The following is a 144,179-nucleotide window of genomic DNA, read 5'->3' as shown; positions in this document are numbered from 1 at the left end:
CAGAATTTGTTTGTTATTCAAGTAACAATACTGAAAACAGATGCACTATCCTTGCTGGACCTGGTAGCACTATTAATTAATAATGTTCGTTAAAGCAGTATTTGCCAACCCCAAATGTTAAAAATATCATGAGTCAGGCTCACCAAAAATCACAGGACTGGCTTTAAAATCATGATTATGTAAAAATAACAGATTTGGTGTTATTTCTATTTGTCTTCTGCTTTTTGAGCCTTTAGGGTGCACTGGGGTCACAGTTTGAAGCTTTCTCCACAGCCATGAGGGCTAGAACTTACTTTTTCTTTAAGAATGAAGGCTGAAATCATGACATATTCACTTGACTCCAGGAGCTGGGGCTACAAGGAAAGCAATAATTAAGTGTTGCCAACTCTCATGGTTTTGTCATGAGTCTCATGATAAAGTTCTATTTTACGTCATCAAAATGTCAGGCTGTGGGCAATTTCCTTCAGAATGTTAATTATTCACTTTAAAAAAAAATCTGATTTCTCTTGTATTTTTGTTGATGGTCTTCTTTTAAGTGCTTATGAAAAATGACAAGTTTCCAGCTCAGGAATTTACAATACCCTGTTAATTCATATAACAGGTAGAGCACATGAAGTTCAGTGCAAGGTCTTCACTCACTGCCATGCCAAGATAATTAAATCCTCACCTAAATGGGGCTACCTTCGGATACAGGAAGGGAGTTGATTTTCGATCCCTATTCAATCACTGGGCTATCTGCTGAGATTGGCAACAATATAACAAATCCCCAAAACTGAGTATTAATATCAAGTTTTTTATGACTTGGACACTTGGATGCTTTTGAAAATTATACTCCAAGTCCCATTTTGAAAGGTAATTTAGGCATTGGGAGCCTAAGTCCCCTTGAAAATCAACAGGACTTAGAGTTCTAAGTGTTAAGTCATTTTGAAAATAGGACTTAGGTTCTTACATCACTTAGCTGTCTTTGAAAATTTTACCCTCAACAACTTAGAGGCGATGTGAGATGCAAAACTGTATTGTGATGTACTGCTGTTTCCAATGTCAAAGTGCACTATGAATCTTTTAGCGTGCAGTAGCAGGGTTCACATGGTGACTTAGTGCCCAGCAGGCTGTTGTGCTGTAGAGTTACACCCTGGCTTGCTGCTCTAAATTGCCACATAGAGAAGCCCTAATGCATTTAGGTTAGGGTTTTCACAAGCATTTGATGATGTCATACTTCTGCTCCTAATGAAGTCAATGATAAAACTTGGGAATATGAGAAAACTTGAGATTTTGAAAACCCTCACCCTGTAAAGTAATATTGATATGCATTTTGAATTTAAAGTAGAGATTTAGTATCTCTTAAAATAGGATTTTTCTTTCTTAAAAACGTCAAAATTTGTTGTTCACCAAAGGAGTTGCTGTTCCCAATGAACTGCTAAAAATGTAGTGCATAAGAACAAATTCTGCAGCCCAACCAATGATGAAGCAAGGGTTATTAATATGTTTTTGCAGTATAAATATTTCTGTAATTTTCAGAATAAGGCTGAATGTGGATATAATCTTATTTAATCAGTAAAATGATAATCTGAATAATTTACAGCTGTGAAGTAATTATAAGGATTCATTTGTAAAAAAATAATTTAGTTTTTCCCTGATTCAAAATTACTTGGAATACATTTCATGGTTTAGTAATTGAAGAAATCATAAAACAGTTACAATTAAGGAATTTAGTTGATATATACCCTGTTTAATAACATTATGGGAAACTGAATCAATTTCCATTTTAATTGTAAAAATGTTAGTTAAATAGTGGCTGGCAAATTATTCATTCAGGTACTTAGAGAGTGTAGCAGCTCTTGCTTCTTGATTATGGCCTGTAACTATGCTCACATTTTCTTTAGGCAGGAAATTAGAATACATGCCTAGTTGGATTGCTTTGCCTGGACTTTTAGTTGATGGTTTTGTGGCCATTTCCTCCTCACTTTCTTCCTTTCCATCAGCAACTGCATATATGACACTTGGTTGGATTTCAGAACAGAAGGTGACTTGTTGCCTCAGCACTGCCCATTGGAACATTCTGCATCTCAGAGTCATGGTTTTACCCTCCATTTGGAGATATTGGGCAAGATTCTGCATTGCCCCAGAGGAGTGAGAGAGGGAAAAATGCTATTTCTCCTCCATGTGCACCTGCATGGATGCCATTAACAATCACCATTCTTGTACTGCTGCTGCTGGAACTCGTTGCACCAAGGAGGCAAAACTTCACCTTTGCAAAGCTGGCCAGATACAAAGGAGAGTGGACACTATACCCTCTGCCAGAGCTGGCCTGTGCACCTTGTAGCTCAATCAGGCATTGCGTTTGATTCAGGAGCTTTGCCTTACTGGCACAATAGAGCTCTGGGCCAGAAGGAGAGGGAGTCGTGTATAGAGAAAAAGGGAGTCTCCTTGAACCTGGGTTTCTAGCAGGGGCTGCACTCAGGACTGAGGGACCAACTCAATGTGCTTGGAACAGTCTTGAAACATTTAGCATTGCAAGCTTTGCTGGTACTGTCATTCTTGTCCACAATACAGAACAAATTAAGAAAAGAGCTATCCCAGAAAGGAAAGCTTTCTCCTTTACTGATGAGTTGTTTCAGGAGAATTAACTGGAGAAAGTAACCACATTATTTTACTGAAATAAAGAAGCCAAACACAAAAGGGGGGGGGGGGGGATACACTGAAACTGCAGAGAGAACGAGTTAAGCCATTTTTCTATTTACATGGTTTATTTCACAAGTGTCTGACTCATTGGGCATAACTGGTAGAGTTAAATTACAAAATTACTGTTTGGTTCTTTTTTTATTGACTACAATTCAAAGCTGCTTCAAACCTCCCCAATTTAATCCCCCCAGCTTTTTGCCAAGAACATTACCTTTTATTTTCGGTGTTAAACTGTATGAGATACCCCTAAGGCTACATGTGAGCTCACTCTCTGTGATAGGAGCTAACAGAGTGTATCAATTGTTCATGATTTCCTATTCTCCTGTAAATTGGGAGAGGCGCGAGAGGCAGTGGAATGCGAATTTTGTTCTGTCAGCACTTCTTTCCCAGGCTCCAGTTCAGGCAGTGCATGTTTTGGTAATTAATTATGGAATATTTTCAGCTCTTCATTCTGAGTTACCATTTAGCAATCTGTCAAATACTGAACTAATGAGCCTATCACATTTTGTGTTTAGATGTGCTTATTTTGCTTTAAGCATCAGGATCCTATTTTTCCCCATTTGGGTCAAATAAAGTTAAGGAACACCTATGAGATGGCTAACATAGCAGAAATGACCCTTTTAAGTTAAGTTTTTAATCAGTGTTTTTTCCTAGCAAATCAATGTGATTTTAAAAGCTCAAAGATTTTTAGAAGTGTATTTTGTAAATCTAACCTCCCTTCTACATTAGTCCCTGCTCCCAAACTGTGGTTCTCCTATTAGCTAATTGCTTGTAAGTTGTGAAATGATTAGCTGTGACTGTAATTGCCTATGTCTATGTGGTGGTATGATTAAATTGTGGGAAATAATTAAGGTTTTCAGTGTAGGTTTAAACAAGTAAATCCTCATTAAACCCTTTTGAGGAGAGATTTTTAGCTAAGATTTTTTTTAAAAAAAATCTTAAATTTTACATTTCCCCCCCAAAACTGTTCAATAACAAGTTGTAATAAAATATGAGGCAAAAGTAAAACTATTCTTTTTATTTCTAAAATGAGCTATAATCTATATAAAAATAAACACTTAAAATCAGAAAAAAAAATCCTCTTCTGCAAGAAACACTAAAAATAATCATTTTCCTCAGATATCCTTAAGTATAATGTATTTTGAATGTCTTACTGTGGTGTAACAATGAAGATGAGGATATATGTGCATGAATAATGCAGGCAGTTATGTGTATATTTGTTTTTATATTAACTTGCAAAAATGTATACAGTCTCTGTGTGTGATAATATATACTCTATGTGATATATATTTATTCGCAGTTTTGTGGGAGCCTTAATTTACCTTTTAAAAACCTACCTTCTGATTCCCCTTAAAAATCAGATTATCCTCTTTGTACTATTCAGACTAGCACACAGAAAGACAGCACCCAGTTACATGAAGGGTATTTGTAATGCCTAGCAAGACTGCAGTCCAAGACAATCATTGATGTGAGTGCAGAAAGCATTACAGACAGCAGACATGCAATGGCAGTAACTTGCACCATTTATTTACATACATATGTGTGTGTACACACACATTCAGTACAATTAATCACATTAGTTCTTGCATCATACGGGTATGAAGTGGTGGAATTTTTATTATACCTTTCTGAATCCTTCCCATGATGTTAAAATATTGATTAGGGCACAAACAAGGCTCTGCTTTTATGCATATGTAATTTGAATGTTACATATGATGGTGGCTTGTGGCATCCTTTTGTCTTCTGGAAGAAATAATATGCACTCTGCCTGTGTTATATGTGGGGGGATTAGAGCTTGTTAATGCTACCATTCCCCAACATAAAACTAGATTTAACTTTTACTCCAGTTTTATACACTCTCCATTACAGTGTGCTTTGTGGTGTTATTGTTGATTATGCCAAAGTGCATTTTACTATTGATGTCTTTGTCCCTCCACAATATCAGTTAACTTTATGGAATGCAGAGGAGCTAGATGCTGAATAAAATTTAAGCATCAAATTGTATTTAAACTTATCTTAGCTTCCATATCAATGCAAGTATTATAACTACTGAGCAAAAGGAGCTGATTATCATGGCATTCACAAGTAGTAACCTTGTTGAACATCAGCATTTGCTATATTTTTGGGGTAGGGATGGATTGGTTGGCTGTTTGGTTTTAATCCATGCTTGCCGGAAATCAAGTACCTACACTTCCTTGGACCAAATTCAAATTTCTCTTGACAGAAAAGTAATACTGGCAAAAGGCATTGCTCTAAAAATTTATACTGACTGCTGATTATGTACACTGTTTGATGGAGAAAATTTGGCAATAGGAAATGGAAAAGGAGACTCAGCGTCAGGAGAGTCACATTCTTAGGGAAGAGTAAAAAGAAAGACTTGTTAATATTGTATCATGTACAGTTTTATTATTCCTAGTTAGATGTTTAAAAGTACATATTGGGAAAGGACTATTGGTTGGGTTTTAGAAATTAAATATGTTCCCAAAGAAAAGTAAATACTGAAAAAAGATGACAGGAGTGACTAATAGATCCTGAAAACAGTAATACTCTTAATTACAATATAAATAAATATTGCATTAGAAGCATAAAATATTACACTTAGAAGTAGGATTGGACTCGTGACTTCTCCTTTACTTCAGTGGAAAGGTGCAGCCTATGCATTATTGGCAGAAGAGAGTCCATCTTTCTCTTCTGTTCTTTTGGATGTTTCACTGGGTTCACTGCTTGGGATATTGTGGTGGAGTTTTGTTTATCAGATTTCCTTATCTTGTCTTGGGTTGGCTACCAAACACTTTAAAAAGAAAAACTTTAGATTTATTTCACTTCTCCGTCAATGTCACAAGTTCCTTTTTCCACTCTACATTCTGTACATCGGATGCCCATGTCACTCTCCTTAAAGCCCACTTCTTAAGAGCTAAGGCACTGAAGAAGCAAGTCAACAGTTTATAGTTCACTCACTCCTAATGTGTTTGTGTGTATGTAATATTAATGCATGCACCCGCCACACAGACAGATGTATAGATATATATAAAATAAAAATTTGGAAAAATGAAATAATAAAGACCGTTCCACCAATCTACACATATGTTGTAACTGGGTAACCATATAATCTTTATTGAAGTATGCTTGGCTTTCCTCTCCATCCACAGCATATTTTGTTCACTGTTTTTGTTGTCATGTCTGAAATTATGCCCCAATCCTGCAGACACTTACTCAAATGCTTACCTATAAACACCTGAGTAGTCCCACTGAGGTAATTACGGATAACTTAAAATTTATGCCTGAGGAACTGTTTGCAGGCTCAGAGTCATAAATATTAATCTTATAGTCAGGATAGTACCTTTTTTTATCCTGGATTGTTAGATATCTAGCATAATTTTGGGTGCTGTGAAATAAAGATGATAATTCAGGATTTAACTATTAAGGTTTTCTGTCTTGCAAAGAAGCATTGCCATAGTGCTTATATCTAGTGTCCTTAGCCTATTTGCCTGTAAATTTAAAGACTCATGTTAATTACTTTAGGAACCAAGCCCTTAATGTGTTCATGATTTCTGAATTTAGCAACAGTCCCATGTGTAACTTTTCTGCTATTTCCTTCCCTCTTCCAGTCCCAATCTCTAGATGAAGATACATAAATATTAATAGTAATATGGTAGAGATTTCTTCTATTGTATTTCTAATGTCTGTGAAATGAATTACCTGTTTTTTGTCACAAAGCAAATTTGTTTTTAATTGTGTTTTAAAACAATTTTGTTTTCTACTGTTCTTTTAAAAGTATGTTTTAGGGGGTTTCTTTTACTCATTTGTAAAGGTTACTTAGTACTGAGGTAATTTGCTGCTGTATAAAACGAACTAGTAATAAATCAGTTTTTTTCACTCTGCTAGTGCTTTCCCTAGTCAACATAGTGGTATTTATCTGGTCTCCAAAAGCATAATGAGGCTCTTAGAGTCATCAAGATAAACAAACTGTACACACACAGTAGAGCACATTACTTGATACCAACAGAAATCACCATGTTTATTACTGGTACTATATATGTATATGCACTTACACACAGTGTTTCCAGAGAAACTTGTAAAATAAATACACAGAAATCCTACCTGTATGCGAACAGCAGTAATTGTAGACTAATTGGAGATATTGAGATTCAGAATATAGGCAAACGTGGGACTGGGTGTGCGGCATGCACATTTATTTAAGTACTGGTCAGAGAGCACTTCACAGAATTATAAGAGAGAATTGAAGATATAAACATTCTTTGAATTCAAAAGCTTTAAGGGGTTTGATTTGCTATCTAAGTACAAGCAGTTATTACAGGGAAAAGTCTAATAAAATAAGGCAAGAAAGGGAAATGAAAAAGACTGGCAAGATTCCTTTGGTTAAGACACTGAAGTGGAACACAAGGTCTGAGATTAATTCCCGCTTATAATACAGAATTCCTGTGTGATTTGGGGCCTTTCTTCTTTTATCCTCAGCGGTGCTCAGCACACATCTCCCATTTGCTATTAAGTTGTGCATGATCAGCACCTCGGGAAATAAAACTGTGTGGTTTTCTTTGCCACACTTCTGCATTTGTGAGATGGGCTTAGTGATACTCCCCTCCCTCACAGGGGAGGCATTATGAGAAGGAATCCATTAATATATGTGAGGCACACAGATAATAGGGTGATGGTGGGTACATAGAAACCAAAGCAGATAGTGAGAAAGGCAGAGGTGGTTTTTTGTTTGCTTTTGTTTTGTTTGATGCTATACAAATATTCAGATACTTTTCTTCCACTTCTCTATAAAGCTTTTGAAGATTCAAATCACTATTTTGTACACTGGATTCAATTGTCACATAGTTTTAACACTTACATTTGATTATTTACATATACCATCACAAGATAGAATACTGCTCTCATTTGCTAGTCAGCTGTTTCATCCTGTTGCTTGGCTTAATCAGTATTATCACCCTCTGTTCTTTGTTTTTCTTCCAAAGTGTAAAAGGAAGCCCTGCAGAAGATGAGAATTTTTCAAGATTTATTCCTGGGAATGAGAAATGCTTAATATTTTCAATGTTGGGTAGATATTTGCAATTGATAACAATGCCACCTACAAATTGAATAGATACCATAGGTAAACAATCATCAGGTAGGCATGTACGATACTGTACATTTTGCTAAATCCAGCCATTGTCAATTTTTGCATTTAAGTAAAAAAGAGAACTTTTTGTTCCTTATTAAAGTATTTGTCCCCTACGCTCCCCTGTTGTTGTTGTTGTTGTTGTTTTTTTTTAAAAAAACCTTATTCTTTCCAAATGTTTCAGGGTACATCTTAATTACATTTTTGGTCTGATATTGTTTCTTCTGTAACATTTTGACATAACTGGAGGCTTCCAATGTTCCAGTTGCTTGTTGACACTATGCAACTAAATTATGAATGCTAATAAGCTCTTGGTAAAGAAGCTAAATTGCAGTGTGGCACACTTGGTACATATACTGTACTGTGCATTGTACATTAACAGGAATAAAGCTGCTTTTTATCTTGATGCATACACATAATTCCAATTAAAAATCCTGTGATTATGGGACTTTGAGGGGAAATTCTCCTTTGATATCATGCAGCCTATCAATGGTTATCTGGTGCAAGCTACATAAAATAAAGCCAATATTTTTGCTTCACAGTTTCACACATCATAGAATATCAGGGTTGGAAGGGACCTCCTGAGGTCCCTTCCAACCCTGATATTCTATGATTCTATGATCACTTCTACCAAAACCAGTGATGTAATGCAGTAGACTTCAAAACTAAAGGATCACAGAGTTATGCAATCTGTATACATTAGCTTCTCCCCTACCCTTTTATTTTTGCATAATGCATCTGATTTATCAGATTAGTAGTTCATGATGATAAATTCATAACACTTGATGACAGACTTCCTGATAAAACCTAATAAATCATAAGCAATTACGTGGCTATTTGGCACATTTTGTCATTTCCTATCATTTCATTGTTATGATAACTTGCCAGTGCTTGAAAGCTTGCAAATAGCTATTTCCTATGTTTGTATTTCTCACTGACAGATGATCCTCTTTTTCATGTAAGCTTAGATTCAACAAATTATAAGATAATGAATGAGGAATAGAAAGATTAGTAGTATATAGATCAAATGAGTGCTTCTGATAGTGGTAAATGTGATGTTGGGAGACCAGGTACCAACTCATGCCAAGGTCCCTATGTCTCAACTGGACGCTGACAGCTACATAGCTGGAATTTGTATGACTCACCTGTGTGTTAGTATTGTTAAAATAGTTATTAAAATTATAAAAAATGTGTTTAGTCTTGTAATTACTTGAGAGTTGTCGGATGCATTAATCTCACTTACATCTGTATCCCAGATTGTAAAGTAATATTTGAGTATCGTAAGACTCTGTGATTGTGTAAATCACCAGACAGAAGAAAGACATTAACTGCAGTGACATGCTGATCACCAATAGAAGATGTTACATCCTGCCCAATAGGAAAAGTCTATCAAAATCTGTCAGACTGTAGTGGCACATTAAAGAGAACAAAATACTTTGTTGTTCTGCTCTTCCAATCATGCAGATGTGTCATGCAAGTGGATTCCGCCCATCAGCTGAGTTTGAAGCTCAGAGCAAAAGGGGGATAAAAACCCCGGAGAGAAGGAACTGTTTGTCTATGCTGCTTGGACTCTCGGGGACAATGTTTACTAGACATAAGCGAGAGGTCCCACGGCTTAGCCGGGGTTAGCCTTAAAAGTCCCATAGAGCTTGCTTATTATAGAAGCTTCTATTACTTTTTGAAACATAAGATTATAACTCATTTGTGCATATATATTTACTTGCTTTAACCTTGTAAATTACTCTCTTGTTTCCTTTTCCTGTGTAATAAATCTTTATATAGTTTATTATAGGATTGGCTATAAGCATTGTCTTTGCTGTGAGATCTAAGGTGCAATTGACCTGGGGTAAGTGACTTCTCTTTTGGGACAGGGAGTAACATGAATATTGCTGTGATGCTTGGTATAAGAGACCATCTTTCACGAAGGTATGCTCACTTGGATGCCAAGATAGATCAAAGTACCCAAGGGATAGTCTTTGACTCCATGTTTAGGTTGTTATAGTGCCTGAGGAGTTTAAACTTATAATTGGTTGGTGAAATCTAAGTGTAGAATTCACAACCAATTTGGGATTTGTGCCCTGGTTCTTCATAGTCTGCCCCGAGGTAGGTGCTCTCAAGTCACTGCAGGCAGCTTTACAGTAAAAAGTGAGAGAGAGTGGAGCTCAAGCACTTGATTTAGAACATTAGAACCCAAAGACTGATTCCATCTAAGCGGATCCATTTATTCCCATCTGCATTCTTTTGTTTGTTAGAGAGACAAAGTGGGTGAGATAATATCTTTTGCTGGATGAACTTCTCTTGGTGAGAGGCAAGCTTTTGAGTCACACACAGTTCTTCTTCAGGTCTGGGAAATGTATTCTGAGTGTCACAGCTAAATACAAGGTGAAACAAATAGTCTTTCTCATCACCAGAAGTTAGTCCAACAAAAGATATTACCTAACCCACCTTGTCTCTTTAATATCCTGGGACCAACATGGCTACAACTATGCTTATTTTGTCTATATTAGCTGTGGATAAAAAAAAAGGGAGAGGGGGTTTTATTGATTGCCTGTTGCCATTATTACTGTATGCTGATAGATTGTAAAGTACTTGGGGCTGGGACCATCTTTTTGTTCTGTGTTGGAACAGCAACCACACGATGGTATCTTGGTCTTTGACTGGAACTTGTAGGCAATATGGTAACTCAAATAATAATAAGTATGGTCTTCACATTAATTTTATCTGTCTAAGTCAATCAGAAATAATGTCTATAAAACCCTATTGGTTTCATCCTTACTAAATTCTGTAGGTCTTTAACATGAGGGCAAAGGTCCTCTTGTGTCTACAAACATGAACTGAATTCAGATTCAGCTTAGCAGCTCTATAGGGCATCTTCATTTACAATGCGGGGCAGGGCCCTCTGGGAAAAAACATGCATCTTGGAAAATGGAAAAAAAAACAACAACGGGCAGTTGTTTACCTGACCTCTGATGATTACAGATAGCTTTTCTATGCTTGTAAAATATGAAACAAATTGCTATTAATTATCACCATTATTCAGTATTTCTATTACTATAGAGCGCAGAGGCCCCAATCAGCATACAGTGCCATTTTACTGGATGCCAGACAAGCACATAGGAAGACCATTATACCTGTCCCAAAGAGTTTTGAACTATCTAATCTGTCTACGCATTTATGCCACTCCTTCTTACCATGGCATTTGTGTGCCAGAGATTGTCAATAAACTAGATGATGGAATTTACATTATGAACTGTTATGTGGCAATGAGAATATAATAAGGAAGTTTTTTTAATAGAAATCCATTTGTGTGTGTGTGTGGGGGGGGAACAAAACTCAAATCATAGTTAACATATATTGTAATGGCCTAGCTTTATCTCACATTGATTTGTGCAGATATAAAATTGACTATTTAAAAATGATAGTTTGATTCCACAACTTGATTTTGGTTTTTTGTGTTTTTTTGTGTGTGATGGTGGGAGAAGGTGTGTGTTTGGTTGGGGAAAGTGTGTTCAGAATTGTATCTGCTGTTCAGTAAGAAAAATACTTATTTTGGTTTTAAGTAGTGTTTTACTTTTATTAGCTGGGCAGAGTTAAAGTAGCACTGGGTGAATGAGCTGAATTTTATTCCTTCTTGTGCAGGATCAAAACAATTATTTATTAAGTTCAGAGTCAAAGAGTTTAACATTAGATCATCTTCTCTGACCGCCTATATATCACAGGGCATTAAATTTTACCCAGTGACTTCTGTACTGAGCTCAATCACTTCTGTTTGGCTAAAGGATATCTTCTAGAAATGTATCTTGATTTGAAGACATCGAGAATCCACCACTTTCCTTGCTAGTGTGTTCTAATGGTTAATCACCCTCATTGCTAAAAGTTGTCTTATTTCTAATTTGAATTTGTCTGGCTTCAGCTGCCAGCCATTGGTCCTATGCAAACCCAGTGAAGGAAATGAGACTGCACAGGTTTCATTGAGTGTAGTACAGGGGTTCCCAAATTGTTTGCCTGCGATACCCCATTTTGAGACTTATTGTTTCCTATGACACCAGAAAGCATCAAACCAATATAGCGACCAAGGAATCCAAGGACTTTACACATTAAATATGTTATTTAATGCTCTCTGAGACACATGGGCTCTCAGGTTTTGACACAGGTTCTTGAAGTGTGGCCGCATGGTAGAAATTACACATCTAATCTCTGATGTGACATATATGGTAGATCGATACCGAGACCTGATAGACACAAGTGTGCCGAGTCCAGCTTCATACAAATATGTGAATTGGTTTCAAGGCACGGTGTTGCGAGTGCAGAATATTCATTCTTGACAGTAAACAAGAACTCCAGGAGAGAAAGTTGGGCATATATTCCTCACAAAAATTGATCACAGGATATTTCAATGAGCTGTTTGATTTCAGCTACTGGCAAATCCATGGCATTAGGCTTGTATTGAAAGGGGTTTCACACCCAATCATACTTCGTCATGTCGAAGTTGGGGAAGAAGGATGCAAACTGTTCCTCCAACTGGTTGAGATGCTCAGCCATCACCTGTTTGGACGGCAATAATTTCATTGTCAGCCAGGAATTTAGAAAGCCGTGGGAATGATTCACAGTTCATCTTCAATAGATTATTCTTCCAGAAAACAATTTTCTTCCTGAATCCTGTGATTAGATCCCTCAGCTGAAGAATGAAAGTGTTTCCTTGCAGAACTGTATTCAATTCATTCCGTTTGCCACATCTGTCTGTGACCTAAGCAAAAAGGCACATCTTCCTTTGGTCACATAAAAAACAATGAATTCACTCGTTTTGCTCTCCATTTCGTAGAGACACTGCTTCCAAAAGTCATCCCAGTATTTTTCCATGCAAGAGCAACGAGCATCAGGGTGGAACAACTCATCATGTTCAGACCATATTTCTTCAGACAGTTTTGCAAACAGATGCACATGAAGTGGCTAAGTCCTGATGTAGATCACAGTAGAGGAGACTTGTTGCAGGACTTCACCTAGGAAGTTCTGCAGAGCTATAGATGCCAGTTGTTCTCTGTGAATCACATAGTGAATCGACTAGACTCAGTGCTGGAGGTTGAAGCAGATACTTTATGTAAAAATGAGTCCATTTTGCCTCTTTTCACAAATCAGAAAGATGTATTCACCATTAAGTCCCAAATGAGGCTAGGACTCAGGAAGGCTGTGTGTGGTGATACTAGCGCAGCACAGATACAATGACTTAAAATGGTTCTTTATCCTTGAGTGCCAATTAGGTACTCAGGGTGGCATAAAAGAAAATATGGGCCCTGCCTTAAGGAGCTTACAAGCCACTGCAGATTCCTGTCTCAGAAAAGGCTAGCACAGGCTCCTATCCCAAGATAAATCTTATGAATTCGAGGTCCCTCAGCTGGATACTTACCCAGCAAATGGCCAAATTCGTGTCTGCACAGCCAACGGGGTGGGACCTGCTCCACAAATGCCACACATACAACGTGACCTCACATGTCATGCTGCCAGGATGCTGCCATTTTGATCTATGGCGGCCTCTGCACAACATGATCTCACACACATCCTATATGTGAGGTCACATCATGAGAGGGCTGCCATTTTGTAGATCAGAATGGTGACCTCCTAGTGAGGCATTTGTGGAGCAGGCCCTAACATAGGGGTAGACGGCATCGCCTCATGGGCTGAATCTGATCCATTGGACCCACAACCTCATTAGCTTATGGTGTAACCCCATTTTGGGTTGCAACCCACAGTTTGGGAACCTTTGGAGCAGTGTGATGAAAAGGAGGTTACACGCATGTCATCAAGAACCTAATCTGACCTTCAGAATCTGTATTACTTTTGTTGCTTAAGAAGGAAAAAATTCAGCTTGACTTTCAAATCTCTGTTGGAGTTTGGACTGGCAATTAGAAGGAACATCTTCTAACTTGCAGGCAGAACACATTTGATAAGGAAATTATTGAGGAGAAAAAAATAAACATGAAACCTCAAGAAACCAGTTTTACAAAATTACTTTTTGAGTAGAGCCAAGTTGTGGTGATATGTGCTAAGGAAAAGTTTTCTATGTGGCTTGTCATCTTGTGGTTTTGAATTCACGTTTTGAGAGAGGATGTCTCACCTCAGCTCAGAATGAAATCTGCATGTATCTGAAGGTGGTCAGCACTTTGGCATGGTATTTCATGCAATTTCAAATGAGTTTGCCTGTTTCAAACACTATGCACTTCAAGTACAATAAAAATGTGTAGTTCAGTGGTTTGAAATATTCTCATTATTGGGAATATAGCTAAACTGACTGGCCCTCAAATTTGCCTTGAATAAGTTGATTGATCTTGGTACCATTTCAGAAAAGCACTTACTCATGTATTTAAACTTTAACTGTGGGATGAAGACCCAATGATTTCAGTATGGCTTAAACATGTGTTTGAAGTTAAACATATGGGTAAGTGTTTTCCGGATTGAATAGAGATGCTCTACTTAAGTCAAAGCTTTAATGTCTCAAAGTGCTCTTTAAATATTTGATTTTTGTTAAGAGTTTGGAGTCTAACCGAATATATCTAAGCAGTGGCCAAATCATACCTGACAGTTGTTCTGTGGTGTTGGAGGTCAGTTACTTGGGTTATTGTCAAAGATACATTATAATTTGTAGAGAAATGAAGCACTTCTGATTTTTCATTTGTAGATCATGAAATGTTTTAGGTTAACTTTAAGCATAAAACCAACAGAATATGTAAAACAGTTCTTCCCATTATATTATTAAGGACCATAAACGTGGTCCAAGATGTTAAGTGTTTAAGAAACTTCAGGAAATAAGTTCTTCATAAGTGTAATTTTTCCATCTCTCTTCAGTTGAGTTATCTGATAAGTTTACAGCTCAAACTGAAGGAGGATCTACTAGTAACACAGTTCTCCATTATATAAAATTAAGTAGTTAGTTCAATATATAAATGCAAATGAGCCTAAGCTATGTAGTTTGAAATGGGATCCAGATATGAGTTTTCCTATAGTCCAGGGTGGTCACTAGAAGATTTAGTTTTAGCTCATTATAAAGGACAGGGACCATCTTGGAAGTGGATGCAGATCTGAACTTCTCCAAAGTTTTGGAGTGGGATTTGACTTGATCCTAACTCTCCATATAAAGGATGTATTCTACCCCTCTGATCCCTTGGTGGATGTTCTGTGATGTATGTCACCTCGCTAAAGTATTTTGACAGCAGACATGTATAAGATGAGGGATCCTGAAGTTTCTTCCATGTCTTTTTATTGGCATTATACATCTTCATTTTAGGACAACATGCCACCAAATCAAGTTCTTCTATCTTCACATTGGCGTAAGGGAAGACCAATTCAGATAAGTTACTTTGATCGATCTGATAAACTACTGTACAGGAGACAGACAGACATGTATTTTCATACAAATATGCACTCTCTATAACTGTGATCACTTAAATTCATTATATGTAATTTGAACAGACTCTGGAGGATTTACAGTCAATGAAAATAAGCTTCGTCAAATTAGTTCAGATACACAGTAATTCTGCTCTGTATGTATGAATACAATGGGAAGCTGGTAACCATTTCCTCTATCTTTATGAAAATACTTCACAATATTACTGCTAATTTATTAAGGGCAAGGCCCCTGTAACATTATTCACATTAGTAATCCTTACACAACTAAAAAGTCTTATTGAATGATAGCTCACTTGAGAGAGGCTCTGCAATATTGGGACTTGACTTTGAGTATTAATCCAGAACAGTGCATTCAGAGAAGAAAAGTATTACTGAAACTTTTCTATATTATTAGATGTATACATCTGAATATTTCTAATGAACTCAGATTCTCCATCTTGAGTTTCTTTTTTTATTATGCAGGTAGGAGGGGAAGAGATGCATGTGAACAGTGAAAGGATCCAAGCGGAAGGGTCTGTAATGCCAAGTAATAGTTTTTGGGTCAAATTCTGAGGTAGGTCCTTATGCCCAGATTCTATGAACACTTATGCATGGGCTTAACTTTACTGACATGAATAGTGTTGTTGACTTCAAGAGGGCTACTCATGTGCATAAGTGTTTCCATGATTGGGCCCTACTCGAGCAAACTCCTGTTAATTTTAATGAGTTTGTCTTAGGAAGGCCCTCTGAATCTACATTTTATTTATTAATGTAGTTTTGATGTAAAATCATCACACAACGATCATAAAAGCCATATACCTTCATGAAATTATTCCTAGAAAAATGGCTTGAAATGAACAAGTGTTTTTTAATATTAGGTTTTTGAACAATACTTTATTTGCTTCATTTTGCTACTAACCAGTAGAAATGTTTGTTTACATCGGTCATTCCCTATAAAACTGTGAAATTCTAGCCCAGAAGGCTGCAAGAGAACACAAATAACTTTCCTGCTAATTTTCATCTAGAGTTTGTGTTGATTTGTACCCTAACTTCTGCTTTATCAACATGAAAAAATCTATTACACATCAAATCAGATATTATCTCATGCTAACAGAGGAGGGAACATTCTTCCTACTTTTCTATGACAAGAATTCCCCAGAGAATTATTATGTACTCAAAAAGATGTCTTCAAATATTAGCAAAGGGGGATTCATTTTGTTAAGGATTTCAAGAGATGGGAGTTACTTTTTAAGTGGAAAGATAGCTCTTTGATGAAGTCTTTAGAGTAAACAAGTGGATTTGTGTGCAGAAAAAAAGCTATTTTTCACTAGTATTAGAATAAAATTATTTTAACTTAGATTCCTTTCGTGCCAGCTTGTTGCTCACTCCTGGGCTTCCTTTACTTAAAAAAGAGAGTATGTGATTTTGATCATTTTATTCCTAAGATACTATCAAAGACACTGAATTTATTGGTATTTTTTTTGTACATGCTATTTCTTAGATCTTTTAAAGTAAGTGTTTGAATGTTTATTTTATCACTCAGTTTGCTGACACTTTCATTACATGTAAAATCAATATCTAGGTCTGACTCATTTGAATATATGTAATATAACTAGTTTATGTTCCAAATAAGAAATAACATACGTTGCAAATTTTTATAATAAACCTTCCCAGTTATTTTTAAAAGTTATATTATTGGTATACTTTCAACATTAGAGGGAAAATGTAAGCTAATGATTTGATTGGGGAAAACAATAGTTTTGAAAATATAATCTGTTAATAAAGGGAAGGAAAGTACATTTTCTCAGTATATGAACTAAAGAATGGATATCAGAAACCCTTACCCATGTGATGACTCTTTACTCACACAAATAGACCAATTCTATCAATAATATTACTCAAATAAGTGTTCTGCTGTAGGCAGGGAGCATGACTCCTTGGGCAGGCTGTGGTGCAGGGATTAGAGAGATAATCAAGGAATAAAGACATGAGACAGATAATTATGGGTGGGTGTTTCTAATGAGGCAGGAGCAAGTACACTTTTCTTATAGAATTTATGATTCAGAAGGCAAGCACCCTTTCCATCATAGAACCTAACCACATAAGCCACACCATCAGGGGCTCGTTCACCTCCACATCTATCAATGTGATATATGCCATCATGTGCCAGCTATGCCCCTCTACCATGTACATTGGCCAAACTGGACAGTCTCTATGCAAAAGAATAAATGGACACACATCTGACATCAGGAATAATAACATTAAAAAACCAGTAGGAGAACACTTCAGTCTCCCTGGTCACTCAATAACAGACCTAAAAGTGGCAATTCTTCAACAAAAAAACTTCAAAAACAGACTCCAATGTGAAACTGCAGAACTGGAATTAATTTGCAAACTGGACACCATCAGATTAGGCCTGAATAAAGACTGAGAGGGGTTGGGTCATTACAAAACGTAAACATAATTTCCCCAATACTAATTTCCCCCCACTGTTACTCACACCTTCTTGTCAACTGTCTGAAATCGGCCACGCTCATTACCACTTCAAAAGTTATTTTTCCTCCCTTGGTATCCTGCTGTTAATTGAATTGTCTCATTAGACTAACCTCACCTTGGTAAGGCAACTCACATCTTTTCATGTATTTATACCTGCTCCTGTATTTTCCACTCCATGCATCTGATGAAGTAGGTTCTAGCCCACGAAAGCTTATGCCCAAATAAATGTGTTAGTCTCTAAGGTGCCCAGGGCCGGCTCCAGACACCAGCTGAGCAAGCAGGTGCTTGGGGCGGCCAAGGAGAAGAGGCGGCACGTCGGGCTCTTCGGCAGCAATTCGGCAGAGGGTCCCTGTCCCTCTCGGAGGGAAGGACCTGCCGCCGAATTGCCGCCGAAGAAGAAAGCGGTGCGGTGGAGCTGCCGCCAATCGCGATTGCGACTTTTTTTCTTTTTTTTTTCGCTGCTTGGGGCAGCAAAAACCCTGGAGCCGGCCCTGAAGGTGCCAGAAGGACTCCTTGTTGTTTTTGCTTTCCATCAGTGCATTTCATAGGGTCGATGGTCCCTAGTTTCGAATCTCCTAAGTACTGCTTTGGCAAATCTCCTTTCAATAAGTCTACCAGAGTCAATGGAATCTGCAGTTACCAACCCCTGCCATACAGAGGAGCATAAACTATTGCAGGGTTATTTTTGGTTTAAGAACTTTGAGAGGTTGGTGTTGTCGCTAAACCTTATCTCCTTATTTTGTCCTCCTTATCTCAAATTTCTCAAGCTAGGAATTAACATAGTGGATCAGACCAGTGGCCAGCTTAATCCAGTGTCCGCTCTCTCTTACAGTGGCTAGTACCACATGCTTCAGAAGAGGGTGCAAGAAACTCTATAGTGGACAACTATGGAATAACCTGTCAATAGGAAAAGTTTTGTCTTTGGCTGTAGTGTAGACATAGCCTATGTTGGCAAAACTTATGTCACACAGAGGTGGGAATATTCCACCCCCCAGAGCAACATACGTGACACCAATATAAGTGAGAGCTTCTCCTGTTGACATAGCTTATGCTATTCACAGACATGGATTTTTTAATGCCAATAGAAGAGATCTCTCCCATCGGCATAGAGCATCTTCACCAGATGCCCTGCAGCAGTACAGCTGTATCCATCCTGCTGCGCCACTGCAGCGCTGTACATGTAGATGTGGCCTTAGTCCCTCACAGCCTACACCCATCACTTAGTGGTTGGCTGGTGCCTTGAAGAACTACCTAATATAACTGTGGGTGTTTTCATTATGCATATAAATGGCTAATACTTTTGAATCCTGGTAAACTGAAGTGTAACCTTTGGGTGGGCTAGAGTTCACTTCATTACCCTTCTCCAGTGCCTAAAAAAAACTCCATAGAAGAGTAGCTGGAGACCCAGAGTTCAGTCTCTAAGTATTTTCAGCAAGGATTTCACAGGGTCAACCTCCCCACATTCAAGTCCCAAAAGGAACTGAAGAAATGAATTTAGTTAAATAACTGTATAAAATCTTATGATAAAGAAACAAATATAATCTAACTTTTATAGCATGACATGGCTATTTTATAATCCACAGACAATACCTTCACAGTTATCCATAAACATAAATAAAGAAAACAAATTAAAATCTGAACACTTCAGTCCCCACAGAAATAGAGTGAGATGAAACTGAAAGTTCCCAGAAACTTAGGTTTTGCTCACCAAAGTCTTAGAGTCTTTGATCACCAAATCTATACAGTCTGCTGAGTCTAAAACAACATCTTCCCTCCACTTGCTTGTAGGAATCTTCAGTTGGAATCCATGCAGACTCTTCCTCTGCTGAAATCACTGCTAGCCAGTCAGTTAACTTATTAACCAACCACTCACTTGTGTATAGATTTAAAGAAAACCCTATTACAAGAAAATACAAAACTGAGAATAGCAAAATATAAATGACTCTTTCCCCATTACTACATTTAAAGAAGAGTTGGTGACTCAGACTAGTTGAGACAATTTAACTAGAACAGTTTGGCTAAAATCAAAACAACATTCAAAGCTTACAATTAAAATATAAGTTATTTTTCCTCTCCCAATTTCCCCTTGCTATAATTAGCATTGCCCATGCTTCCCTGTTAGAGGGGTAACAATATCACTAACCTGCTGTAAAATGCTTCAGAGTTGGGGACAACAGCCTACTTTCTGCTTCTGGGCTCAGCTTCTCCCAACTCACACAGGGCACATGGCCTTCTGCAAAGCAGTTGCCCTGACTGCTCATCCTCATGGAGTCTGACTCCAGCAACCCAGAACTTATTGGAGCATACCCAAAACTACCACACCCAATTCCAGAAGCTTCTTGATGGGGAGTGCTTAATCTGCCTAGTTTGGCTGCACTTTTCCCCTCACCTCCTTATCTATGCACTCCCTATCCACGGCCCCACAAAATCACGGAACCTCCTTGTCAACCTCCTCCTAGCACAGGCAAAAATGGCCATCTACAAGACCAGAGCGAGGAGGCTGGCTGATGGGATTTCCTGCGACTGTGGGGCTATTTCTGATCCTCCGTCCACTCACGCATCTGGGCAGAGTTCCTCTGGGCAGCGTCCGCTGGCTCCCTTGACACCTTCGAGGAGCAGTGGGCGCTGTCCAGGATTCTCTGCTCGGTGTCCCTGTCAGGTTCCCTTCGTTTAGCCCTGTGACCTCACTTCTGTCCCTGTTATATCTTTAGTTGTCCCCTGTAATTAATTGAGATCCCAGACCTTGTGGATCCTCCCCTTAGGCTGGGGGAGGTCCTTTAGCACTTCCCAGATCCCAACAGGACCACTCTCTTATTAAAAAACAATGACCCAGACACAGTTCACTCCTACCTCCACCCAATGGGTCTCTTAAAGAGATATCTCCCCATTAGGCACATGGGTTACAGAAGGACTCAATTATATCTTGCCAGTGAATTCTACAGGTTAATTGTGTTGTGTAAAATCTATTTTCAATATTCAATTTTAATGTATTGTCTTTCAGTGTTAGTGTCCCTTTGGTCTTATATTATGAGAGGGTAAATAGCAGCCCCAATTGATTGTCTCTGTGTTATTTTATATACATCTGCCAGGTCTTTTCTTATATGTCTCCTTACTAAATTTAAAAGAAAAGCAAAAAAAAAAAAAAAGAAAACACCTTCATACAGCACTGTTACAATGCCTCTTTAGAACAGGGGTCGGCAACGTTTGGCACGCGGCTTCCCACCGCCCCCATTGGCCCGGGACGGCGAACCGCGGCCAGTGGGGGCCACGATCGGCCGAACCTGCCGCGTCAGCAGGTAAATAAACTGGCCCGGCCCGCCCGGGTGCTTATCCTGGCGAGCCGCGTGCCAAACGTTGCTGACCCCTGCTTTAGAACATCTCTGGACTTTCTCTATTTTTGCTGAGAGTGAAATAATGTTAGTATTAAGGAGAAGTAAATCATCAGACCATTAGTGGGTTGGCTGTATAAACAATGATTGGTTTTTTTACGTCCATTTGGTGGTGAGAAGTAAAAAAATATGTATGTGGTATTTAGGATATTACATTGTGTTTGTGTGTGTGTAAGTAATATGTTCTTTTTTCACTTTACAGAGATCTGAAATCTATTGAAAGATTCTTCAGAGCTTTGATAAAACTCATGACATAGTACACCATGAACATTTAATAAACTTCTTAATATTGATAATATAAGGGTTATTTAAACATTTTTAGTTTTCTCAGAACAGAGCTATAAATTTAAAAAAAAATCTGGGCTTGATTGTGATCACAGACAAAGTGCTCAGATAACACAGTGATAAGTGCAGTATAAGAACCTAGGCAGACATCAATTTTACACTAGGTAATATTGTTGATTTCAGTGGTGGTGCTCCTTATTTGCACTTGTGCAAAATCAGATTCAGGACTTCCCTGTAGAAATGTAATCCACATTTTTGGGGGGGAAAATATTCAATGTGAAGCAAATCTTTCAATCTAATCCAAATAAGTAAGCAAATAACACACAAAACCGTGAGAGAATGGAATCATTGAATAATACTTTCCCACATTAGCTGTATGTTTATCATTTCCCTCTTCCAGCACTGATAAGACAAACAGTCAGAGGCTGAAATTTGATATGAGGTGGCACTAATAGAGCATCTGATATATCTTTGAATTTTGATTATTGCATCTATTCAAAGTTCAATTTGATATCTATGAATATTTAAGTTCTCTAAAGTGCCCTGTGTGTGCATACGTAAGTAGCTTTAAAACTCTGAAATGCGAGATGTTTGGTGGATTACATAAATTGTTCATAGATTTAAGGTCAGAAGGGACCATCATGTCATCTAGTCTGACCTCCTGCACATTGAGGCCACAGAACCTTACCCAACCATTCCTGTAATAAACCCCTAACTTCTAGCGGAGTAACTGAAGTCCTCAAATACTGATTTGACAAGTTACAGAGAATCCACCATTTACACTAGTTTAAACCTGCAAGTGACCTATGCCATGTGCTGCAGAGAAAGGTGGAATCCCCCAATCTGACCGGGGAGGAATTCCTTCTGGATCCCAAATATGGCATCAGTTAGACCCTGAACATATGGGCAAGACCCACCAGCCAAAAGCCTGGGATAGAATTCTCTGTAGTAACCAGAACTGCTAATCATATACACCTCTACCCCAATATAACACTGTCCTCAGGAGCCAAAAAATCTTACCGCGTTATAGGTGAAACCACGTTATATCGAACTTGCTCTGATCCGCCGGAGTGTGCATCCCCGCCCCCCCAGAGCACTGCTTTACCACGTTATATCCGAATTCGTGTTATATTGGGTCGCATTATATCGGGGTAGAGGTGTACTACGTCATTTATAAAAAAAAAAAAATGAGTCCTTGTGGCACCTTAGAGACTAACACATTTATTTCGGCATAAGCTTTCGTGGGCTAGAACCCACTAAAACTATGAGTCTAATATTTACTATGGTGATTATATGTGTAGCTCCACATAACAATAACAAGCATCATAATTTAGATTTTAAAAAAAGGAAGGAAACAAATGATGTGAATATTACCACAAGAGCAATTTTACAGCAAAGTTTAATTATTTGGTTCAGTAATGTTCAATAATTATTTCAACATTGAAATCCCTCACAATCCAGTCCCTTCAACAAACTAAACAACTGTTTCATTACTAGTAAGTAATTTACAAGGCAATTTCAAAATCTGATGACTTCTTGCCTGTCTGAGATTTACAGTCACTAAATAAAAGGCCGTGACTAGGAGACATGAATTAACAACCCCCAACAACAGCCCTATTGACTCAGCCACAATTTGTGGGTGACATCTGTATATGGTTTTCATCCCCTCACCTTCCAAAACACTCATGTCACCCAATGTTATAACGTTTCAGAGGAAAATGTTTTATCCTGGAGTCACTCATCTTCCCAATCCCATTCTGAGTTCAGGGAGAAGGAGAAGGGGTTAGATCATTTCCTGTTTGACAAACTTGTCAGAACTGGGGACAAAGCTGTTTTCTACTTCCTAGCCATTACAGTTGTCGTAGCCTCTTGTGCCCTTCTTCCATCTGGTCCTAACCCCAGCTAACTCTTTCACATCAACACTGTTTGGAGAACAAGAACTGTATTAAATTCAGATGTTGCTGTACTTGCCTTCCCCCTTGCTGGTGACACCATACTTATGGGAGACCTTGAGAACTGCTCTCTTCTTCTTTCTCTGATTGGCCTCCTTTTCACTGCAGCAAAACAGCAGGAAGAGTAGAACAGGGGGACTAGGAGAAGAGAGGGGACTAAAGGAAGAGGAATGTAGGAATAATAGTAGGGACCCTTACCAGACTTTCTCCCATTGGATGACTGATTCCATCCAAATAATTCTCAACATTTTTGGTGCACAACCCATAAAATGGACAAACTTTTACTCTGCAACTCAGCAACCCCTCTAGGATTTGGGTTATACAATGGGTTTTTTTGGTCATTTCGTGGGTTGTGAATCCAAAGAAGGGGTGTGTGTTAGGGGTAGAGTGGGGGTGGATGTTACATAAAAGGTAACTGCAGAGATGTGAGGTGGAGAAGAATTAGGAGTGCTGTCTGAGAGGATGAAACCCAGGATGAACATCTTCTTTCATGTTCATTGTATCCATTCTGGGTGTGAAATAGGCCCTCTTGTGTTTGGAGGAGTCACTGAATTGGGCAGAATGATCATGGACAAGACAGATATTATGCTGTTTCATTTGTATTGTTAGCCTAATAGCATGATTTCACAAGATTCCCACTCATAGTTTGCAGTTTGTATAATAACCTAAAACTAAAATGTAGCTTGAAAAGACAGAAATTTGATGCATGAAATCACAGGATTCATTGAATTTATCCTATGAAAGGTGCTTTGTAGATGACAGTAAATCTATGACATTAAATTGCTCCCTAGGAGAGAGAATGTTGGGGTGGACACATGCATGTACTCACCACACACATGCCAACAATAACAAAAACCCTCTTTATTTTAGGACTTCTGCATAATGCATTTTTGCTCCTCTATTGGAATGCAATTTTTTATCTAATTAACACTTCAAAAAAATGTGTGTATAATTTCCCAAAGGGCATGCAAAAATACTTTGAATGTTTTAAGATTTAGGTTTGCTAAAGTAACCAGATTTATGTGAAGGATTTCATGCAATATTTATTCATTCATAAACATGTCCATTTTGCTTTTGTGAGAGCTGCAGGCTGACCATAGACTAGAGAGTATGGGCATTGTGAGAAAAGCATAATGAATATAGCAGTATCATCAGGTGAGGAAATTAGTATCTGTCATATTAGGTATGGTGTTTGACAGCAGGTTCACACTTTGTAGGTGAATTTACCTGCAATGGCTTGATCCTGCAGTCTTGTATAATTTTGACAGAATATAAATGTTTATTTTAAAAATTTCTTTCAATTTCTATTTAAATTTTCATAATTGTACAAAATTATGGCTTTTAAACATTTTTTTTAGATTTTTGTTTAAATTTTCAGTTATTGGATATTAAGGGAGGAGTCAGACTAATTATTTAATGACCATAGATGTGTAAATAAAAAAAAAATAAAGCTTTATGGCCATTAAAATACAAATTGTCAACATCACGTCAAAATATATAAAGTAAATATCTTTACATCACACTTTAAGTTCTCAAGCAACATTTTTCTTACCTTACCTGTCTCTAAATTTTGATTAATTAAAATATTTTTCATCAATTTGCCTATTTACAGTGAAATCAACATTTACCAGTAAAAATCTTATCCTTCCATTCCATACCTGCACATTGAGTTCAGGCCCCAATGCTGCATCAGAACCCCGTAGAATGGACACATCTTCACATGTCCAGAATCTCATGGAAACCAGTGGACTCTGCACAGCTCTAGGAGTCTGAACTAACAAATCCTGATGCAGTGTCAGTGAGATCAGAAAGTAACATCTGTCACTTCAATAAGTAGAGATAACTCTATGGAGCCCAGGGATCTATTTCTTACCTCAGGCATAATTTATTTACATAATTAATTGTTTCATCTTTCACAACTTCTGACTGTGTGTGATCATTCAAGATCCTATGGTACATTTTTTTTTGTCAGAGCTAAAATGTTAACCCTGTCTTCCTGGTCATCTTTCAATTTTGTAGTTACTTTCCGCCGACCTAAATCCCTAGTGCAATTTCAACCGGGTTTACGGTATGTCTACATTTCAAGCTGGATGTGTAATTCACAGTTTGAATAGACATACTCACACTAGTGTGATAGAGAGAGGGTGCTAAAAATACTGTCACCACAGCAATGTGAATGGCAGGAGAGACTAGCCACTCCACCTACATACCTAGCATCTCGGATGGGTATGTAGGTGGGCGGCTATCCATTCCTATTGCAGCTACATTCTGGTTTTTAGTGCACTACCTTGATCAGAGCAAGCATGGGTATGTCTCCCCAGCTGAGAATCAGACTCCTAGCTTAAAGTGTAGACATACCCATAGTGTTCTCCACTTTAATGCCAGAGTGGTGTAATACAGCTGTTTCACTCCATTCTGGAGTTGGCTTGCTTTCACTGGTGGGTGAAGAACTTCCTATCTATACCTTTCCCATCTCACAGGAATGGTATGTTCATTAATTTTTTTATAAAGTATTTTGAGGTACACTGGAAGTAGAAAGTACTATGGAAATGGTTGGTGCTGATGTCCATTCAGTCTATCATCTTCTCACCTCCCTTTCCACAAAGCTGTCTCATTCTCCTTTCCTCAATCCCTCTTACCTCCCTTATAACATTCTTCTTCCTATCAGGATATACATCCCTCTCATCTGCTTCTTACAAAACACTGCCCGCTGTCACACCCTTCTCCTCCCCAGTATCCTTTCCCATTTTCAATAGTACCTGTCACTGTAGTATCTAAATCCTTCCCATGGATATGTACGGTGTAATCCCTAGTGGTCTTCGCTGATTCTTCTGCGCTTGTCCTTTTCATGGTAGAAAGAAGCTGTTCATGGGATATTGTACTTGGGTTGTTTGTTGTTTTCTTTCCTTTTCTTCACGCCATCCCTAAATATCATTCTTCCCTGGTAATGGTGGTAAGGCTTTATCGAAGACTTCAACAACCCCTTAAGGTAGCCAGACCTTTAGATAGTCCCATGTCCTATGTGAGTTCATTCCAGAACTCCCTGGATCAAGAATTGTTTGGAGGGGGGAGAGTTGTTTTGATTAAATTTCTTCTCTCACATGCTTCATTCTGCCCCATGATTTTTTTTAAGCTTGTGGTTGGTAATAGTGGGGAAGAGTTTTCTATACAAAACATATACAGTGATGGAGAATCACTCTTAGGTGGCTCTGCTCCAATTCTGCTGCATGCCTTGCCTTCTCTTCAGAGCTGTTTGGGGTCTATGGACCCTGTTCAATTAGAATTATTCCTGAACTATGTGGAGATATTGTTAACACAACCCAACAAACAACCTGTATTTAATTCAGACATACTTACACAGTTGCACAAAGAAACCTAAGACGTGCAGTGATGAAGGAATAATGAGTTCATTTCTCAAATAACTCTTCCTGATTCTGATGTTAAAGTACGTGTGTGAGAGATCAGCAATCCGTTTGCTTTATTTTCAGAAGACTAAATTTGAGAGCATGCTTCTCAATTTGTTTCTACTAACTCAAAGCCCGTTAAATTTTTATATTTATATGGAGGTATATTGAATAATAAAAGGTCTACAACTCTCTATACATACTAAAACTATACTTTTAACTTATTTGTGCACCATGACAAAATATAAACCATTTTGTCCTCTCAAACTGACCAAAAGATGAATTTCAACCCCATAATGGCATTAAAATGCATCAGAAATGAAAACAATGTAAAACATCATCATAGGACAGAAAACAAAAGTGTTTTTAAACCACCAAGAGCATATTATATGCTATTCTATTTTTTCCCTCTTCAAGTTTTTGAAATATTTATTAAAGAATAATCTGCATAATAATGAATGTAGCTTTTCTATAGAAGTACAAAATGCATACTTTATTTCTTGTAATCTTCTTAAATATTTATGTAGTTGTGTATTTCTATTCATTTTGGGACTGGCTTCTGACAGCTCTTTCTCTTTACAAACATTGATGGTCCAGTCAAGGTAAAAAAGAAAGGCCACTCTTTTAGTGATGGTTACGCTGAAAAAAAGTGCTTTTCAATGTTTCAAGGGTTTCAGAACATTAGTAAGTTAAATATTTGACAAGGTAGTTACACTTTTAATACTGTATATGCCTCATAAATATAGCATGTTACAGTGCCCAAATGAAAGATGGGTGAAATGATATGGAAATATTAAATGTTCTAACCAAAGTAATTTTGTTCCTTTTAACTGAAAAGAAAATGTCATTCCCCCTGTGATGGGGTCTCCACCCCACACAAGTTCTGAAACGGTTAAGGTGGTTAGGTGAGGTGAACCACCTGGACTGCACCTGGTGGAGGAGCAATTAGAGATGAAGCTCAACTGGAGAGGAACAGGAGGGGCCTGTATAAAGCCTAGTAGCTGAGAGTAGAAGTGGGCTAGAGAGAGAGAAATTGCAATCACTGTCAGGGTGAGAGAAAGTAAGCTAGGAAGTAGGCAAGGTTCCAGCAGTAAGGTTCAGGACTCTGCAGACCTTGACTGCCTGTTCTGGGGTCCCTGGGCTGGAACCTAGTGTAGAGGGCAGGCCTGCATTCCCATACCAGCCACTGGAGAAGCAGGACTGTTAAGGGGATGGTGAAAGAGAAGACTGCCTGGGACAGTGGGTTCGGATAGACTTAGATGCACACAATTTCCACAGAAGGGGAGAAAAGCACAATGACCCTTGCCAGGGGTTGGGGGGAAGCGCACAAAATGGGAGCATTTGAGTTCCAGGAGAGCGTGAGACTGAGAATATGAATAGAGTGCAACCACAGGAGGGGGTGTCAGCCTGGCAAAGCTAATCCCCAGACACAACCAAAAAGAGGCACTCAAGTAATGAGTAAAACACCCTGTGACTCCCACTAATAATTAACTTAAATGTATCATTGCCCAATATAGAAAGAGTTAAGTTACAAATGATATGCCAGACTTTTGGATGGAGTTAGGAATTATGAAAGCAATGGCTATTTATAAAGCCAAGGTAAAAAGTTCAGCACTACAGTACATCTAACAAAGTTATGAAAACATTTATTTCTGAATAAAAGAAATAAGGAAGATTTGCAGAGTAGAAGAATATAGTTATTCTCAAAGTGAAAGAACAGAACATTAATAATGTACAGCATGTCTACATGTAAGAAATAGTGAATAGTATCTGGCTAAAGTATAAATTATTTCACACATCATATAATTCTTTTGCATTAATGCAGTCTGTGGATTTCTAATGTGCCCATCACCTGAGTATATGTGTGCCAGACAGTAGTGATCATGTTTATTTAGAATGTCTACGTTACCTTGTAAATCCATGAAAGGTTAGTAGTTCATGATTGACAGTCAGTTATTGTTTTTAAAAAAAATCTGGGGTTAGTTGAGTGTCTTTGCCAGGTGAACTCAGAACAGTCAAGAGTTGGGTTAAAGGGGACATGACATCCTTCAGCAGTTCTTGCTCCCAAAAGAGGTCTGACCACATCAAAGCTGATATGCTAGGTTGCACCTATAGCATCATTTTAATCAGCTAATAGCTGGGGACCAACCAGCAGCCTGTAAGTATGGCAGAATGAATTAGTGAATGCATTTTAAATATAAGCTGAAAGAAATATGTTATGAATAAAATAAGAGGTTCTTGGAAGTGTTGTTTCCCATCTGTGTGGGAAATGAATGTTTTGTACTCTCCCCTCATTGGCTGAGACAAGGGTTCTCCTCACTTCCATGTTCATGGCAGGCATGGATCATTGATTTGGTGCAAGCAAACTAACCTGTGACTGGGATTGCTAGCATTATTTTGAGAGAGGAAAGCACGAAGGTTTTTATTGAGGGGTAGGGAACATTCTTGCTCTACTACCTAACGTCAGGAGCTTTTCCCATCCCAGCACTGTCCCTCTCCACTTGTCTGGCTAAGAAGGTGTCAAGCTTTCGCTGAGTGGTACACAGGACATACTGAAAATCTCTGTTAAATTGTTGACAACATCCCTCTCCAAAGGTTCTTAAGCAAAGTAAGCTGTCATGGGATAAGAGGAAAGGTTCTCTGTATCAGTAACTGGTTAAAAGAGAGAAATCAAAAGGTAGGAATCAGTTTTCACAATGGAGAGAGGTAAATAGCGGTGCCCCCCTCTCCTCCCCCAGGGGTCTGTACTGGGACCAGTGCTGTTCAACATATTCATAAATAATCTGGAAAAAGGGGTAGACAGTGAGGTGACAAAGTTTGCAGATGATACAAAATTACTCAAGATAGGTAAGTTCAAAGCTGACTGTGAAGAATTACAAAGGGATCTTGCAACACCGTGACTGAAATTCAATGTTACATGCGAATTAATACGCATTGGAAAACATAATCCCAACTATACATAAAAAATGTCTAAATTAAGAGATCTTTTAATCATGGTGGTTAGTTCGCTGAAAACATCGGCTCAATGTGCAGCGTCAGTCAAAAAAGCTGACAGTGGTAGGAACCATTAGGAAAAGGGATAGCTAATAAGACAGAAAATATCATAATGCCACTATATAAACCCCTGGTACTTCCTCACCTCAATACTGCCTGCAGTTCTGATCACCCCATCTCAAGAAAGATATATTAGAATTGGAAAATTGTAGAGTGAGGGGCAACACAAAATGATTAGGGATATAGAACAGCTTCCTTATGAGGAGAGATTAAAAAGACCTGGGACTGTTCACTTTAGAAAATAGTTAACTAAAGGAGGATATGATTGAGGTCTGTAAAATCATGAATGGTGTAGAGAAAATGAATAAGGGAGTGTTAGTTATCCCTTCACATAACACAATAACCAGGGATCACCCAATGAAATTAATAGGAAACATGTTTAAAACAAACAGAAGGAAGTACTTGTTCACACAACGCACTGTCCACCTTTGGAACTTATTGCCTGGGGATGTTGTGAAGGCCAGTCGTATATCTGGGTTCCAAAAAGAATTGGGTAAGTTCATGGAGGACAGGCCCATCAATGGCTATTAGCCAAGATGGTCAGGGAGGCAGCCCCATGTTCAAGAGTCCCTAAATCTCTGACTGCCCAAAGCTGAGTCTGGACAAGGATCACTCCATAATTGCCCTGTTCTGTTCATTCCCTCTAAAACACCTGGCACCAGCCACTGTTGGAAGACAGGATACTGGGATAGATGGACCATTGGTCTGACCAAGTATAGCCTTTCTTATGTTCTTGTGTAAATAGGGCTGGTTCAGTCCACAACCTCAACATGTGACTAACTTAGGGCTTATCGACAAGGGGGGGGCTGACCAGAATAGCAACAGTAGAATAATTATTCTATTACAGCTATGCCAGTCCGTTCCCCTTTGTAGACAAGCCTATAGCTGGGTTGATCCTCACTTTGTTGCACTTGGCAAACCTGATCACCATGTTTGGATTCACAAAGGACTTGGCCTGCAGATTTGTAAATATCACTGTTACTTGTTGCCTGTTTACCATTCCCAAAGGATTTTAAGAAATTGTATTGCCATTGCAAGTTGTATAATTTTGTTTCCAATTTCTAAAATCCAGAGGTAACAGACTTAATTAAGGCTGTTGCTTCATTATGTTAATTGCTTATTATTTTATTCTTTGGCTATTTTGTGGTTTTTGACTGGAAAATGAGTACTGTCAATGATAAAAATGAAAACCAAGATAAGTTAACTTCTCATAACAAATAAAAGTGTTGAGGTCTGATTCTGGCAGAGGCAGTGCAAAGTCCAGGTGATTCTAGTGCCCATGTTGATGCTAGACTCTTCAAAGGGGGAAGGCCCAAACGTGCTCTGTCTCACTAAAGGCTGTTACGGCTACACTTCCTTGGCACCCTATATAAGAACTCTGACTGAGTTAGACAGAAAATGCTCCCAGGGATTTCTGGTGAAGCAAAACACCGTTTCACCCATTCCAATGAGGTCTGTGTCTCAACAAGCCACAGTTATAACTCTGAGTTCAATGATGTGTAAACAGAAAATACTGGTTGTCACATAATCAAATAGTTATTGTCTTTGTACTTCTTGTTGAGCCTATTCCCAGGTCTCCATCACATGGTATGAATTGGGGTTTGAAAACAGCAAACACATTTTCAATTCCAGGTATGATTTAATCTCTTCATGGTCAAATGTAAATCCCCTTTTTCTAAAAGAGATTTGCTGAAGGGGGGGGAAAAGATTTTTAAATACATTTCCTGATATTCATATATAAGAGAACAGGATTCAAAGAAAGTATTATTAATGATCCAATTAATATAGATAGATACAATATACATCAAGCAGGTCATTACTGTGGAGGTGGGGATGTTGCAATTTGTATTAAAGATTCATTTCAGGCTCCGTATCAAAGCAGTGTGAACTGCTTAGCTTACAAATTTGCTTTGCTAAATTGTGGAAATGTGTATTTAAGGTTGTTGTAGACCCCCTTCTGTTTCGACAAAAGCTACACTATTTGATGGCTTGCCTCTGTTCTTGGGGAAATCTGAATTAATTGTTATGGTTGATTTGCATATACTGTGGATATCCGTTAATGTGAAGCTGATCATGTTAAATCACTCTGTGATTCTGATGACAAACACAGTTAAAGGTCCTGCTTGTATCCATGCAGAATCTTTATTTAGTGTGATTATTTAAGACATTCTTACAAACTGTCTTCATAAATACGTATCTGTAAGAATTTTAGCCAGTAAACCTAAGTGTGATGTATAGTACCAGGGCAGCTTCCAAAAAAACAGCTCATACATAATATCTAAACTTTGCTATAAATTATTTTATGAACCAGCTCTTCTGAATGGTATTTCCAGGATTATCTGATACTTTTTGGATTTGCCTGCTATAGAAGAAATCTCATATACTCCCCACCTGGTTTTATGAATATCAATCAATTTTGAATTGTTCTGAATATCAATCAGAGGTGTGGGGAACCCTTAGTTTTCACAAACCTTAAAGATATGTTGCTTGAAAGAGAGATGTTATGGCTAAGGCATATCAAACAAAACTCTCAGGAGATTGGATACTTTAATACTATTAGAAATTAATATATGGTCTTGTTTAAAAGCTTTAGAACTTGGATACCTCAGCTGATACGTTCCCTCCAGCATTTTGCATTATGCTTTTTCCCCCCTGCTCTTTGGTTGTATCTGAATATTGATATTTGCTTATTTTTGGCACTAGTTTGCTGGAATTGACTAACTTCTAAAACCGGTGCTCATTTAAGAAAGTAGGAACATAGACATTTAAGTAAGAATATGCATAGCTGCAAATAACTTTAGGTACAAAATTGTGCCCACAATTATTTGCGACCATAAGTTACAGACTAAGAGAAGGAGGTTCTAGCTCTTCAGTTGTAAACATGACTTATAAAAACATTTCATAATTGTGAAATAAAAGGCTTTTGTTTTTTTCCGTACAATGCCTTGTTTGCTGTAAGATGTTCTAGGAGCAACTCTCTTTATCTGAAAGGGGAACACGTGAAAGCTGTGGAGTTGGCCAACTAGCGTTGCAATGCCCGCATTCTGGATAATAATGTAGCACAGCACAAATATCCTTGGCAGCAGTCTTTGTGGAGCTTGGAGAAGGGGCTGACGCTTAAGGTCTCTGTGACTGAAAGGGGACAACGAATAAACTGATCTGCTTGGCTAGGCATAAAGAGGCTTTATTACATGTTCCAAACATTGAAGTGAGGTAAAATCGTGCCAGCAGGGCAGGGTTCAAATCTCTGGGGAACATAATCAGACTTAAGCATTTTGATTAACAATATGTGGTAAAAAAAAAAAGGCTTATAATGTATTTGTTTCTTTGTTTAGATGTCCACTTTTCTATTTTGTGGCAAAGCACTTTTGTGTTTAAAGTACAGAGATTGTCCTGAGCTGTATACCTGAATCTGAACAGTGGTGAAATTGGGAGCATTTGAAATACAAACTTCATAACTAGGGCCTTTTTCTTTTTAAGTTGGATTTATATTATTTCTCGTATACTTCTAGTTCTGCGTTTAAGTTGAGCACAATTACTGTTGCTATAAAGGTTGTAGACGGCAATGTGACAGCTTTAGATAAGGGTCATATCTATAGAGCTCTATTTATTGATCCAACAAAGGTTTTGGTACAGTTGACCATAAATTATTGTTACCATGTCTCGATGACACAGGTTGAGTGCAAAAGCCACTTGGTTGGTTTGGTAACTACCTCGAAAATAGATCCCAGCAGAATAAAATGAAAGGTCTGTTTTCTAACACAACAACAAAAGGGTAGGAGTTTTACAATGGCCCATTTTGAGTCAAAAGGTTGTTCATTATTTATATATTAAGAGAGTAGTACTATAAGCTCAAAGAGACACTTGTATGTATATTGTGATTTTCTTTGTGCTGGTGGTTTCTTAATTAATAAACTTCACAGAAGACTGCTGAAATCCAATTTAAAAATTATGTATTGCTAAAATGTAACCTAAAAAGAAACTAACTATATTTCTAATGTTCCGTAGACAATATTCTTATAGAATGGATGGATGCTAATAAGTGTAATGAATTATGGATGGACATTGAACTGAACTTTTCAAATCATATTGAACTTCCTGGATTCAACAGTTCAGGATTAAGCATAAAGGAGCAATCATTGCTTGCCATTTTGAGAAATTGATGGTTACAGTTTTACCACTGGTAGGGTATAAGCCAATTAAGCTTCCCCTGTTTATTCAAAGACTTTGTCAAAACTTAAAAACCAAATGTAATGTGAAGCTAGTGCCTAAAGACCATCTACAGCTTACTGTGTCTCTACTTAACAAAGAGCTGGATCTCAAGGGACACTTTGATTAAAACACTTGTGTTTATCTATAAGGCAGCTTAAAGTCTTTTTCCAAATTACATGAATCTGCGTTTTCACAGACTCTTAAAGTGCATAAAGATTGAAATCACAAAATACTCTGCTATATAATATTCCCAAGATTATGACAGTTTGGCAAAACATGATTCAGTTATTGGCTTCTTGAATATGGAATTTCTTACTGCAGGATTTGTAGTTAGAGAGCATTTTTGGAATGAGATTTCAAGTCAATGATGGATTATTTCATTGCTGAAGATGCTACTTGCTGACTACAGAGACTTTTTTTAATCTTGAAAAAGGCTTGCTTTAATTCTTTGATTTTCATTACAATGTTATCACTTTGTATAGTGCAGTAGTGAGACTGTTAGGACGACATGAAACCCACAGATAACTTGACCAGAACTGTCTAAGAAAGGCAAACGAATGAATGATTCTACCTACTGCTTGTAAAAGTGACCTGCATCTGTGAAACACCATCTACCTGTTTCTGTCCTCTGGGCAGTAGGTCAGTTATATTACTGATCTTGTTTTTACCAGTCATGACCTGTTTCCAGTGCAAAGTGTGCAACAGATGGAAACTGATTGAAAAGCTATGTTGAAATATTGATGAAGAATGAGTTCCCTTATCATACATTTCATTTCTGGGTAGGTGGGGATATTCATACACCTGCCTGGGGCTCATGCCTTACTTTTATCCATAGCTATCCAAGAATGAAACTTCATGAGCAGCATGCCTTTCCTCTTGGCATAATGTAAAAATGACATGTGATGATGTAACTTCACCATGGTTAAGGAAAAACTTTTTAGTATTAGTTAAGCAAATCCAGTACTAAAAAGTTTATTTCCTTTAATATCAGACATAGTCATGTCCTTCTAAAATTATGACTTACCCATACTGGGCCATCCTAATTACAATTCAGTTGACTGCATCTTATTTTTAACTCATACTTCAGTGAAATTATACCATGGATGAATTTGGCCCATGTTGGTGCACAGTGGCTCTCTGGCATGTGGTAATTTTGCATAAAGTTTTGTGTCTCTCCTTAATAATTGTAAGCCAGATGTGATGTGGTGATATTGGAGGTAACATATTGCTATGTGCATGCATACATTGTGCAGAATATGGCGGTACACCTTCTTTGTGGAGTTTCTTTTATGGAGCATATTACATCAGTGATTCAGAAACTGCACTTACTTTTAGTCCAATTCCAGGTGCAATTCAAGTTGCTGCTTTTAATCTACATAAAGCGTTCCATGGATTGAGTTCCATGTATTTCAGAGACAGACTTTCTTTCTTTCTGTGTTATACAGCAGCACCTGAAATCACCGGAGACAAGTGACTTAACAGTCCCTAGATTTACATATGATATGGCTGGCTGCCACAATTTCTCATCAGAAGACCCCCCAACTCTAAAATTTGTTTTCCCTTTTGAGCCTAAATTTTTTGTCCTTCAGAGTACATTGCAGCACTTGTCTATTTACCCAGACTTTTAATAAGATGGAGTTTAAGCATGTTAAAATCATAGAATATTGGCCACATCTGTTCTACGTTCTGCTTTATTGCAAACTCCTGCACAAAGTTGAGTCATACAACATGCAGTAAGAGGCAGACAACCACATTTGTAATAGTTTTAGACAGCTCCTTCTATGGCTATAGGAAGTCTAAATTATAAATGGGAGTCAATGTATCATTTCCCATTGTCATTGTTGAGGAAATCAAATTCATTTTGTGTACTGCTGTTACTTCATTATGTTTCCTTTTCTGTATCAGATAATGATTGTTTTCAAATTTCACTTCTAATTCTCTTCCTTCTGGAAACAATATTGTTGCTGTACACTTTCTATTTGTGTTTCACATCTCTGGTGTAATGTGTAAAGCCTCTCTCACTAGTTTGTGAAAATAAACTAAGAGATTTATTTTGATCAGGTATTTTGAGTATCTAGTGTGGTTAAATTAAGTCTCTTTCTTACCTTGAAAGAAAATATTAAAAAATCTAATAGTGCCATCTTCCACACTGCACTCCTTGATTAGCACAAAATGTATATTTTACCCCCCCACACACACACACCTCTGCTATTTCCTTGCAGTAGCACTCTAATGTGACTGTCATTGGAATAATGCATATGAAAATCTTATATAGCAAGAAACAAGATCGTTCTGTACTGTGGCTTGCAGTAGAATGTCAGTTTAGACCTCGTGTTCTTGGGAAACAAAGGAGTCATATTGATGATTAAATAGTCAGTATTATTTCTGTATGGGGGAACACCTGCCATTGTCCGTTCTTGATTATTATTCATTTGGTTCAATTTTTCTCCATTGTATCTCAGTATGAATCTGTTGAGATTAAGAAATAATAATTCTGTTGGATTAAAGTTTCCTATTTAGATTTTCACCTCATCTGGCACAGGGAGATGTAATACAAACTTATCTGCACCAGCTGTGTGTCCTGAGAGTATTAATCCCCATGGAGCACTGGTGGAGGTACTGCTCAAATTAATGGAGTTAACCCTTGGAAAGGACAGCTTTAAAATGATCTGGGGTTCTAGCAAATCAATATATCCAACTTCTCTTTGCTTGCCCCCAGTGCTCTGCTCTGCTCTTGCCCCTGTTTGTAGGACAGACGTCAGCTAGCTTTCTGCTGCAACAGCCTCTACTAATAGCCTTTTTCCCCAGTGGGAGCCTCTACCAGGGTCCTTGCCAAAATAGACCCTGGAATGACTATAACCCTGGGAGTTAAAAAAGAGGCTCGAGACTATATTTTTGAATATTAAAGGTGTGCCATGTACTCAGAAATTAATTTTAAAACATTATATAAACTATAAAGAAACTCACTTGCTTATAAGTAGAACTGGGTAAATGGCTTCAGTTAAAATGAGGACTGGCTGGAGTCTTCACCTCTCCCTTAAGCTAAATCTAAGCCTTGTTTAAGAACATTCAGTATGACTGAACCAGCCTCTGTATGGCTCAGTAGGCCTCCCTAGTCCTCCTTGCATATCCTGGATTATGTTGGAAGAATCAGCAATTCTCTTAACTTCTTTGATCAGCCCTAACTGCTGTTATAGTACATTGTAGGTCACAAAATTCATCTGAGACCCCACTGAAGTTGATTGGAGTTTTCACATTCTAGGAGTGAAATTCTGTCCTCACTGAAGTCAATGTCAAAACTCCCATCAACTTCAATGGTGCCAGGATTTCACTCCAAGAATTTGGGGCCTCACAGAGAGACTGCTGTAGGCACTGAGTTTCACTGTTGCTTGTCGCTGGCAGGAAGGCTTCTGCTTCCCTCCTTAGATGAATGGTCTAAGGATGGGAAAGAGGAGAGCTCTCAGTACAGTTGCAGGAGGAATGGGGAGGTTGATCTTGGGCATCCCTTGACATATCAAGGAGCTGTTGGGAGAAAAAAGAGGAACAAACTAAAGATGTTAAGACAGAATTGGAGGTTTTCTTGACTTCACCTCTGAAAAGTAGAAGCTGTGGGGGACTTCCACAAAGGCATGAAGCTGGGACTGCAGCGGTATGAATTATAAGCACAGATGCCTAGATAGATTAGAATTGAATGATGTGGGTCAGGAAAATTCCCTATTTTTTTTAATAACTGTCATTTGAAACAATCCAAAGGGGGGAAATATTATGAAAGTTACATTATTACAATGCATTTGAAATGCCGTGCCTTTTGAATTGAGACATTGGTAGATGGGCATGAACTCATCGCTTATTACTTTAAGGACTCCCACTTCAGCTCAGCATTAAAGCGTTGATTATTATTATTTTTTTTAATGTAGTGTACTGCACAGGCTGAGATTATAGTCCATGCTGACCCATTCTGTGGGAAGGGCAGCATGGTCTTTTCCAGTTTCAGTGAAAACAGAGTGACATCTTCTATATGCCATTTCCACTTCTCTCTCCAATGAAAAGTTAGGGTTTTTTAAAGTGTACAGCCTGTTTACTCTATGATAGTGTTTTGCACTAAAACTGAATTCCTTGAATAGCTCAGAACAAGAAGGCTCGGAGGCATACTTTCCCACAGAATATGTTAACTGTTCTTTTCTCACACCCTAGCTAAGTTAGACCTAATTGAGTCTTATGCTTCAGGGAGTTAGAAGACCGGGTGCCAGAAAGAGTTCCCCTCCTTTTCACCTTGGACAACATTGTACAATTAGACAACCACATTATAGATTTCTTCTTTTTTGCTTTTTGCCTTCCTCTAAGCATTAGGCACTAACCACTCCCAAGGCAGGATATCAGACTTAATTGGCCAGTAGTCTGAACTGGCATGCCAGTCCTATGTTTCTTCTTTATGTGATGCCTAAGATGCATGATAATTTAAGGTCTTGAAATCATTGTACCTATTGGTGATTTAGCTCTGTTAAAATATGTAACTGTTAAAAATTGTAATTTTTTCCAGTACATTTTTAAAGATGATACAGACTCGGATGTGGTTTCTTGATTTGCAAAGGGAACTCCTATACGATACAAAAAAATTAATGGAATTTTTGATGTAATATATATAATCTCTACTTTTATTCACCTGAACATGAAAGTCAATATTCCATGAAAAAACAATCTGTCTCCAATCTCCAGTTTCAGCAAGTTGCTGCCTCCAAAGATATATAGAGAAAAGTTTAACCAGTCTGCCTACAGTACTATTACTGTCCTTTCACTGACAGCACTGCTGGAGGTACCATTAATACCCATATTACTGGCTGTGAATTTGTTGCAGCAGGCTTACTTCCTAAGGTGTATGGAACCATGGCAAACAGAGATGGTCATTTTCCTCATTTGCATACTGATGCTGCTTCCTGCTATGCACTGGGAGTGACTTTGAGTCACTGGCAAATGCTGAATTTAAACGTGGTTCCTGCAACATTAATCTTACTGAAATTCTGCAGTGATTTAATGCATTTCTGAACAACTTGCTTAAAGTACAGTAGGTAACAGCTTCATATCTGTGTCTGGTTCGACGGTGCTCTTCTTGCTAGTTGTTCTCATCTTCTTAAGTGTCGATGGAAATAATATTTTTTTCCTGGCAGCACTATTATCTCTATCATTACATATAGTTCCTTGGATATGTGCAATGCAGGCAACCAAGCTAAACAGGGCATCTTGCTGACACCTAAAAACATTTCATTTTAAGTGTACATCTATTTTAAAAAGTACATAAAAAAATGTGAAATGGAGTCACCAAATGCAAGGTAGTGTTGGCATATATTTTAATAAAGACTCCAAATTGATTACTTTCCTTCCTTTTTTATTTTAAAGAGCTATGACACTCTCCTGATGATACATGATATATTACTTTGGTTTTAGTCTCACATTGCCTATATTTATTTGGGGGGTTATTTTGCTGTGGGGTGTGTGTGTGTGTGTGTGTGTGTGTGTGTGTGTGTGTGTTTCTGTTTTAAAGGGCTTATATTCTCTTTGATCAATATCTTCCCCCTTTGGTTAGAAGTCTAAATAAAAGAATAAAATGTGTGTCCTAGTGCTATCTGAGGACATTAGTCAATAACTGTGTGTGTGTGTGTGAGAGAGAGAGAGAGAGAGAGAGAGACTTCATTTTAATGTTGTGTGATAACTGAAAGGGTTGGGCAGGGGATAGCTCCCTTATGGACACCCAGCCAGCCAGTTAACTGTCAAATCCCTCTTGGTAGCTGTTCTCTGCTTGCTTTACTTGTAAAGGGTTAACAAGCCCACAGGTAAAAGAAAAGGAGTGGGCACCTGACCAAAACAGCCAATGGGAAGGTAGAACTTTTTAAAATTGGGAAAGAAACTTTCCCTTTTTCTGTTGTTCTCTGGGCTGGAAGGACACAGAGCAGCAATGCTATAAGCAGAAATGCTGTGTAAGGCTTGAACCAGGTATGAAAATTCATCAGATCATCCCTAGAATTACTTATTTGAAACCCCCCCAAATATGTAAGTAAATTAGGAATGTTTAGCTAGATGCGAACAGGTTTATTTTTTTATTTTGGCTTGTGGATCTCCTCTGTGCTAAACCCATATGCTTTTGTTTTGCTTGTAACCTTTAAGCTGAACCTCAAGAGAGCTATCCTGATGCTTAATTTTTGTAATTATTTCTTTTAAGATCTAGCAAAAAGCCTAAGTTCCAAATGTATTTCCTTTCTTTTTGTTTTTAATAAAATTTACCTTTTTTAACAACAGGATTGGATTTTTGGTGTCCTAAGAGGTTTGTGCATGTTGTTTGATTAGCTGGTAGCCACAGCTAATTTCCTTTGTTTTCTTTCTCAGCTCTTCCCCAGAGAGGGGGTGAAAGGGCTTGACGGTACCCCACAGGGAGGAATTCCCAAGTGGTCCTTCCTGGGTTCAAAAGGGTATTTTTGCATTTGGGTGGTGGCAGCGTTTACCAAGCCAAGGTCAGAGAAAAGCTATAACCTTGAGAGTATAATACAAGCCTGGACTGGCACGTATTATTTTTTAGAATCCTTGTGGGCCCCCCACCTTCTGCACTCAGAGTGACAGAGTGGGGATTCAGCTTTGACATGTTGTTAGACATGTCTTAACATTAAGTTAAAAAGGGAATAATTCTAATTGGGTAGGGCACTTACGGCAACCTGTAGAAGTAGCAGCCATTAAGTCATCCCTTAGACTTGAGATGTGCTGCAGAGGCAATGTACTGCAGCCTGTGGCCTGCCACTGGTTCTGAGAGGGTTTTCCTTTTGGCTTTTATGAGAGTTTCGTGATATCATCCTGCATGATTGTGCAATGGTTGTAAAGCATTCTGAAAATGAAAATTGTGAAGTATTGCTGTTTGTTAGCACAGTAGGGTATGCCATGCAGTTCCATACGCTAATTTACATTCCTTTTTTTACTGTTTTCCATTTATAATTATTGGAGGCAGTTGAAGGAAAACACATATATATCTTGAGATTTTGAAAACCATCTAATGGATTAGGATACCCAATTCTCACTTAAGGGAAGTGGATTTCCAAACCTCTAGGTGTGATTTTGAAAATCTCATTTGTATGTATACAATATACATTATTATAAAAACAACATTATGCATATTTCTAAAGTATTTTAGTTGTATAGTTCCTGGAAAAAAGATAAATTCCCATCAGAGATTATTTACTAAAACGGCCATCCCTACATAATATTCTGCTACATTCAGTACTTACACAAATTTTCATTTTTTAAAGTTTTTTTTAATATAAAATATACAATTTGACGGTGATATCTACAAGTAATGTATAATTGAGTACTTAAACTGAGAAATTGCATATTCTGGTGGATAAGGAAAAACTAGTGAAAGAAAAAATACATTAGTTCTTGATTCTTCCTCACATAAATTGATGTTAATATTATGGCTTATTTCTAGTGTCAAATCTTAATTATCAACCCTGGTGCACAATTAAAATATAGGTACTTTTATAAATCATATATGCTCAGTGAGACAAAATCAGTTCACAAAATATTTATCCTCAAAAACTATACTGCAGTTGTGTATGGAAGGAAATGCCTTGTTTGAAAGAAAGAATTTGGTTTGTTTAAATGTGGTTTAGGTGTAATACAAGATGGAACAGATTGTTTTGCATAAGTAGTTAACACATATTTCAAGGGACCATTCACTATGAAATGGCCTGTTAATACTCCTCCAGTCATAGGGAGGAAAGGAAGCCAGGGAGAAATGCTGGGGGTGGAGGGTGTTATTAGTGGGTTATAGATTGTTGTAATAAGCTATAAATCTAGTATCTTTTTTCAATCCATATGTCTAGCAAAGTTATGAATTTAAGCTCCCAGGCTTGCCTTTTGAAAGTGTTGTGCAGGTTTCCTTTGAGGATTTAGAGATTAGATATAGAGTGATCACTTCATGGCTTCATGAGCCATAGCTTAATGGGTCAGGTGCACTGTCTACACTGCCACTTTACAGCGCTGAAACTTGCATTGCTCAGGGGGGTGTTTTTTCACACCCCTGAGCGAGAAAGTTTCAGCACTGTAAAGTGGCAGTGTAGACAAGGCCTAACACTACAAAATTAAGTCAACCTAACTTACGTTGGCATACAGCCACCGCCGTTATTAAATCACTTGTGTATATGTGCACACTGGGCTCTGTGAGTTGTCAGTGCGCGTCCTCACTGACCACGCTTGTACTGATTGTATTGTTAGTCATAGGCGCTGACTCCGTGGGTGCTCCGGGGCTGGAGCACCCACGGAAAAAAATTGGTGGGTGCTCAGCACCCACTGGCAGCTCGCCATGGCCCCGCCCCGCCCCCCTGCTCCAGCTTACCTCCACCTCCTCCGCGAGCGCGCCGCCGCGTCCTGCTTCTTCCCCCTCCCTCCCAGCGCTTGTGCCGTGAAATAGCTGATTTGTGGGGCAGGGAGGGAGGGGGAGGAGGGAGAATGTGGCACGCTGGGGGAAGAGGCGGGGCGCAGGCTCCCACCAGCGCCAGAGAAAGTTGGCGCCTGTGTTGTCAGTGTGGGGCATTCTGGCCCTGAAAGTCTGTAACAGTTGGCATAGGCAACAGTGTCTGCACTGACACTGTGTTGACTTAATTACATCGACTGTGACTCTACACTGCTCGGGACGATGGTGTTAATAAATCAGCGCAGAGAGGCACTTCGGCAGGAGCTAATTTAAGTGAAGAATCTTCCATCTAGGTTGATGCAAGGCAGATGACGTCGACCTAACCCTGTAGTGTAGACCAGGCCTAAGTTGCCCAGACCTGAGGAAAAGCTCTGTGTAAGCTCAAAAGCTAGTCTCACTCTCCAACAGAAGTTGGTCCAATAAAAGACATTACCTCACCCACCTGGTCTCTCTAATATTCTGGACCAACACAGCTACAACACCACTGTGTACATGTTTGATCTATGTTGGAAAAAGTATTAATGCAAGTGAAAACTCTCAATAATATGTGCTAAATAAGGAGAATTAACCACAGTTTTGTTATTGTTGCTACAACGTGATAATTTGTTACAGAGCAACTTTTTTGCTTATTAGAAGTTATTACTGTTTCCGATTCAGGAGTGATTAACATTCCTGGACTAGATTGATAGTCTGAGAGAAAGGAATGTAATACTTCACTGTTGTCTTCTCTGTGTTAAGTATGAACTGGGAATTCATGAAAAATGTGAGCGACTGCAGTGTATGAACTTAAATGATGAACTGTGGTTTATTTACCATCTGGCTTTTAGTCATTTTCACCCTCCTTCATGTCATGAAAATTCACTTTCAGTACCAAAGTATTATAAAAATCTATATCTAAAATTGTTGTCTAGGAAGTTATTGAGAATTTTAAACTATTTCCTTTTATATGATATATCTACAACCAATGTAATTATTCTATAGTTATCTGGGAAATACTGTACCATATAAACACATAATAGATGCAATTCCTGCAGATTAATTTGTAGCTATATCGGAAGTACTTAAAAAAAAACAAAAACAAAGAACAAGTCATGCAATTTGCAACTTTTAGTTTCCACAATGTGTAATTCTTACAAGAGGTAAAAAACTTTGGACCACATTCCCAGATGCTGTAAAGTGGCCTCATTTTACTGAATTCAATGAAGGAATGCCACTTTACACCAGCTGGCGATATGGCCACTTTTGTCTTGATGGTATTCTCCATGTACCCACTTGGTCTATAGTTATGAGGTAGTTATTATGTGGCTATTTGTGCCTAGTTAAACCAAGAGAAATGAAAATTATTGTGTTTTATTTGTATATTGTAAAGTGAATATATTGCCCATAAAAGTGCTGCCAGGTCAACAGCAGTGGAGAATTTTATTCACTCTAATTTAAGGTTTCACGTGCCAGTAATACATTTTAACATTTTTAGAAGGTCTCTTTCTTTATGTCTATAATATATAACTAAAGTATTGTTGTATGTAAAGTAAATAAGTTTTTTAAAATGTTTAAGAAGCTTCATTTAAAATTAAATTAAAATGCAGAGCCCCCCGGACTGGTGGCCAGGACTCGGACAGTGTAAGTGCCACTGAAAATCAGCTCGCCTACCGCCTTTGGCACGCGTGCCATAGGTTGCTTACCCCTGTTCTAGACTCTGCAATTTTTGTTACATGTGATAACATTAAAAGAACAATGGGGAAAAACAGGCTTTTCATCACCCATTTGATGCATTAAAGCACTGCTGTCTTGTGAGAACTTGTGGATAACCTAGCATGATACATACCTGGAAGTGTCCTCTTGTGAACATAAAATATAGAATCTTTCAGTGTCAGATCATGAAGAGGTGGAAGGTGCAGTGTAGATCAATCACTTAGGAATCATAATGTAGGACAGAGGTTCTCAAACTGGGAGGGCATAGAATGTATTCTAGGGGTGTGTGAGAAACTTTAGGGGGGAAAAAGAACCTTACTGCACACATTCAGAGCTGGGTGGCCAGAGAGTGGCACTGCTGGCTGGATGCCTAGCTCTCAAGGCAGCGCCAGCACCAGCACCAGCGGAGGAGCAAGAGTGCCATGGTATGGTATTGCCCCCCTTACTTCCGTGCTGCTGCTGGTGGAGGCGATGCCTTCAGAACTGGGTGCCTATCCAGTACCTGCCACTCTCCGCTCTGCCTTCAGAACTGGGTGGCTGGAGAGTGGCAGCTGCTGGCTGGACACCTGGGGGTGGGGGTGGGCATAAACTACTACAGACACAAAGAAGGGGGAAGCACAATCAAATTAATTGGAGAACCACTGGTATAGGGAAAGATGGGTGGAACCAGAAGGGGGAAGAGTTGGCCTATTAGTTGCTTGCTTGCTTGGTTTTTTTTATTTAAAGTCCTCAAATGCCACAGTGATGAGCATGATGTATCTACCTAGGTAAAGAGATCCTTCAGGGCCAAAAGATATTGCCCATTTCAGTTTCCCTAATAAAGAGAATCATTACTGAACCTCTCAATGGCATAGGAAAACTTCTAATGCAACTTGGCCCAGACACGTTCCTTCCTCACTGCAGTAAAGCTTAAAGGATAGCTGCATCTTACTGAAGCTTGAATCACATGAGGACGCATTACCTTGTTTGCAGAGAAAGAGCAAACACCCTCTCAAAGAGGAGAAAGGAAAGAAAATATCTAGGAAGGAATGATGCCAGGCAGGGCCGGCTCCAGGGTTTTGGCCGCCCCAAGCAGCCAAACAAATAAACAAACAAACAAAAAAAGCCGCGATCTCGATCTGCGAGCAGGAGTGAGGGACCATCCGCCGAATTGCCACCGAACAGCTGGACGTGCCTCCCCTCTCCGAAGTGGCCGCCCCAAGCACCTGCTTGGTAAGCTGGTGCCTGGAGCTGGCCCTGATGCCAGAGGATCTTCTTCCAAGCTAACAAATGGCTTCAGGTATGTTCCAGGGAGAGCTACATGGGAGGTCATAAACTGTCTGACATTGCGGTATATTTTGTGCTTGAAGTCAGTGGGACATAAGCAGGTGCTTTAGTGCTTTGCTGAGCCTGGGCCCTAATCTCTTTCCCCATTTTTAAAAGGTGATAACACAGGAGGATTGTTAAATAGTTAATGTTTGCAAAGCTCTTAGAGATCCTTGAAGTCAATGGGAGTCTTTCCATTGTTTCTAAGTGAATGCTGAATCAGGCTACTTGTTATGGTCACACACTGCTGCAGAGCCAGCAATATACAGCAATCTGAAATTTCTTGACTACCAGCTTTCCACTCACTCCATTAGGCCCTTCCCCCCCCCACACATTCTTTCCTATACCTCCCTCCCGGGACTGCAGCGCACATTATTTTAGCATTGTTCGATGCACTGAAAAGCCAGGTTCTAGCTATACCCCCAAATCTCCACAGAGTATAGTCAAAGGCATTGGTGTTGAGAAGCAATGTCCCAATAAAAGTAAGAAACACTTCCAAACTCTCAGATCTAATAAAAATGTCTGATCCTGAAATGTTTATTTTATTCGTTTAAATAAAAGTCTGGTGAAAAATTGATCTTGAGAAAGTCAGTTAGATTGGCTGAGCTTTGCCCCAGGTTTAGTGGTAAGGAAGGGCAAAAATCTGATTTATACTTGAAAGCTGCCAGCCTTAATTATGGAGAGATATTTTCTTGCTCCATATACTTGTGAGAATAATAAAGTCTGACTTGTTTTCTTCTGTAATGAAAATCCTCTAAAGTAGGTAAACACTGTTTAATAAAGCAGAAGGTTAAACTTCTATTTAAACATCTCAGATGCGTTCTTTTGGAAAGAAGTGGTGTAGTCTTCACATAGTATGTGAGAGAATCACAAGTTAGAACATGATACTTTATGCCTGATTTGTCAGTGTTTTGTTTTATGCAGTGTGACTGTAGCCCTGTTGGATATCAGAGACACAAAGTGGGTGAGATAATATCTTTTATTGAGTTAATTTCTGTTGATGAGAGAGACAAGCTTACATAGAGCTCTTCTTCAGACTTGATGTATGCTAAACCTCAGACTTGAAGAAGAGCTTTGTGTAAGCTTGAATACTTGTCTCTCTCACCAATAAAAGTTGGTCCAATAAAAAATATTATCTCACCCACCTTTGTCTCTCCGTTGTTTTGTTTTTCTATAAACGTTTGTGATTTTACCCTTTTATGGTGGCAATTTCATTCAATTTTATTAGTAGATCGAAAATTTCCCCCTTTCTCTCTTTAAATTATTATCTTGTTATATGAGCCAAGAAGCATGCGTCAAAGACAGTTGTGAGAGTATAGGTTGAATTATAAGGGTGCTTTCTATAATTCCATGTTGAGTTTGAACATAAACAAATTAGAGTTGTTAATTCTGTGAGTAGCTTTATTTAAATTAGGCTTTCTCTCAAACTCCCACTTTCAAATTCCCTCAGAAAACAAAACAATAATTTGCTGTATAAATAATAACCATGGGGACTAAATCTCTCCAGATGCCCCCATCTGGCACAGAAAATCTGGTTGATAGCATAGCAAAAGGCTTGGTGAATTTCCTTAGTTCATATATAGATTTAAATTAATACAATTTAGCAAAACTTTCTGTAATATTCATAGGCTATAGTATAATAATTATCAATAATATTAGGAATCTTATACTAACTGCTTTTGTAACATATTTATCACATCTAATATTATCTCTGTGTTAGACAAGAGTAGAGAGGCGACATCTATCCAACCACTTCCTTATATTCAGAATTGTTTGTTTAACTTCTATAAAGGTTCTCTCCTGCCCTCAAGTCACTGTTTGCTCTATGCAGGTGAATACTATAGTTGAATGGTGATTTCTTCCAACAGCAAAAAAGAATATAAATCCCTATTGATGATTTTATTTTTATGCTAAACCATTTTAACCAAAATACAATTTATTTTTAAACTTTAATGGCTAACACTGTTTGTATTCTATATGTCCCTTTATGCTCCCAAACTATGGCAGGTATAAGGTTAATCATCCATATTAGGAACAGCTTCACATATGCCTTAGGCATGAACCTGGTATCTTTCTACAAACAGTGAGATGGCACCTACCTATATGACATGTTGTTTCCTCATCTTTGTTATTAACAGCTTCAGGCTACGTGTACATTCCCTCAGCTTCATAGGCCAGATTAGGTTGCTATTCCCTGAAAATGAGGTCAATTTCAACATATTTTCTCTTAAGTGGCACCACTGTTTTATTTTACCTAGGGAATGCCTCTTCAAGGAAGATTAGTCCTGGAAGTAGCAGGGTTAAGTTTTCAACTCTTGGCTTATTCTACTGCTTTTTTATTAATTCATCCATCTATTTCCTTGGGTGTAAGGAAAAAAACAAATAAAAAGCACACTTCTAACTGCTGTTATATTTGGGAAGTAACAGCACACTTTTAAATAAAAATGATCCACCAAGGCTTTTAGGTTGAATGGATATATCTGATAACATCCTTCATGCAAATACTTGTGTCTCAGCAGCAAATACTTATCGCATGAGAAAAACAATAACAATATTTGTCTGAACGAATTCTCATTGTCATATGGTGCACAAAAATTAAATATTTATACCTGCTCACTAGGGTAAATAACACTGCAGTCAATTACATTGTAGACACCTCCTAATGGCTGTTGAAAGCTGTAATAACATTGCAACTCACAAAACATCAGGTGTAAACAAACAGGAGGAAAACATCATGGGAAAAGAGCCTCTGGCCTATAGAAAATCTACCTTATTAAAATAAAATAATAATTTGAAATAATGAGATAGCTGTGGCTATTCTGATCTTTACTGTCTATGTGAGCTGTGGAGAGCACTGCACCAGTACCCTACCCACAGAGGACACACACGGGCAGAATGACTTTGGGGTTTCTCACTGAAGTAGCCATTGCAGTGCTGTTAATCTTCAGCACTGGCCCAAGTCTGCCAAATGCTGTGAAAGGCAAGGCAGGATATCAGTCCTTTTGGGCTGTCTAATGCTTCCAGTCTAAAACACCCTTGTTCACCCCTTGGATCCTACAGGTGTAGTTTGCAGGGTTCTTATTAGCCCCTTCGCATGGGGAATTTCTCTGCTGTCTTTACTCATTCCCTCTTACTGCCCTATGGCTGTAGAGTCTGTTATAAATACCTAAGGCACATGCGGACTCCACACAGGTTTGTATTTATTTCGTTTTCTCATCGTGACTCTCATGGGAAGGCACAGATTATTTTAACCTTTGAAGTCAGAGCCTACGTTCAGCTGGAAAAAATATCAATGATACTTCAGAGAAAACATAGACTGGAAGACTCTTGGGGCAGCAACTTTATTTTTAATGTAAAGCGTTTAGCACATGTTTGGATACCACATTGTGATCTAGACCCCAGTTCAGCAAGCTACTTAAGAACATGCCCAACTTTAAGCCTGTGTGTAGTCTCATTACTTCAACACAGGCTTTGCTCTGTACATTTCTCAATCTGAGCCATACTGGGAATATAGAATGAAAGCAGCCTCTCTTTTGCAAGCCGCCTTCCTTTGTGACTTTCTGGCCCCTTTTAATCCTTCTCAGTGTAGGGATTTCCTTGTAGGATTCTTTGGCCATTATTTCTAGTGGAACTGGCCTTTCTAAATTTGCCAGTCCAACAGCTCCAGCTTTATAGTGGCCATTTTGCATCTAGCTGCTGTTTCTCTATCACTTCCCAATGGTGAGTATTCTTACCTCTTGTTATATTTCCCCCACTCCCAGTTTGCTCTTTCTCAGCCCTAAAGATGTGGCACATTCTTCTCATGCAACAACCACCATTAATAATCAGAATTCAAAGGGCACAGAATTTGAAAGAAACATCTCTTAAATGTTGTTTTGAACACTGATGATATAAATAAATGGACTCCTGTGTGAGTAACTACACCAAAAAAAAAAAAAAAAAAAAAGGATCTCTTTGGCTGGGCTGGAATTATTTTCTCACAGTAAATGAATCCACTGGTATGTTATTTCTTAACAAACTTCGCCAAATACAATGTGATTCTCATAATTGCTCACTGAGGATCAAATTTAAAAAAACCTCTCAGACCTCAGATTGCTAGGTAGCTGTTGCTGTGTGTATATCCCGTGCCCCAACGTGCATTTTTAATCTCCTCCAAGGACTTTGGCAATCAGTTTCACAAGTAATCCAGTTCTCTTACAACACTTTCATAGTTTTGAGGGCTGTGGCAAAGAAAACAGAGAAAAAAACAGGAACTCTCAGGATCTCCATTGTCTATACTACCGTAATTCATTATTGATAAAAATAGATTAAAAGGTAAAATTAAAAAACACAAAAACAAGAACAAAAACAAAACAGCCTTGTAGTATGAATAGTATACACAAATGAATGGTGTAAGGATTCTATTTTTATCTTAGTAGCTTATAAGTGTGGGTATAGAGCAAGTACCTGATTTCAGGCACTGCCTCTCATGGGATTTCAATTTATTATACCGATGAATTAGTAAGGGGCAAAATATAGTATGCCATTTATTAGAAGAAAGTGTGTGTGTACTACATCTATTCAACTGTAAAAATATGTGAGTGAAGTTCATTGGCTAGAGCCAGAGGCTCAGACAAGTTCTGTTCTGTTCTAGGTTCAGTTCCTAGCTCTGCTGTTGCCTTTCTGTGTGGCCTTTGGCAACTCACTTAACCTCTTCTCTGCAATTTCTATTTATAAAATGTATATAAATATATAAAAAACTATACTTTCCTCATTGGGTGAGATGAGGCTTTATTAAGATTTATGAAGTGCTTTGAGTGTTGGTTTGAAGGTGCTACATTGCAAAGGGTCACTGCATATTGTTAGAGATGGCTGAAGAGGCATGAATTGCAACAAAATCTGAATTAGGTTCAATCGTGTGTTCTGGTTAAAGAAAAAAAAATAGATCGAGTTCTATTATCTGTTTTCTGTATGAAAATGTTTGCTTAAGGAAGTTTACCTAAAATTTCTAACGCCTTTTATAGATTTGTTGACAGATATAGGGGAGAAATGCATTTATGAATTAAGCCACTAAGGAGTGGGTTGTCATTTTATACAATATTTATGGATTTAATTTATACATAAGTACTTTAAATTCATGATTTATACACATAATTTTGGATTTATATTGCATGCCACTGATTTCCAGTTTAAGCCCATCATTTATAAACATCGGAATGAATTATAAATTATGCTCATTTGTAGAAAATATGGCTGATTATTAAATCAGGACTTTTTCCTTTAGGTATAAAATTTTGTCTATCAATTCATGTATCTATATCTATATCTATATCTATATCAGGGCCTGATGAAATGCATCCTAGAATACTCAAGGAGCTAATAGAGGAGGTATCTGAGCCTCTAGCTATTATCTTTGGAAAATCATGGGAGACGGGAGAGATTCCAGAAGACTGGAAAAGGGCAAATATAGTGCCCATCTATAAAAAGGGAAATAAAAACAACCCAGGAAACTACAGACCAGTTAGTTTAACTTCTGTGCCAGGGAAGATAATGGAGCAAGTAATTAAGGAAATCATCTGCAAACACTTGGAAGGTGGTAAGGTGATAGGGAACAGCCAGCATGGATTTGTAAAGAACAAATCATGTCAAACCAATCTGATAGCTTTCTTTGATAGGATAACGAGTCTTGTGGATAAGGGAGAAGCTGTGGATGTGGTATACCTAGACTTTAGTAAGGCATTTGATACGGTCTCGCATGATATTCTTATCGACAAACTAGGCAAATACAATTTAGATGGGGCTACTATAAGGTGCATAACTGGCTGGATAACCGTACTCAGAGAGTTGTTATTAATGGTTCCCAATCCTGCTGGAAAGACATAACGAGTGGGGTTCCGCAGGGGTCTGTTTTGGGACCGGCTCTGTTCAATATCTTCATTAACGACTTAGATATTGGCATAGAAAGTACGCTTATTAAGTTTGCGGATGATACCAAACTGGGAGGGATTGCAACTGCTTTGGAGGACAGGGTCATAATTCAAAATGATCTGGACAAATTGGAGAAATGGTCTGAGTTAAACAGGATGAAGTTTAACAAAGACAAATGCAAAGTGCTCCACTTAGGAAGAAAAAATCAGTTTCACACATACAGAATGGGAAGAGACTGTCTAGGAAGGAGTACGGCAGAAAGGGATCTAGGGGTTATAGTGGACCACAAGCTAAATATGAGTCAACAGTGTGATGCTGTTGCAAAAAAAGCAAACATGATTCTGGGATGTATTAACAGGTGTGTTGTGAGCAAGACACGAGAAGTCTTTCTTCCGCTCTACTCTGCTCTGGTTAGGCCTCAGCTGGAGTATTGTGTCCAGTTCTGGGCACCGCATTTCAAGAAAGATGTGGAGAAATTGGAAAGGGTCCAGAGAAGAGCAACAAGAATGATTAAAGGTCTTGAGAACATGACCTATGAAGGAAGGCTGAAAGAATTGGGTTTGTTTAGTTTGGAAAAGAGAAGACTGAGAGGGGACATGATAGCAGTTTTCAGGTATCTAAAAGGGTGTCATAAGGAGGAGGGAGAAAACTTGTTCACCTTAGCCTCTGAGGATAGAACAAGAAGCAATGGGCTTAAACTGCAGCAAGGGAGGTCTAGGTTGGACATTAGGAAAAAGTTCCTAACTGTCAGGGTGGTTAAACACTGGAATAAATTGCCTAGGGAGGTTGTGGAATCTCCATCTCTGGAGATATTTAAGAGTAGGTTAGATAAATGTCTATCAGGGATGGTCTAGACAGTATTTGGTCCTGCCATGCGGGCAGGGGACTGGACTCGATGACCTCTCGAGGTCCCTTCCAGTCCTAGAATCTATGAATCTATGAATCTCTCTATATATAGGAAATATGTCTGACTACAGACTAACCAACTGTTCTGAGCTAATGGCTTTTTAATCTTAGATTTTATTTCTATGGGGAAGACAGTTTTTAAATTAAATCAATATCAGAATTGGGGGGGGGGGTATTTCTGGGAAAAGTGAGAGACTATGTTAAATAGATTAAAGGTCACATTAGAAATACATAAAATGCAAATGGCATTGAATCTGTCCAGCAAATAACTGTAAGATTATTTATTATATTTTATTGTCTTGCATTTATAATAGAACTTTCCATGCCAGAGGATCCTTAACCATACAAACAGGAATAATTTGATCCCCCACAGGAAATGCAGTCACCTGTGGGGTGGATGAAGGCAGCTTTTTAATAATGCATAACATCATTACACAAAAATTCAGGTAAAGACTGCTATTAACACTTTATCCATTTTGAAAGTACACTGCAAGTATAAAATTAGGTTAGGGCTGTCAAGCAATTAAAAAAATTAATCGCGATTAATGGCACTGTTGTTTAAATATTTTTGGACGTTTTGTACATTTTCAAATATATTGATTTCAATTACAACAGAGAATACCAAGTGTACAATGCTCACTTTTTATTTATTTTTGATTACAAGTATTTACACTGTAAAAAACAAAAAAAAATTGTTTTTCACCTAATAAAAGTACTGTAGCGCAATCTCTTTATCATGGAAGTTGAACTTACAAATGTAGAATTATGTAAAAAAAACTGCATTCAAAAATAAAACAATGTAAAATTTTAGAGCCTTCAAGTCCATTCAGTCCTACTTCTTGTACAGTCAATCGCTCAGGTAAACAAACTTGTTTGTATTTGCAGGAGATAAAGCTGCCCACTTCTTGTTTAAAATGTCACATGAAAGTGAGAACAGGTATTCTCATGGCACTGCTGTAGCCAGCGTCGCAAGATATTTACATGCCAGATGTACTAAAGATTCATATGTCCCTTCATGCTTCAACCACCAATTCAGGGGACATGTGTCCATGCTGATGACGGGTTCTACTCGATAATAATCCAAAGCAGTGCGGACTGATGCATGTTCATTTTCATTATCTGAATCAGATGCCACCAGCAGAAGGTTGATTTTCTTTTTTTGGTGTTTCAGGTTCTGTAGTTTCTGCATCGGAGTGTTGCTCTTTTAAGACTTCTGAAAGCATGCTCCACACCTTGTCCCTATCAGATTTTGGAAGGCACTTCAGAGTCTATAACCTTGGGTAGAGTGCTGTAGCTATCTTTAGAAATCTCACATTTGTATCTTCTTTGCATTTTGTCAAATCTGCAGTGAAAGTGTTCTTAAAATGACCAACATGTGCTGGGTCATCATCCGAGACTGCTGTAACAAGAAATATATGGCAGAATGCGGGTAAAACAGGGCAGGGGACATACAATTATCCCCCAAGGAGTTCAGTCACAAATTTAATTAATGCATTATTTTTTTAATGAGCATCATCAGGATGGAAACATGTCCTCTGGAATGGTGTCCGAAGCATGAAGAGGCATACGACTGTTTAGCATATCTGGCACGTAAATACCTTGCAATGCCGGCTACAAAAGTGCCATGCAAATGCCTGTTCTCACTTTCTGGTGACATTGTAAATAAGAAGCAGGCAGCATTATCTCCTGTAAATGTAAACAAACTTGTTTGTCTTAGCGATTGGTTGAACAAGAAGTAGGCCGGAGTGGACTTGTAGGAGCTGAAGTTTTACATTGTTTTGTTTTTGAGGGCAGTTATGCAACAACAACAAAAATCTACATTTGTAAATTGCACTTTCACGATAAAGAGATTGCACTACAGTACTTGTATGAGTTCAATTGAAAAATATTATTTCTTTATCATTTTTACAGTGCAAATATTTGTAATAAAAAATAATATATACTTTGATTTCAATTACAACACACACTACAATATTTTTGAAAATATAGGAAAAGCATCCAAAATGTTTAATAAATTTCAATTGGTATTCTATTGTTTAACAGTGTGATTAAAGGTGTGATTAATCCTGAATAATTTTTTTAATCGCGATTAATTTTTTTGAGTCAATCATGTGAGTTAACTGCTATTAATCAACAGCCCTAAATTAGGTATAATATAATTATTCAAATTAGAATTCAGGTCCAGGTCCTGCAAGATCCCAAAATGCTTTACCAATTACGCTCCTAATCCTGAAAAGATGTACACATGTTCAGTTTTATTAATTATTTTGCCATGGTGCCTGAGAATTCCAGTTATGCATCATGGGGCAGAGCCTAAAATAGTGTAAACTTTTATGGCTCCAGCTGAGGATCAGCCCCTGTCAGTAGTTCCATTGACTTTAATGGAACTATAAAGTTAAGCGCCAGCATAAGTTTTGAGGGTCAGGGTCTTAGCCAAGACTTAGGGAGGTAAGGGGGTGTGGGGTAACAACACCCCTCCACCTCCCCCCCGCAGACAATTTTAAATTGATAAATATATGTATAAATTAAAAGAACCACAAGATCTTTAATGGCTGTAAGTGATGAAGAAAATTTTAGGTGTGAAGATGAGAGAAGAAAGATTCTTCCCTTTGGAAGATGGATTATATCTGTTGTTCAGGAGATGAATAACTTTGTTTATATGCCCTAGAACTAACACCAGCAGTGGGGATGAGGTAAAGATGCCAAAGGCTGATATGTATTTTCCTATCTTGCTTTGAAAAATACCTGCCCCACCTCTCTATTTATCTATCATGTATTAGAAGTAATCTGTCCATAAACCCAATAGAAATAAAAGTTATAAAAACTGCAATATTAGGAATTCTGACACTTAGCATGAAGTCCTGCACTAGAATTGAGACAGAAATGGAGACACATCCTCTTCACAAATATTCCCATGTTCCATAGGTGCTGGAACTAGGAGTGCGGGGTCTGCTGCCACACCCTATGGCTTGAAGTGGTTTCCATTATATACAGGATTTATAGTTTGGTTCAATGGCTCTCAGCGCCCCCACTATACAAATTGTTCAAACGTCCCTGCCATGTTCTTTCTACTTTTCATTCTAGAAATAAAAATTGAGTTTTCCTCACTTTAAGCAAATGAATGTTTAAAAAGTCTTTATTATTTGACTCAGGTGGGAAGTTTAGTACACATTTATTTGTCTGTTTAATTTCATTTTATTTCAGAACCTAGATACTAAAGTAATTTGCACTCTAGATAGACCGACCTCCAAATGGAGAGTGCTTGGGAAACAAGAGGTTAAGACCAGTACAGCACATTGCAGAGTTCATGATTGAAATACGAGACTGTAGCATGCATGCAAAACCCACTTGCAATCACTGCATGTGGCATAATTGTATTTCTGTGTGGACTGGGCTATTAGTGCTGTGCAGTTTTTAACTGTATAACTTTTGTAATGGAAACACTAAAGACCTCTTAAGGTGTGGTTTATTATATTTTTGAATAATTTACTATATGCTGACTAGCTAATGTGTACATTACAGTTAGAGACTGTTATGCCTGAGATGACTGGGAACATTAAGCAAAAAATATTCTTGCATGGATAGGAATCTAACTTTTGTAACACTGCTGAAATGCTTAGAATTACATTTTTACATGGTACTGTGATGGAAATAAGAATGCAATAAATCCATTTCAGAGTTTACCCTCAGCCATGATCTGTTACTAAAAATGTATTTGTATTTAACATATTTATATCAAGATAATATTACAAGCATTACTTTTTCAGGGTTTCTTTTTCAAAAAAGTATAAAGGTTACTGTTATACTGGAAGGAAAAATAAGAACATGCAGAGTTTTATGCCTAACCTAATTTTATACCTTACCTAATTTTTTATTTTTTTTTTAGCTATCCCAACTTCTTATTACTTATGTGTATTATGATAGTGTTTAGAGGGCGCAACAAAGATCAGGGCCATTGTGGTAGGCACTGTGCATACATATAGCAAAATACACTAGGTTTTCCTTTCTCATTAGCAATTGAAAAGAACAAGTGTGAAGAAACTGGCTAAAATCAAGTCACTACCCAGGTCATACGCTTTTAAAGAAGTACCAGAGTGATTACTTCCTTAACCTAAGATATCTAGATGAACGTTCTCTAAATCAGAGATTTGTAGATATGTAACTGTACATGGTCCTGACAAATTTCGGTGACTGTTGTTTCTTTACAGCCATTTCCGCTGCACAATGTCCGGTCTCTGACCGAACTGTGTAATGCTCCTCCACTGCAACACCCACAGTAGGGGACCAGAGAGATTAGGAACCCATGAGTTTCTACACAGAAAGTTTCAAAATCAGACCAGCAAAACCAGACCTCTCTTCCTTAATCACTTTTTGTTTGTTTTTGTCTTTATATTTTAGACTTTTATAAGCTCCCTGGGGTTTTCTAATCTTTGTTCCTGCAGGCTGATTGGTCTTCCTTCATTGTCTCTTCCTTCTGGTAGTCTTCTGCTCTGCTTTTTATACACCGGCTAATTCATTCCCCACTCTGCCAATTAACACAATTATCTGATTACCTGCCAGAAAATTCAAACCTTCCCACAGTTGGAGATTTACAGTACAAACTTACTTTAACTCTTTCAACCAACAGCACTAATAAAGTCAATTTCCCAGGCGGCTACTCTGCTTGACAAAACCCAAAGGAGTTCCTGGCTGTTAAAAGTAATGTTATACAATAAATGTACTCTAGTAATGAATTGTGCTACTTCATTGTTTTCAAATAAATGTATAAACAGCTGTAGCCAAACTTAAATGATCCTAGTATTCATGGAATCAATAGTCTGTAAATTCTGCTTTTACTGTACATTTGTATAGTTTCAACCCTACAAATAATTTTTTATATGACAGGATATAATTCTTTTTTACCTCTGGAAAAAAATATGTATTTTTTTATGAATTATAAATAACCTCCTATTTGCAAGTTTGCAGAAAGTCTCATTTGAACAAAAATTCAAGATCTCTCTGGATAGACTGCACAGGCTACAGGTATGCTGCTTCTGACATTCTAGAACATAATTCGGAGTGAAGTATTTTGTACAAACCTAGCCCAATGGGATCTTAGTACATGACTAAGGCTCCTAGGCATGGTGATGAATAAATTGGCTTATCCTGACCTCTGAACTTGGTCTCTAGAGACCGTATCACTTGCTGTGCATCACCCACTCACTACCCGTACCTGGGTCACTGCTTGCCTCTATCGACTTGAGTGATATTGGCATCAACTCAAGGGACTATGGCCTCAGTGACTTGGTAAACAATGAACTTTTTGCACTATTACTTATAGAGCTCCACTGGTGGCAGCAACAATGGGAACTGTGGTCAGATGTAGACAAGGCGCTGGGAGCTGTGATGTATTTACCACCGTACTGTCTAGATGTGCTGTGTGCTCCCACCACTGCTACAACCAGTGGGCCTGTATTGGCATTAGTCCAATGGGATGGAAAAATTGAAGAAAAAGTTCAGTGAAGACTTCAGGTGTTGCCAGCTTTTTATGTGGGGTGCTACAGTTCCATCTTCACATTGGAAAGTCACATACACTGATGTTGTTTCTCTTAACTATTGTCCTGATCATTTAAATGAAAGCTTTTATGGTTGTATTATGTTAATATTTATTTTATCATTTTTCTATTTGTTTTTCAGCCTCATTTTATGATTGAGTTTGTTTATACTTTTTCAGTGTTGTTTATTTGGTTACCATTAGTGTATCATTTTTAAACTAAAATCTATTTTATAACATTTAAATTCCATACAAACATCGTGGCCCCTTTTTCTGTGGTCACTCCAACTATTTTGCCAGCTGAGAGCAGAGTGGAGACTCTACACCATCTGTAGATCATACCATGTCTGGTTACACTGGATTTAGGGCTGGTTTTCAATAGCTAATTAGGCTAATGAGACTTCAGGATGATCATATATGTCTAGATTCATTTAGCCATTGTCTGAGAATACTGGAATAACATTTTGTTTTTATTTTCTAAAACATAGTAGTTACATTGTACCAGAACATTTTAAATTTATTTTGAGTAATTTCCCCTTAAAACATAATGTCAAACTCTTTGGTAGTTTATTAAATCACTATTTTTAATCCATTTTAAATATTTTTTTGCTTTTATTTTAGTAAAATATCTCCCATGGTCTACTATGGTTTATTTATAGAGTGCACATTTGACTAGTGATACCATAAAAGGACAGGTGTGATCTTTTAGTCCTATTCTGTGCAATTCTTGGTTACAATCTCTTTCTAAAGCCATAATATGATGGGTTGTTATCAATTTTCACAAGTATCAGGACTGACACGGCTTAACTTGAGGTATTTGGGTAGGCTAGCACCAAGGAAAACCCAGGTGCCACAATGGAATACTATTTTCTGTTCCCTCACAGTCACTTTTGAAATGCCATAGCATGGCATACATGTGGGGCACAGTGTAGCTGGAGGTATTGTTTTTTAGACTAGATGTGACAATTAAGGCTGTAGGCATAAAGATTCCATGACAATTTTCACAAAAGGATTGGTTTGAATTTCAGTACGGTGGCCAAATTCCATCAAAGTAATTACATTCTGCCTGCCTTAAACTCTCACCATAGTTCAAATAGGATAAAATATGCTTTTCTTCCTGTTCTGATCTTTAGTGTGATTTTGGTGTGGTTTGTTAAACAACTGCCATGTTTCACACCTGAACTGACTGCATTTCATTAGTTGTAAATGGGATTCCTATTTTTAGATATTATAAAGGAATTTGAAGTCTTTCCTGCATAATTCCATTATGATTGAAATTACCTACTGAGTGAACATGAATTGTAGAGCAAACATAGTTAACAGTTTTAAACTCATTTTCCTTAAATGACCTTGTTTTAAGTGCATTGGAAATTTTCTATAAGAAATCAAGAAGGAACAATAATTCTTTAAAATACTATTTTAAATTATCTTGGCAGAGTGTGAGTAACCTTTGTAGGGAAAAATATATAGGTAGAAAGAAACATAGATGGTTCCTTGTGATGAGAAGTATTCTTGTGATATTAGATTAGAAGCACGTCATTTTTGTATTCTAAGCAGTTTTGGACACAGTGTTTCACTTTATTGCAAAGCACATTGTTTTTACAAAGCTTAAAAATCCAGTTATGTCTATAGCTGTGGGGGGGAAATGACAGCATGGTGCCAAGTTAAATTTAATTTTTAGCTAAAAAAAAGTACTACTAAATTAAATTTTTTTTTACATTTAGGGAATCTTATAGTTATAGCTAGCTTGCATAACTAGTGTATTAGAAAATGTGTTACTAGTGGGTATTTTTTTACCCATTCATTATTTATGAAATGCAGAGAAAAATAGTTAGAAATTATTGTTTCAGGGGATTTCCTGTAGCTATTTTATTGTGTTCAAAGGACTTGCACGTACTGATTTAATTCCAACATTAAAAGTTACATCTCTTTTTATTCTGACCTACATTTAAAAATAAAAAAAAAATTGAGGTCTTATATATAGGACATGAAATATTGGTTGAAAAAAATCCTCTTTTGTAATCATACTCTTATGATATGTTATCTGTGCAGTATTTTCTTACATCATTATTGTACACTCTAAAGTAGTTGGAGATAATGTGTAAAAATATGCATACAGTGTAAGGGCTTGATCCAGCAAACAGTTGTGCATGCATGTAAAAGTCTCTAACACATGAGTTGTCCCATTAACTTCAAGTGGTCTATTCACATAGACAGAGATGCATGTGGAAATGTTTTTCGATTCTGAGCCTGAGTGTATGGGCATGTATCCATGTATATATGCCGGTGTTTTCAAACTAGGATGCTAAAGATAGACTTCTAAATTTAGGCACCCAAGTAAGAAGCCTGATTTTCAGAGCTTTGTAGGACTTTGTTGGTTTTTGTAAATGCTCAGAACCTTAGAAAACCAGAGCACTTTTATTTATATGCCCAAATACAGATCCTAATTTCAGGCACCCAACTTTGAAAATGTTGGTCATATTACATAATAATTTGTGTATATTATGCATACAGTCATACTGTAGATAGCCACTAGATGCAGATTCCTCATTTTTTCTATAATCATATATCCAAGCAGTTATGTGAAAATGTGCATTACTGTGTTTTATATAAATAAAATTAGTTAGAAATGCTTATTTCAGAGGATTTCCCGTAGCTATGTTTAATTGTGTTCACAGAAATTCACATGCTATTTTAGTTCTGTTTTTTAGTTAAATCTTTGTTTAGCAAACTGCAATATGTAGTCCTACCATAGCTAATATTGATGTACTTGTTTTAATTATCTTATACAGTATGTTGAAGATAATGATATAGTCCATGTTCATCATGGGCCTGATCAAAGGCCATTGAAGTCCATCTGCTTTGGATCAGGCGCTATAAAGTATTCTCACACAAAAATGGTCTAAATGGAGCTAAGGTTAAGATTACAGATAAGTAACTTAGAGTAAATACATTACAATGATCTTGTTCTAAAAAACCCCAAACATCATAAATCCAGAAAATGTAGAGTTGGGGTTAAACATCAAAATGTTTGGATTTTTGTTTTTGTTTTTTAAAGTATGGAAATGCAGTTGACACCCAAACAAACTTAACTCTGGCCTAAAGTGACACCATGCAGTAGCTATGCCATGATGTTTCAATGAATATTAGTGTTTGTGGTTCCAAATTACACAAAATTGCCAACTCTCCCAATGTGTTTGCAAGTGACATGATTTTGGCTGTGGCTGGTGCCAGTCTTATGATGCAAGAAGCTCCAGCCTTCTAGGAAATTTCAGCCCTCTGATTGGCTGCCTACCCCACTCAGCCACTTTCTGAGGCAGAGCAACCTCTCTCCTGTTCCCCTTCCCCTCAGCAATCCCCAAAGCCATTCTCCCAGTAGGGGCCCTCACTGCAGCCTCCCACCTCCCACAAGAGCTGGGAGAGGGTGAGGGCTCGTGGGGGCTGAACTGATGGGTGGTGCGGACTGAACTGATCAGGGGTGAGGGCTGGGTGGGGGCAGAATTAATTGATGATCAGGGGATGGACAGATGTGGGGTGAGAGCTCCTTCAGGAGGGGCCAAAATCACCTTCCTCAATAAATTTGGAAGTGCGGGCAACACTAATTTATTCTCCCTCTCTCTCTCTCAGAACTGCAAAAATCAAAAGATAGAACAAAAAACCACAAGAGTCTTTAGCCCCAAAAATCATGAGGTATTTTTTACTCTCGTGATGTAGGGGGAGGAGGAGGGAATTGACTCATGAATTTTGAGCTCTTGAGGTTGACATAACTGATTACATTAAATTGATTTTGAAGACACGTTATTTTAAGTTCCCCTCCTACATCTTCCTCTCCCAGTGTCCTCTCAGCTTGTACTTGCTGTGTATGTCTACACTTCAGCAGGGAGTGAGCCTACCAGCCCATGTAGACAGACTTGCGTGAGCGGGGCTCAAGCAAGTGTGCTAAAGATAGCTGTGTGAACATTGTGGCCCCATCAGAGACTAGCCAGCTGAGCTCAAGTCCACCTGACCCACCAAATCTCCAGCAGAGCTGTAACTGCACATCCACACAGCTATTTTTAGAGCACTACCTCAAGCTCCGCTAGCATGAGTCTCTTTACCCAGGCTGGGAAACTTGCTTCCAGCTGCAATGTAGATATTCCCAATGAGGCTGTCCCTAAGGCTGTGTTCAGTTCAGCTGTACTCATGGGAACAGGGATGGGAGTGAGGTGCTTGCCATGGAGAGTGTGGTATCCCACAGGGAAGACTGCACTGGCTATTCAGGTACAAAAAGTCCAATCACCAAGTTGTTACAAAGTTGAGACGTGACAAGGCATGAAATTAAGTCATGTGGTTGGTGGGAGCTGCAGGGATTGAAAGGGAGCCAGATTCAAAGGGTGACTTTTCAAATCAGCTAAGAGATGGGAACAGAGGCACGGGAGAGTTTCATGTGTGTTCTAGTGATCTTGAGGTGATATTTTCCGCTCTTTCTCCATTTTTATCATAGTAAGAAGAATTTTTTAAAAAAATCATTAAAATGCTATCCATCAATGGCTATTAGCCAGGATGGGCAGGGATGGTGTCCATAGCCTCTGTTTGCCAGAAGCTGGGAATGGGCGACAGGGAATGGCTCACTTGATGATTACCTGTTCCATTCATTCCCTCTGGGGTACCTGACATTGGCCACTGTCGGAAGACAGGATACTGGGCTAGATGGACCTTTGGTCTTACCCAGTGTGGCCGCTCTTATGTTATTATCAGAAATGTGCTTCACTTGGGACCCTAATGTCTCACAGGCTCTTACACATTAAGAATATTGCCCCTTGAAAAAATTCTCCATGTTTTCATGTATGCACTGGGGAAGTAGTAAAGTAGATCAAAATCAGGAAGGGGATTATGTAGGGCCATGAAAGCAGGAAGAAGTTTAATTTTCTTCTTTGAGAAAACATAAAGTTCCTTTTTTAGCTGGCAGCCAACAGGTGTTTTCCTAGAGGTGGAAGAAACTGTATGTTTTTGGAATTGTAGGACAAAGGTTCCAGTCCCAGCTTTGCAGGTGTTTGTGGTTCACGTACAGCAATGGATCTAGTGAAGGGTGGCTCCCAACTTTGTGGGGATTATTTGTTTTCTTTTAAAGAGATTTGGGTTAAACAGTTCTTGATTTCTACCATTAAAAGGTACCGAGGTTATAGTGTGTCTAATAAGTACTTTGGTGGCCAAGAGTCACTATGTGTGTATGAAAAAGGAAAGAAAAGTGTGTTGTGGTAGCGATGGTGTTTGAAAGATTGCAAAAGTGCAAAAAAAAAGTGCAAATCCTTCTTCACGGTCTTTCAATCTCCTACTTTTTAATTCTAAAAAGAAATAGGATTACTAATACAGGCCATCTATTATGTTTCATGCAAAGCACATGCTAATATAATTGGTTCCATTTAAGGATTAAGAGAATTAGTATTTGCATAGGAAAGCTTTCAGCCTTACTGAACTTCATAGACCACAAGGTGCTTTAAAACTCTATTTGAGCTGGCATGAAGGTCTAATGAATGCATGAATTATAGGCTCTGCAGAGGAGAATCTGGTTTATTTCTTAGATCTATCCAATTATGGATCAGAAATGAAAATCCATCACAATAGCATTTCTTATGTAATCAGATGTCTGATTAAAGGAGGATGTGAATGGATAGCTTCTTTTCTTTATGTATCAACTTGCAAGGATTCTTTATATGTCTATATATTTTAAACCATTTAAAAGCTATTTGTTTAATAGATATATCTTGAAGTATCTCCTGCACTTTGTAAATAGGCTTCACAAGAGCAGCCAATTAAATAGTCTTTGCAAATTTACATTAAATTTAGCTGATTCTTTGTGTATGCCAGTGATTAATTCCAAGCCCTTGAGAAAAATGCTCAGACTTATTCAAATAAATAGAACAAGATGGGGAAATACTGTAAGTTTTACTTTATGTACTGTAAATGAGAGCATCTCTCTTGAAGAACTGTGCCAAACCAGCTCAACATAATTGGGTAGCCTGTCAACAGGGTGCCTGCCAATTTGAGAACTGCAGGTATTTACAGCTAGGTGTTTCTCTGAAATTAGTGTAGGGACAGTTCTCCAGGTTTTAGAATAGGTGGAAGGAACTTATTCATCTGTATAATTACTGTGGCCTTAGCTTTCCAGTCATCAAGGGCTCTTTTCATTTGATTGTGGGACTCCAGTTATGAAGAAATACACTTTATGAGAATTGAATCTTCAACACAAAACAGATTTAAATAGTGGCACTTGATGTGATGTAACATTGAGTTTAGCAGATAGCTATCACCCAACCTAATAGAAGACAAGACTTTTGTTTTATACTTACTTGGTTCTATTTAAGTATTTGTACCTTTTTAGTCTGAAGTAGTAAGATGAACATAACTATATAAATCAGGTACTTTTAAAAATGTATGTTTAGTTGGCCAGGGCAGGTAGTTGAAACCTGGTATATCTTTAGATACAAGTTTGCTTTTAACTCAGGAGGCTTTAGCACTGCTGTACTTAATAAATGACTGAATTAATTTTTGTGTGTTGCAATCATTCTGTGCTGTGGAAGAGTATTACCTTAAGGATACTCTCTTCTGAATTCTAAATTAGAATAAATTAAGCTAAAGTACATATTAAACTTGGAATAGTGCAATGCAATAGCTTTCTCTGTGTGCATGTGTGTGTTTGGGGGTGGGGGGGTTAAACAAAGGTTGTGGGATTTGTAAGATATTTTAGTAATCAGTTTTCTAAAGTGAATACCATCCAAATAAACTGTAGGGCATACCAAAAAAGCCTCCTTCCAACCTTGCTCAACAGACATGCTGTTTAAATTCTTTAATTCAAATGCTCCTGGTTGCGGTTTCTTAATGCTCATGTCATCATTTATAGCGTGATGAATTACTTGAACCTTGCCATTAATTTAGCATACATTCGAAAAACACCATTTCTGTTATCCTGTCTCTATACACTAGCTCAGTTACATGAAGCTCTATTAGATGAGGAAGCAGCCTCACAGTAGTACAAACTGCACCATACATACTGTTTGATTTCCAAGGACAGTCTTATAGAAAGGAGATAATGTATCATCCACATTTTAATGCACTCTATAAAGTTTTATTTACTTGGTACTATGGTTTTGTAAAGGTAAGCACCTTGTAAAGGTAGTCAAGGATGCTGCCATGTACAGCTACAGTGCAGAGTAGCAATAATATTTTACTAGAGATGTCTGGATGTCTGAGCAACCGGACATGTTTGTTGCCAAAATGACTTCGTTAATATTCAAGAGGTTTTTTTGGGGGGGGGGGGGGGGTGTTGTTGTTTTTTTTTTAACTACCTGGTTAATGCACCCTACATTTACTACAGACAAGTGAGCATTGAATTTTGCTCTTACATATAAAACTCCTGAGAGATTTCTGTGGGACTTGTGTAGGTTCACAAAGCACAGAAATTCCTCAGAAGGTACTGAAAGACTTTGTCATTCAAGAGAATAACACAGCCCCAAATAACCCCTGAGCAACAAATCCATGTGGCAGACTGTGAAGCATATCCAAGTTGCCAATGAAGTTTGTTAGAGATGTATGCCAAGGATACAAATATTACTCCAGAAAAACATCATCTTTGGTTTTGCAGTCTGATACTTCACCATTGAAAAAATAAAATGGCTTATACATTTTTAAGTTAATAGAATCCAATTGTGCCTCCCACACCTTTTTAAATTTAGATAGAATATAAATAAAATCGATATGTAAAATATTCCCACCCCTCTGCTGAACAGTAGCAGATATTAGAGCCTTGCAGTTTTGGGCTCCCTTTGGAGGGGAAATCACTGATGCAGAGTCTGGGTATATTCTTAGTGCAGCTTGTTATTTTACACTACATATTCCAGTTGTTGAAAAGAGGTGGTCACGACCAGTGGGGCTGGGGTGTGGGATGGGGTGAGGGCTCCTGCTCTGGGTGCGGACTCTGGGGTGGGGCCAGGATGAGGGATTTGGAGTGCAAGAGGGGGATCCAGGCTGGGGGATGGAGCTGAGGGGTTTAGAGTATGGGAGGGGGTGGGGGGGTACGGACTCTGGGCTAGGGGTGCAGGTTCTGGGGTGGGGCCAGTAATGAGGGGTTCAGGATGTGGGAGGGGGCTCTGGGCTGGGGCAGGAGGTTGGGGTGCAGGGGGGTGAGGGCTCCAGCTGCGGGTGCGGGCTTTTGTGTGCGGCCGGGGATGTGGGATGCAGGAGGGTGCTCTGGGCTGGGACCAAGAGGTTTAGAGGGCAGGAGGGGAATCAGGGCTGGGATGTGCAGGGTGTGTGTGTGAGTAACATTCATGTTATTTAACTTGGATTAATTTGCAATCAATTAGCTTGAGCTAAAGCACAATTAAAAACAGTAATGTAGATATCTATGGAGCCTGCACTAAAGAACCTGGTTAGTATCTGGATGGACCCTAAAGCTATTGTGTTATTTTGAAGGTTGTAAAGAAAATTCAAATTTCTGCATAGGATTTTGAGTTAGATTCCCAGGTGTTCATCCTACAGTGCCAGCTTAAGTATCTCATGAGCACCTAGCAGGGCTGCAGGGACTGAGCAGAGTTTCCCTCTCGCAGAATTCTCCCTGTTACTGAAAGCTGATATGGCACTAGTGCTAAAGGGAAATTGCCTCTCCTCTGTCTCAATGTTCTCATTCCTGGTGCTCAGCCAAGATCCGTACCCAGGAAAAAAGAGAGGGAGGAGGAGAAGGTTAGTAGCTGGCTACCTTGGAGCCTTGCCAGCTGGGAAGTGAGAGGACGAGTGTGTGAGGTGAGGGTTTTGGGGAGGTGTTAATTTCAGCCTTCTGTTATTTCAGTAATAGATGATACATATGAATATAATCTCTTACACACACAGATAGCACCTGAGCTCATTTGCTTTGCTAAAGGTTGGGATGTGATGGTAAAGAGAACCGACTGTCTAGAGCCTGAGACCCATTAGGTCTTGTGTGTATGGTGGGGTAATGCACTCTACTGGGGTGTGATTTCTAAAGGGCACTACTAGCATGTTGCACATTAATTGGTCCGTGTAGACCCTGCCAATGTGCTCCAAAGTAAATGCACTAGGGAACCTCTAATGCACATCAGAAAGATCTACGCAGGTCAATTAATCTGCATCACAGTAGTGCCCTTTAGAAAGGACACCCCAATAGATATGACACCCCGATAGTGTGTGGTACCTAGACAAGCCCATAGTATCATGGAGCTGACCTGAAATTTACCATCTAGCCATGCCATCTATATTTCCTCAAACAACCCCAGTTAAATTGCTTCTTCCCCCACATAATTCCATAACCTTTATTGATCACACTAAAAAGCATATGTTTTAAACCAACTAAGAGGTACCTTTTCTTAAATATATGAAATGATGCATCACTTGGTATTGTACAATCCCATAAAATCTGTTTAGGTTGCTATTTTAAAGTAGAAAAGGTTTATTAATTTTGTTAAATATGTCTGCCATATTACTTCACCGTCAGAAAGGAAGACCAAAACTAGATTCATGCTAGATATAAAGGAATGATGTATAACACTTAGAAGCATGTTATAGGGAACTCTGATCAGTTTGAGCCCAAGGTTGACCTGGAAGTTGGAGGTGATCAGCACTTGTCAGGATTGAGCCATTTATACATACACGCACTCGTATAAAAGTAACATTTACATACAACAGAGAAGCTTATTTCAGATATTATCCAAAACATTAATTAAGCCTTGAAGCAAAGTAATGTATTTTGTGAAAATGCTCCTTAGTGATTTCAGTAAGGCCAAGCTGTTCCCTTAAAGGCACATGCATAGCTTCCATTGAAATGAAGGGGGAGTAATGTGCACATCCAAGGGCTAAATTTGGCCTTATATTTAACTGAAATAGAACTGTAGCAAGTAACTAAAATACTACAAAATGACTGGTTCTTATACATGCATGCACATTGAGGGAAGGTATTTAATTAGGTGATGACAGCTGTCAAAAAGTAATAGTATATAAGCTAATATTAAAAATCCATTGGTGGATGTGGAATATTATATAAACTGCCATTAAGTCAGTAAGTCTGACTCCTTAGCAGCAGTAAGAGGAACTCAACTTTGAATTGTCATTGTGTAGAGGGAATCTTTTTTTTCTGGTGCCTTGTGGCAATACTAAAAATCTAAAAGTCAAGCTTTCTGCTATGACATTTCAGTATGATTTACACGGCACTAACTGTAAAGCTTTGCAGTCTAAGGTTTTCTTTAACACTAGTGGGGGAGGAGTGAAATTTGCTTCTGCCTTACCAAAAGAATACTTGCTTTTTTATTTTTTGACTAGGAATAAAATAATCACAGGAGGTTGGATTATCTCCAGAAGGTTAATATATTTTGGCCTGCATTCTTCTGAAGCAATTGATTCGACTTGTTTAACCTATAGATATCTGTTTTGTTTTGGTTTGGTTTGGTTTTTGGTTAAAAAAAATAGTTTATTTTGCTCTGATTTATTCACTTAAATTTCAAGAGTGCTGGGAATTTTGAAACATAATCTCCAAGTCTGACTGAAAATGATTCTGCTCACTTGCACCATAATTAATTTGTTACTGTATTGTGCATGTTAAAGCAGCATTACAGTAGCTAATATCAGGGTTGTTTATATTTCTCATTATATCCTTATTCACTTTCTGGTGTTAATCTGGCCATAAAATTTGTCTAAGTGTAATTTTAACACCCAAGGTCTAATTGCAGAAGCAGATATTTTTACATATTAAAACAATGATTTGGGGCCATTTTAATAGCGGTGCAAGTTCACTGCCGCTTTTTGTTTGTTTGCAAGACTAAAATTTTCAAAAATGTTTACATATAATGCTAATACTACACAATAGGCCATTTATATATATATATATATATATATATATATATATATATATATATATATACACACACACACACAAATAAAACCCAGCATAACATACTGTATCCTTGGTTGCATTGACAGCTGCGTGTGTCATCAGCTAAACTGCCCTTGCTTGAAGTATAGAACCTAGAAGCTTAGGGCAGCCACTTCAGAGTTCCAGATAATCACAGACACTTAAGTAGGATTTGAGTTGATATTCCATTCACTAGAGGGCAGTAGATTGAGAGTGATTTTGTGTGTGTGTGTAGATTTTAATGCCAGAAGGGACTTGTATGATGATTTAGTCTGACCTCCATAACCCAATGATTCCTACATAATCCCATAATTTCTGGTTAAACTACATACTTTAGAAGGACAACCAGTATTGATTTAAAGACTTCAAGAGATGGAGAATCTGCCATGTTGTTGGTGAATTGTTCCACTAGTTAATTATCCTCAAAGTTAAAAGCTTGTGCCTACTTGTAGTCAGAATTTATCTAGCTTCAGCTTCCTGCTATTGGATCTTGTTATACTTCTTCCTGCTCAGAAAAAGACCCTTCTACTATCAGAAAGCTTCTCCCCATGTATTTATAATCTGTGACCAGGTCACCTCTTAACCTTCCCTTGGATGTAAACTAAATACCGGTAGTTTGACTTCTGAAGTCTCTCAGTGTAAGGCAGCTTTTACAGAACTCAAATCATTCTTGGAGTGTACACCAGTAATGGCCTCACTAATGTTATATACAATCCCACTTCTCTACTGTTCCTTGATAAGGATTGCATTAACTCTCTTTGACACAGCCCTACACTGGGAGCTCATGTTGGGTTGGTTATCCACCAGGACTCCTAAATCCTTTATATTGCTTTCCAGGATAGAGTGTCTTATCCTATGTGTGATTTACATTCTTTGTTCCTAGATGTATGACCTTGCATTTGGCTATATCAAAAGACATGTTTAAATGATTCCATATAACTTTGTATAACTGACTTGTCTTTATCATTACTTATCATTCTTTCTCCCTCCCCATCCCCGCTTTTTGTCCTCTGTAAATTTTGCTAGCAAAGATTTTAGGTTTTCTCTAGGTCATTGATATGTATCAAATAGAACTGAGCCAAGAACAGATCCCTGTGGGATTATACTAGAAACACCCTCAGTAGATGGTAATTCCCCATTTACAATTGTTTCTTGAGATCTATCTGTTAGCCAGGTTTTAATTTATTTGATATGTGCTATGTTGATATACATAATATGCATATACATACACACACGACTATATATATATATTACATTAAAAATGATGTAAAAACATTTAAACTTGAAAAATAATGTATTGAGGAGTTAGGAAATACCTTACTTAAGTTTATCCGTGCAATCTTAATTCTGCCTCCTAATGTGTATGATCACATAGTATTTTTCCCAGAGGTATCCTGGCTCATTCAGTGCACAGGACAGATGGTACTTATTGAATGGATAGCTATTCAATATGTCTCTGTCTTCATAATTCAGTATGTGGCCCTGGGCCTTATTTATCAACAATCTGCACTGAATATAGAATTTCCACATGCACTTTTCTATGGTGCTAGTATCATGATATCTCAGAGCTTTACAAAAATTAGTGAATTTATTTTCACAACATACCTGACAGCAAGTATGTGGATCCTGTAGTATTTAAATATGAGATGAAGGGGTTTCCTGCAAGGAACTTCTACTACAGGAAGAGAAATCATTATAAAAATAAGGTCTGATTCCAATGCACCATACTTCTGGCAGTTGTGTACATAATTCAGACAGATGCTCACATATACTTGGGTATAAAATCTATCCCTAAAACAGAGGTTTTCATAATCAAAGGGACCAACCAGATTGGGGCCCATGTACTATGCAATGAGCAATCATAAAGTAAGTTTATCTTTGGTATATAAATTAAAGCCAAACACCACTAGAGATGCACAAACTTTTAAGGTCCCATATTCAGAAAACATTAAAAATGCTCTGTTTTATTTTATAGTTGACTTTGTTTGGATAGGTGGGGAGGAAGGGAATTGAAAATTAGGGCTATTTTGAAACAAACACATACATACATGATTTCCCTTGGTATAGAAAAATATTATTTCTCTGCACAAGTAATATTCTTGGCTTGAAAACTCCAGGTAGACTGTGTTAGTTTCATTCAAACAGCATCAGCATTAATCATAGCACCCTGGAAATGTGAACTGCTCACAAAAAATCAATTAAAAAGAAAAAAACTTAAAGTATCAATTAGACACAAAGGCAAAATGGTGGCAGTGTACGCCAACAATGCACATCTTTAGAAACCCACTCAATATGTGGACTCACAGATGTTTACTTTATATTTTGGACTAGTGCAGCCATTCCTTCTATAAGTATAAGCTATCAGGTTGTCCAAAATAATTATGAGCATATGTTGTTGAGCTGAATTCTGCTTTCTGTTGAAATATGTTAAAGAATGTTCTGCACTGACTAAAGGACAGCTGCGGCCCTTCATTCTGTCATACTTCATCTGTGCTTGAACTATTTATACTTGGCTCCCTCAGAATCAATTTCACAGAATATAATGGAACTGTTAAATCTGCAACGTTGGCTCAATTTAGAGTCTACTTAGGAATATTTAAAACAAAGTTTTAATGATAAAGTTTGGGTTAAGATAATGTAGTATTTAAGGGCCATATCTTGAGAAGTGAGAGCTGCAGGAGCTCAGCACTTTCCAGGATTTGACTGAGGGTTTTTGGTTGCGTGGTTTTATTTTTGTGTGTTTTCCTACTAGAGTCAAGCAGCTTTTAATAATTTAATTGTCTGTTCTGCAGTTTTTTTTTTACACATTTCAAGTGTAAGGTTAAGGGAATGTAACTGAGAACAGCCAAGTCAGGCAAATAGAATGTCTTTCAGTTCCAGAAATGCCTATTTTACCGAGTCTTCATTTGAAATGAAACAAAATTAAATGAATAATGAGCCAAAATGATAGCCACATCAGTGGCTTGATCCAGCAGTCATTACTAAATCAAAATACTCTTTCAAGTCCAGGGCAATTTGATTCATACAACGATTTAGTATTCAATCTGTGTGGCTTTGTGCTGTTACCTCCAGCTAAGCAGGGTAAACTAGGTTAATAGAATTTACATGGGAGACCAGGAAAATGGTGCTGCAGGAATACAATGTGAATGACTTAGAGGTTCCTTTGAATCGGGATGGTCCAAAGGGGCAACATGATACTGGAGTTGCTATAGTTTTGATAAGACTTAAAAACCCAAAGCCTTGACCTCTTAGTCATTAAAAATCGCCTGGCACTTTTCATACTTAGGTTTCCTAACTGCACCCTTATTGACCAATTAGAATTGTGTGTATGCCTACCATATTCCCTTTCACTTTCAAAAGTGTATGCTGGTCTTCATTGCTCAACTCAACTTTTGTGTAGTGTTGCAGTGCACTGTTAAATTGCTTCCACATTTCATCCCAGAAGACACTGTGTTTCATTGATGGATTAAGTGATCTCTATATAGAATTTGTGTATCAGGGTTGTTGTGGTTTTTTTAAGTGAATTGTTATCCTTCAGGAAGAAAGGAGCTATACAAATATTAGGTGATATTATGATGGTGCTGCTGTTACTCATAAAATTTCACAGAATCAATGAAATGCAATGAAACTAGTTAATAATGACCACCATTGGGACTCCATTTTTATTTGGCTTTCAGGCAGAAATCATTCTTCATTCAGTGCTACTTATGTACGCATAAAACAAAACAATTGTACTGGCTTGGAAAAGCATGATTTTAGTCCAGGTACTTCAGCAGATGCAGTATGGTACAAGACATAGAATTAAATATTGGTCTGTCATATGGTCCTCTGTAAGTTCTATGATGCAATAAGTCACAGTTTAAGTTAGCAAGAGTCAAAGCTAGGGTTGCCAACCCTCCAGGATTGTCCCGGAGTCCCAGGAATTAAAGATTAATCTTTAATTAAAGATTATGTCATTGATGAAATCTCCAGGAATTCATCCAACCAACGTTGGCAAAGTTGGTGACTCAAAGCTAGGCACTAACTTCATACTTAAAGAAGGCCCTGTGCCAGCAAAAAACAGTGACATTCCCCTTTTGGCACTAGTTCCAAGGAGTTCTATTCTTCCTGGCCTTCTCTTAGCTTCCTAACAAAGAGGTGGGGTCACCTTCAGCTCTTGCAAAATCTGCAGGAGGTCTTCCAGTTTTTCTGTGGCTGAACTGTATATCAGCTTGCTGCAGTGTAGATGTCCCTACTGTTATCTGTGAAAGCAGACTTCTGTGCATTCAACTTAAATGCTTAAAAGTTATTACTTTGATTGAAGGTCTTGTGTGGTGTGGTGTTTTGTTTTTTTTAAGATTGTAAAAGTTCTCTGTGACAGGGAATGTTATTTATTGTGTCTGTAAGGTACCCAGCCAGCACAATGGGATCCTATCCTGGTTGAGTTCTCTAGGCACTACTGTACCCAATACTGCTACCCTTCTGAATCTGCAGCAGATGTCATGAGAGAGTAAAGAAGTATGAACTGTCTAACACTCAAATCTGGCACAAATATACAGCCTGGGTTGGGCACTGGGGAGTTCCTCTGGACTGGAGAAGAAATCCTTTTCCCTGTACCTGACCGCTCTGTGGCAGTGGATCTGATCTGATCTGATCTGTGTCCGCTATTTCTCCATGTAATTTGTGCTCTCACTACCTCGAGGGAATGGCCAGAGAATGATCCTATGACTAATCTGCTGGCTTTACCTCCAAATTTTTATTGTGGAGTGCAAAAAGCTTCTGCAGAGATGGGCCCTGCAGCACACAGAAGGTTTACCTGCCCTACGAGAGCTACTCAAGGTGTAAGATACTATTCCATGCGAATAAGGGTGGCAGAATCTTGACCTAAAACCTGGCACCTTTTCATTTTTTTTTTAATTAAAAGCCATTTGAAATGTACATATTATGCCAAATGTCACTCATCTCTTCTTGTGTCTCCACATAAATGGCAGATTGGGATTTGAAAGGTTACTTAATGATCCACATTTCATGGCTTTCGCAGTTACCAGCAACTTTTCTTCCTCATCAGTCATGCTGATGCAGTTCTGCTCTGTTTAGCCAATTACCCTACCTGTTTTTTTATACTGCTTGCTCAAATGACTATGTGAGTAAACAATAGCAAAACAATACAGTTTCATCATTCATCTTAGGCTGAGAAGACCTCAAGTAGTCTGTTTCCAATACATTATGGTAAAGTCTCAGACTAAGCTGAGGTTCAGACTTGATAATCACTACTCTGGGCTACTTTTATTTATACTTTCTGATGTTTTGGGGACATGGTGCTGGCTTAATGTACATCACATTTTAAATAGTGGTACCTGTGCTAGAGATGAAGTTGGTGTGCATTTCGTGATGGAGATAAAATTCATGGACTTATTTTAGGTTGGTTTCCTAGAGATATTCCTGGCATTTATTACTAGATATCAGATACAATCAATGTGAAGGACTTTGTGTTGTCCCGTGAGCAATTCTTTACTAGATGGACAGATGTTGGTAACATCACTGCAGGCAGCAAAATATCTCATGTATTGTAGATTTAACCGAGACATTAGCTTGTTTCAGGTGGTTCACATTTGAAGTGGAGCATGAATGATCAATGATTCAACCATGTTTCCATCATTAAAGCCATTTACATTTAAGAAGAGAATCTCTCCCTCAGCTATTAAAAATTTATCACAAGAAGGCAGAATACTGGAGTATTGATTATATATCTACTAGCTTTCCTGTGGTAATATCCCTGTGGATTTAGCTGAAAAATCTTGCCATGAACTTTTCACAGAAAGTTTGACAGTTTTCCTTCCCCCTCTCGGAGCACGAGTCATAAACAATCTGCAGTGCTGTATAGCAAGAGTCCTTACGTTTACCCAATTTGATTCAAGTGATTACTACATACATTTTCTTTAGGAAGAAATAAAACTATGGATCCAAGAGTGTATTATTTTAACTTTTTTAAAACATAGGTCAGCTATTTATCTGTACTGGGAATTAATAAATGTGTGATGCACAGAATTTAAACCAAGTTGTTGAATTCTTCATAAGAAGACATTGGGTAGGCGGTGAGATATAAATGTCAAGACACATAATTTACTGGTTATTACTGAGTTCTACTTCATAAATATATTATTTAATCAAAAGGCTGAAGTGAGGCAGTAAAAACTGCATGTGTCATATTTAAAGTTTATATAATTTATATCTTAAATGACATGGGACTATTGCTATTCCTTATCTCCTGATTTCAGTGATTCCTATTAGAATATTTTTAATTATACTCTGTACTGTCATTATTATTTGACACAAATAATGGGGCTCCCTACATTCATTTAAATATCTGTTTTTATTATAGTGGGTGCAAGTAATGCCTGCTTTAGTTAATAATTGTGGGCTTGTCTATACAAACGCTTAGTTTGATGCAAGCTGTGGGGTAAATCTCCGCTCGAGTCTGATGTGCACTCTCTGCGTACCCTGCTATTGCACATGAAAAGTTCTGTAACATTTTGATCTAACCTGCTTTCATCTTAACCTCCCTTTTTCATATTGTTTTGGGCCCGTGGTTTTTGATGTTTAGTGTCTACCCCAAAGGGAGCTGTTTTTTAAAGTTTAAGTGAAATCAGATGTAAACTTGTGGGTGAGGGAGGAATACTTTATTCATATACTCTGATAAATAAGCCATGGTGTTGGATAATTCGAACATAGATAAAGCTAGAACTTCAAAATCACGTTGTATTCTAGAGTTGATTAAATATTACACCAAGTTTGAAGAGAGTCTTTCAGTAATTTGAGTTTTATGAACACCTTAACTTCTTACTTGAAATTTTATCATTTATGAATGGCAAATTAGAGCAGATTAGAACATTGGGAATAGCTGAACCACTTTAGCTTTGAATGTTCTGCTTGCAGTGTTTCAGTTAAGGAGGTCTTGTTGACCACCTGCTAGCAACTAAATCTTCAACTCTTCATAATTATGTCTGAACAAAAAATTTACAATGAAAAATTATTTCTGCAAATCTAGCTGCTCTTTTCTACTCGCACAATATCTGTGAAAAGACAGTGATGTCCTCAGATGTATCTGTTGTTTGTATATTTTTAACAAACCTCTTTTTAAATGTTTTATTCTGTGGGTAACTATTCTGAATAAGAGTTGTGGTGTTAAGCTGATTTGTCAGAAGTCCTGTGGTATAGCATCTGCTCTTTGATTGGATGAACATGCAGGCAATTTTAGCATGAATACTGAAGTTCAGTTTGATATTGTACCAATGAAGAGAATCGCTTAAATGTTCATAGAAGGTGAACATAAAAAGAAGCATAAGCAAGGCTGAAGTAAATTTGTTTCAAACTTTGAACAGATATTCATAGGAAACTTACTGCATCATTTGCCCTGCACTATCCATAATGCCCATTGCTTTCACTCTAATCATAAATGACTATCAGTTACCCTGAGGTGTTTTTCCACAAAATAAACAGTTGTACAGAGAGTTTTCACCAATTTGGAGGGTTTTTTTGGCTTTTATCATTGCTTCCATTTTGCAGTATACTACAGAAAGTTATGTAGGATGAAGCAGAAACAATTCAGCAAGCATCCTTTTGGCTGAATAGAGCATGGTTTTGAACTTGGTTGAATTGGCAGTTCATCCAAGCCTATTTCTGATTCACTCTAATAATCTCAGCTAGGGTTATGCTTTACAGACACAGCCAGACCATACCTGCTACCTTGTCTCCTGAGAGGCAGTGATTCCAGTAAGAGGGATACGGCGATAGAGCTCATGTGTATTTTGTTGAGAAATGAATTCACTTCTCCGTTTTATCCTATAATCGGGAACATTTTTCATCATGATATAAGGAGAATCAAGTCACTCAGAATGGAGTCTCTAATAGATTGACTTTTGATCATTGTCATGGGATGAATATGGTTTATGCTAGAGGAATCTTAAGCCCTAATTCTGAAAACTATTCTGAGTGAGGCTTCCTGCTACTGTTGAGGTTGATGGGCTTCACAAGGGCTCAGTGGGGTGCTGGCACAGAGCAGTTTGCAGAATCAGGGCCTTAGTTTGTTCCTCATTTCACTGTTAAAGCTTTCCATTGGCTTTGCTCTCAGTCTGGCTACTCATTCTTCATAGAGCATGATCTTAGGGGTAGAAGCTGTGATATGATCTTTCCTGAACTGGCACTTTTAGTCCCATTTTTAAAAAAATGCTGTCTTTGTATTTCTGCTTCCTTTAATATTGATTTTAAAAAGGAAGAAAATTAAAGGCTCTTTGCATTCTCTGATGTGGGTAATAAGAATAATATTGTGTATTTTAAGAGAGAGCGAGCGAGAGAGAGAAGTACTAGACATTGTCCGTTTCTGTCAGGCAGTTGCTACAATTATGTATAATAACAACAAGGAGTCTGGTGGCACCTTAAGACTAACAGATTTATTTGGGCATAAGCTTTCGTGGGTAAAAATGAAGTGAGGTTTTTACCCACGAAAGCTTATGCCCAAATAAATCTGTTAGTCTTTAAGGTGCCACCAGACTCCTTGTTGTTTTTGTAGATACAGACTAATACGGCTACCCCCTGATACTTGACATTATGTATAATGTGCATCTCCTCTTCTGTCAATGAGGCAAGTGGTAACCAATCTTGTGCCAGAACTGTGTGTGTATTAGAACGTTTAGAGCTAGAGAAAAAATGTGATTAGTTTGCCCTACGCTTCCTAACTTGCCACTTTGTCTGAGCCTGGTTCAACACTGCGGTCATGGTGGAAAACATTTAACCGGTCAGATAAAAAATTTTTTTCCAGATCCACGGAACTGTGTTTTTGCCATATGCCTTGAATTATTTTTTTCTCCTGGCAGAGTATATATGGCATAGTACAGCCACAGTCACAACCACCCTCCAAATCATTGTGTAAAGGTGCAAAGAGGGTGGCTCCTTCACAGGTTTACAGGTCAATAGAAATGTAACTGGAGAAGGCTTATGTGGTCATTAAAGCATACCTTCACTATCCATGGTAGACCTGTATGCTTCGGTAGAAGCCATAATTGGATAAAAGATCATTTGATCTACTCTTTCTGGTAGTAGATTGCTCTTTCAGGTCTCTCTTGTCACATCACCTAAAGTAATGCTAAGATATTTGCTCATGAATTGGTGAGAGGATCCATGAAAAATGATCAATTACTGGTAATGAGATAAGTATTTTTAAGGCATTCTCTATACTGTTTCCTTCCCACTCATCTTCATATTAATTTGTTTTTTGTGAATGTATGCAAATTTTCAGAGTAGGGAGTTGCTGGATTAAATACACTAATCTGCCCTGTGTAGTTCCTAACATGTTTTTGCCCATTCCTGGTCTTAAGTGGAAATGAAACTCTTTGTAAAAGGATAACTAACTGGTTTGTGGTCTGATAAGAACAAATACCACTTGGGTTTAGAAAACAGTTCTCTCCTCTGACATAAATACTTTCATGTCTAGTTTTGTACAGTTGATGCTGTCTGCTGCTTCCTTAAAACATCTTTATACTCAGTGACACATACTAGTGGTGAATTAGGAATGCTTCAGGAAAGCCCTGCCTTAAATCCTGGTTTAGTCCTCACTCTTGCTGTCATCAAGAGAACTTGTTTTCCTCATAAGTAGTAACGTTATAGGCGTTAGAATAACCACAGCACTGAAACTTACTTGTTTCTCAGAATGCGCTGCTACTGACTGCAAAACATACATTAAGATAATGTTTTGTTTTCATTGTTGAAGTCCATATCAACATTTTAATACCATACTGTCGTATTATATATATTCTCCTACTGATATAACGCAACAGGATTAAATCATTGTAATGCTATAAAATACAAATACATTGGGATGCAATTGAAATTAATAATAAATGTTACTCAGTTCAATGGGAAGACCAAATTGTCAATGTAGGCAACTGAAAATTTGTCCAAAATGTCAATTTCTTTCTATACAGGCCAATAACTATTCTGAATCCCAAAATTAACTCCTTTGGCACAGATACACAGAAGTGTACATGATTCGGAGTCACTTTAGTTGACCGTGTTATAACATGTATCCAGTGGCATAATCCTCACTTTTAGATTGAGTGCCCCAAATTCTTCACCCTCAGTACGAGCAGGATTGGAATAAGGATATTCATGACCACAAACATAAGAGTCTGAATTAGGGACTGAATGGTGAACCTTCAAATAACATTTGTTTAAAAATAAATAAGAGTTGTTAAACATGAGTTGTGTTGGTTTTGCAAGTCAGAATATTGTCAGTAAATGTATCGAGCTAAATATAATTTTTGAAAATAGATCCTGCCATAGCAAACTGCTATAATGATCTGCGCATAAAGGGATATTAGTAAAAGTACATAAAACTACAAAGCGGCTCCCAGCCAAGGATCTCAAGGTATTTCTCAAATATCAATAAATTAAATAAAAGTGATATGTATGATAAAACTGAATGATATTGAAACTGAATTGTGTTCAAACTGCTCGAAAGATTTGGTGAGGGGAGCATAGAGTTTTTTGTTTTTATTTTTTTTCTGTTCAGCTTCAGCAATACCAACTGTTCTAGTTTGTGAATTAACTTTATATTCAACATTTTGTCATGTACATTAGGTGTTATAGTGCATGAAATGAATACATAGTCACATACCAGTAGTTGCAGTTGCAAGCGGTGATCGACAATACTGCCTCTAGCTAGCTAACACTTTTCCTATGAAATATTTTCTGCATGACCACATCACAAGTCAGCAGACAGCAATGGAATTTATGAACTGGTTGTAGCAATCAGTAGTATTGAGATACTGGTAGAGAAAGAAGTGTTGTAAACAAATTGAGCTAAAAGCAAATTTGTTTTTTAGAAATAGAAAAAATAACCAACTTAAATATTGTCAATATTTGACACCGATTTTTTAACTTGCCCCTTATTGACAGTGTCATTTATATTCTGTTGTATATAGAACATATTTTCTAATATATTTTATTACATTTATCACTAGATGTCATCTCTTCAATTGAGAGTATTTCTGTTGAAGTAAAGTGATGGAAAGGATTAAGAGGACTATGACATGAAATAATTATTTGAATGTTATCATAAGTACATTTGGATATGTCTGGTTTTGAGGCATGGTTTTATGATTTGTTTACAGAGCTGAGAGTCAGGAACTCCAAAATTCTCATTAGGGCTAATTCTCTGCTGGTCCAATTGAGCACAATTCCATTGAACTCTCTGGAGTTTTGCTCATTTACTCTAGAGAATTTTGCCCTTTTTCTCTGATGTTCACAGTGACTTGGCATTGGGCACGTCCCTTAACTCCGCTGCCTCAGTTTCTCTCTGTGTAAAATGGAAGAATTTTAACACTCACTAACCCACATAGGTATTTATTTGAACAAGACTGCTCACATATTTAAAATATGCATACATGTTTATTGAGGCCTAATTCACTAATGTTTGTAAAGTGTTTTGAAGATGAAAAGTATTACATAAGTTTGAAACATTATTTTATAACTCTAGATCTGTGGCCCAGCCACAGAATTTTAATCCAATCTTCTTCAAAGCAGGTAAAATCAAAAGACCTTAAGGTGGTTCTTGATATCATTGCCTTTCATGATCTTTCTTCCCCTCTTGTCACTTAGACCAGTGTAAATCAGTTCAGAATGTGGCCACCAGTCTCTTTCTTTCCTTAATCTTTCTTGGTGGTGTTTTAATTAAATTGATTTAGGCCCTGATCCTGCATAACTTCAAGTCATTTTGACTTCTGTGGGTCTAGTTACATACTTAAAATTGCACATGTGCTTAAGGGCTTTGATTAACTGAGTCCTTAATGTCTCTGAGTCTAGTCACACTGTCTGAAAATTAACAAAAACAACAAGGAGTCTGGTGGCACCTTAAAAACTAACAGATTTATTTGGGCATAAGTTTTCGTGGGTAAAAACCTCACTTCTTCAGATGCATAGAGTGAAAGTTACAGATGCAGGCATTATATACTGACACATGGAGAGCAGGGAGTTACTTCGCAAGTGGAGAACCAGTGTTGACAGGGCCAATTCAATCAGGGTGGATGTAGTCCACTCCCAATAATAGATGAGGAGGTGTCAATTCCAGGAGAGGAAAAGCTGCTTCTGTAATGAGCCAGCCACTCCCAGTCCCTATTCAAGCCCAGATTAATGGTGTTAAATTTGCAAATGAATTTTAGTTCTGCTGTTTCTCTTTGAAGTCTGTTTCTGAAGTTTTTTTGTTCAATGATAGTGACTTTTAAATCTGTAATAGAATGACCAGGGAGATTGAAGTGTTCACTTACTGGCTTTTGTATATTACCATTCCTGATGTCCGATTTGTGTCCATTTATTCTTTTGCGGAGGGACTGTCCGGTTTGGCCAATGTACATGACAGAGGGGCATTGCTGGCACGTGATGGCATATGTAACATTAGTAGATGTGCAGGTGAATGAGCCCTTGATGGTGTGGCTGATGTGGTTGGGTCCTCTGATGGTGTCGCCAGAGTAGATATGGGGACAGAGTAGGCAACGAGGTTTGCTACAGGGATTGGTTCCTGGGTTGGTGTTTCTGTGGTGTGGTGTGTAGTTGCTGGTGAGTATTTGCTTCAGGTTGGGGGGTTGTCTGTAAGCGAGGATTGGCCTGCCTCCCAAGGTCTGTGAGAGTGAGGGATCATTTTCCAGGATAGGTTGTAGATCGTGGATAATGCGCTGGAGAGGTTTTAGCTGGGGGCTGTATGTGATGGCCAGTGGTGTTCTCTTATTGTCCTTGTTGGGCCTGTCCTGTAGTAGGTGATTTCTGGGTACCCGTCTTGCTCTGTCAATCTGTTTCCTCACTTCCCCAGGTGGGTATTGTAGTTTTAAGAATGCTTGATAAAGATCTTGTAGGTGTTTGTCTCTGTCTGAGGGGTTGGAGCAAATTCGGTTGTATCTTAGGGCTTGGCTGTAGACAATGGATTGTGTGATGTGTCTTGGATGGAAGCTGGAGGCATGTAGGTACGTATAGTGGTCAGTAGGTTTCCGGTATAGGGTGGTGTTTATGTGACCATCACTTATTTGCACTGTAGTGTCCAGGAAGTGGATCTCTTGTGTGGACTGGTCCAGGCTGAGGTTGATGGTGGGGTGGAAATTGTTGAAGTCCAGGTGGAATTCTTCAAGGGCCTCCTTTCCGTGGGTCCATATGATGAAGATGTCATCAATGTAGCGCAAGTAGAGGAGGGGCACTAGGGGACGAGAGCTGAGGAAGCGTTGTTCTAAGTCAGCCATAAAAATGTTGGCATACTGTGGGGCCATGCGGGTACCCATCGCAGTGCCACTGACTTGAAGGTATAAGTTGTCCCCAAATCTGAAGTGTTTGAGGGTGAGGACAAAGTCACAAAGCTCAGCCACCAGGCGTGCTGTGGCCTCATCAGGGATACTGTTCCTGACAGCTTGTAGTCCATCCTCATGTGGAATAAATGATACTTATTTTAGAGGATGTTGTGAGGATTCTTTAGTTGATGTCTGTAAAGTGCTTTGAATATATATAAAGTACATATGTAAATGCTAATGCTAAGAGAAAATACAATTTTCCTTTAAATATCTTCACAGAATAATTTCTATTGCTTTACCCATTGGGAAATACTTTTGAGAGGAGGGGCTGTAAGAGTTCTGTGTATTTCGTTGTAGTGTAACAGTTTAATTAATGGGGAAAAACAAGTCCTGTCTCACTACTGCATCCTTTATAAGTTACAGTTAATAATGGCAGCACATGCTGCCCAGGCTCATTTGTTGGACAGTGTAAGTATTATATCATTCTACTGCTAGTGACGATTGTAGCATGAGCACTTCTGCTAAATGCTTTATGTTTGTTGTTCTAAATTGAACACTTTATTTTAAATATGCAATGGCACTAATACACCTCTACCTTGATAGAACGCTGTCCTTGGGAGCCAAAAAATCTTACTGCATTATAGGTGAAACCGCATTGTATCGAACTTGCTTTGATCTGCCGGAGTGCGCAGCCCCGCCCCCCCCGGAGCACTGCTTTACCGCGTTATATCCAAATTCGTGTTATATCGGGTCACGTTATATCGAGGTAGAGGTGTATATGAATCATAAAAAATGTTTTTGTGGAATTAGCAGTGCAACTTGGTTGATAGTGTTAATGGATATGATAGGGCTGGTTTGAATAGAAGACTACTGTGGTACTTCAAATTATTAGTGTTGATTGCACTATAACATCAGAAATGAAGATAACAGGTCACAACTTTATTTTCACTCTGATTCATTCTCCCTAAATTCATGTGTGGAGAACACCATGCAAGATGGTAGTCAGTTACTGCTGTAGCATCTTCCCACCCGATCCCATCTCCAGATCCCACAGAAGCGCTCTCTCTGTACACCCAGAGCATTTTCATGCAAAAGGTAATAGAGGGCCTTTTCTACTTGTGGAGAGCTCTTCCATACTGGAGAAACCTCTCCTTTAAATAGGGCTTTCCAGAGACAGCTGCCTGTGCAGGATTCCCTGGGAGAATGAGTCCACTGGAGATGGGTCAAGGGTACCGTGTGTGGAACTGTGTGGTTCAGGGTCTGAAATTCTTGAATATAACACTTTGGTGGGAGGGGAAATTCAAGTTTTCTTGCTCCTAGGAAACCCCTTCCCTTCCTCAAGTGTTTTGGCTTAGTTATATATAACTTTTTATTCAGCTTTAATAAATACATTGTTAAAATGGATTAACCTATCACTGTGTACTATAGTCTATATCCTTAGACTTTACGGTAGCACAATCCTCTAAAGCAGAGATGTCAAACTTATTCATAGTAGAGGTCTGGATTCCATGTTTAATTATAGTACATGGGCCATGATGTAAATTCAGGACTTCATACTCCTCTCAGGCTACAGCAGATCTCACACTGCTGACAATAGGAGTTATGCTCAGAGATAAGGGAAGAATGTAGCCTTTTAATAGTAATTAAACTTCAACTTATGATTTAGTAGCATCTTGTCGTCACCTTGAATATCACTAAGTGATAAAATCTGCTCCCCATTAGGCACCCACTAGTTCTGTCCTGTGTTTGTCTACTTTCCTCATCCTCTTCTCCCTGTTTTATTCCTTCTTCCCTGTCTTTGTGAGTCTCTGCTGAATCTGATCTTCCCTGCAGTAACTTGCTTTTCCTGTATTGCCAACCCTAAGCATTATAAAATCAGGAGTCAAGCCCCAAAAAATTATGATTGGTTTTAAAAGGAGGAGATTTTTTTTTAAATGTTGGTTTCCTTTGTATTGTCTTCTGGTTTCTAAGCCTTTAGATTACACTTGCTTCCCATTTTCAAGGTTTTCTCTGCAACCATAAAAACCCTGAGATTCTCACATAATCAGATGCCTCCTGAAACTGGGACTTCAAGAAAAACACCAGATATTAAAATACTCGTAAAATAAAATCACAAGAGTTGGCAACGCTGCAGTTCACTTCCTTGAGGGTTCCTCTCCCACTCCTTTTCTGGTTCCTGCTTAAATGACCAGAAGTGGAATACTTAATTTATGCTTCAATCTACCTTTGAGCTTTACAGCTGAGATACCAGTAAAATTAATAGGGGCATAGGAGTCCGTACTGCTGAGTCATTCTTTCAGGCTGTCTGGAGACTCAGGCAGACATCATGTCATCAATGTACACTTTGTTCATTTTTGGAAGGTTAACTCTGCAGCCACGGGACCTAGAAACATACTTTTACTTCAATTCTGAACACTCTGTATATACAGGCAACATAAATGCATCATGTTTGGCCAGATCAGATCCACTTGCTGTATGTTTCATACCATCCCTGCTTGAGGGCCTTATCCCAAAAAAAGGGATGCTATGTAAATGTCTAATCCTGCTCCTATTGAAGTCAGTAACAGAAATCCATTTGACTTCAATGAAAGAAGATTGGATCATCAGTGTATAGACAGAAAATACCAATTACAAAATGGTAACTATGAACACACAAAAATAAGCAAGAAAGCTTCAGCCATGGTGCTGCCTTCTGAGACCAAGGGATAGAAAAGTAATGGTTTCTGCTTTTACAGGTTGTTCTTGAATATGATCACCTGTAGTGGACCATGGAGCCCTCCTTCCCTCCTCCTAGTCTACTACTAGGAGGCCGTATTGACCCTGGTTTTGTTTTTGTTTCCTTTTTGTGGGTTTCAGTGGGTTAACTCCCAGAAGACGACTAAGTTTGGGTCTCTCCCCACTTGGAACTAATTAGTTACAACCTACTTGGTTTTAGCACCTTAAAGAAGAGCCAGACCTGCCAAGTGTTATGCATTTTGTGTGACACTCACATATGTGGGCCTCCCTTCACACGTTCCTGCAGCCGTGAGTGAATGGCGCAGACACACATGGGCTTCAGGAATGGTCGGCAATTGCTGCTCAAGGCAACTGTGGCACCAGCTTCCTCACTTCTGAACTTCTACCCCCATCTTCCCACAGCCACTTAACTTCATGTGGTGGTTTTGTTAAACTTATGTAATCCTTCTGCCCCTCTGAGTTGGCAGCAACAAGGGCCGGGTTCAGAATCTAGGGGTTCCGTTTCAATAACACAATGCAAAACCGGCTCAAGCCCCCACCCAGTGACCTGGGACAATTACATACCACCCCCCCGGGCACCTCTAGGAGGCAATAATTCCCCTCTCGCAAGCACGGAGTCTGAGTGTAGCAAAAGCCTTTTAATAAAGGAGGGAAACAATGCGGCATCGTGTTGGGGAAACACCACAAACAGGATTCATAACACAAACCATGAGCAAAAGACCCACCTCCACGTGGGTTTGGCAGTGTCCTTTTCCCCTCAGTGTCTTAAGTCCAACAACCCCAAAGTCTCTGTCCCTGGTCAGTGCCACCCCAGAGATCAAAAGTTTATCCAGCCTGGGTGGAAATGGGGGGGGGGGCCCACACAGGGTGTTAAGGGGCACCTTACGTGGTCCAAGGCCAACTGCCCCGCCTCTCCGTGGAGTTCTGCTGCAGCCTTCACCATGAACGGCTCTGCTCTACCAGCCTCTCCGGTCCAGTCCTTCAGCCATCCCGTGAGCTGCTCCAGCCGTCCCCACAAACTGCTGTGCTCTGCCAGCCACTTAGCAATATATCGCCAGGCTCCCCCACTAGTTAACACAGCACTCAGTGTTCTCAGCTCTTAGTGATTTCAGCTTGTAGTAGGGGAGCCCCAGTGCTGGTGCACCATTGGCCCAAAGTGAATTCAGTTCATCAGCCTCTAGCTAATGGAATCAAAATTAGCTCTGCTATTCAACAGTGGAGAGAGGAGAAGGTGCAATTGGTGTTCCAGACCCTCAAAAGGGGCCCATACCATCAGGTGCACACACCTATTCCCCAACCTCTCTCAATTCACTAGGTTTTGGAACCCATGTCCCTTGTCTAGCGAGTGCTACTTAGGTGATGGTGAGACCCTCTGTCATAAAACAGTTCCATTGTCCTTGATTCACATAATCAGCGTAACAACACTTTATTCCTCCTGCCCCAATAACAGAGAAACTGGGGATCCTACAGCTGCCAAAGTGACCATTTTGAGCTGCCGTGGGCTCATGCTAGGTGGGGTGGGTGTGTCTATGCAAACAAGATCAGCCCCTGAAGTTCTTTTCCACACTTGCCATAATTCACCACCAGATGTCAGGGTAGAGCTCATCCTGACTCTGCTTACACTTAGAACCACTGAAATAAATCCTTGTGTTTAAATCTGAACATCCTGTGACCTCTCTTTTCCATTCCAATACTCGTCCTACCACAAAACTGGTCTTACATCAAAGTTAATTATTCTAATTAAAATAAGCATATTCTCCAGTCATCTTGATGATAATGTTAATATAAATTATATTTCAATGTTCTTGTTTCTTTTTTCTGGGAAATGCAACAAAAGAGCTATCACTTATTTACCATAGCTTATGGTCAAAATCCTGTCAAAAGCAATTTTGATTGACTGGTTTTTGAATAAAAATAAGACAGCCATTGTATTTAAATGACCCACAGTTGCAATATTAGCTCTAGTTGGAGCAAGCACGTTAAAGCTAGACAACCAAAAGTCAGTTCAGCTTCACATGAACTATGGAATGCTGTCACACACTTGAAGGTTTGGTTTGGTGTTGGTATCCCCTGGCTGACTTTGCCAAAGCAGTCTCTCACTCTCACTCTCTCTCTCTCACACACACACACACTTTTCATTGTATATTGGGGTCATAGCTTTTACCAATAAATAACTGAAGATTTTTTTTTTAAATATTGTGGGGGAGAGGGAGTTCGAGTACTTTTCAGAAGTCTAGTTAGGGCTGATTATTTAAATCATGTTTTCACTAAAATCCGTGGTGGTGGTGTTTGTAAATCACAGCTACATTGACTAAGCCTCAAATTAGATTTAAATAAATATCCTGTTACAGACAGCTGCTAAGAATATCATAGATTTTTGTGGGGAAAAACATTACCGTTGCATGATTAAGTAGACGTGCCCTGAAATGAGTAAAATTATGAGAGTCCTCTTTCTTCCATTATGTTATCTAGAACTGGCGAGAGGGGTGGTTGTTTTAACTCGCCATGAATTCAGATTGGGATGTCACTGTTACAATACACTATTAAAACAAGTTTCAAAATATCAAATTGAACATGAAGAACCATTCCGATGGCACATTTGAAAAAATAAGTTTGATATACATTAATGATCAAACTGTTAAGGAGTTCTTTTTGACCCAAGGAGGAAATCTTACTTATCCATGGAAAATAATATTTAAAGCGCTTTTTGACCCATTGGGAAATTATGACTCTCTCCTGTCTGTTGGTATAGAATACTCATTTCTATCCCTGTTGGGTCACAAGAAAACAGACCTTAAACCTGTCACTTTCTCAGGACTGCATACTGCCAATCCTGTCCAGTAGACTGTACTTTTGGGGTAGTATTATTGTGCTAGGCACTCTATACACTCTCACAGTAAGAGGTAATCCCTGCCCCAAACATTTTACAGACTAAGTTGGTAAGATAGACAAATGATAGAAAAAAGGAAATATTATTTGCAGAAGGGAGTATGAGACACAGAGACATCAAGTGATTTTTACCCAATGTCTCACAGGAAGTCAGTGGCAGAAGCAGTAACTGAACACCTAACTCTTGATTTCTAGTCCAGTCTAGTCCCTTCTTCCTTTCTGAAATGTTTAGAAACTGGGTAGAGTGTGCATCGTTAAAGTGTCATTGATTTGGGGGGGAATCCCCATTTTGAGGCTAGGGACTATTTTTGGAATTAGTGGAAGATTTCAAGCATGCCAAACATAATGTTGTGTGATCCATTTTGGATTTGGAGTGTGCTACCATTAAAAGTATATGCCATGTACGCATATCTAATATCTACATTAAGCAGAAATTGGAGTATCTCATGATAAAGTAATTGTGTGTGAAAATCAGAATTTGTATGTGCCAGTACCTGGTTGGCATGTGCAATTGAATGCATATTTGCTTCATTTATATGTGGTTGGGTTTTTTTGTTTGTTTGGTTAGTTCGTTTTTTGAGGAGAGATTATTTTGTAGGTGACTGTGGGCCTCCAGTTTTCAAGAAGTTGGTCCTTTAATTTTCCTTTTAACAATTATTTTAGAAATATATGTAGAGGAAACATTGATTTACATCACACTCAAAGAGCTTTTAATATTTTTGCATAAAAGATAATGTGTGGAGAAAAGGGGGCAAACTGATTACAAAGTTAGCAATAAATCAATCAAATCATCTTGGTAATACCACATATTGTGGGAATGAGGCATGTTTAGTATGACATTTTAAGATCCCAGAAGTTGATTTATATTTCCAGTAATCAGTGTCCCCATCCATTAGTTTTTATAACATATAGAGATGTGTCACTAGTTTTTCATTTAATAATTGGTATTTTTAAATTACAGAGCTATAGATCAAGATAAAATAACAGATTTTAAAAAAATTAATAACATCACTCTAGAACTACTGTTATGTACTGGAGTTGGTACATTTTATTGTGCAACACAATTTTACATCACATCAGTAGGTAGCTTTTTGTGTTTTGTTTTTTTCCTTAATGTGTATCTGATATAAGTTATGGTTTATAACTGTTATAATGCTAGTCTTTGCATTGTGTTTACGTGCTGATATTTCCATAGAATTCCAAATTAAAATATTCCATCCTTAGATGGAAGACATTTTGCATGTAGGCATTCAGTTCAATATATTTATAAAATGTGCCCAATTATCAAAAATGGCCATGTAAAAAAAACTTAAACACAGTGAGTGAAATTCTGGCCCCACTGAAGTCTATGAGAGTTATACCATTGACTTCAATGGGGCCAGTATTTCACCCATTAGTTCAACAATTACAATTTTAGTAATAAAACACTTTAGTTCCCATAAAACCACTTACATGTCCACCTATTAGTCCTATACTCTCATAGTCCACTTACACAAATGCCTCAAGCAAAAATCTAAATATACGTGTTTTGTATCGTATTCTAAGGATCATCAGATTCAAGCTCTTTCAGTCCCGCGTGGGAAGTGAATTCCAGACTTGAGGGCCTTCTGCTCAAATTGCCTGGCTTGGTTCCCTGATGTTTAAATCTGGGGACTGTAAACTTGAGTTTCTTAGCTAATATTAACTGGCTCAGTCATCTATGGAGTCTAGGCAGTTTCTCTGATAACAAAGACGTGAACTATATAAAGCTTTATAGATCAAAGTCCTCATCCTGGATGTGAATAGGAAGTAAGTCCAATACCTTGAAAATGTCACATATAGACAGTCAAATTTTGCACCAGCTGTGATTTCTGAATGATCAATGCACCATGTAAACAAATTTCAGTAATCCACTCTGATGTCACAGAAGTATGGATAACTGTGGTAATTGCCAACCAGAGGTCCACTGACAAAATGTGACTTTGGACAATGACACCACCTCAGATTCCTGGAGTCACTATGGGTATAAAAGCACTCATTAAATTTTTGAAGTTGATAGAGAAACTGTAGTGCAAACAAGGCCTTCTCTCCAGAGCTTTCCCCTGACCTAAAAGCACCACTTCTGCTTTTGCTGTGTTATGCTTTAGGCTGTTCACTCTTCTCTAAGTCCCAAACTTTTCCAGGCACTAAACAGCAAAGATAGGGAAAAAAGACATTTTATTATGTGTTATCTGCATACTAAAAGTAGTGCAACACAAACAGTTATGTTTCTCCCTCTCAGTCACATTTTGAATCAAAAGGGTGACAAAATGGAATCTTGCAGAGCTATGCAGGTTCAATTGAGAGACTACCCAGAATTACCCTCTGATTTCTGTCATGGAAGAAAGAACAATTAAGTGCCGCTGCCTATTTTAGCTTGAGTTTGAAGGTATGTCAACAGAACTTTATCATCAGTGGTGTTGGTCTGCTGACATATAAAATAATCAATAAAAATAACTAACATTCCTCCACCACTAGATCATCAATCATTAAGACTTTTAAGTCTTAACACTTTTTTTAAAAAACAGCAGCCATGTGTGTTGTTTGTTTAAATATGACCATTGCTGATCTGATAGAGTAGACTCAGTTGCTGTGTTCATTCCAGATTGTAAGAGGTTGGCTTCTCCTCACTCTCCATTATGATCTTTTAATTCTATTTAATCATGTTTCTTATGTTGCACAGCACTTTGAGGTCCTGGTGGGAAAGGGGGCACTTTAATTAAAACATATTTTTCATATTTTCAATTATGCATTTATTTTTATTTAACTCACTGGTGGTTATTTTATTCTGGTTCCATACACAAGTTTATATCTCACTTGTACACAAATCCTGCCTCTTAGTTGTAGCCAGTTAGTTCACTTTATTATTTAATTGTGTTATTGTCCTGGTTAACTCACATGGTATTTCATCTGTAATGAAGGAGATTTAAGTTGAAGGGTTATAGGAGTATAAGATTGACAGGTATTTAGGAGTGATGAGTGTGTATTAGGCATGCAAATCAAGTAAGGCCATAGTGCAAGGCATATAGGCTAAGGCAGTGGTTCTCAAACTTTTTTTTTCACGGACCACTTGAAAATTGCTGAGGGTCCTGGCGGACCACTTAACAATCTTTCCAAATGTTGTTTGTAACGTTAGCTAATTATTGTAAATTATAATAGGGGTAAAAAAAACCCTTAATTAACGTTGTTTTGTTCTACAAATAAAAGTGCACAACTCATACTTTAATATCAGTAATCTTACCTTTCTAATGTGATGGATGTGCCCTCTCTCCCCCACCATGGCAGCCCCTGAGCTGGGGCTGGGAAGGAGGGGGTCTCTCTCCCCCACCACGGCAGCCCCAAAACTGGGAAGGAGAGGGGTCTCTCCCCTGCCGCAGCAGCCCCCAAGCTGGGGAAAGTTGCCTCTTTGGCCACCGCAGTCCTGCACATCCCAAATTCCTTCCACCCCTTCTTCTCACAGTAACCTGCAGTCAGAGCAGAACTTTTCATGATGTTACCATCAGGTGTCTTACAGTCTAGATAGGTACACTGCAGTCTAGATGGGCACACTTTGAGATATTTTCTGGAACATCACCTATTGGTGGGAGGGATAGCTCAGTGGTTTGAGCATTGGCCTGCTAAAGCCAGGGTTGTGAGTTCAATCCTTGAGGGGGCTATTTAGGGATCTGAGGCAAAAATCTGTCTGGGGATTGGTCCTGCTCTGAGCAGTGGGTTGGACTAGATGACCTCCTGAGGTCCCTTCCAACCCTGATATTCTATGAGCCTTTACTGTAATTATGTAACCTTACTGGCATAGGGTCATTCCTGGGTCACCCACTCATGTCAAGTCTCCTTAAGTCTGAAGCCAAGCCTAGAGTAGCTAAATTGCAATCTTACAGGCCTTAGCAGACCATATTTCCCTAGTTTGCTTATGAGAACATCATATGGGACTGTATCAAAAGCCTTACTAAAATTGACATATTACATCATCTGCTTCTCTCCATCCACTAGGCCAGTAACCCTATCAAAGAAAGAAATTAGGTTGGTTTGCTATGGTTTGTTCTTGACAAATCCATGCTGGATATTCCTTATAATCTTACTATCCTCTAGGTGCTCACAAATCCATTTGTTTAATAATGTATTCCAGAATGTTTCCAGGTATCAGAGTTAGTCTGATTGGTTTATAAATTCCCCAGTCCTCTTTGTTCCCTATTTTAAAGATAGTTATTACATTTGTCCTTCTCCAGTCCCCTGGGACCTCACTCATCCTCCATGTGTTCTCAAAGATAATTGATAATGGTTCCTAGATTGCTTCAGCTAGTTCCTTATGTACCCTAGGATGAATTCCATTAGGGCCTGCTAACTTGAATACAACCTAGTATATCTAAATAGTCTTTAACATTTTATTTTCCTATTTTGGCTTGTGTTTCTTCCCCCATGTTGTTAATATTAATTGTGTTGAGTATATGGCCACTATTTACCCTTTTAGTAAGAGTGAAACAAAATAGGTATTAAACAACTCGGGCTTCTTGATATTGTCAATTATCTCTCCTTCAACACTAGGTAGAGGACCTGTACTTTCCTTTGTCTTTCTTTTGCTCCTAATGTATTTAAGGAACTTCTTATTCTCTTATGTCCCTTGCTACGTGTAACTCATTTTGTGCCTTAACCTTTCTGATTTTGTTCCTACATGATTATGCTATTCTTTTCTACTACTCCTTAGCAATTTATCCATGTGTCCACTTTTTGTAGGATTGATTTTTCAAGTCATTAAAGAACTCCTGATCGAGCAATATTGGCCTCTTATTATTCTTCCTATCTTTCCTTTGCATTGGTATAGTTTGCAATTGTGCCTTTAATGTTGTCTCTAGAAACTGCCGGTTCTCCTGAACTCTTTTTTTTCCCTTAGATTTTCTTCCCATGGAACCTTACCTACCAGTTCTCGGAGTTATTCAAGTCTGCTTTTTTGTAGTCCATTGTCCTTATTCTATTTCTCACTTAAGCATAGGCATAAGCTTACAGGCTTTGCTGTCTTTGGGCCTACTTTCGCAGCTGGGGCATGTGAAGTTTATTTGTTACTCTTAGTATTTATGTGTAGTTCTTAAATCAGAATATAATTCACATTCTAAAGGCATGTGCATATATCTGCAATAGATACACTGTTTGCTATCACCGTACTAAGGAATTGAATTTAATTTTTTTTCTTGGTGGAAGCAGAAACTAGAAGAAATAAGATACTAGGCTAATGCAAGTGATATGTAGTTAGTGATAGGCTATTTTTATTTTGATTTGTTTTTTAATTTTGCATTGGAGGTTAACTCTTTGATCCTTAGTGTTATCTGCCTAATCTATCCAGAACTATCCATTCAGAGGGAATGATCACTCGGTCAGGTTTGGGAATGTTCTTGTGATATTATCTTTACAAATTTTTTAAAAAGTGGGGGGAAAAAGTTAACTTCATATGGAAATCTACAAAAGTAGTGCCACAGCATTTTTTCCAGTAAGCTTGGCACTCTTTGCTGAGTTTTGCACTATGCAGCCATTAGCAGGCTGGTCAATGCATTGCTTTATGAGGCAATTATTTCAGCACACTCCATTCAAAATACACATTAGAACTTAACCTTCTGAATCCTGAAGTAGCATTTTTATCACCCAACATTAGAAAAGAGTTGGAGTCAGCAATTTCCCCCCTCTTTTTATGATCTGGTATCATTAATAAAGCATTGTGCTGGTAGCTTCTCACAATTCTCCAGGATAATTTGTGACACAAAAGGCGCTGCTGTGATACAATTGTCTGTTGACTTATTCAATAGCAAGGGAAACAGAGATGGCTTAAAAATAAAAAAGGAGTACAGAGAAACAAGAGCTCTCAAAACGAATATGGGTCTGATACATAGGATATTAGGGCTGCTGTTATTGGATATGCACAAGTAGAAATGGGAAGTTAATATGGAATTTCTAATTAGAGTCACATGCTAATGAACTCCCTCTTCATGTTAGTTTTATGCCGCTTCAGAAATTTTTTATCATATGCTTAAAAATTTATGGCCAGAAACATTAATGAAAATGAGGCGTGAATTGGAAATTGTGCTATTATGGAGATGAGTGTGGCCGTGGCTTGCCTGATTTCTAAGGAGGGATCCTTTTATTGCCTTTTTTTGAGGGCTGAGGAGTGATACAAGTAAAATTAATGACTAGACGTATTCTTTGCCCTGACATGGCCAGCATTATTATATTTAAAGTTATAAAAGTTGGATTGTAATAAAATTTTGAATTAATTATAAGGGAGATTATTAATCATAATTGACAATTTTTAGGACAAAAATTTATAACATAGTAAAATTATAAATGTAATATAGTCAAAATATATATTAGGAAACATATTTTTCTGTTGACTTTGTTGTTAGAATATTTCAAGTTGATGTATTTGTAGGGCTTTCTATCTTTCCTGCTATTTAAATACACACTTGTCCTTAAAATGTGTATCAGAATATGTTTAGATGTAAAACTTGGAGGATTAGAGGATTTGTCTCCCTGTAAGACAGGATCATACAAGTCAGAAGGTAAACTGAGCTGTCTAGTCGAAAAGAATATTTTTAGGAGCAGGGAAGTTGTACGTCTAGTATTCCATCTAATTTTTGAGCTGCCTTTGGAAATATTCTGGTAAATTTTGACAGCTTGGATTTTCAGGGATATTTATTGCACTGTAACTTCTTCATGAAAAGCTGATGAACTGCCAAAAACTGAAAATGATATAAATCATTTTTATACTGATATGAAATATATGTAATAAAATGAAAGACATTTCTATAAAATACAAAGATGTGACAATGTAAAAACATTAGTGTTAAAGGGAGACTTACAGCATCTCTATGAATGTTTATGTGGATTTTCCTGGACCAGAGCCACCAGGACATGTTTCTAGACTTAGCAGAGATCTTCAAAGGAAGATTTTTCATTAAAAATAATAGCATGTGTTGGTCTCATTTATGTAATATTAGTGAGAAGACAGGGTTAGATAGAGCTCTGCCTTATAGCTAAACTTTTACCCAGTGAAATAAACTATTACTACAGGATAGAATAGGGGTATCTTAGTAACCAATGCAGGAGAAGACTAAACCAAGAAAAAAATAGACAACACAAATACAAACTGAAGTGGCATGTAGGATGGGACACAGGAATTGCAATTTGGATGGAGGAATATCCTTTCTGCTGAGTGACAGTAGTGAATAATAGGAAGAATCAGAGGCTATAGTGGTCCACAGTGTTCTAAGTACTGCAATAAAGAAAAGTAATGGGAAAAAAAAGAAATGAAATCAATTCCCTTTTGGAGAAAGTAATTATATTGATGGGAAATAAAATATAAACACAATGAGAAGGTGTTAAAGAAGAAACACTTGCATCAATTCTGCAAAGCTGTGCACTGCTCTCATTTTGGAAATCCCACAAAGGCTCGTGAGGGGCATATCAATAAGGAGTCCAGAGAGGTAGCATTATCAGGAATAGGATATTTCTTGCCCCTTTTCTGCAGATTGGGCAGTGTGGATGGCCTTCTCACCCTGAGAAGCCTCCTTTGAGGATTGGAGAGTTGCAGAACTGAAGAGGCAAAAGAAGAAAGAGATTATCAGTCCTTTTTTGAAGACTTGGTGTATGTTGGCCAACCCCCCCCCAGGACTTACTGTAGGGCCGAACAAAAGGTATTAGGCAGTGCCCATTTGAAAACTTCATTAGTTGGACTCATTAATGGGGACAATGGCTGGGAGACAAGTGTGAAGAGGAATTTGCAACTGCAAAGCCCTAAAACTCAGCCCAGTTATCAGTTTTCACTTACTAGGATGGAGTTTCATCAGACTAAGCCTGAGAACAGGCTAGTTTAGATTTTATAACAGAAATTTTGCACAGTCTTTCTCCACACATGGTGCTCTAATATTGCATACAAAAAAAGGGAGATGGGGAGAAGGAAGGAAGGTCAGCTGTAAGGTACTTTTGCCTAACAGACAACTACAAGTACGTTTTTTTGAAAATTTTCATGTATTTAGGCATCAAATTTCACTGGTAAAACTGCAAACGAGGGCACTGATTGCATTTTTGTTCTTTTTTTCAATATTACTATTTGCTTTTAGGATCATACTTGAGCAGAACTCTGACCACACGCTCCTTCTGTCATATAGAAAATGTGCCATGTTGGGCATATGAGGAGAAAGACTGAATACCTCGGGGGGGAGGTGGGGAGGGTGGAAAGAAGGTGGCTCATCTAAGTAACTTAAATCTCACATGTTTGAGAATAAATGAGGGTATGATTTAAAAATAAAACCCCGCAAATATTATCCAAGGAATTGAAGGTGTATCTGAGAGGTGCTGGGACTGGGCATGACAGCCCAGCCTTTTTTGAGCAGTATAATAAAGGAAATAAACCATAAACAAAAGAGTAAAATATTGAGAGCATTGTCTCTCATGTAGTACATCCCAGGCAAACGGGCTTCATAATTTGGATAATGGCATAGAGAATACACTTGTAAAGTTCGGGGCAGTACCAAGCTGGGAGGGGTTGCAAGTTCTTTGGAGGACAGCATTAGAATTCAGAATGATCTTGACAAACTGGAGAAATTATCAGAAATAAATAAGATGAACTTCAATAAGGACAAATGCAAAGTTCTGCACTTCCAAAGGAATAATGAATGGCAGACATACAAAATGGGAAATGACTTCCTCGAAAGGAGTAGTGCAGAAAGGGATCTGGGGGTCATGGTGGATCACAAACTAGATATGAGTCAACAATAAATACTGTTGCCAATAAATGCAAGCATCACTCTGGGATCTATTAGTGGAGTGTTGAAAGCAAGACATGAGAAGTAATTTTTCCACTCTCCTGAGCATTGATAAGGCCTCAACTGAAGCATTGTGTCCAGTTCTGGGCACCACACTTCGGGAATGATGGGGTCAAAATTGGAGAAAGTCCAAAGGAGAGCAACACATATGATTAAAGGTCTAGAAAATATGACATATGAGGAAAGATTGAAAAAAGTGGTATTTTTTAGTCTGGAGAAGAGAAGACTGAGGGGAGACATGAGAATAGTCTTCAAGTACGTACAAGGTTGTTATAAAGAGTAGGGTGATATCTTGTTCTCCTTATTCACCTTGGGACAGGACAAGAAGTAATGGGCTTAAATTGCAGCAAGGGCAGTTTAGGTTGCACATTAGGAAAAACTTCCTGTCAGGGTAGTTAAGCCCTGGAAGAAATTACCTAGGGAGGTTGTGGAATCTCCATCATTGGAGGATTTTAAGAATGTGTTAGACAAACGGTCTAGATAATACATATTCCTGCTTCAGTGCAGGGTTCTAGACTAGATGACCTTTTGAATCATTTCTCTTGTTCTGTGATAGAGTAGGTTGGGAAAGCGGGAGGGACGGGGGACAAAACACTGTTTCCACCCCCTACATTGCCATTCTTGATACATGGAACTCTACTTGTACTTATTACTAAAGGTCCCAAAGCAGTTAAATGGACATAGTTATAATATATTAAACCAGTAAATGTAACTGAAATAAACAATTTTATTTCAGATCCGTTTGAATTGTTTAGAGGAACTAGATAGGGGAACCTTCTCTTTATCCTTTTGGGCTGAACAGTGGGTTTGAGCTACAACCTATAACAGAGGGTGGTCTGGAAATGCAGGGTCCCAGCAAGAACGGTCATATTTCAGGCAGCAACAATGCCTCCTGAAGCATAAGGAAAGCACAGATGCTAGGATATCCATAGAAAGGCAACAGTGTGCATTCCCATATGTTGGAGGCCTGACCCACACTACTTCTGTCAGTGCTCTCTGTGGATGAGGCTACCACACAGTCCTTCAGCTCCATGAGTGTAAGAACTGTCCTTTGGCTCTGAACTCAAACAGAATTGTGAGGCAGGCTTCTAGCACCTTTATCCCTGCCTCTTTGCAGGCCTGGGCCCAATTTGGCCTTTTGTACCTGATTATCTTTTGAACACTTTGCCACCAACATCAGAGAAGACTACCTTCTAATATAATGCCACTATATGCAGATGGCACGATAATCTTCTGATGCAGAACAGATGCTAGAAGGAATACTAAACAGAATGAAAGAGTGTTAAAAGGGTCTGATTTAGACCACTGATAAAGACGATGACAGAAGTGTACCATCTGCCCTTTAATTGAGCACAGACCACTATCAAACGCTAACATGTATCAGACTCTCATGTAGCAGTTGTCAACATATATCAAAATAAGGAAGATTTATAGGAAAGCAATTTATACATTGGACTAATAGAATTGGAAAGAAATAGGTGGCATGTATATACATGAAAAGTTCATGATCATCCTGCTGGAAAAGGAACCTCTGCAGCAGATATCAACAACTCCAAAGAATGGGGAGGAATTTATATTCCATACCATTGTAAAAGATGTCAGAAATGCCATAAAATGGAAAGGAGTGTGGGATGGGATGAGACGTGATATACTTGGAAATGATCAAGTCTGAAGTGTTTGTGAAATGGAGGAGGTACCTGGGAAAGTTGAGCAGCCCATTCAATTTATTTATTAATCATTTGTCCCTCACTTTGATTAAACAATGAAAATTTTCAAACAGTCAAAATCAAAGTAGTATCTAATGATGCATGCCTGATATAGGCTAGTGTAATATAAAGTCCTAAATAGCATAGATTTGGTGACTTAAATTAAACCAAATGAACCCTGAAAAACCCAAATGATGCCTCAAATGCCCTATGAGAGTTGTTCCTTCCTTGCTCCTGCTAGAGAGTGAGCCTCTATGCAGATTTTGGAATGCAGTTGTTAACATAGTCTCTGATGTTACCCAAAAGGCTTTTCAAATAGATTTGGAGCTAGGCTTATTAAGCTTTTCAGAGAAGGTGATGAGAGCGGTGAGCTCTGTGAAATGGCAGGCCTGGCACTTGTGATAGCCAAAAGAAAGAAAGAATTGCTGTAAGAGAGGTGGGAAGTATGCTACTAACTACTCTCCTGGATGGAGTAAATGATCTGAAAAAAGGGGTAAACAGGGAGGTGGCAAAATTTCCAGATGATACAAAACTACTCAGAATAGTAAGTCCCAAGCAGACTGCAAAGAGCTACAAAAGGATCTCAGAAAACTGGGTGACTGGGCAACAAAAGGCAGATGAAGTTCAATGTTGATAAATGCAAAGTAATGCACATTGGAAAACATAATCCCAACTATACATATAAAATGGGGGGGTCTGAATTAGCTGTTAACACTCATGAAAGAAATCTTGGAGTCAGTGTGGAGAGTTCTCTGAAAACATCCACTCAATGTGCAGCGGCAGTCAAAAAAGTGAACAGAAAGTTGGGAATCATTAAGAAAGGGATAGATAATAAGACAGATAATATCATATTGCCTCTGTATAAATCCATGGTACGCCCACATCTTGAATACTGTGTGCAGATGTGGTTGCCCCATCTCAAAAAAGATATATTGGAATTTGAAAAGGTTTAAAAAAAGGGCTACAAAAATGATTAGGGGTATGGAATGGCTTCCATCTGAGGAGAGATTAATAAGACTGGGACTTTTCATCTTGGAAAAGAGACGACTGGGGAGGATATGATAGAGATCTACAAAATCATGATGGGTGTGGAGAAAGTAAATAAGGAAGTGTTATTTACTCCTCCTCATAATACACAAACTAGGGGGTCACCAAATGAAATTAATAGGCAGTAGGTTTAAAACAAACAAAAGGAAGTATTTTTTTTTCACACAACACACAGTCAACCTGTCGAACTCCTTGCCAGAGGATGTAGTGAAGGCCAATACTATAACAGGGTATAGACCTCATCCTGCTTAGTACCATTGCGAACACACCATCAAAAATCATTTAAATCTTTTATTAAAGATAAAGAAAAGAAGGAAAACAGTTAAAGCATTTGAAATGTGAAGATGGTGGTAGCCATGATAGCGAAGTTCACTCCAGTAGAAATTTGTCTCTTCTTTCTTAAGGATCACTGAAAGAGAATAATGGGTGGATTAACCCATCCCCTCATTATTTTGCCACCTATTAAGCAGTTTCTGACACACCAATTTTGACTCATTGATTTTTGGTCTCACATTGTTCTTGTTTACTAGGCATAATCTTAACGCAGTCCAATGCTTGCCTTATCTCAATAGACCTTTTTGTTTCGACTAATTCAGTCTCTCTCTTTTGCACCTTTTCCCATTCAACATTTGTTATTGTATGTTCTATACACCTCTACCCTGATATAATGCTGTCCTTGGGGGCCAAAAAATCTTATTGCGTTATAGGTGAAAACGCGTTATATTGAACTTGCTTTGATCCGCCAGAGTGCACAGCCCCGCCCCCCCGTTATATCAGGTCGCATTATATCGGGGTAGAGGTGTAACTTATGAATTTATGCTCACTTTTTACAGTTAAACTCACAATTAGGATAAATTTGTATGCCTGATTATTACAACATTGCTCAACAAATGATCAGTTAATAAAAACTGCTCACTGTTAGAGATTCAGGAGTCCTTTTTATAGCCCATCAGAGGGTAGCTGGCCCTCTGAAGGGTTCAGGGGCCCAGCCTACCTCTGACCATCTCCACTAGAGGTAATGAGGCATTCGGTCGGGGAAATAGAAAAGGAGATATGATCTGGGGGAAAGCTGGGCTCTGAACCCACAGCTCGGGGTCTAGGTTAGAAACCCCATCCTAGAGGCTATTTATTGTTACAGTGCTGATATTTTAACTATTCCTTGGTGATATAAATGATGCTCTGTTCTTTGGGGGGGAGGTTTCTGTCCCCCCCTGCCCCTTTTTGTGTGTGTGTAGTTGGGAGTTGCTTCACCAGCCTACAAGTACCAAAAAGAATTTAATTACACATAATCTCACCTAAATATCATTAAACGTCTCGGAATCTGATAACTTTACGCAGCAAAATAGAGACTTGAGGAATAAACATTGGGAAACTTTACATTCCATCATCCTATGAGACAAATTAATAGGATTAGTACCAGCAACCCTAACTCTTACTGGTTATTACTAACCATGCTTTGGTGTGTCAGATAGCTCCCATACAAGGACATCAGAAATTAAAGTGTTTGTTAACTTTCATAAGTTGGCTTGTTATGTTTATGAGCCAGTTTAGGGTTTAATTTGCATGTTTTAATTTCATTTGTAGGACATATTATGGAAAAGATGTAAAAACTATATAAATCTGTAACAAAACTATATTTTAAAAAGAAATTATTGTGCAACTTTCTAATTTAGTAGATATCTAAATTTAATCTTTGGTCAACACACCTATCTCACTGATCCTATTTTAGGATATGCAGTAGGACCTCACCTATTTGTGATTTAGTTACGCTGTAAAATTATACAGAAATGGATTTCTAGTTTTGCTGTTCTCTGAAGGAGTCGTCAACCAAGGATATACTCAGTGGTGGTGTGCTCTGTGCAAAATAATGTCAAATCACTCTGTGGTCTTTGCTGGTGACCTGAGACAGGGGTACTACCATTCCTACTCCAGACTGTTCCTTCTGCAGGTGCCACTTGAGGTGGCGTAGGGGAGAGGGTGCCACTGCTCTTTCATGGATTCCCTGAGATGGAGTGAAGAGAGACTTGACGGATTCAAGTAGCAAAGAAGACGAGGCCTTTAGAAAGTCGGACACTCTGCTCTATTCTTCAGCAGGAAGTCTTAAGAAGGCTGATGCATTGAGCCCACCTTTGAGTAGCAGAGAGGAGGTGGTTAAAAAAACAACAAGGTAGTGGACTCTTGTCCCTCCCTTACTTAAATCTATTTGATTCCTCTTCCCCCACCATGTCTGACACACGTCTAATGGCAGTTTGGAGTATTGCAAAAAAGTATAAGGAGTCCGGTGGCACCTTAAAGACTAACAGATTTATTTGGGCATAAGCTTTCGTGGGTAAAAAATCCACTTCTTCAGATGCAACATAAGTATAAGGCTGTCCCTAAAGTTAAACACTACTCAGCTTTTCCCCCAAGTCGTCTGTAAAGACTCACAGGTGAAACACCTCCAGCCCAAATAGGAATGAATCAGTACAGATCTTTTGTCAAGCGAACACAAGTGTTTTAATTTAGCCACGTTGACTTGTAAAAGTAGAAGCCACTGTGGCTGCCCATATACTGAATAGTCCATTTTAACAGTCTCCCTCAGTAATTGGGCATCTGGAAACAGGATGAGTGCTAATGCTTTGCTGTTTGTCAGCCTGGAAATTTTGCCTTTAATAAAAGCTGAGAGGGTTTTTTTGTTTGTTTGTTTTTTTTAAATGAGTGAGAGGAGATTCTTCACAGAAAATAAATTAAATAAATAAAAGTTTCACAGATCATCCACCTGAAATTGGGGTCCTGAGGTTTGTTTTTTTTTCATAAAGGAAAAAAATGGGAAGGAATGTTGGAGCTTGTGTTGCTGCTGCTGCTTCCAAGAGGGGAGATAATCCAACTTAAATAAACTAACAAAACACCTTGATTCCACCTTCTTCTTACTCTGGCAAGTTTTATTAAAGACTGACTAGCAGCTGAGTATTAGCACTCATGCTCCCAGATAGCCAGCAACATCGAATGTTCAAGATCCATATGTTTATTCATTTAAACTTGTAATTTGGAAAACTCCACAAATATAAGACAACATGCCAGATGCAGATCAGCCACAAAGCTACTTTTATTGTTGTGTTCCTGCTAAGAAGAAGATTCAAGATGGCTACTTGTCATTGTCTAAGTTTCAAGGTCAATAGTAAAAGTGGATTAACCTGCCTCTGAAATATACTTTGGATAACAACATAAACCACTACATAAAAAACAGAGAGATTAGGATATATATTTAGTGGGTGAAAGGGAAATGTATGTGCACGTGAGAGTGTGTGTGTAAAAATATAAATCTCTTGTTATGCAGCAGCTTACCATACCATACCATGACCCTATGTTACAACAGAAAAATGTCAAGACCTCCTAACATAGTTTCAAGACCCCAGTCTCATCTAGCTGGGAAGGTTTGGAGGGTGGTCGCAACCCCAGTGGATTTGGTTTCCACATTCTGAGAATAGCAATTCCCCAAGCAGAGTATCGGTGGGTTATTTCACTATTTGAGATGAAATTGTACTTCTGCCTTCTGGGCTTTAAGAGTTTACACTTCAATGAAAAGTTTTGAAGCAGTTAATGGTTTGAGTTTAGATATAGAAACCGTTTTCTAAACCAGGAATAGTCATTTGATTTATTCACTGTATTCTGCTTCACTAGCAACCAACATAATATACCGGTAATCTATAAAAAGAAGTACATAGACAAAAATATTGAAATAAAACAGCTTGTTAGTTGAGCAGTGTATTTTATGCTTCACTGCAGCATACAAAGGGCATTTTAAGTATGTATTAGGCTACCTTAACAGGTGTATAAAAATGCCATGCATTGTCTCCGGTTGCTTTCTAATTCAAGATCAAGGTATTGTACTGTGCCAGTGAGTTTTCAGGCCAATATTAAATAATGAATTTTAACAAGGGAGGCCATAAAATGAATTGGCAGATTTTGTGAGGGATTGGACTGTAAATTTGAAATGAGAGTCCCTTCATCACAGCATCAGTTCTTCCCACCAACTGTTCAAATGCCTCAGGTGCCAGAAAGGATTAGAAAACCCCGTGAGAAAGGTTGGCAGTTCTGCTGATGGTAGTGAAAAAGCAGCTCTGTTTTTTCTGCTTTTAAGTGAACACCATGAGCACAGTTTGAGACTTTACATTTTACAATCTTAGTCTGGGTCATGAGAAGATTCTATTACAATGCATCAGTTACCTTTGTGTTTATAATCAGAGCTAATGCAATAAAGTAATATCCCGCAGGTGTCTGCCTGGGTGCCATCTGATTGGTTTTAACCCTGTTTTCAAGCCTTTCCTTTTGTTATACCTGGAGGTACAAAATATAACTTGGTAGTGCACAGTGACAGTCAATTATTTAAAGAGGCAGTCTAAATTAAATTAAAATAAGAAGAAAAAGGAAAATCCCTTAACCATGTTAGCAATGCTGGGCATAAAAAATGAATATTTTTTTTAATTGAATTTTCTTTCCAGCATATATACTATGTATTTTTGCACTTCACTCAGCTTGAATGGTTATCTGTGCACCATAAACTACATTTTGTGATCTTTTCATATACTAGTCCAATCCTACACTAAAACAAGACATTAAAAACCCTTCTTTTTATCAATCATAACATGATTTATTTTTCTAATAAGTTGTATAAAACAGTTGTTGGCGAAATCTAAATGCAGAGCCATAGATACTTGGCAGTGGCCCTTTAAATCATATAAACCTAGATTGAAATCCTTGCCCTGTTGAAGTCAATAGCAAAACTCCCATCAACTTCAGTGGGGTCAGGATTTCACCCCTAAAGTTTAAGTGTTGAGTTTTACTGTCTGAAAGAACTGACATAAAACCAGTATTTATGAAAAAAAACCCAGTGCCAGTGCAGGGAGACTTGCCCAGCATTATTGTTATGTTCCCAGTGACTTCTAACTAGAAATGTTTCTACTGTGGTGTGATAAGGTATCCACCTGACACAAGCCCTGAGCAAGGTTAATGTGAGCCAGAAGAAGCCAATTAATTTAAGATGCTGCACCTGGAGGAGATCCAGGGATTGATAGGGCCTAGTGGCAGATGAAGCCCAGCTGGAGGAGGAGCTGGGATGGCATTAAAAAGCCACCAATGAGAGCAGGAAGTGGCATCAGGGAGCAGTTCTGCAGTTACTCCCTAGAGGGAAAGTGAGTTGGTCAAAGACAAGTAAGAGATCCGGGGGAGAGTAAGAGCTGGAACCCAGAGTAGTAGGCAGGCCTTGGTTCCCCTGCCAGCCATTGGCAAAGTGGCACAGGACCAGGAGTTGGAACAGCAGATTGCCTGAGATGGCATATGAAAGGAGGGGACTATGTAGTGACCTGGCTGGGTGGCTGAGTTATAAAGAGGGAACACCCGAAGGCACAGTGAGAGAGAAAGGTCACAGTGAGAGGAACTGACAAAAGGGAGTGCCAGACAGGGCAAGAGCTAATTCCCAGGCCCAGCCATAAGGAGATGTAGCTGTGGTGAGTGGAGCACTTTTATGTGGATTATATCTTAGGTAGTATTTAACTTGTTGGCCCAATGCATATACAACTATCCGTGTCTTGCAAAAATGGATGAGCTCTAGAAATGGCTAGAAGATTCTGGCTCCTTATTGAGAAGAAAAGATTTGCCACAGAAGACCTCAGGCGATCAAAAGTGAGGAGCTGGAGCACCCATGCGGATGTGGTCCCTGTGGCATGTACTCCACTACAGCTATTTTGCTGTAAATTTAAACACCTTCTCCATGGCTGAGAATCAAGATGTTTTCCTATGAGGGAGATGCCATAGAACAAATAGACTTGATAGCTTATTTTCCGGGATAAAGATAAGCAAAGCTTATATTGGAGTGTTATGGGGATCCTCCAGGCCCTTATTATTGGGATTTGTTGGTGTTGAAAACAGTTTTCTTTATCCTCTTTTACTGCTCTCTTACTCAGGCCTGATTCACAGCTTACATGATACAAGTAACATTGGAGAACCAGACCCCCAGCTGATGTGTTGTTTCCATAGATCCTAGGAGAGTCGTTTATAAATGGCTTTTCGTGGCTGAGTTCTGGAATGTACCTGCCATCTATGGAGGATCACAATGATACAATATAGCCGTGGCTCCTTCAAGTTTCACAACAGCTGTCTTTTAATATGTTTAGTTGGGCAATCCATCTTCTCAGTGTAGTAGGTGCACACCATAGAGTATACTCATGGCAGTTCCACTGATGCACTCTCAAGTGCATAACCGACACAGTCATGTTTGTATGCAACATGTGACGGCTTTGATCTTTCATTACATTTATCTTTACAAGTGTGATACTATTTGGTCGCTCAGGAGCAGCATAGTAACACCAGCTACTTCATGTGAGTGAAGTTAAGTGTCATAAATGACTGAAACCCGGATGTATTAAACATAGTGCATGTCTCTACTTCTTTGTTTTTCATATTTTGTTTACTCATGACTTGCAATTTAAAACACACTTGAAGTAGCAGTTGTCATGTCAATGCTTTTACCCTTGTAGCTCAAGGAAATGATGAGTGAGGGTAAGATCCTTAGGCTAGTGGCTGTGAGATTCTTTTTGTTGAGTTAAATATTTCATTTAAAATTCTTGTATGTGGAAAAGGGTTATTGTACCATTAAGCTATTTTAAGTCTGGTCTATATAGTTTTTGTACCAGAATGACTATATCAAGAAGGGGCATGATTCTGCACCAAAATAGTTATATTATTACAGCCCTAGTGTGGACAGAGTTATACCGGTAAAGGTACCTTATACCCATCTAACTTATTCCCATTCCCCAATAAGAATAAGTTTTAGATCAGTATAAGCACATTCATGCTAAGGGATAATACTACCAGTGTAGTCAAGCAGTGCCACTTTTAAATGCAGATGCATCTTAAACTTGGCAAAAGCAACTTAAATGCAGGTAATTGGAAATATATTTATAACTGTAAAAGGATTAAATTGATTCTTTGGCTAGCCCTCTGCAGAAAGATTAATTTATCTCTATATGAATTTATCTAGGGAGGAGCCCAAGCTATGAATTTTGGATCAAAAGCTGAGCTTAATCTATATTTCAAGGGGTTTGCATTTGGAGTCTGTTGACTTTGGGCTATCACTAAATTAATAGAAAATACTTATTTTTGTTTTTTCTGAAGCATCTACTCAACAAGCTCCTGTTGGAGCACCACTAGAATTTCAGTCATGAGTGAATCAAGATTGTTCAGTGGACAAAGCAGGAACTGCAGGGTTAAAATGAATTTGTGTGTTTACTGGATAAATGAATAAAATATCCCAATTTGAGTACCATGCAAAGCAATACACTTTTAATTCATTCACCTCTTTAGAAAATGTCTTGTTCATTATGACAAATACCATAAAGGGAAAGCGAGTACTGATCAAGGAAGGGTCATATTACAATGGTTGACATGTCAGATAAACTTGAACTACAAGATGCCATAATAGTCACGAGAAAACATCTATCATTTACAAAGTGCTTCAGTCAGTAATATTAAAAATGAAATGTGAGATTAATAGACCTTCCTGAACATTAAGTGGGGATCTTGCCTTCATTTGAACTGCTGCTTTTTCTGAAGGAAAAAACAATTTCATTACAAGCATAATAGATGAGCACATATGCCTGTTGCATCATGGGTTCAGTGATGTTTATATTTTCTTGTCATAGGGATTAGTGTGTTAGAAACAGTAATTTGAAGGAAAATTCATCAATTGAGAAGCAAACTTCTTGATTGGCACAAATATTCACATTCAGCTTCAGATTGGGGGAGAGTAGGCCCCAGTCATCTATTTGGCAGATAGGAGGTGGTTAGCTAGCCTGCTCCCACAGCTTTCTGCTTCCTCCCTGCCAAGCCACATTAAGCAATCTTCTGGGGAACCTGTGCCCAAAATATAATTAAGGGCCTGATGCAAAGCCCACTGAAGTCAACAGAAAGACTCTTCCTGACATTGTTGATGTTTCGATCAGGTCCCAAATCTCTAACATAAATCTCTTTGATAAAAGAATAGTTTTAGATTTAAGTATCTTTTATTAAATTTGGGCAAAAACGTATTGAATTTGCATGAGTGGCAATACTATAACTGATTATTGTTATCTTGTGGGTTTGACTACCACAGAGCGAATGTGTAATATGTTCTGTTTATTCAACATAATAAAACCCATATCTGAATGCACTGCAGATTTTTAACTTATAACACTCAGTGATACACTCTAGACTAACCATTCAGTAACACTGGAAAATAACCTCATTTTTGGCACACACACACACAAAAAAGTGTATGTATATACCAGTGGCTATATCCTTGGGGGGTGGGGTGGGGGGAGAGGTTGTGTTCTGTGTGTGTCTGAACATTTACTAATTCAGACATTTAAAATGTCTGATACTTGAAAGTACAGGTAAAGAGCCCGTAGAAGACAATTTAATAGGGAAAGAGAGATCTTGTTTAATTTAGTAGAAACACTAGTTTGGCAATACCCATTTGCTTTTTGAGATTGCCTGTAAAAAGTTAATGTCCCATTAGCTTGCCACTACTGTAATGACATCTGTCCAAAAATTGTGGTACCCTGAATGGATTTTTTTCTTTAATTAAAATGTGTTTAAATTTCCCCGCATTCACTAAGATGAAGTATGTGCACTATGTGTCAGTTACTTGGGCCAAAAATTTACAACTTGAGTGCTCAAAATTACATTTGGATTTAGATGTCTGGGCACCTAAATAAATGTCTTGGGTTTCAGAACTGCTGACCATCAACAACTCTGACTTCAGTGCTGTGCTCCCACAGTTCAGGCCTATCAAATATAGCAGTAGCCAGCCTTGTTACACTTGGCACTATGACAGGATGAATTTAATCCATTTAGCTGTGGGCTTACGTATACTGTACCATGTGCCTCAGTTTGGAAAAATATGTTGAAAAACTATCACATTTTGCTTGAGTAGATTTGGAATGTATAGACTTTATTCTAAAACTCTATCCCCCTATATAGGTCTAATGCTTGTGGTATAATATCTCATTTAGTTAGGCTATCTCGCATAGATATGCCAAAAATCTGCTGAGGTGTAATTTAGGTATTAGTGTAAACTGCCCATTACGTCATCCTATGAGAGATGACCTTACTCCATGTTGTGGGGAAATGTTGTAACTTTTATAATGTTGTCATTTTGTTTCTGTAATTACTGTGCATAACACTGATTATATTTAAAACTTAGCAAATAAAGTTTAGCTTGCCTACAGTATATGGATCTAAAGCTAAGCCAAAGTTCTTTTGAGCAAAGAAATAATAATGATTAAGAGCTACTTTTTTTTACCTTTCTATTGAATGTGGGGCCTCATCTTGTGATTGATTAAAATCAATAGCTTTGAAACCGACAAAACAATATATTATGGAAAGGATAAGAGTCAGCATGACAACCAAATGATACAAATGATCTTGACTATAACACTTAAAGCTTTTAGAGTACAACCTCTTTCCTCTTCACAAGGGAAGTAGTACTACTGTAAGCAATTTAATCAGTATCCACTATTCAACTGTGGGGGTCAAAAACCCTATAATGTAGCTGGTGTTGCTAAACTGAAACCATTTCTAGCTTCTAACAAGCCATTATGTCATTTTAAGGTTTAAAAAAAAATAAAAAGAGAAACATGTCATAAAACACAAGTTAATGCACTCTGTTCTGAGGGGAAAAGGAGTTTTATTGGGCATCCCTTCAGCTGAAAAACAGTCCTCCCATTTTTCACTATGATATTGCGCGCGTGTGCACACACACACACACACACACACACACACACACACACACACACACACACACACACACACACACACACACACACACACACACCAAAAAAACTCAGTTAAAAGGCCATTCTTAAGGTTGCCAAGTCAAGCCCTTAAATGTTCGGCAATCCCAAAATTTAAATTCCCTGTGCAATGTTATTCAGCCCCCTTGTGCATATGATATCACATTATGATACAGTCTTTAATTATAGGGTGGTGATTTTATATGTATTGTCATTACAACTTAGGAGACCTAGTCATGGACATAAAACTAGTGAAGAAGCACAGATCAAAAAGACAGTCCCTGCCAGAAAGACCTCAGACTAGAGATAACAGATGGATACAGAAAGACCAATGGCGGAGTGACCATCATGATAGGGAGTGTCTATCCCTATCACAGCATTAGTCGTTGTGTTAAGGAGTGGTCTCAGCACACCAGCTGCCTAAACATTGTAAAGTGTGTTTTTGTTTCCAATTTTTGAAGGAAGATAATGAGGTAGCTTTAAGGATGTTTATAGGGAGTTCCTCCCAAGGGTGAGGGGCAGCATGGGAGAGAGGATGAAGGTGCTTGTTTGAAAGGCTGGCTAAAATAGCTGTAAAGCAATTACCAAATAATTATCATTTTTGTATATTCTGAGTTTATTGTTGATACAGGAAACTATCTTCCACCTGGACACACAATGTTCATCTGAGATTTGTTTGCTGTATTGCATGGTTGCAAGTTTACTGGTTAAAAGTGGACCTTATCAAACCAATTTAGCTTTGTATTTTACATGACTCAATGGGTAACTCACAGAGTTAGGAACTCAACTCTGGAGTCCTGAGATTGACAGTTCCCTTTTATAATCTCTAGATACACTCCCTCCAAATAGGGAAAGTTTATGTATTTATGTTCTGAGTTACTTTGGTTAGGAAAATAATTTTGTTCATACTGTTTGTCTTATCTACTAGAACATGTTAAAATGGAAGACTCTCAAACAACACATGGACAATTGATGTCTTATTAATACACTGACTTTACAGTACACATTGCGTGCATTTAACTGACGTAACAAAATAACTGTAGCAAGGAAATTACAGCTCATTATGCTGCAAAGTGGATTAATTGACATTTAATAAATATATTAATTCATATAATACAATTAACTAATGTACTAGCTTTCTTTCTTTCTATATGTTAATAGCAAGAATCATTCCTTCCTAAATAAACACTACAAATACCAAATAATTAAACAGTATTTATGTAATTAGAAAATATTACAGTATCACTAATGTGCAGATGAAAACAAAACACAATCCTCAAGAAGAGCAGTTGTGTTTTGAGCAAAGTCTTATAACCACATAGGCAAGACATTTCCATAGTTTCCACATTTTATAAGCGTAACTTTCTAATGTGATTAGGCATGAGATTGGATTAAGCCTTCCCAAACCTTAAATTACTGAAATCCAGATTGCCATTGCTCCTGTGAAGCAGTAGAAACATTATAGTTATGGAAGAGTCTAGTTTATTGTGTAACTGCTTTTTCTAATTTATGTCAAGAAAAGGCTTCTTATTTTTTCCACTAATAATGTAAAGAAACATATGTTCCCATGTTTATAAAAGAGAAAACGATAGAGTAAAAGAGTATTGCAGGATAGAGGAAAATAATAAATGTTTTGATATACCAGTGTACATATAGTTATGTACAATTTTAATATTAATATTTTGGACATCAGTGCCTTCACTTTTTTAAACTGGAAATTAAGATTTATTCCCCAATACATTGTGCAATAGTCCTTTTTTGCACAATGCTAATTATATTTTCATGTTTGCCTTCATCTATTTTTAATAATTAATTTAGTCTGCAGCTGTAACAATCTATGCATCTTCTGACTGTTCCAAGCATTATGATAAATATATAATGGTAATTTTTCTGTGTACATGAAAGAAAATACTGGAACTGAAATAAGTAAAGTAAGAACATAGTGTAAACTGTTGTCACTTTTCTCAACTTAATTTTGTTTCTGTCACTTCAGAATTAATTTTGAGGTAATGTTTAATTTGGTGGCCCTGTAACTCTGGAGTTTGGTAAAGAGTTTGGATTCATTCTCCCCTTACTGATATGTTGAAATCCAGCTACGGTTATGGTGGCTGAAAGTCCATACCATTTTATGGTGATTTGGTGGCCTATGTGAAATGGTCCCAAGACAGTTGTTAGGGTCCAAATATCTTCTTCCTCATAATTAGCACCTTTGTTAGCAGTTTATTAAAATATTAGGGTTGCAAAGTAAGTATGCCTAAGATAGAAAACTTTACTTTGGGTATTTCGTATTCAAATTTAATACGTCTGCCTTTGGTTTACTCATTATGCTCTGGTCTAGTCTTTGATACAAAATCACATTCTAGTTGTTCTACAGACCCCCTGCCTCTTTTACTGCACAGAATGGACAGTGAATGAAGCAGAGGGTGTAAAAAGGGAAAGGATGTTCTCTTGTGGTTAAGACTCTAGACTTGGACCTAGGAAATCTGAACTCAGCTTTTCTTATGTGAAGTTGGGCAAAACTATCATGAAGTATAAGCCCTGTCCTCTCCCTACTCCCCTCATTTTTATTTTTTTGCCTCCCCTTGCTTGAACCCAGGACCAATCGACTCAGTGTTCAACCATGCCTTCTCTTGCCTCTAATTTCTTCTACCAAATAAACAATGAAGAATGGGAAAATGATTTAGGCATCAGGCATAAAGTAAATGAGAGGAAAGAAAAATAAATGTGGTGGTGTGCCTGTGACTCCTCTCCCAGGATCCTCTTCCACTAGCAGGCTTTCTCTGCCTCCCTCACTGGCAGTATCAGCCCCTTTTTGTATTGTGGACTGTGTCAAAGCAGAGCTCAGCTGTGAAGAAAACATTTATGCAGAGATTCACACAACAGATTTGGAATTTTTCACTCGGGTCCCTGGATCACAGCCTGCCTAGGTCAAGGGTTATGGAGTTGGATTACCGTATTTTTCAGACCCTGGTAACTTTAGCACTGCGAAGATTAGGACAGGTGAGGAACTTGCAATCCAACTGAGTTTTCTTCTGCCACGCAGCACCTTTGAGAATCTCTGGGACTAGAGCTCTCCAAGGTTGCTGATTGTCCCTGGAATTCAATTGCAATATCAGTTTTATGAACCTTCAGTTCTGGGAGCAGAGATTGAGACCAGTTTTTTTCTTCCATTGTGATAATAGGACAATTAAATACTGTATCTATAAATGGGGGACAACAGGAATGCCCCAATGTTGGCAAGATCCATTATGCTTTGTGGGGGGGTTTTTTGGATTAAGGCTTCCAATAGGGCTATGTCTTCTCCATCTGGATAGGATGGATGTCCTCTTTATGTTTACCCTGTGAGCAGAGTTCTGTGGGATGGTGTAGCCCCATGTTACTCCCCTTGCTCAGTGTCCCATTAGTTCAATCATTCCCGTACATGAGCCTGAGCCATCAGGCTTTGGTTTCATAGAGTTTGAATTGGCAAACTGCCAGCTGAGGGATTCTTCTAGGGGGAGAGGGGATTCTTCTGTGTGTGATGGTCCAATGGCCCCAAAGCCACCAGGAGTCTGCTTGTCACTTATATAGACTCTCACTAGTGTAAATCTACAGTATGCTGGGTTTTCACTTTGGGATTTTCAGCAAGGTTAATGTATGACCTCTGAAGGTGCAAACTCCACTTACTGTGCCCCAATATAGGTAGCAAAAATATTTTTGTTTATTTATTTGGTTATTTGTACAGTGCATATAAAGTTCTAACTGTGTGGTATAACCATTGCATTGTTTTTTGTCTTTGTGGTTGGGCCTCATTATGGGGATAAAATTACAGATGGATTTTTTGCTCTAACCCTTTGGCTAGTCCTCTTGGAGTTTGTCATGGTCATGTTTGTGGCTGTGCTTTAAAACAAAGGGGAGGTTGATTGCCTTTATCTTTGGCCTTTCGTTGATGGGAGATGAAGTTGGGTAGGTCCCAAGATAGATTTGCCATTCTACAGAGAACAGCACTGCACATACAGTGAGCCTTTGTATTTTATGTGGTCAAGATAGTTCAGAAACAAAATATGCTAGTTGGTTTTTGCTCAAAAATGCTATGGTGCTTTGAGGCTTTTAAATCCCACCTATTCTCAGTGGTTAAAGCTTTCTCCTGCACTACACCTTTTCTAAATCCCATCTAGGTGCACACAGCCAGAGGGATAACAGTAATGTGGGTGAAGAATGTTGGCATTTCCACTGAGGGCATTTGTAAGGCAGCAATGTGGAACATGGTCAACAGCCCCTCCTCTGTTCATCACCCTCTGCAGATTACATCTTTTGTCATCAGCTGAGACATCCTTCAGAAAGAAAAGTTCTACATGAAGCTAGGTTACAGAAAAGACCTTCTTCTTGCTTATTGCTAGTGTAACTCTACTCATGTCTATGCCACTTGGGGGATGGGGAAGTGTGTGACGTAACAAAAAGGAAAACTACATACCAAAATGAGTTGTTTGTTACATTTCACCCCTTATCTCCTGCCTTCATAATCATTCCTGTGTGCACACAACTAAATGGAAGAGCTCTAGAAATAATTGGGCTATTGTGGGGGTAAGGTTATTTTATTCTGGATGACTGGCTTTTTTTTCTACCTTCTCCTGGAAAGTGGAGTCATGGCAACTAATTGTAATGATCAGGAAAGGGGAAAATGAAGGACCAATAAACACACACACAGGTAAACAATTTCCCTTAAACCCAAGAATTGCTTCCATGCTACTCTGCTAATTATAAAATGACTGCCTGCAACAAAAAATGCAGATGCAATAGAGCTGGTGTGCTTAAAAGTAACAACAAAACCTCATTATTTGTGATCTGAAGTTATCTGGCTCAGTCATTTAGCTTACCAGCCTGCAGTAGCACACTATATGAATCAGTAGTAACCTAATTATGGTTATTAGGCAGGTGTATCCACTTTTTTTTTTTGTAAGTGATCATTGATTCCAGAAATAAAGTAAGGAAAAGGTAGACAACAATTAGGTGCGCCTAGAAAACACCAGAAAAGAGTAGAGTTGATATAATTATCTGTTTGCAGTACAGTCAGCAGTTTTTGCCAACTTTTTAAATAAGATTATAGAAGATGAAACAGAAGAGCTTACTTCAGCTCTTAAGAAAGATGTAAGCAATTTTAAATTGTACTTAGTCCCCAGGGAGAGTGTGAAAATATTTCTAGTAAATTAAAGTATAATAAAAGCATTTGCTGGATAACATATTTTTCATATTAATTTCTTAATTTCTAGGATGCTTAATTGTAGATCTCAAGGGCATGAGGTTAAAGCAGCACATTTCCATGTTGAATCTGTATACTATGTGGCTTTTATCATTGCCATTTTTTAGCTAGAAAATGTGGTCTGTCTCTTCCCTCCAAATTCTCCAGAAATCTGGGGTTTATTTAATTTTTATTTGGAACTAGGCTGTACAAATTTTACACATGTAGTGAGCATTTACTCAAACAAGAAGTACCAGCTTGAGTGAGGGTTACATAGCCTACTACAAGGTTTCTTTTGACAATCATTTGGGATGGAAATTTAAAGGGGGGTGCACGTGTCAAAGACACAGTTTCAAAACTTAACCAGGGAGAGGAAAAGGGGGGTCACTAGGCAAAGGATTGCCTCTCTCTCCTCCAAACTAAATGATTGGCATAGGATGGAGGAGTCTCCGCACAGGAATCATCTTTTTATTTATATTTATTTTGACATTCTGGTTCCTCAAAGCAGTGTAGTCTGTCCTCCTTCCTGATGGGGCAATATAAGGCAATTATGGGAGGAATTGCCATGAGGTTGTTGTTTTTCAAGAGGGAAGGATCACACCCTTCAAAGTGTGCCAGAAAAGAGAGCGTGCATTACAAGCGGGGTAGTCTATCCCTGTTACCTGGGCTAGAGTCCTCTGGGAAAACTGTCACCAGCTGGACTTGCTTTGTGTCTAATGTGGGGAGACTCAGTCTTATGAAATCATGGGTCCCAATGATGAATTCCATCCAGTGAAACAGATAGTCTAGTGCTGACAAGAAGACTTGAGTTAACTGGAATATTTGCTAGCATGAATGGGAGTGGTTTGAATTTACTACTCTGATTAGGAAGATCGGGCTTTGCTCAAGTCAATCTTGTAAACTTTAAGGGGTTAGAATAATAAAATGGATGGCTGTATTTTCACCTCTTCTGTATCAAAAATGTCATCGATGTTACCAATATAACTCAAAAAGTTACTTTTAGCCCAAGAGGCATAGTGCATTTTAAAGACATGCAAATCGCATGTAAAATGCTGGAAGCAGTTTGCTAAAGTTTACTAGCTTCATTGCATTACAACGTGATTAGCTGCTACCTATCACTTTTCTTCAGCTCAGAAGATTGCTGCATGCCCCATGGCTGTTTTAATGATAATATACTGTATGCCACTAGCAAACTTGTTAGAACATATTACATTTACTCTGAGATGATCAAGGATAATTAAGTATAAAACCCCTTTCCACTCTGTTTAGGTGAAATCATGTTAGGGCTATAACACAAACCAAATAAATAAATGAAGATAAATAAATGTAAGGCGAACACAGGGTCTAAAATGCATGAAACCGTACATGTATAAAGGAAAACTGGTGAGAGATGTGTGAACCAAATCTTTGAGATAATTTATCTCTGTTCCATCCTTTGCATTTTTAACTATAACAATTTTTATCACTGCATAATAATTACATATTGTGGTAGTGGTGGTTTTTGGGAGACAGGGTGGCTTTCATAGATCTGAGATTTTAAAGACGGATGACATTGTTATGATATAGTCCAACCGCTTAACATAACAAAGTCTGTAGAACTTGAGTGAACCTCTTCTGTCCAGCCCTCATGACTGCATTATCCATTTTTCTACTTTTATTTATTAGAGTGTTGAAGAAGTTTATATGCCAGGTTATCACTTGGGAAAAATGTGTCTGCTGTTAGGGGGTAGATCATCAGCCCTTATGTCTTGCTTTCAACTCCCAAGTGCTCCTCCTCTACTGTGCTGTCCTTTTGCCCTATGTGTATGTCCTGAAAAAATCCCTTTGTATAGTCTGTGTAATATTTATACACAAACACTTTAAAAAATCCTTTGTGTTAACTTCAGGTTTGCTATTTCCTTTCAAAACATACTAGCCTCCACTGGCTTAAATGATTGTTTGGAATGACTTTCTTAGGAGGGCTCAGTTGAATGATTAAAACCCCTAACCCCTTCCAGATTAGGGGTGTATGTGAATAGGACATTAAGAATCAAAAGGAATAACAAAGTGCAGGTGTGCAGCCTCTTTCATAAGGTGTAGTAGTGTATGTAAGCTCCTACTATAAAAGGGAAGTGGTGGGACCCTCATGATTATTTTAGAAATAAACCTGTTCTCTAGTACAATACTGAGTCTCCTTCTTCAGACCATATTGGGAATTCATTAGTATGCTTTCCTTTATTTCATACTGCAGTTGTCGCTGTAGCATATTAGCCACTAGGCCACAAGAGTTGATGACACTGGAAATAACATTTCCTGTCTGTCCCTGGCTGGAAATAACATTTCCTGTCTGTCCCTGGCTGGAAATGCTGCCAAATGAGGGGCAAATTCAATAAAAGAAAAGCCCATCAGATAGGCAGCATTAGGAAAACATTGAAATCATTGAAAAACATGAATAGTGGATACATGCACTGTCATTCCACCCTCTAGTAGCTGAATCACAGAGGAACTAAAAAGCCCCAATGGAGAGGCTCCGGTGGCTTTAGAAATAGAAACTTTGTGTTTTGGTAACTGAAGGTCTAACCCGATGCTGATGGTTTCTGCTTTAGCTGGTGACCATGGATTCTGTTGTGAGCAAGCAAAGTGATTTGTTAGGTTTGACAAGTGTGAATAACAGAAAGAAGCGGGAAGTGAAGGGAATGAAGAGGAAAAGATGTAAAATGATGAAAAGAGCATGAGGATGGTTTGGAGCACTGTCTCCTGCCAAATTGTATTATTGGTGGCTTTCACTCTCCATCTTTGCAATCACATAGTTTTGTTTATCTATATTTTTACTTTGCTGTAAAATGAATATACACTGTGTGTCTGTGTGTGTGTGTATGCTGGTTGAAGCCAAGGAAAGTTACAAATATTTTTGGTCATTTAAATATCATGCTATGCCAGTAAATTCCACCTCTTCCCCCCCCCCCCAAAAAAAACACTCCAATGGAGAACTATCACTACAAAGGTACAGGATCTTAAAATTAGATTTTAAAGTCAATGTAGTACTCAAGACAACTATAAGGGACCTGACAGGAAGAATCATCATGTATGCATTTATTTGTTTAACTGTGACACATCTTAAGGCCCTGATCATGCAAAGATTTATTCACCTGGTTTACTTTATACATGGTGGATGAGATTCTCATCCCTGCTCCAGTCCCATCATATTGGGTAACAGGGCTGGAGCAGAATCAGGCATTCCTTGAAGACCCAGTTCTGACTCCCAGTGCATTCTTCTAGTGCAGGCACTACGGAAAACAGCCATAAGACTGTCTTCTGAAGACCCACTTGCAGACTCCACTGGTATAGGAGGCATGCTGGGGTGAGACCACATCACATTGTGCTGTGGAAATTCCACATAGTTTTGTGGCATATAAAGCAGCCACAGAATGCTGCCATAATTTAGGTAATCCCTCAGAACAGCACAGGATTGGGAAATTGCAAAGGTTTCAGAGTAGCAGCCGTGTTAGTCTGTATCCGCAAAAATAACAGGAGTACTTGTGGCACCTTAGAGACTAACAAATTTATTAGAGCATAAGCTTTCGTGGGCTACAACCCACTTCTTCGGATGCATATATGGTTCACTCTTTATGCATCCGAAGAAGTGGGTTGTAGCCCACGAAAGCTTATGCTCTAATAAATTTGTTAGTCTCTAAGGTGCCACAAGTACTCCTGTTATTTTTGCGGAAATTGCAAAGATTATTTAGCGGCGCAGTTCAGAATCCAACCTTGTGAGTAGTCTCAAATCAATGGGACTGCCCATTTGTAAAGTTATGCATGAGCAAAAAATCTTTGCAGGACTTAGGCCTAACTATGTATTTATCACGAATGTGCTTTTCTTATCCTTCTAAAACTATGCTAGGAAACGAAAGTGTATAAATTTTCTCCTATGTGCTGTTTGAAATGTTACGATGTACTGTAGAAAGAATTCTTAGGATAGATAGTGGCTATATACAAAAGTGATTGCTTCTCGGCTTTTTGAATACAACTTCTTTTTCAAAGATACTCCTTTTTAACATGAATTATAGTGTTATCTCATTTGCATTGTTAAAATGAGATCTATAGAGAGTATTGCCTACATTCTTTATAGGTGAAAAGAGAATGGGGGGGAGAGTGTGGGGGGAACCTCAGCAAAATAACACACAGGAAGAACAGAAATAAAAGGAATGCTACAACGGGCAGAAAAGCCTGATTTCATCATTCGTGCTTTTACCGGAAATCTAAATTCAAATAGATCAATACAACACAACCTAAATAAAGGTTGAGTTAATGAGAAAATTATAAATGATTTTCATTTTAAAATAGGAGGAAAAGAGTCTGTCCAATTAGTTCTCTACTTTAAAAATTAAATACATATAATAGTACACAAGAACATTATTCTTTTTATGCCTAATGATAGATTTTAATATTGCAGCTGCAGCCAAATACCCAATTAGAGTCCTGCATGGTATATTTTCCTCATTTTCCATGTTAGTCCACCACATTAATCTTCTCTTGAGCTGTTTGTACAGATTTTATTAATCAGTATTATATCAGAGATACCGTTGGCTTAAAATGACTTACTTTCTGGTGTATGTAACAAAATCACTATGCATGGACTGAGCACCATTGATGGCTAATCAATGTATAGCAGGTTTAACATTTAAAAAAATATGTAATAGTTTTTTTAATATATTTTTGAGCCTATTACTTTGGGTCTCGGTGTCTATAATGCTGATCTTTCTTAAGATTTTTTTTTTTTTTTTTTTTTAGTGAAAAGGTGGAATCCTTAAAAACAGAACATGATAGTTTTGCCTCATTTCAGAATTATTTTTGTCCACTCATATTTATCAAAATAGACATCTTTACAGTGCTTGTGTATGTGTAAAAACAACAACAAAAACCCCACAAAACAAGCAAACAAAAACAACCATCCACCAGTACTGGAGGAAAGTGGGTGGGCAGGAATTTAAAAAAGAAAAGATACAAATTAAATGGGTTACTTTGAAGTCCAAAGCAGTAAATGAGAAATTTAGTTATTGGTGCCTTCCAACCTATAACTTTATTTTTCATAGTGAGGCACAAGGGGCATTTGAACATATGGAAAGACTTGAGCTTAATTGTTAAGATTCTGCTCAGCTATTCCACCTCTTCACGGTGATTTGCACTGTTTAGCATTCCTGTACATTAGGTAGTATATTTAATGTTTCCCATTTCAATCCAATTTATGTATGTTTGGCTGCAGACCAGAGCTGTGGGCACACAGTATGGAATTGTCATAAATCTGCCTATGCTGGATACAAGTGCTGTATCGCTACAGTCAATAGCATGCTTGCATGAACGTTTCAGAATGCTTGTGGAGCAATACTGCCTATTCCCAGCAAATCTCCTAGGGACTAAATTAATGTATCTCATATTGTATTGATTGTAGCCAATAAGTGCCTAAATGATTTGATGTGAGGCAGAGGGATTATGAAGGGAAGAGGGAAGAGGCAGCTTGAAAGAAATATGCGGTTTAATTACGGGATGAATTTCGCCAATCTACTTCCCCCTAGGAATTTAACAAATAGGCCTAAGTGCACTTAGCTGTTCTTGACATCTGTTGAAATGATATCTGCCCATGATGAGGGAATCATGGGAATTGGTCTAAGGGTATTGTCAGGATCAGTGAGCCACAGGAAACTGCTTTCCTGTCTGCAAAATTAGAAGAAAGAAAAGGGTACATTAGCAGTTTTAGGTTAAGCTACAATGATTACAGCTTTCTGTAATAGAATTCCTCTCTTTGATTTAATGAAACTGGCTCTCTTTGGTAAGATGTAAAATAAATCCCCCCCCCCCAAATATATATATATATATAAAAAGACAGGTTTGAGTCCAAAACTGTATTCATGGTGTGCTGTTGGTGGAAGCTTTATGTATGTTGTTTGCAAGAAGTATCCAAGTTTATATTTGTTATGACTCATAACATTTTGTAATGGAACTTGGAATCTCTGAGGTAAACAGCAGATGTAATAAAAACTATAGCTTCCATGTAAATGCAATGTAAAGACCAGCATTGTGAAGACTGATGTTTCCTCATTTTGATTACATCTATAATTCAGAAGAAAGTACAGATCACTTAATCTTACTGCATTCGATAGTATTTACCTCTGCAAAAGAGAACCTGGTAAATACCTTTGAAGTCCTAAAAGCTATAAGTCCTCTACCTTATTTGAAATCTTTTGCAATGATTGGAGCATTTGTGTATTACTTGGTGCATTATATATAAGCCATTTCCTTTGGAAAAAATGATAAGCATTTATCATAGGAGGTAGAAACACAAGATGAGATTGTATATCATGTTATCCAAAGCTGCATGGGTATCAGGACTATTCATAAACAAGGAATACACACAAAACTAAGGTTTCTCCATTTGTTTTAAATAGCTACTATTTTTATAAGCCCACATCAATGGTTCTTTTTCAATTAATTTAATAGAAAATAAGACAAGCATACTTTTACAGTAAAATACAAATGAGAGTGCATTGTCAGTATAAAAAGCATTACGGAAGAACCCAATTCAAAATTATATTTATTATTTTTGTTTACAAGTGCTGTTCTTGTGAAAAACATTTCAGATTGACTCAGTCTGTGCTATTTCATTGGAAATTACTTGTTTAAGTCCACATCCATCTAAATTCATGATGTTTTATATTGTTTTCTCAAAGTCTGCAATAATATTAAATGCCCAAGCATTTGATTGAAGAAAAAAGGCTGTCCTATCAATGCTCAGCACTTAGTATTTCTGTGTATTCTGTCATGGTATGTTCCAACCACACAAACATGCATGGTTCGTGGAGAGGAAACACACAGAAAATTAACAGGTTATGAACTTAGAGAGAGAGATGTCGAGTACTACTGCATGCATTTCAAACATGTGTCTACTCTTATTGCTCTTGGTGGGTGCAACTGGTTGCAGAGCACTTTGGCAAACCTAGCCATTAGTGAAATATCTATTTTAAAATGGTCTCTAAAAATCAAACATATTAACTTCATAGACTTGCAGTGTTGTAGTCATGTTGATCCCAGGATATTTGAGAGTAAAAGTGGGTGAGGAAACCTCTTTTATTGGACCAAAATCTGTTGGTGAAAGAGACAAACTTTTGAGCTTACACAGAGCTAAGAACATTTCAAACATGCAACACTTTGCATATGCTGCCCCTTGAATTATAATAAATAGGGAATTAGCTGAGGAAAGCACAGGATTCTGTTTGGAAATGTAACTAGAGCAGGGCAGTCTTTGCAAACAGCTGTGAAGAAAGTGCCTAAGACATCTCATTTTGGCATAGCTTTGGTCTGTCAAATAACTCATAATGAAGGTGTAGAATTCTGAAAACAGCTGATACATGCTTCAAAATGTGAAGTGAGGAAAGGATAGGCTTTCCAGAGAAAGCTTAGCAGTTAAAATGGAGAGTTTGTTTATAGCAAGGATATTTTCCCCAGCAATAAACTTTAAGTTAATGTTAACAATTTAATTTTGAATCTTTCCATTGCTAAAATCTGGATTGCTTTTCAATTTCCTGCAGAGCTTAATGTGTATGCAAATTAAAGAGGAGAAATTTTAGATACAAAAGTTAGATTGTACTTTACAAACATGCCTAATTATTACTTAATTTTTAGAGGCCTTTCTCTTTGTTTCTCATAGCTCAATTTCCTGATACGAAACAGAACACAACTTTTGGTTTAATGATTATTTTAAATCTTTTTGCAATATGATTTAATTGGATGTTAAGTTGCTTTTCCTTGCAGTTCCAAATACTATAGTTTTTGCTATAGCTCTTATGTAATTTAAAGAAATGGGCAATGGCTATATTTTCCCTTTTGCTTGAATGAGTTATGTACCGTAATATTGTAATAACTCTTAAAACAGATTAGTTATCCAGATATCTGTGATATAATGTGTGTTAATCTAGGCCAAGTTTTCAAACTTGGCTGCCTAAAGTTGGAGCTTGGAATCCACAATTAGGTACCTAAATATAAATTGCCTGATTTTTCTAACATGAGGGTACCTTTTGCTCCCATTGACTTCACTGGGATAGTGTGTGCCCTCAGCACTTCTGAACATCAGGCCACTAATATTTAGGTGCTTAAATATAGATCCAGGAGACCAACTTGAGGTACCTAGATTTTAAAATGTTGGCCATAGTTCCTTATTCCAAACATATTGTTCAATGAACATTGTATCTAAAGTAGAAAGATGACAGCACAAGGTTTCCATTGGCATTAATGACGAAACTCCCATTGACTTTGGTGCAGGATCAGGCTCCTATTGTTGTGTATTTTTCTGTACTGTACAGCACTTTACTGTTGTACAAGACCCAGGTTAGGGCACTAGGTCTGCCTAGAATGCTCCATAGTTCACAAGGACAGGTAATAGGAAAATGTTTGGACAGAGCACTTTAAGTGGTAGTGAATTATGTAAAAGCCTGCTCTGCTCAAAGCCAGTATCTCTTTAAAAGAAGCACAGTGCTTGCTTTGAACAAAACACATTTTAATATTTAACAACCTGTTTAAGAATGTCAGATGAGGCATTGCAAAATTGAGTTTTCCTTGTTGTACTCATTTATCTATATCAGATGTATCAGGTATTAGGGTTTTTTCAGATAACCCACAAGATTATAGTTGTCTTTATTTTTCTAATTGGGACTGCAATTAGAAGTGGAACTAATACCTCTTTTAGTATTGCTATAGGTGCTTTGTCTGTGTCTTGCATTTATATTCCCCAAGGAAATTCTTTATTTAAGAAAAAGGCATTATCCTTGGTTGCATTTATATGTAACTACAGCTTTGATTTCTTTGCAGAAACATTAAATATCCTAAGATTATTCTCTAGTTAAAGCTAATCAGTGCTGTTACCTCAAGGGATTTCCCCACTCTCTCTCTCTCTCACACACACACACACACACACACACACACACTTTGACAATACTGTCAATTGCCTCTTATGAATGCTTTCAATCTTTATGGACATAACTGAACATGAGCCTAAGTGGTAAAAAAGATCAATATATTGGGGCAGTTTCTTGATGGTATTCTATAGGTAGGGGTTTCTGCAATGGAACACTGATAATTTATAGACAGGAGCAAGGGGTTGAGTTCCACACCATGGATGAGTAGATAGTGATAGTGAATCCAGGGGAGTTGTGATCAGAAAGGTGTGGTGGAACATACTGAACCAATGTCAAAGTATCAGTAGTTATCTGGCATAATGGGTGTGAACTGGGATGTAACTGATAGCTGGATCCCAACAGTCCTCTAAACCCAGTGCACATAAACAGCTTGATTCTGTGCATTATGTAGATAATTCCCAAATTTAAACTCAGCTGTAGAATATAGTGCGTGCAAGACCATTCTGAATGAACACCTCCCCACTCACAGGAAAAATAGTGGATTCGATTGAAAGCGGTTTGAGGTTCTAGTGCATTGTTACAGGTTCATGACCAGCTAGAGTAATTGGTAGAACCATTTCAAAGCATAAATGATGATTTTACTGCTGGACCTGGCTCTAATACACTATTAGATAAAACAAGATTCCTATGTAGATGGCTCAGTGACTGTCAAAAGCCCAGTAAGGTATTTTGTAGAGCATTAATCATCTTAGTTTCTTATTTGGGCATCTGAAAACTTTTCAGTGCTGCAGACTTTCTCCAACTTTTAAATATGTTCTATCGTGTGTGCTTTGAACTATGATATTGCTCACACTACTGTACAAGTATGGGTGACACTGCCTAGCTACCAGCTATCAGGATTTTGACCTGGATTTTGATCAGGACCTAAAACTAGCATAGTGCAACATCTAACTCAGCAATTGGCAATAAAAGTGCTATGCTATGTTTCTTCTCCTGAGAAGACTTGTTTGAATGCATATGAAGGCAGTGTTGCCAGTGGATAAGTAATTGGGGTAGAAGTCAGGAGACCTGGACAGATGGTGTTGCCCAGCCCCAGTTTGCTACTGAAGTTGTGTATAGTGGCCAGCCTCTGAGGAGAATTCCTCCCAGCACAGGCCCAGTGTACCTATGTCATAAGCGTCCCAATGCTGTGATTTTTTTCCCATGGGCAAGCCTATGGTACATGCCAATGTGCATGCAATAGGTGTTGTCTTTGGTTTGAGATCTGAGTGCAATTGACCTGGTGTAACTGACTATATGGACAGGGAGGTTTCTGACTGTAGAACAATTCCGAATTCCACAAGTGGCTTTAAAGCCATCTTTTCCCCTCTCCTTTTGGGCTACATTTCTATGCTGCACTTCCTGGAGATGCAGCATAGACTCTCACTCTTTGGTTTTAGTTGTAGCTCTTACACTGGCTTGCTGTGCCCTTGGGCAAGTCACTTAACTTCTTGTGCTTTATTTCCTTTCTGTAAGCTAAAGAAAAGGATTTGGGGGTTATAACAGATCACAAGTGGAATATGAGCCATTGAGACAGTTGCAAAAAAAGCTAATTTTCTAGGAGGGTACTAACAGGAGTGTTAGATGTAAGACATGGGAGGTAATTATCCCAATCTATTCGGCACTTGTGAGGCCTCTCTGGAGTGTGTCCAATTCTGGGCATCACACCTTAGAAAAATTGGCCAAATTGGAGAGGGTTCAGAGGAGAGTAACAAAAATGATAAAAAAGTTTAATAAACCTGACCTATGCGGAAAGGTTTAAAAATACTAGACATGTTTAATCTTGAAAGAAAATGACTTAAGGATGACCTGATAGCGGTCTTCGAATATGTTAAGGGCTGTTATAAAGAGGACTGTGATCAATCATTCTCCATGTCCACTGAGGGTAGTACCAGGAGTAATGGGGTTAATCTGCAGCAAGGAAGATTTAGGCTAGATATTATGAAAAACATTCTAACTGTTAGGATAATTAAATACAGGAATAGGCTTCTAAAGAAGGTTGTGGAATTCCCATTATTGAAGGTTTTTAAGAACAGATCAGTCAAATACCTGTCAAGAATGGTCTAGGTATACTTGGCCCTGTTTCAGTGTGGGGGGATGAACTAGATCAGTGGCTCTCAACGTTTCCAGACTACTGTATCCCTTTCAGGAGTCTGATTTGTCCTGTGTACCCCCAAATTTCACCTCACTTAAAAACTACTTGCTAACAAAATCAGACATAAAAATACAAAAGTATGCAGCACACTATTACTGAAAAAATGTTGACTCTCTCATTTTTACCATACAATTCTAAAATAAATCAATTGGAATATAAATATTATACTTACTGCTCTATATACTATACACTGAAATGTATAAACAAGTCATTGTCTATATGAAAGTTTAGTTTGTACTGACTTAGCTAGTGCTGTTTATGTAGCCTGTTGTAAAACTAGGCAAATATCTGAGTTGATGTACCCCTTGAAGACCTCTGTGTACCTCCAGGGGTACACCTACCCCTGGTTGAGAGCCACTGAACTAGATGACACCTTCAGTTCCCTTACAGCCCTATATTTCTATGCTTCTATGTCTTGCTGTCAGAGCAGAGTCTATAGAGCCTGTAGGCAAACTTCAGTTATTTTCATTATTATTTGCATTTTGTCCAAATTTCAACTTATGTTGATTTGAACTCTTAGAATCAGCTTCTTTTGATAATTGAGGCCCTGATAATGAATGGCAATGGAATTGGAACTGTAATACTGCACTAACAGTAACCTCACCCCTTCCTCCCAGAAATATTTTTACAAAAGCAGAATCAAAGACAGTTTAGATGATGCCAGAAAATACAGCCTTCATAGAATAGTGAGCTTTCAAATGTAATTTGGCACTTTCTGTGGCAGAGAGAGGAAATATATTCTTTAAAATTCTAGTCAAAAGACGACTCTGTCTTGTCAAAAAACAACTCGCCTGCTAGAATTCCTAGGTTTATGGACTATGACACATGGTTTAATGAAAAAACAAAATCCAATAAGTACCAATCTCATCTGAGAATGAGAAGTTTGGAAACATAAATGGCATATGCTTATGGAAAGGGGCAGTGGAAAAGCAGAGTTGTGCAAAAAAATTGACTCATTATTTTTCCCAAACTGTGATTCAGCATTTCATTCTCCATGTTAGGTTCTAAAGAGTCCTATTCTTCCATTGTGAAGAAAGGTTTACTATCTGTGAACTCCTTTAATGCTTAGGACAAAATTGTATGAAGTAATAGTTTAAACTGCAAAAGTCTGCAGTCATAATCCAAACCTCTGCATATGTTCAATTCCTTGGCAGCACTTTGTTCCGTATATGTATTGATAACCAGCAGCTAATGAAAGTACTGTACTAAGATTTCCTCACTCCCCACCCGCCAAACTTGGATGATTAAAAGTATGCATCTATGTCCATACTAAGTCCCCAAAGTAGAAGATCTAATTTGAAAAATACTGAGCAACAGCAATTCCTGTTGATCATAGGTACTCAGCACCTGTGGAAAATCAGGCCTTTATTTTTTTTTAATGTGTATGGATTTAGGCAATTTGACTCAGTCACCAATATTTGAAAATGTTGGCCAAAATGCATTTGTGTAACATTGTGTCTTTCTCAAACAGAAGTTGGTGCAATAAAAGATATTACCTCACCCATCTTGTCTTTTTTAATATCCTGGGACCAACATGGCTACTTCATCACTGCATATTCCATAGTTCCTTTCATTTCTCACTCAAACTTGTGTCCTGTTGTTCCAGAAGAAAAAATATATAGTAAACCACAGGGTCATTATTCTTCTGATGTTAGGCAGTATGTCTAATTAAGTAGGGTTTTTTAATTTGTAAAATATAGTGTTCTTTTAATAATGTCATCTTGTTTCAATTCTCAGACAGGAGCTCTGAATAAATGAGTAGCTCTGGAATGTAAAATTCAGTTAGGAGAATAATAATTACTGAGATGACCAACTGTGTGATTTGAAAACGTTTCTTTCTTATTTTATTTTTTATTGTTACATTTGTAATTCATAAACACTGAATGATTAAGCAGCTAGCTAAGAGCAGTAGTATCTAAAAATGAGACTCTGTAGCCAGAATGACAAATCCTTAGGCACCGCTATAAAACATACGGATCAGTAACACACAGCCATAAGAATATATTGACTGTGGCCCAAACTCATCAGAAGATTGATCAATCCAGCTGACTTGCATTAATTGTGAAATAGAAAGAACGATGCGATCAATGATAGGCATGAAAGTGCAGCGGTAATGATGCCACATCTAGCTAATCCAATAATGGGGAACCTGATGTATAGCATATTGGAATTCCACTGTTCAGGCCCCGTCACAATAAAGTATATCCTGCAATTATGGGGAAAAATTGAGCAGGCAGCAGTTGAGCCAGCCTAATCAGCCAATGCCACAGTAGTTCTACTGATTAAACACTAAATTAAGTGGCACTCCAGCTCTGAACTTGTCTGAATTGAAAAAAAAAATCCTTGACTTATCGTGAAAAGTTTGTATTTTAATCAAAGTAAACTCTGAATATTAAAATTTGCATGAGTTCATCTCGTTAACTGTGAACATTTTAAACAATTTATAAATTGATCTCCTGCTGTTAGCTACAAAGAAGAAGGACCAAATGTTGAACTGAGAGGCAGGAGTATCCCATGCTTTAAAAAAAAAAAATCAATTAGACTTGATATAAATTCAAAGAGCTGTTTGGAAAATTCAACAGGCCCCTAGAGAATTTACATTTAGTTAACTTCTTAACTGTTTGCCTGAGGGCACCAACTTTAGTCTATGCTGAGCTTTACAAGTTGATTGGGGGAAGAGGAGTTTATTAGGCAATGGATGCAGCCGTGGACTTCAGCTAGAGCTACAGCTGGAATCCATTGAATATCTAAAACAGTGGTCAGCTAACACTTCAAAAATCTCCAAAAACACTGTTTGGCTGTTTCATCACATTAATAAGAACTAAAAAGTTAAACATATAAATGCTGCAGCTCACAATTTTCAATGATTTTCTTCTACTTGATTTTAAATGTATTTATCTGAGCTCAGCTTTGCCATTTTGACATAGTGGGCAAGATAACATTTTGGGGGTTTTATGTTTGTTTAAGACACAGCCTTGATTGGAGGACACTGCAGATCTGTGCTGCCCCAGAAGGATCACCAGAGAGGGTGTAGCTCAGAGAAGCACAATCTTCTTAGGGTTGCCCTTGTGCAGAGGGGATGAATTATCTTCTCCATCTGTTAGGATGGGAAAGCTTGTTCCCCTTGGTGAGCCTTGCTGCTTCGGCAGGTGCAGAGGGGTGATGGGACCACAAGCCTGCCTCCTCCTTAGCTTTCCTCGCTCCCTTACTGGAGTCTTGCTGAGGAGAGAGGAGTAAGCAATCCAAGTGAAGAAAGCACAGGGATTGTGTGGCTTTTGTGTGAGACTTTCTGCAGCCACACGTTTTCCTGCCTTCCCCAGCACAGACCCTCATACAGTCTGGTCAGAAGGGCGTGAGCCTTAGCCCAACCCAGATAATTACATTTTGCCTTCCAGAAGTCTACGCTGTAATGTCAGTGTCAAAGCAGCTAACCAGAGTTAAAAGCCAAGTTGCCATGTTGTTACTGCTGTTTTAACCCAAGTTAGTTAACACAGGTTAGCTAATACAAGTTAAGAACATACCTTTTTTTTGCACTTGGATATTGTCACAGCTGGCACGCTTAGTCAGCTGCGGTCTTGTAGACTGCTGAAAGGTGGAGCCAATGGGCGTACATCCTAAACATGGTGGACATAAAAAAGTCAAGTTTCTATCCTGCACCAGAAAGAAACTAGTCGATTCCCCTATTTTCTTATACAGCAAGACTATACTAAATCCCAAACCATAAGCACAGGGCCAGATCATGTCCTGGGCTATGTCCCATGGGGAGCATCATGGGAAGGGATTCAGGCTCCGCAGAGCCTCTCTCCAGGCCTATGGTAGAAGCCAAGGCTCTACATCCCCAGCATGCCTGACAGTGCCACTACAGTTATGCCCCTTGGAGACCTGGCACAGCTTACTCTCTCCCCAGTGCAGCCAGTGATTTGAAGGGAACCTGAGAGCCCGCACGCCAATGGGGAACAATGCTCTGTGTTGGCTTTGTTCTCATTTGCATTAGGTTTATGTAGGCCATTCTCTGATTGCTGTTTCCATTTGGCTACAGAGTGTTGGGACTGGAATACTACTGCTTGAGACCTGGCTTACAGGGGCTGCCGTCCTATTTTGTGCCTGATAGTCAAAGGTTTGCTAGTATAATGTGATTTCTTAACTAACAAGCAGTAGTTTCTACTGACGTAGATATACTGTCATACTTAGAATTCACCTGTATTTATATAGAGATGCTGTAAGTTTGGCATTGTCAAAAACAAAAAGGAACAAGTTTGGGGGTGAGGCCTAGACTGTCTGAAAGTTACTCCATTTCACATTATTGCAGTGAGTCTGGGTTGTTTGCCTCTCTTTGGTGAAATGCAGCCCTGTTGAAACATAACTCTAGTGAAATCAGAAAAGTTACGTGAGAAATGAATTCGGCCCCATCATGCTGGCAGACTGGACAGACTGTCAAAAAGAAGGGCAGAAGCCCAAACTGGTTGTATGCTCTATAATTAGATTTCACCAACCCAGTAACAAGTGTGAACAACTAAAGCACTATGACAGTCTTACTGTGGAGTCAAAGACAGTCCCCTGGAGCTGTCTCTAGGCAAGCTGGACTATGTGATAAATGGTTACTTTACACCAAAAACCACAACGAAGGACCAGTCAGTTACCCCAGGTCAATTGCACTCAGATCTCAAACCAAAGACAATGCCTATTCCCAGTCCTGTAATAAACAAACTAAAGATTTATTAACTAAGAAAAGAAATGTGAATTATTTATGAGGTTAAAGCAGATAAACACACACACACAAATGAGTTAGTTTTATATTTAAACAGGTTATATAAGCTTCTATAATAAACCACTATGTCATTTAGGGTTGACCCATGCCAAGTAGCATGGGGAGCTCTTGCTTATGTTTAGGAATCTTTGCCCCTCAAAGTCCAGATAGCATAAAGAGACCCAGTTTCTCCTTGTCAGGGATTTTTATTCCCTTCAACCCAGAATTCAAGCTGATGAGATTAGTTCATGTGAAGTTCTCCCATTCTTGGAGGGAATGAGGAATGCAGTCAACAAGGTCTCTGTCCTTTGATGCTACACAATGCCTCATTTGCCTTCAGTGGGCCATGTTGTGTACAGGACCTGCACTTTACTTTAAATAATGCTGCTTTTCCTGTTTGAGTTACACAGTTACAGAGGTTTACAATGCAAACACTCAATATAACTTTATACCATGGGATAGAGGTATCATAAGTAAGATTAATACATGCAACATCCTACAAGCAATCCATGAAGTCTATACGCTGAACTAACTCTTATAACACTAATACACCTCTACCCCGATATAACGCTGTCCTTAGGAGCCAAAAAATCTTACTGTGTTATAGGTGAAACTGCGTTATACCTAACTTGCTTTGATCCGCTGGAGTGCGCAGCCCCCTCCCCCCCCACCGGAGCGCTGCTTTACCGCGTTATATCCAAATTCATGTTATATTGGGTTGCGTTATATCGGGGTAGAGGTGTATCTGTTAACTATAGTAACCTACAGGTAAGCCAGACTGCTTTCCAGCTATGTATTTGGCAGCATACAGTGAGGCCCAAGGCCTTGGCATGAACTGGCACCTGGTCTGCCAGCGTCACAGGCCTAATTTAATTTAAGGTTAAATCTAAATTTCCTTGGTTTTACTGATTTCTAACAATCTTATGGCATGATTCTTCCTTCATTTAGGCCAGTTTTACACTAAAAGAATTTCTTTAACTTTACTCATTGAATTACTCATGGTTTGCATTGCTGTACTGAGAAGAGAATCTGCATTTTATTCTTTAAGCATGTTTTTGTGAGTTCTTATTTTGCATGCACTTAGAAATATTTGGTAATATAGCCTTCTGACCCAAAGGCAAAGAAAATGACACTGCCACTGATGAGAGTTGCACTGAAGTCCTATCATTTTTGAAGGATTTCACCTCAGTGGAAGCATTATGTCACTGGACATCATGTGTGACACTTCCAGTGATGTATCATATCTATGGGGTCCTTCCTTATGACACAGTGAAGTTATAACTTTCTGTCAAAGTCATTTTCAGTGATAAGAAAATAAAACATTGAACTGTAATATCTATTTTATATGTCAAAAGGCAGCAATTAGTACAGATAACCTAGACAAATTTAGCTTTTAAAAATCTTTTTGTTAGCTTATGTGCTCAAGAAAGTCTAAAAATTATGACAAAAACAATTTTGTGTCAATTGATTCAATAGTACCTATTTTTTTTCTATTTAGTGGAAATAGGAATAGAGCATCTGAGCTAGGTTTCACTTTTAAAAACCCATATGTTATAAACTGAAAGTAGGCTTTAGAATGGAAACCTTATTGTGAACCTGATGGTACAACAACTGTAGAGACAATTTTAAATACTCATCTAAATGAGATTTATAGGAAGCCCAGAATATTAATTTACATTTTGATTCGTGATTACACTAAGCATTAAAACTTAAATGTACACCTTCCTCTCATAAAGGAAAAAGACAGAATTCAAACTATACAGTGTTAAATAATTGCTGTGGAACAAACCTTCCCCTTCCCCAAGTCTTTGTTCCTTTCTTTTGTCTCTTGGGAATTCTATTAAGTTGAATACAATTTTCATGAATTATGTTCCAGCAGTAAATAAGACCTAATGGATTTTAGTTCTTTCTGGGACAATTAATTTCAAGCCAACCTGTGTAAAGGAAAGCACAGAGCAGTGTTTTTTTTTTATAATTGCTGGAAAGCTGTGCATGCAGTATTAGAATAGAAATATTGGGTTTCCTTTTAAGTTTTGACTAATCCCAATAGACCAACAAGCTGCTATGAATAATTCTATGAACTTTTAGTGAAAGAGTTCAGATCTTATTTTTTCTGTAATAGATCATAGAATTTATTTGAGGCATAAAGTCAAAACATCTCAACATGAAGGCAAGTGTTCTTGCAGTGCAGGCATTTCCTGTCAAGACGCTGAAGTAATAACAGACAACCTAAAGACATCAACAGAAAGCAATGAGCTGAGTACGATAATGCTTTCTTGTGCATTTTCTTTCCAGACCAAACTGTTAGATACCTCCCCTTGTGTGTAAAGTTAACAATCCAGTAACCACATGCTGCAAAAAATTAGGTACATGCTTAACTTTACAAAGTAATCCCATTGAATAAAACGAAGCATGTATATAAGTCTTTGCAGTATCATAGCCTATGACTGCCCTTAGTTGTTGTGCCATTCTTCAAGTATCCCCCAAAAAACTTGTCCTGCATTACATGTTGCTTTTTTATAATCTGCTAGAAAGCTAATCCCAGTATTTCTTTAATGGTTTTTCAGAATGTATGTAAAAAAGCATCTTTACACATGGCTAAAACTTAGTATGTGGAAGAATGGACTGCAGAGATTTTAATACTTGGCTCAGCATCTGATTCTCCCTGAACAGCAACAAGTAACGTGACATTCCCATAGTAAGCAGTTAACATTAATGCTGCAGGTGGAACAATATCTGCCTTACCTATTTATAGGCAGTACCTCTGTGTTAGGGAGACTTGATTTTTAAAATAAAATATGTAACAATGTACAGAATGTATTAATAACCCTAGAATGAAGTGTATAGAACTTCAAGTACTTGAGTGTTAAGAGTTAACATTTTCCTCTAGAGAAAAGGAGAGGCTCTTTCTCATACCCCAAAGTATTGTAAATCAGTGGTTCTCAACCAGGGTGTACACAGGTCATATAGATACAACTCATATAGATATTTGCCTACTTTTACAGCAGGCTACATAAAAAGCACAAGCAAAGTCAGTACAAACTAAAATTTCATATAGACAATGACTTGTTTATCCTGCTCTACATACTATACACTGAGATGTAAGTACAATATTTATATTCCAGTTGATTCATTTTATAATTATATGGTAAAAATTAGAAAGTAGGCATTTTTTCAGTAATAGTGAGCTGGACACTTTTGTATTTTTATGTCTGATTTTGTAAACAAGTAGTTTTCAAGTGAGTTGAAACTTGGGGGTACACAAGACAAATCAGACTCCTGAAAGGGGTACTGTAGTCTGAAAAGGTTGAGAGCCACTGTTGAAAACAACCACTAGTGAAAGTAAGATCCTCCAAGTTCATTTCTCAATAAGCAGTTTGAATGAGAGACTCTGCTGGGATCAATTAAGATGATGCAGATATAAAAGTGAAAAGCATTTTTTCCCCCTCTTGCTTGCTTGCCTTCCCTCCCCATCCCCATGGTTTGCCACAGTTTACTCTGACATACAAACCTCCAAATCCTGATGAGCATTGAGAGCAGACAAGGTTTTGTTAATAACTTGAGAGCAGGCGAACTTGACAAAATCATTTTTAATTATGTTAACAAGCTGCGCTTTGACTTATAATCCAGACAACATGACACTTTAAATCTGGATACTATTATATAGCATTGTCAACTGATCCAGAGCTCGTCAAATTTTGACTTTGTCAAATTGTAGGCAGACCAATGGCACATCTTCAAACATAGGTCTTGATAACTTAAACTTAGTATGCTCTCCTATGTGCATTGCTAGAATGGAATCATTTATATCTGTAGTATGAATATATGAAATAATCAAGAATTGTGTTTTAATAACTAGTCCAGTTATCTTATTTTCTACCCACCATCTCTGTTATGAAAAATATTAATTACAGACAATGCTCTTTGATGAGGGAAAACAGAGGTTGTGCATATACTCTTTGAATCATTGATTCAGAAGTATTTTCAAAAAAGTGACTATGAACTTCCCTCCTTGGTGAAGGCTCATGTTTGTCTTGCTTATTTGTCACAGATGGCTATTTAGACAATGATAGTAAAGCCATTTAAAATGCTGACGGTTTCATTCCTAATTTTATTTTCTGTTCAAGCTGACCATGTTTCCATTCCAACAGTTTGCTTTTTTTTCTGCTTCAGTCCTTTCTGTTTTTAACTTGTTTGGGCAGAACTCTTTTTCCCCCTCTTCAAAACAGATGGTGGCAACACTGTTCTCTCTAAATAAAAAACAAAACAGCTGTTAAGGTGCAAGCAGAAACTAGACCAGCAGTGCATATCTGCTTCCAATGTTGCAAACCCTCCCTTGGCCTTTTGGAAGGGTAGGCTTCTAAACTAAATACACAGTGTCTTGTTACAAAATGTAACAGTAAAAAAAAAATCACAAATAATCCAAAGGTTTGGTATACTGTAGATTTGGCGCCCTTCCATTTTGCCATATTTAAATCCAGAGCTAACTTAAATAAAATTTATTGCAGTCTAATAACCATAAAATATTATGAGGGAAAAAAATCAATCTTGGCCCAAATCTTGGAATGCAAAACAAAAACACACACACACATACACACACACACACACACACACACACACACACACACACACACACACACACACACACACTATAAAATATAGTAGAATACTGCTTACGCAGTAGTCTCATCTCTAGGAAGCCAAAGCAGCATTTGTGTGTAATGGCCAATGTTTCCAAAGGACTATGGCCCAGATAGTCATTCCACCAGCACCAGGTATATTCTTGGAGAGTGCACGCTGCACTTGGACCTCCCACCTCCTGTGTGGGAAAGGTGGTTAGCAGCCTCTTTAGCATTATCCCCCTTTTCCTACGTACCCCAGTGAGGCTGCTTCTGGATTCCACAGAGCGATAGTGGGAGGGGAAATAGGCAGGGCTCTGGAAAAACACATTGTCCCTGTGTTCAGCTCATTGGAAATTTCCTGGAAAATGCAATATAGCCTGGGTTGTATTATCTGTTGTGTGAGTCACACTCTGGTCAGCCATAACCAAGAGGAGTCGCTGAAAGCGTGGATCTAATGGAATGGTGCTGCAAAGATGGGTGGGTGGGGCCTGGGAGTTGCATTGGGAGTTAGAGTTAATGCAGAAGCACAGTGGATCTGTGTGATTGTCTTGGTCTCCGTGGGTCCCTAGGTTTAATTAATTTTGGATGTCAGTGTCAATACCTGTGGAGGCAAACCCCAGCAGAAATTTGCTGGAGTCTCCTTGCAAACATTTTCTGTGCCTGGGACTCTTCCCATGTGTTTTACCAAAGCAAGGGCTGATCAAGGCCCAGGGGATTATGCTGCTCTGCAAAGGAAACTGTCATGGACAATTTAAATTTTGCATTTCCTATAGGTAGCTAAGGTCCAACAGACAAAAAACTTTGTTATTCAAATGTGTTTACAATGTTAGATCCTTTGCCCATACACACACACACACACACGAACCCATGCACCTCTGAGCCTTTAATTTGAAGGTTATTGTTCAATACACAAGGAAACTACTTGAATTAGTGTCCTTAACGGTCCATATTATTTTGTAAAGTGACCCAATGGCCTAGAAAATGCCTTGTTTGCCACCTCCATGAGGCAGTTATTCAGTTTTGACATGTTTTACTGGTTTAACCCCATTTTAGACTGATTTCTCTCTCACGCGCACAGACAGCAGCCTTTGTCAGCTTTTTGCCACAGTAAAAGAAAAGGAGGTGGGAGAACCAAAAAACCTATAGGAGACTCTTTTTGAATCACCTCCTGTCTAAAAAGATTATTCCAAAGACTCCCCAAACATTGGGACTGCAATTCGGTTCCACATTAACTAGAATGCAACCTCCATTAATCAACCAAATTTTGTGTGTCCTTTAACTAGTTACTTAGAGCAAATTTCACTGTATTCCATAAGTAATAGTCACTGACTTACACACCAGTTAATTTGGATATTAGATACTTTTCTCCCAAAAAAATGTGTAAACTGTTAGATGGCTTGATTGAATACCAGGCACTGTACATTCCTACATACAGGTAGATATATTCAGATATATAATGCAACTGTGGAGGTTATACTATACAACCTCATTGCCATGTTGTTCTGCATGTTCTTCCTGTTCCTCATTGTCTTTAATTTTGTGCTAAAAACATAAAATATTTTACTTCACTTATACCCACATTTACTTTGACATAGTCTTATTAACCAATCATGCTATATGGATGTTACCTTTTAGTGCTGAAGTGTAATAAAATATTACACTTTGTTTCTGTATATATTTACTACATTCCTCTCCCTTGTCTACCGAAGACTGTTTTCATATAATGCCTATCACAATAGCAACTGTTACTGGCATTATAAAATGTGAGTACAAAACAATTACTGTGCAGATACCTTTCTAAAAACTGTGCAAGTAACATCACGCAGTGAGACAGAAAGGATGAGAACTCTTTAAGTGCTGCTTAATCTGTCACAGTAAATGAGATAAATGAGATTTTTACTTTAAAATATAAAAATTGATCCTAGTGTTTTAGGCAGTTAGTTTAAAAGAATTGCTTTTACATCATATAACATTAAAAGTGTTATATATTCAATTAATAAACTAATTCAGAGATTGAACATTTGCTAACTTTGGAAAGAAATATAAGGTGGTTTAAATTCTGAAATTCATAAGACTAAGGTGTGACAAGCTCTTATGCAGCCACACTGGACAGTAGGAGGGTGTAAAATTACCCCCCAACACATACACACACTGAGTGCTTATCCCAAGATTAAGAGTGCCACAACTTGGTATGCTGCTTTGTTCTCTTTGTACACTTAAAGTTGTGGGTTTTGCTCAATTCAGCCCAAAGCCATACCAACATTCATGTGTGTTCATGCAGCAAGGTGACTGCAATGTGACACAAGGGCTTGTTCTGCTGTATCAAAAAACAGATGAGTGAAGCTGGAGAAACAGAAATTGCAAGCCAAAATCTCAGCAAAGGGGTTGAAGGAGCTGAGCAGAGGTAGATTGACAGTCAGGAGCTTCTGGGAAGAGATTGGAGATGTCATCACAATTGTAGTGATTACTTGTGATTGCACATCTTCACTGCAGCTCCCTTGAGGTCTTCCTTATAGCTCAGAGTGTGGTGGCTACCATGCTTTTAATACTAATAGAGGTTAGTTGGGGGGTGAACATGAAACATGTTTAAGGGAAAACCTGCAGGTGAGCCGGAGGTAGGTCAAGGCAAGCCCTTAGTTTTGATCGCATGCAAATAGCACACTGTAGTCTTGTCTGAATAATATGCACATTTTTGTTTTGATGAAGTTTAGATCTTCAAATGAGCGAATCATTTAGATTCAGGGGTACTGTATTATATACATCATAGCAGATTTTGTCATTTTCTGCAAGGATGTTGAAATGGCACTGGTGCATTGACCTCTGGGGAAAAAAGCTTGAAATTGTACATCATATATTCTTCATTGGTTAATAGAATCTCATTTTATTTTACATGTTTTGAACATTTTTTAAAAAATGATACATATGAGGAATAAATCTAACAATACGATTTGAAAGCTTTTTTTAAACATATTTTAGAGTGGGAGAATTGGTCGATCAGTGAGTGCATAAAGCTTGAGGATCTGGTTAATTTGCAGTTTTGGAGGGAATGAATGTTTAAAAGAGTGTCTAGGAGTGTGTTCTGAAAGTGCTGGCATAGTATCAGTGTAACACACTGCAATTGTGACAATGTGAGTTCAAATTCTAGGACTTGGGGTGTGGAGGTTAACTCTGTGCTGCTTAGCTTTGCAAGAGCAGTTTATACTCTCACCTGGATGGAAAGAAACTCCATTGCTCTGTTGGTCATTGCTTAAAAAGACAGTATTAGCCAACTATTACACAGTGGTATCTGAATCATCTCTGTATAATCCCTGTTCTTGGCACAGGAGATATGTGCAGGAAAATGCTGACTTCTTACTGGCTTCTTCTGTACGTTGAGCCAGAACAGTAGCATCTGTTGGCCAGTCTGTTTGTAGTGGAAAGTGTTGGGAAGGGGCTGTGGTCATTAACTCAAATATAGAGTGCCCTCCCCCCTGATACTGTAAAGAGTTGATGTTGTGCTGGAAGCTAATACTGCACTCAGTTTAGTTGAAATAAACTTCAGAGGAAAGCAAAGGATTTATTGGTGTTTATTTTAGGGTGTGGGGGGGCAGACAGGAGGTTGATTTGGTGTTTTTTAAGAGCAGTGAATTTAGTGCTGTTGAAAGGTTTTGAATTGACTGCCCTGGAAACTGTAGCTCTCTGTTTAGCCATTGAAAAAGCCCATTTAAAGCACAGGTGATCAGCCTCAACCCTGACCTGATGGGATAAACTCTAATATAAGAAAGTTTGACAGTCAAGTGTACTTGTGCTAAAAAATTAAAAATTAAACCTATCCAACAAAACTGTGGTAGAAATGAATACATCAGAACCTTTAGTGACAAGCTACAGATGAATTCAAGGAGAGAAATGAGCATCTAAATACAGAATAGGATAACAATTCTGCATCTTGGATTATGATACTCTTTACTCATTAATTATATAGAAAACCAACTGAAAAATTTCTGTAAGCTTAGATTAGCAATAAAAGGACAAGCAAAGTTCCCAACCTAGGAGATGGGAAGGAGGGACTAGATTTTGAATTTCAGAGGCTGGTGAGAGAACTTACAGAGCTGTTCTTTGTTGGGCACAAGCAGGGCCGGCTCCAGGCACTAGCTTGCCAAGCAGGTGCTTGGGGCGGCCACTCCGGAGAGGGGCGGCACGTCCAGCTATTTGGCGGCAATTCAGCGAATGGTCCCTCACTCCCGCTCGGAGCGAAGGACCTCCTGCCAAATTGCCGCCGCAGATCGCGATCGCGACTTTTTTTTTTTTTTTTTGCGCCGCTTGGGCGTGATCCAGGGAGACCTTGGATTTATTTCGGGGATCTGGATGGCTCGTCCCTATCCAGTAGAGTGCGAACTGCAAGGATGTATCACAATGCTGAGGGACCAAGTTGGAAACCCCGAATGAAGCCCAAGATCCTGGAATAGCCAGTGGGACTGTCTTCTGTTCTGTAACTTGTACAGTATCTAGCTGAATGGGGCTCCCATCCTGATTAAAGCCCTAGATGTATGCTGGAGTTTGGATGAAACCTCATTGAAGCTGGTGACATAAAATGAATATAAAGTTTATTTTACTTTTCTATGGTTAGGTAAGAGATATTAAGGATTCTAGAGCTATTCCCCATTAAAAAGGTAAACAAAAATGTTTAACTGTGCCAGATGCTCCTGACATTACTGAGAAGTATTCACCCTACTCAAGGTAAACCTGCAACTTTGTGGCACGGGAAAAATATATATCCTAATAGACCTTAGTATGTGACCATCTCTAAAGTTATTTTATGCAACAAGGTTTCTTTAGAGAATCTTTAGTAATACCTGGGAAATATCAGCTGTTTCACTGTGGCACATTGTAGTACCACCGTTAAGAATGTATTACTAATTGTACTTGAACATTCTTTCTAATACATTTTAAAAGCACGTAAAAGCAGCTAGTGTTGGTGGTGGTTGTTGTTGTTGTTGTTGTTGTTGTTGTTTTAAGAGCTAGTTTGTGTCTTTGACCTACTTGATTTAGCAAGGGAGTAATTATGGCATCACCCTACTCTGTTGCTTGGTCTACACAGCTGTTCGATGCTGCTATGGTAAAGAGCACAGACCCTTGTTTTCTGGGTATTTGCTGTGATGTGGAGTGATTGGAGCCTTGGTCTTGCTCCTCGTTCTCTTCACTTGATGGCCAGGGACAATACAGAAGTAAGCTGCACTCTTTCAAGGACTATAGAAACTTATTTCCCTTTGGCATAAGAGAAGAGCAGCAGAGAAATGTTGGCTGTCCAAATAATGATTCCTTCCCAGGGATACTTGTGGAGCAGAGTAATTACTCCTCACTCAGGGTTAGGCTCATTCTAGCGCTAAATGAAATGTAAATATTGTAACTTTATAGGACTGTAGTTTTTCACCATATTCTGGTCAGTAACACACTGAACCAAATGTAGCTGTGGTGTACCTTCATTGTCATAAATGGAGTTACCCTAGGGTTAAACTTTGTCCAATATTCTTTAAGACATGCTGTCACTCACAACAATGTTCTGTTGACATAATGCTATTTCAGTATGTGGAATGTATTACAGTGCAATGGAGCTTGAGTCACAAAGCAATTTTACCAATTATTTTTCTGTTTTGTGAACATTAAAAAATAATCTACCATGAGTTCATAATCCATAGCTCCTCTTTTTAATAATGCAGACAATAATTAGGTAGTTGAGTAAAAGTTCCCATAAATATATTACACACTTGCTTCTGCTACAGAGAATAAACCTTCTTGAAAACTAGTGCAAACTGCTGCTATGTGTTGACCTTATTGTAGGAACTGAAGAAGGCTTCACACCATCTTGCCCCCACCTCTTGGGGACTGTCACAGAACCAAAGACCTAAGTACAAAAGCAGCAATCTCCTTTGAACAGGTTGCCCAAATAATTCCTGTATTTTCCTGTGTGCCTAAATCTAAAGTAACTCTATTGATTTCAGTAGAGTTGCTCCAGAATTACATTGGCTTTATGGAGAGCAGAATTAGTTCTTCAGTTATTTACAAATATAGTAGTTCTCTAAGTAGTAATCTTTCCTATTTAATTCAAATAGATTTACACCAGCATTGCACCAAAGACCATCAGGAATCTGTTTGTCGTTCTTTCGCATTTTGATCCTTGTATCTATTGCGAATTCCACACTTGAATTCCTTTCCCTGGTGGCAGTGGTAGTTTTCATGCATAGGATGTCTCAACTCTGTTCCTATGTTTCTCAGTATCGAGATGGAAACTGTGAATTATGCTCTGCTTTTGTGGCCACATGCTGTGTGTGTGTGATATTATCACATGATGGTCTCAATATGTCTTATGCTTGGAGGTATCGGGGCTTTTCTCTTGGTCATCCATCTAGAATTAGTCTTGCAAAGTTGTGTCATTGTCTTTCTTTCATCTAAGTTTCTAAGATTTTGTTTTGGAAATGAGTAGTACTTCAGTCATATTTAAGCCAAAGTTCTCCATGGAAGTCCTTGAAGTGAATGGGATTTTTTTTGGAGTAAGGGCTCAGTAGTAACTGAGGCATGCCCTCAGGATTTGGTTATAAGGCTGGTGGGTATATCTGATACTCATGAATAATTATTGGCTTACTCTTTAACCTCACATGAGCAGTCCTTCCTCATTCATTTAGCCGTGTCAATTTCAACAGCTAGAGGTTTTAAGTAAGGAGACACATCTTTTTCCAGAAACCACCCTGGAACATATATTTAGGAATATATTCTAATAATAATGTTTTTATGGTAAAAGAAAATAATTACTGCTGCAATAAACTGTAATATGTAATGCATGCAGTAAGCCAGTCAACCTCTGATAATGTTTGAATACTAAGTTAAAACATACTTTAGTTCTTTTCCCACTATTGCCTTTATATCACAGCATTTCCCATTATGTCTGCTGTAGTGTCTATTTATTCTTGTTAGCACAGTGACTTTACTTTTTGATTATTCCTTATGATACTTACTGTGTTACACAAGTAAATTAAATAAAATGTGATATAGCTATTGTTATATGCAGGAAAAGAGTATTTATTTGAATATTAAATACAGATAAGGTTTCTCTTGGGATTGTTCCATAGCACATTCGCAGAATTTAATTTCAAGGTTTTACCACACAAGTTCTTCTAGAATATTACTTGTATTTTTTTTCTTTGATACAAGGACCTCTAGGTTTGTTGCAAATATTTGTTTTCTGTTTTCAATCTTAAAGCACCAGTTCATTACATTTCAAAACCTAATTAAAATGCATACTGTAGCTGTGAACATGGGTAAACCAATTTCTCCTATCTGTAATACCTTAAATGTATATAAATCTAATACGATTGAAACTATTTGAAGGACCATCTTGAGTTGCAAGAGAAAAACAAAACATTCCCCCCCCTCCCCCCCAAAAAACCCGGTAAGGTTCACTGTTCATCTGGTGTCATTGGATGATCTCACAAAGAAGACTGTACCTCAGCTGAACCAGAAGTGGGGCAAAATTAAAAGTATTCCAGTTGCAGGAACCAATGAATTTGGCATTTAATGAGCAACTTAGTATGGGTAAAGATCACAGCTTTAGTAGATTGTGACTTATGCACATTTCAAGACATTTCTTTTACATTTACCATTGCAAAGCCTGGTAAGATTCTCCTGTAGGGGACCTGTGTGCTATTTTGGAGTATTCTGCTAAGTACTGTAAAATGATTGCATAGTTGGCAGGGGACAGCTGATGTGAATCCTTAGATTAGCTCTTATGGGAGAATAGAGGATTCCCCATGTGCATTTACAAAATTACTAGGAGGTCTGTAACACTTGTAATGTTCTGTCGCTGGACATGCTCAGTCTGAGTTTCTATGTCAGGTGTCAATTTCCTCCCATAGAAATAGGTGCACCAATGATGCAAGATTTCAGTATCTGAATATGTTAAATGCAATGCATGGGACTTGAGCCAATTTTGCCCAAAACATATTCACAGAAATGCATCAGCAAGTATAAAATATTTAGCCAAAACTACAGACCTATAGCAGAAGCAGGAATGTGTGAATAAATGGGGTCCTGGCCTGTAGGCACTGCCATAATACAGTTAATAGTCATTATACCACCCCATTTATCAAGTTGAAAATGAGTTACTTTGTACAGCTGTAGGGGCACACATAGCCAAAATAAACTTGAAGTTTTACCTGCTTAAGGCAGAATTCTACCCTGAAATGGGTGTGCACATATATACACTCCTTTCCAGCAGAGGCCTCGCAGTCATCAGAGGTCCATAGGTTCTTGGCACCAAGTCATCTCATTAAGCTCACTTCAGATAAGGCGTGTATGGAGTTCCAGCAATTACACATGTGGCAAAACCTTATTGCTATGTACAGATGAAAGGGAAACCATGGAGAGGAGTCCAGATTTCCACATGGAGAGGGAGTATTCTTGGTATTATGTGTACTTGGCTGTACAGCCATATTATTTTCTTAACAGGACATCTAAAAGTCCTGAAACCCTCTGTTTGAATATCAAAAGAATTGCTGGGTCTGATGGATAATTTGTCCATTGATTATATTCCAGCTGTACATACACTTCCAGTCTCCTGCCATGTACAAAATACATGTGCCATGTTTATTTTCCATAACTGAGGCATCCGTGACCACATGGTATATAATATAATGTATTTAATGCCATGTTCCATTAATGGTGAATATTTGTAAATGCCCATCTTTGCACCTTCTTTATGTCATCCTTTTACTTCATGGAAATATATCCCAGTTAATGTATTATACCCTCCCCCCCCCCACCCCGCTGCCCACTAAAAGGCTCCTATATCCCTATCTATTTTGGGAGTTACTTGGTTTTAAATGTGATTGCCTATATGGCATTCCCTGTATTTCAATGTCTCCTCTGCTGTTGCATTGAACTTGGTTTAGCTTTTGAGCTCTTGGGACAGGCTTTGTTTTGGTTTGGTTTTTGGCACAACATTGATCAAATTTAAATTACCCCCCACACCCTGTATTATTAACCACATTTTTGTTTTGCTATAGCATGTTTCTGTTGAAACACTTTATCTCTTCTGATCTCAGCTGAGATAATTTTGAAAATATGGCTAACGTGGTAAGATGTAAATTCGGGGTTAGAAAATCTCATGCTGGTCAGGGAGATGAATATTTCTACATAAAATACAGCAGATGGCAGTGCAATGTATATTTCCTTGAGCCACTCAGCATTTTTTATGCATAGTGGTAAGTAAAAACAAGCATTTGATGGTTAAAGGAAGAGGACTGGCACTGTCAGGAGAGCATCTAATGAAAGAAAATGATAGCTATATTATGCAAGTATTGTGAAATAGTATGAACTGTTTTACAGTATCCAGTAAAATATAACTTGCACTATTTTCACCCAGTATTCTATGTTTTGATTGGCTTTTTGTAGTGGCTAGTAAGTATCTGGTGCAGAAAGCCCATGTACTGAATAAGACACCGAAGAGATATTGTGGACTTAATTCTGATTTCACTTTAACTAGGAATTTAATTCTGAT

Source organism: Emys orbicularis, chromosome 10, assembly GCF_028017835.1.
Source record: "Emys orbicularis isolate rEmyOrb1 chromosome 10, rEmyOrb1.hap1, whole genome shotgun sequence".
NCBI lineage: Eukaryota > Metazoa > Chordata > Testudines > Emydidae > Emys > Emys orbicularis.
This window is presented reverse-complemented; position numbering follows the sequence as displayed.